A 144,179-nucleotide genomic window follows, 5' to 3' on the forward strand; every position below is an offset into this window, starting at 1 on the left:
TAAAGCAGGTGATGGAGCATCAACATGTCTTCTCTGTGTGACGGTCAGTTTAACTGAGGTAGCTCATTCATGTCTCTTCTTCTGATAGAAAGCAGACCCACCCCAGATGCATTTATGATTTGACGATGGTCATCTACGGGGTGAGATGCATTGTCCCTGTTCTAGTGGTACCAGGTCAGCGCGATGAGCTCATCATCGGCTCGAACGTTCTCAAGCACGTGATGCGTGTCATGAAAGGCAGTGACACCTACTGGAAACTCATATCGGCGGCGGGCAGGCACTCGCCTCCTGGTTATGAGCAGTTCTTGGATATGATGTCATGCACTGCCAGATGGAGGGGAGACGAGGTTCCCGACAAGATCGGCACAGTGAAGTTGCCCCATGCTGTTACACTGCTCCCTCAACGTGAATACTTGGTGTGGGGCCGGCTACCCAGCACTGTGCCAGTGTCTCCAGGCAGTACAGTCATCATAGAGCCTTGCACCTCTAAGGCCAGACCGAGAGACATACTCGTTGGACGGGTCATCACGCCAATGTGGGGGGATCGGTGGGTGCCTGTGAAGAGGACTAACCTCTCACCCAAGCCAGTCACCCTGAAGCGCAATTCTAGAGTCGCTGATGTCTCGCCCTGCCTTGCGGTGGAAGACCTAGACATCCAGCAGGGCTCCTGTGCGAGAGAGCCTAGGAAACCGGATCAGGATATCAGGCCAGCTGCCACAGATGCTGACCTCAGGGACAGGCTCTCCGCACTGGGTTTGAGTACCCTCGACATTGACTCATGTCATGCCAGCTTCTGTTCTAAGAAGGAGCTTGTTGAGCTTGTTGAAGAGTACCAAGACATTTTCTCCAGGCACTCACTCGACTGCGGCAAAGCAGAGGCGTTTGTCCACCGCATCCGCCTGACAGATGACCGCCCATTCCGCATGCCGTACAGGAGAGTGCCCCCTACCCACTACGAACGTCTCCGGCAAGTACTCACAGAGATGGAGGAGGTGGGGATCATCCGCAAATCCATCAGCGAGTATGCATCTCCCCTCGTCATGGTCTGGAAAAAGGATGGCGGGCTGAGGATTTGTACAGATTTCAGATGGCTGAATGCCCGGACTCTGAAGGATGCCCATCCGCTCCCTCACCAAGCGGACTGCCTTGCTGCTCTCGGAGGCAATGCCCTTTTCAGCACGATGGACCTAACCTCTGGGTTTTACAACATCCCCATGTGCGAAGAGGACAAAAAGTACACCGCCTTCACGACACCAGTTGGCCTGTACGAATACAACAGAATGCCTCAGGGGCTCTGCAACAGTCCAGCTTCCTTCATGCGGATGATGTTGAGCATCTTTGGCAGCCACAACTTCACCAGTCTGCTCTGCTACCTGGACGACCTCCTTGTCTTCGCCCCCACTGAAGAGGAAGCCCTTGGCAGGTTGCGAGTGGTCTTCCAGAAACTGAGGGGCAGTAATCTCAAGTTGAGCCCGAAGAAATGTCATCTTCTGCAAGAGTCAGTCAAGTTTCTTGGTCATATGATCGACCAGAGTGGTGCCGCTGTGGATCCGGCCAAGGTGGATGTGATCTCTAACATGCCAAGAGAAGCACTAATGGAGGAGGATGGTCGCACCCCATCTGTGAAGAGACTTAAGTCCTTCTTGGGCATGGTCTTTTTCTACCAGAGCTTCATCCCCGGATGCTCTGCCATTGCCAAGCCTCTGTTCGCCTTGACAGCAGGCCAGAAGAGGAAAGGGCGGGGTGGAAGGAGCGCTGGCATGTTCAGGAAGTTGACTACTGCGGATTGGAGTCCCGCCTGTGAAGAAGCCTTTCATAGGCTCAAGAAGGAGCTTCTCGGCTGTGCTGTGCTGGCTCACCCAGATTTTTCGAGACCCTTCATCTTGTCTGTGGATGCGTCTCTGGATGGACTAGGGGCGGTGTTGTCGCAGCTGCCTGCTGGGGAGGATAAGGCACGCCCCATCGCCTTTGCCAGTAAGTCCCTCAGCAAGTCGCAGCAAAGATATCCCGCCTATCGCCTCAAATTCATGGCCTTGAAGTGGAGCGTCTCAGAGAAGTTCAGTCACTGGCTGAAAGGGCACGACTTCACGGTGTGGACTGACAACAATCCACTCACCCACATACTGACCAAGCCCAAGCTTGACGCCTATGAACAGAGATGGGTGGAGAAGTTTGTCAGCCTACAACTTCGACTTGAAGTACATCCCAGGCCCGAGAAACATTGTTGCAGACGCACTCAGCCGTGATCCCTTCGCCTCTTCTATCAGCGAACGTCTCATCCGAGAGCCCTACAGCAGCTTGGTGCATGAGGCAGAGGGAGAAGAAAATGACAGAATACAAGATGCCTTCAAGCTTGGCATCCAGCACATCCAGGTGGCTCTGGAATCAGACGCTGCTCCAGAAAAGGCTGGCTCCTGCAGCTCATCTGAGGTCAAGGCTGCCTTACTACATCACAGCGACTGGCCGACTGCAGCAGAGAACAGGGCTACTTGCCTCGCCCAACATGTTCAGCAACTGCAACCTGCTGGTCAAGATACTCTACCTTCATTCACCTTGCGTGAGCTGGAGGATCACCAACTTCGAGACCCCGCCCTCGCCAGTGTCCTGCCGTACGTTGTACGCAGGCGACGTCCTTCCAGACGGGAGAGGAGTGGTCTGGATGCCAGGTCGCTGGCTATGCTGAAGCATTGGGAGAAGCTCAAGATCCAAGACAGCGTCTTGTACAGGGAGACGAGAGACCCAGTGAGCAAGAGGAGGAGGCTTCAGTTGGTGCTGCCGGCAAGTCTGATGGACAAAGCATTGGAAGGAGTCCATGACTTGGCAGGACACCAAGGCCAGGCCAGAACTCTCCACCTGGCGAAGCAGCGATTTTTCTGGCCTAACATGGAGAGAGATGTGAAGGAGTATGTACGGTGTTGCGAGAGGTGCGTCCTTGCCAAGACTCCAGAGCCTGCAGCACGAGCCCCGTTGGAGAGCATAAAGACCTCAGCCCCCATGGAGCTCGTCTGTATCGACTTCTGGTCAGCGGAGGACAAGAACAAGAGCTCTGTTGATGTGCTTGTGGTGACTGACCACTTCACGAAGATGGCACATGCCTTCCCGTGCAGGAACCAGACAGCCAAACAGATTGCCAGGAGACTCTGGGATTGTGTCTTCTGCATCTACGGCTTCCCTGAGCGTATTCACTCAGACCAGGGTGCCAACTTTGAGAGTGAACTGGTGTCCGAACTGCTGCGGCTGTCTGGTGTGGCCAAGTCTCATGCCACCGTTGCCCATGGGGTGATGGGGAGAAACTGAGGGATATGGTCCAGACCCCCACCCAATGTCTGCGAGATTTTGCATATGACTATCGTGCACTCTGCTTGAGGTGGAAGTCTGATATTTCAGAGAAGAAGAAGAAGAAGATATCCGGTAGTGTCATATCCGGTTCGGAGTTTGGTAGAGCAAACCGCGAAAAAGTCACTGGGTGCGAAACGAGAGGCAGGTTAGGGTTAGGTCGTAGCTGGGACGATGCAGCAGGACTGTCAGGACATCGTGATCATTTTAAGCAGTGACGACGAAGACGGTGTTATGTACGACAGTGTCATTGTTTGCAGCACTTTGTTGCCCTTTACGACGTCACGTTCTGTACGTCCGTTAGAGCTTTACGGCAGTATGTGTGTGTTGTCAGAATGCATGGCACATGGCAAGTAAACGGAGCTCAGTAATTATACCCGTGTGGATCTACGTTTCTTAGCACAACACAAACATAATATTGGCGACGAAGATGGCTGAATTTACTTTGCCACCACCGGCACCTTTCTTGTCTCTGCCCGGCGAGCCTCCGATTCCGTGGGTAGGATGGCTGGATGACTTTACTGTCTACCTAGACGCCATGGACTTCAGACATTTCCGACAAGCGGAAAATGTCGCTGCTCCGTCACTGTCTCGGTACGGAGGGTCAGAGGATATTCCGAGCCCTCGGCTGCGCTGAGACCTACGAGGAAGCTGTCGCTCTCCTCACTAATCACTTTGCCGGCAAACAACGGGTGCTTCTCCGGCGGTACAAGCTACGAAAACGGCTTCAATGCCCCGGTGAGTCTGTTCTGAGCTACGTGACCGATCTCAGGGATCTGGCACGACAATGCAACTACGGGGTGATTCACGATCAAATCGTACGGGATCAGCTTATTGAAGGGACATTGTGTGAGAAAATCAGGGAGAAATTACTTTTGGAGCCAGATGAGCTAACACTAGATGATGCTCTAGCTAAAGCCATGCAGGTAGAATCAGCGCTACAGTGTACTAGCATGCTGACTGCCAGCTCACGCTCCGACTCCGCCCCCACGACCTCACTCACGCAACAGCTTCAGCCCGCCTACCAGGACAGCCAAGAGGACACAGATGCGTGGTTCCCAGTGCAGCAAGCTCGCAGACAGGGGAACACACGTAGCTCTGATAGCTGTAATAACTGTGGGGCTAGCTCACACAATGCACGGGCTCCTAACTGCCCAGCTCGAGGGCAGACATGCAGGAACTGTTTGAAGCCCAACCATTTTGCTAAAGTGTGCAGGTCTGCTCCTGCGGCTCATCCCCCACAGTCCAGACCCCGCTCAACTCGCAGCGACCATACTGAAATTAGAACTGTGTCTACAAACCATGTGAGCTTTAAAACATGCACAGTGCAGCTGGGTGAGGTCAGCCTTCCCTTGTTACTGGATACAGGCGCGGCTGCGTCTCTTCTCAATCTCAGCACCTACAACAAATTCGGAGTTTGGTAGAGCAAACCGCGAAAAAGTCACTGGGTGCGAAACGAGAGGCAGGTTAGGGTTAGGTCGTAGCTGGGACGATGCAGCAGGACTGTCAGGACATCGTGATCATTTTAAGCAGTGACGACGAAGACGGTGTTATGTACGACAGTGTCATTGTTTGCAGCACTTTGTTGCCCTTTACGACGTCACGTTCTGTACGTCCGTTAGAGCTTTACGGCAGTATGTGTGTGTTGTCAGAATGCATGGCACATGGCAAGTAAACGGAGCTCAGTAATTATACCCGTGTGGATCTACGTTTCTTAGCACAACACAAACATAATATTGGCGACGAAGATGGCTGAATTTACTTTGCCACCACCGGCACCTTTCTTGTCTCTGCCCGGCGAGCCTCCGATTCCGTGGGTAGGATGGCTGGATGACTTTACTGTCTACCTAGACGCCATGGACTTCACAGACATTTCCGACAAGCGGAAAATGTCGCTGCTCCGTCACTGTCTCGGTACGGAGGGTCAGAGGATATTCCGAGCCCTCGGCTGCGCTGAGACCTACGAGGAAGCTGTCGCTCTCCTCACTAATCACTTTGCCGGCAAACAACGGGTGCTTCTCCGGCGGTACAAGCTACGAAAACGGCTTCAATGCCCCGGTGAGTCTGTTCTGAGCTACGTGACCGATCTCAGGGATCTGGCACGACAATGCAACTACGGGGTGATTCACGATCAAATCGTACGGGATCAGCTTATTGAAGGGACATTGTGTGAGAAAATCAGGGAGAAATTACTTTTGGAGCCAGATGAGCTAACACTAGATGATGCTCTAGCTAAAGCCATGCAGGTAGAATCAGCGCTACAGTGTACTAGCATGCTGACTGCCAGCTCACGCTCCGACTCCGCCCCCACGGCCTCACTCACGCAACAGCTTCAGCCCGCCTACCAGGACAGCCAAGAGGACACAGATGCGTGGTTCCCAGTGCAGCAAGCTCGCAGACAGGGGAACACACGTAGCTCTGATAGCTGTAATAACTGTGGGGCTAGCTCACACAATGCACGGGCTCCTAACTGCCCAGCTCGAGGGCAGACATGCAGGAACTGTTTGAAGCCCAACCATTTTGCTAAAGTGTGCAGGTCTGCTCCTGCGGCTCATCCCCCACAGTCCAGACCCCGCTCAACTCGCAGCGACCATACTGAAATTAGAACTGTGTCTACAAACCATGTGAGCTTTAAAACATGCACAGTGCAGCTGGGTGAGGTCAGCCTTCCCTTGTTACTGGATACAGGCGCGGCTGCGTCTCTTCTCAATCTCAGCACCTACAACAAATTCTTTGCCCACCTGCCATTGCAGCAGCCCTCCACTCCTCTGTGCGGATATGATAGCTCTAAGATAGAGATTGTGGGCATCCTTCAGGTACCAGTGCACTATGGATCTAAGCACATGTCTGCATTCCCATTCCACATCGCTAAGCGGGGTGCCAATCTGCTGGGCCTCGACCTGTTCACGGGCCTGGGATTCACACTGCATGACGACAGTGGGTCAGCCATTCAACATGTCACCTCCACCTGGGAGCAGAAATGGCCAGCGCTGTTCGATGGACTGGGTTGCCTCACAGCCTTCACACACAGACCCCTGGTGAACACAGAGGTGTCACCAGTCATGCAGCCCCTGCGCCGGATCCCTCTCGCTCTGAGGGATGATGTCACAAAGGAACTCAACATGCTGCTGCAGGCAGGCATCATCGAGCCGGTCAACGCCGCCCCCTGGATTTCAAACCTGGTCATCGCTAAGAAAAAGTCAGGGGGGTTGAGAGTCTGTGTGGACCTGCGGTCTGTCAACAAGGCGGTGATTCCAGATAAATATCCCTTGCCTACCTCAGAGGAGCTGACCACCCACTTCTACGGCTCCACGGTTTTCACAAAGCTCGACCTGCGCCAGGGCTATCTCCAGGTACCCCTCCACCCAGCCAGCAGAGATTTGACAACCTTTGTATCGCACGCTGGGGTCTTCCGGTACACCCGAATGCCTTTCGGGCTTAGCTCCGCCCCCAGCTGCTTCCAGAAGGTCATGACCACCATCCTTGCTGGTATCCCTGGGGTCGCGGTGTTCTTGGATGACATCGTGGTCCATGCCCCAGATGTGCCAACACACAACGAGCGGCTTCACAGGGTGTTTGCAGCCCTCCTGGACAATAATCTGACCCTGAACACAGAGAAATGCTCCTTCGCCGCTACCGCCATCGACTTTGTGGGGTTTCGCCTCACAGCAAAGGGCATCACACCTCTCCTATCCAATGTCGACGCCATACACCGGATTCCGGAGCCCACCTCTGCTTCCCAAGTAGCCTCATTCCTGGGCATGACAGCTTATTACCTACGGTTCCTGCCCCACTACTCTCAGACCACAGCTCCCCTTCGCCAACTGCTCAAGAAAGAGGAGCCATGGAAGTGGACTACAGCATGTTCAAGGGCGTTCCACTCGCTGAAGATCCAGCTCACCACAACCCCCATCCTGGCCCACTTTGACCCGTCCAGCCCTACCCTCGTCACCTGTGACGCCTCAGCCGGGGCGGTGGGTGCCGTGCTCTCACAGGTTCAGGACGGCGTCGAGCGGCCAGTTGCCTTTGCCTCCAGGGCTCTTAGCCCCACCGAACAGAGGTATTCAGTCGGTGAACGCGAAGCTCTAGCCTGTGTCTGGGCATGTGAGAGGTGGCACCTCTATCTATACGGCCGGCGGTTCACCCTCCGTACAGACCACCAGGCCCTGACCACACTGCTGTCAGCCTCAGGCAGTGGGCACAGGCCTCTCCGTTTGCACAGGTGGGGGGAGCGGCTCAGGCAGTATGACTACCAGCTCAGGTTCACCCCGGGGAGGGACAACGTAGTGGCCGACCTCCTCTCTCGGTCTATCGAGGCCCCCACCCCAACTGTCTCTCCGGATGACGACACAGAGCCAGAGCTCATCCAGATGTTGCATGGGCCCCTGCAGACAGCAGTGTCACTAGAGGAGCTGCAGCGGGAATCGGAACAGGACCCTTTGCTATCCACCCTGCGCACCTACATACGCACCGGATGGCCATCACGGGTGCCGGAGGATCTGGCCCCGTTCGCCAGAGTACGGCACGGACTCTCATGCTGGGGGGACGTCTGTGTCTCCAGGGGCCTCTGCACTGTGATCCCAAGTGGCCTGCGTGCGCGTGTCATGTCCATGGCGCACGAAGGTCATTTGGGCATAGTGAGGGTCAAGCAACGATGCCGTGACCTGGTGTGGTGGCCAGGCATCGACCGTGACATCGAAACAATGGTCAAGGACTGTGCACCATGTCTGCTCAGCGGGAAAAGTGGGTTGCCAGCCTCAACACCCCTGCAGCCTACCCCGTGGCCGCCCCGCCCATGGGAGCATCTCCAGCTTGATATCTGTGGAGAGATCCATGGCCGAGGGGTCCCGCACCACCAACGCTTTCTGGTGGTGACATACGACCTCCACTCCAAATGGCCTGAAGTGGTCCCAGCAGGAACGGTCACAACACGGACCATTATTGACATCCTGGATGGCCTGTTTGCTAGATGGGGTCTGCCACTCACCATCACCACAGATAATGGGCCCCAGTTCATCTCAGCAGAGTTCTCGGACTTCCTCCGCACCAAGGGGATCAAGCACATCCGCACAGCATACTTCCACCCTCAGGCCAACGGGGGGGTGGAACGTTTCAACCAAAGCCTTAAAAATGGGATCCGAGCACATCTGTTCCAGGGGTGCACATTCCAGGCCGCACTCAACCAAACACTGTTGCACTACAGAGCTAGTCAGCATGCAACAACGCAGACCTCTCCAGCATCCCTCATGCTTGGCCGTGAGATGGACTTGCCACTGAACAGACTCAGGTCCCGGGATGCAGTGACACCTGCAGCAGGCAGCACCCGAGATGCTGCTCAAGCAGCAGTGGCCACACATCAGGGGGAGATGAAGCGACGCTTCGACAAGAAACGTGGAGTAAAGACCACCACCATCAAGGTGTCCGACTGGGTTCGGGCCCGTAGGCCCCAGCGACATAACAAGATGGCATCTTTCTGGTCTCAGCCCCTTCAGGTGACACGTCAGCTGGGGCCAGCCACGTTCCTGCTGAGCGACGGATCCCGCTGGCACGCCAGCCGACTGCGGACGGTGCCTGGTCCTCCTGCCAGCAGCCGGCGCAGCAGAGACAGATAGAACTGTCTCAAAGGCCTCGAGTCCTGTACTGCTAAGGGCAGCTAGGCCGCCCCAGGCTCCGCCGCAGCCACTGCCTATGTGGCCTCCACCCGCTCAGCCTCTACCTGCTGTTCCTCTTCCTCACCCTCCTCCACCTAACCCTGGCTTCCTCGCAGGGTCACAGCCCAGGGGGGAGGTCGATAGGCCACAGCGGGAACGGGCTCGCCCTGCACACCTCCAGGACTATGTCACTAAATTTCACACATAGGCCTTCAGGCCCTACTCCTGTTTGACTGTTACTTTAGTTGTTTGAGTTTTGGAAAGGGGGGGGAAATGTTATGTACGACAGTGTCATTGTTTGCAGCACTTTGTTGCCCTTTACGACGTCACGTTCTGTACGTCCGTTAGAGCTTTACGGCAGTATGTGTGTGTTGTCAGAATGCATGGCACATGGCAAGTAAACGGAGCTCAGTAATTATACCCGTGTGGATCTACGTTTCTTAGCACAACACAAACATAATAGACGGCTCGGTTGACAACAACGACTCGCTCTTCATCGTGGAAGAACAAAATAACCAAGCTAACACAGCGGTGTCAGATCTGAGTCTGTCGGATGAAGATGACCTGGTGGTCATATACTGTCAGAAAGCCGAGGTGCTGCCCCACGCACGATATGACTGCTACACGGTTCAACCGCACCCTTGGCAATATGCTGCGAGCACTCCCTCTCAGAGCCAAACAGGAATGGCCGCAACAGATCCAGACGCTGACCTTTGCCTACAATGCGACTGTTCATGAGACCACTGGCTATGCGCCGTTCCACCTGATGTTTGGGCGTGTCCCGAGGCTTCCAGTGGATGTCGTGTTCAAGTCTGCTCTGCACGATCCCATAGTGGCAGATTTCAGCAGTTACTCAAAGACTCTCCAGACATACCTGTCTGAGGCTGCCCAAATTGCTCAGCAGCACATCAGGCTCATCAATACAATAAGAAAGTCAAGGGAGTCTCTCTGCATGTGGGGGACCGTGTGCTGCTAGCCAACAAGGGTGAAAGGGGCAAGAAGCAGCTGGCTGACAAGTGGGAACCGGTGGTGTATACTGTTGTCGAGAGAAACCCCAAGACTCATATCTACAAGGTCAGTGACGTCTCAGGCCGGCATAAGGTTGTGCACAGGAACCTGCTGTTGGATGTCAGTTTCCTCCCTGTTCAGGAACTGCTGGAGGATCAGAGTTTGGTTCCAGCTCCAGTTCCAAATGGGATGGTCACAAGGGCGGGGAGGGTAATCAGGCCAGCCAGACGGCTCATAGAAACTATGGTACAGAGGCCCGTTACATGGGGTCTGCTGCCTCTACGCAAGGCGTGGCGTGTATAAAGTATTGAGTCACTTCGTATTCTAGGCGTGTGTTGGGATAAGGCACTATCGCATATGGGTGCTGGGGGGCCAGGAGTAATGGGGTGTAGGCTGAACCTCTAAGTTCTTGAAGGGTTGGAGGCCTAATCAACCTGTAACGCCTTTTAATCTGTTTTTACAGATAGTTTCTTTCAACTGAACTCAAGGATTAGATCTTTGTGTTAACCTGGTCTAGATGGGCAAGATGGAGTAGTGCCTTCCACACGTCCTCAATATTGAAGTGGAGCTTTAGTGCCGGATGATTTTGGTGAAATTCAGGGGGGGTGAATGTAACAGGTTAATATGGTCTACATATGAATCTCACCAACACCCCTTGTTTCTTTGTTTTGTTTGAATCTCCATACCTGTGTGCTCTGTAGTTTGGTGTGTGTTGAACGCGCCTACTTTGGCTATGTCACGTCGTTAGGTGTGCACGCACAGATCTCTAGATCGTCTTAAGAGGTGAGCTGCGTCGTGATCATCTCCGCCTGATAAATGTCTATAAAAGTTGTATTTCATGTCTTGAACGTAATCCAGTTGTTGCTAGTCGTTGTTTAACGTACCCCACTCGTCTTGTGTAAATTCTGTTTGGATTTGAAATCGCTAACCCACGGTTTTGTATCAGTTGAAGAAAGTGGGCTAATTAGCTAACTGAAAGTTTAACGGTTGCTAGCAGCATGATTTTGTTAACCGTCCGTTAATCGTCCGCTTTTGGTTCTTCTATCAGGGGAGCGAGACAACTAACCAGACTGATGTTAGCCTACCTGATACATGTTGTGTATGTTCTGTATGTCACACAGGTACGGAGCATACCTGTCAACCCTCCCGTTTTTCCCGGGATTCTCCCGTATTTTACCTTTCTTTCCCGCTGGAAAATAGTAAATACGAAATATAAATAAGGAAATAAGAATATTAAATATTAAATATTAACAATGAAATAGGAACATTACATACACCTCGTTCCAAATGATTATGCCAATTATATTTTCCTCCGATTTTCCTAAATAGTCGATGCAAATGACAATCATTATAATTTTCAAGTCATCAACCGTTAGAGTATAATTCAAATTTTATTGAACAAACCTCCCAGTGATAACATTAATAAAAAACTCAAAATGCACTGTTCCAAATTATTATGCACAACAGAGTTTCAAAACATTTTATAGGTTGTAAAGAACTACAAATTGTAATTTGATGAATGTAGGGTTAGGAGGTCATTTACTGAAATCAAAAGCTATTTCAAACAAAAACATCTTAACAGGTCAAGTTACATGTTAACATAGGACCCCTTCTTTGATATCACCTTCACAATTCTTGCATCCATTGAACTTATGAGTTTTTGGACAGTTTCTGCTTGAATTTCTTTGCAGGATGCCAGAATAGCCTCCCAGAGCTGCTGTTTTGATGTGAACTGCCTCCCACCCTCATATATATTTTGCTTGAGGAAAAAAAAAAATACTGTTATCATTGGGAGGTTTGTTCAATAAAATTTGAATTATACTCTAACGGTTGATGACTTGAAAATTATACTGATTGTCATTTGCATCGACTATTTAGGAAAATCTGAGAAATATAATTTGCATAATAATTTGGAACGAGGTGTACAACATAGTTAGGGAGACAACATTTAGGTTGGGTTATTCTTTCTGTAGCCAGCACCGCCCGTTCTGCCTGGGGCCTGCTTCAGGTGATCTCCAATGCTCGCCCTTGCCTCCACCTCTGTGACCTTTTTTAGGTTCATGACAGCTTCTGTAATTAAATAAAGCAAAAGAAAAGTTATTTTCACAGAAGAATCCCATTTAAAACTTTAAAAAGCAAGAGTAAAGAGCCAGATAAATTGTGGATTGCCTACTATGTGCCAAAGAAAATGTAATATGCTTGAATGTCTGGTGCCCTGTAGCTCTTGTTCCTAAAGTGAGCAAATGTTTGACACTCGCCACAAAATAATCTGTAGTATGCTACCACCCACCCTAGACCCCCGTGTATGGATAGTAGAGTTGAAGCCGTTGCTATAGAAACAACAAACCTTTAGTGCACACCTTTTTGATCAAGTCAAGTTAGCTGATGACGGTGCAGGCCTGATCAACAACAACATGGCGGCCTACAGTACAGAGGATAAGTTAACCACCTAGTATAATGCTGCCTGGAAAATTACCTCAGCATCGACAAGACCAAGGAGCCGATTGTGGACTATAGAAAGGGTAGCAAGAGGAAGAGAAGCAAAAAGCCTCACCCCTTGCAGATACAATGCTTCTTGCCCAGTTATCGGTTCCAACCTACCCAATATGACACGGTACAGGGCAGTCTGCCCAAAGGCCCTCTTGTTCCGCAGCCCCCCACCACTGATGTTGAAAAGGGACATCAGTCTATTTGTCATGCATCTGTAAGAGAGAGGGGGAAAAGCCGTTACATGACTAATGTGCATTATGGGTGAAATTATGTTATACATGAAGTCAACCTGCGTCTTTGTTCATGCATTTAAATACCTGTCCATCATCTTGTTTGTGCAGTCCCTTGCACTTTTCCCTCCGATGCTCATCATCACGGAGGTCTGTGTGGATTTTTTTTACAAATCATGTACAATCATTTCAACCCTTTGAGGTTTAAATATTTTGCCATCTCCATTGAACTAATTTTCAGGTGTATTATACATTGAACTCATTTTCGTGTATATTACATTTTTGGGGGTTTAAATTTGTCTGTAAATTTTTTGCGTGGTAAATGCAGCCGTAAACTTTTATTTTAAATTCTCACCATGCTTTGTCGGAAATTTGCCTTCTTCAGCTCCTCCTCCTGCTCTGTGAATTCTGTTTCCGTCTCCAGCTGTCGCAGTGAAAATGTTTGCCCTGGCTCTCTCCTCACCTCGTCCAAAATTTCGAGGAGTAGGCCCACAACTGTCCTCTGGAATGCTGATGTAAATCACAATGTAATAAGTTAAATAAAGTGAAAACATTCCGTGCTTAAGCAAACCGCAAAGATCTCACAACTATAACCATTTCTGACTGAGGCAATGGAAGGAGCTTCTTCTTTTGTATTTTCACATACTTAACAGGACTGAAGTCAAATAACATGAAATGTTACTAGCTTCAATTGGAATTCTTACTTTTTTCTGAGAGTGGGTATTTGTCTTTTGAGATAGAGAGCATACGAACAAGTTTGCTAAATCAGTTTGGAGCAGAAGAAAAAAAATCACAAACATGCAGATAATCGTGAGATGCATTTGAATACATACGTTTAGGGGGAGTCAGGCTTTTCTGGGGTGTACCTGAAACAAGCAAGTATATTTTCTTAAAACTCTGAAGGGTCACTTTTGGCTTCAACTGGTGCAACTGTAACTCAAGACTGTACAGGGGGTCGCCCAATAATCGCAGGGTCCAATCCTGGTTCCTCCTCTCCTCATGTCGAAGTCTTCTTTGGCACGGCTCTCTAGTGAGCAGGCTAGCACCATGCATGGCAGCTACCGCCATTGTTGAGTGAATGTGAGTGAATGGGTGAATGGTAGGCCATTGTAAAGCACTCTAGATAAAAGTGTTAAATAGGTGCAGGTCATTTACCATTTGTCAGATCACAACCAAATGTATCTAGGACATGCTGACAACTGTTGACAATGTGATTTGAAAACAAACCTTTAGGAGTTCTGGTCTGTGCTGGTGGAGAGTCAGAGAGGGCCACTATTGAAATGAGAATGAAACATGTTAGTGATACAGGTCACTAATACAGACCTGTAAGCTTCTTACTATCAAAAGGAAGTACCATTGGAGCTCTGTGCCCTCTGTGGAGTCAGGCGTTTCTGGGACAAGCCTGAAACTAGAGATGCTCCGATCAGGGTTTTTGGTGCCGATCACCGATCACTGGAATCAGTGATCTGCCCATCCGATATCACCGATCACAGCGTCGAAAATGGCAATTGAAGCATTCTATTTATTGTGTAGCATTATTTATGTTTTTAATTATTCTTAACACCATTGACATTGTATATTAAGTATTCAAATGAAATTAGGAGATGAGAAAGTATCATGAATTGACAACCACCTGTAGCTTACTTCAGGAAAAACAAAATAAAAATCATAATAAATAAAATGTACACTGTCACATCAAATGTGCAACATTCCACTTGAATGAGAGGAACTAGGGGCTCTTAGAGAACTTGGAGCTTATACTGTAGCTTTCCTGAGGAACAATAAACATACCCAAACTAAACTGCAACATAAACAGGCTATAGCCAAATATAAAATACTGTTTCAAGTCAGTCAGTTTCAAGTCATATTTAGGAGGAGATAAGACAGCAAGTCAGCAATAATCAATAAAACAAAAAAACAAAACATTGCACCTAAGGAGATTTCAGACTCAAACCTTACTTCTAAAGCAGCATCACTGGCAGATTAGCCTTGAGAAATACAAGCATCTCAGGGTTTTTGGCACTCACCCTGTTCCTCTTATCATCTAAAATATGTCCTGCTATGCTGAAAAGTCGCTCGCTATCTACACTTGTGCAAGGTGCACAGAGGAAGACCTAAAACTCGCGTGCTAATAGTTGTTGTTGCTATGGGCCTTAGCCTAGCTTAGTGACTTCCTGCTCGCGGGGTCACATGACGTCGCTGAACACTACCTACACTACGCTCGTGAAGTCGCGCTGGAACTCTGACCAGCACTCGTGGAACGCCTCTCGTCCAATCAAAGCACTCGGTCCCTTTATGACATCGAGCCCAGTGTGCGCTTCGGCGCTCTCGGAGCGAATCGACGAACGCAGCAAATGCCGTATGATATTCGTGGTATTGAAAGACCTTGCGTGCGTTCCTCCGCGAGGAATTTCTTTTGAGCAGACATTACAAACTGCATATTTGTTGTCTCTTTCCGACACTGTGTAATATTGCCAGACTGGCGACGCCATTTCTCTATGTAAACTGATCGGCCGTGTTTGATCGGCCGTTTTGAGAACTCCGATCAAAACCGATCACGGGCATATCGGCCGATATCGATCGGCGCCGATCAGATCGGAGCATCTCTACCTGAAACATAGAATGATTTGTATTCAACTGTTAAGGGTCGCTCTAGACCTCATCTGTGTCAAAACATCAACAATAACTAAGACATGCTGTGACAACGTGATTTGAACACAAACCTCTAGGAGTCCTGGGCCCTATTCCACGAAGCTCGATAAAGTTCTAAGCCTCGATAAAGTTCTTAGCCTCGAAAATGTTAGCTTGCGTTCGGTGCCATCAAAGTGGCTCAAATAATTCGCTGCTTGGTTGAGCTCCTTCTGAGTCAGATATAATTAGCCTGGTCGCGAGCAGGCTAAAACACAGGCTATGGTAAGACGCGCGTCAAAAAAGCCTCACAGGCGGAAACTAAACCCAGAACGACAGTTCCTACCTAGGAAATAAGTGTGATCGATAACTTGATATTTTGATTGTGTGATAGATAACTTGATATTTTGAAAGTGTGATAGATAGATCGATGGATACATAAATTAAAAAGTGTAAAAAATAAAATAAAATGAATAGGTATGTCTATCAACTTGCATTGCTGTCATCACAGCGGTATGGCTGGCGTAGTGGTTAAGGCAGTCGGTTGGGGTTCCAAAGGTTGCGAGTTCGAGACTTGACTAAGTGTTTTTTTTGTTGTTTGTTTTTTACATTTAACCGAAGATTTCATGCAAAGGCTTCCAACACCATTGTAATCGTGTCAGTTCTTGTAAATTAGCCTGCACCATAATTTTATAGCCTACATACTTTTTTTTTTTTTTTTTTTTTTTTTTTTTGAACTTAGTTTTTATTTCAGTTTCAACAACTTGTACAATCATGTCATGTTTTGTCTACAATTCTTTCCATTCTTATAGCTGTACACATATGGTCCATGGATGTGGTTCAAAGCATGACACACAAAGCAAAAAAGAGCGATCAACAAAAACATTTAGATGTCAATGACGGAATAAAATTAAAGATTTTGAAAAGAAAGAAAGAAAAAGGGTAGGGTCGGGGGGGGTTGGGTCAGGTGGGGGTTGTGTATGTGTGTGTGTGTGTGTGTGTGTGTGTGTGTGTATGTGTGTGTGTGAATGCAATGCAGGCATATATCTATGTGTAGTGATATGAGGTGAGTCTAGAATACAGAAATATACGAGTCGAGATGTGTGGAGGGGTTCACTGTATTAATATGGACATAACCGGGCTCCATCTTTTAATAAATAGATGTTTCTGGAGTCTCAGAGTGTATGTTATTTGTTCCATCTGGTAGATTTCCCATACTTTCTCTGTCCACATATTGTATGTAGGGGGGTCTGGTTTTAACCACTTAATTGTAATGCATTTAATTGCTGCCGTTAGTAATATTTGTAAGAGATATATTCTTGCCCTTCCATCAATGCCTTCAGGTATAACTCCCAGTAGTGCCATCTTTGGATCTTTGGTAAATTTTTGGTGGAATACTGCTTCAAGGGCCTCAAACACCTCTTCCCAAAATGTTCTCAATTTGGGGCATGACCAGAATATGTGGGTGTGGTTGCCAATTTGCGTACTGCAATTTCTCCAACATTTATTTGAGTGTGTTGGGCCCATTTTAGCCATTATTTCTGGGGTTCTAAAGAATCTCATAACCACTTTCCATTTGAATTCCCTCCATGTATTTGAATTGGTCACTAAGTGTGCTTCAGTGCATATTTCCTCCCATATGTCCTGTGATATGTCAGTATTCATTTCAGTTTCCCATCTCTCTTTCCTCTGTAGTGTATTATTCAAATCCATGGATAGAAACCTTTGGTAAAGGTCACCTATAATTTTCTTATTCTCGTTTCCTTTTTGCAGCTTTATCAAGAACTCTTCGATTTCAGTGGGCTCCAAGACTTTATTCCATTCTCTATGTTTTGTTAGGAAGCTTCTTAATTGTAGATATCTGAAAAAGTCTGTGTTAGGGAGCCTAAATTCCTCTCTTAACTGTTCAAATGATTTAAGGCTACCGTCTTTATGGAGTTGGTGCAAGTTAGTAAGTCCATGATCCGACCAATTTCTAAACCCTATATCTGTATTGGAGGGTTCGAAATTTTTCATAAGACCAATATTGGATAATGCTGAGATTGCTTTAGGTAAGCCAAATGACAGTTTTATTTTCCTCCAAATCTTTAGTGTGACTCTGGTCCATTCACCTAGTTGAGTTTCCTTTAGAGGGACATCTATGAAAGGCAAGGTCTGTAAGGGCATCGAACATAAACTTTTTTCAATGTCGAGCCATCGTGTATATGAAGAGTCTTGGATCCATGCTGTTAGAGGCTTTAGCTGGGCCGCCCAGAAGTAGTATCTTAGGTTTGGGAGTTTCAGCCCACCATATGGTTTAGATAGTTGTAGTGTTTTAAGTCTGATTCTTGGGCGCCTTCCTTGCCATATGAATTTGGAGATGAGTCTATCCCACTTATCAAATGTGGATTTGGGGATATCGATGGGTAGCATCTGGAACAGGTATAGAAGCCTAGGCAGCACATTCATGCGTACACTCTCAATACGGCCCAATAGAGACAGGGGAAGTGTTGACCAGCGGTCTAGATCTTTACTGATATTTTGGATTATGCTTTTGTAATTTGCATCACTTAGGTTTTCTAACAATGAGGGGATTTGAATGCCAAGATATTTAATACCATCCTTGGGCCATTTAAACTCACTCTGGATTTTGATAGTTTGTGGAATTCTACCTCCTATGTCCATAGCCATTGTTTTATCAACATTCACTTTATAACCCGAGAAGTATCCATAGTTGGAAATAAGATCTTTTAGGCGTGGGATTGTTGTTGCAGGTTCAGTTAGATAAAGAAGCACGTCATCTGCATACAATGATAATTTATGTTGTTCCTCATTTATTGTCAGTCCCTTTATGTTGTCGTCGTCTCTAATGAGCTGTGCCAGTGGTTCAATACTGATATCAAACAGCAGGGGCGACAAAGAGCACCCCTGCCTGCAACCCCGTTCTAGAGTAAATCGGTCCGACAGAAATCCATTCACTTTTACAGCAGCTTGTGGATTTGAATATAGTGTTTGAATCCATTTTATAAAATTGGGGCCAAATTTGAGTCGTTTTAGAGTTTGAAATAGGTATTGCCAAGATACTCGATCGAATGCCTTCTGGGCATCGAGGGATAATATCATTGCTTCTTCCTCCTTAACTTTAGGGTGAGTCATAATATTTAGTAATCTTCTTATGTTGTCCCCGTAGTATCTTCCCTTTATAAACCCGGTCTGATCGGGGTGGATAACTTGTGTGATAATTTTATTGACGCGTCTTGCTAGGATGGCTGTTAATATACGTAGGTCGGTGCATAAAAGTGAGATGGGTCTGTATGATTGGCATTGGGTGGGGTCCTTGCCCTCTTTATGTATTACTACTATTGTTGCGTCCCTCCATGAGGGGGCCGTGGTTCCAGATTGCAATGTATGGTGGTATGCTTTTAGCAATAAGGGACATACTGTCTCTTTAAATGTTTTATAGAATTCATTACTAAACCCATCCGGTCCAGGACTTTTATTGTTTTTTAGTGTAGAGATCACTTCTTGTATTTCCCATTCTTCAATTGGTTCATCTAGTTCTTTTGCCATAGGTTCAGATAGCTCTTTTAGTTTGATGTCTTTCAGAAATGCTGTCAATTCATTATCATCTGTGCAGGTGTCCGTATTTTTGTAAAGAGATTTATAAAATTCTGCAAAAGACCTTGAGATTTCATCAGGTTTTGTGAGAGTCGAGTTATGAGTTTTTAATTTCTGTACTATATTCGATGATTGTTGTTTTTTTAGTCTTAGTGCTAATAATCTACTTGCTCTGTTTCCATTTTCATAATATTTTTGGTTGGTAAACCTTAAATTGCCCTCAATCTTTTCAGTGATTAGGCTATTTAGATCCCTGCGTGCTTGTTTGAGAGCATTAAGTAGATTGGAGGTTGGTGTTCTTTTATGCTGTTGTTCAAGCAGCCTTATTTTATCCTCTAATTCTCCTTGTTTTGCTTCTCTATTCTTTTTTTTCGCGCTCGCGTATGAGATAATGCGACCTCTAATGTATGCCTTAGCACAGTCCCATAGGATGAGAGGTGATATTTCAGGTGAGTCGTTAGTTTCTAGGTAATACTTTAGTTCAGTTGTTACAAATGTGATAAATTCCTCATCATTTAGAAGTGATGTATTTAATCTCCATTGTTTGGTTTTTGGCCTGTGACCTATGTTCCATGATAATGCAAGAGGTGCATGATCAGATAGAGTAATTGGTAAGATCTTTATGTCTTCTATCCTGTGTAGTTCTGCTTTGGGTGTAAAGAAATAATCAATTCTCGAATAAGATGAATGTCTGTGCGAGTAGAAAGTAAAATCTCTTCCTTTAGGGAATCTGCTTCTCCAGACGTCCACTAGGCCTGATTCTATCGACAAGTGTTTAAGCATTCTGCTCATTCTAGAAGTGGGAGTTTTGGAGGTAGGTTGTCTATCCATTAGCTGGGACATAACACAGTTGAAGTCTCCTCCCAACAGTAGGATACCGGAGCTGTGTTGTATTGCTGTGTTAATGACTGTGCTAATGAAGCCAGGCTCATCCTCATTTGGAGCATATATGTTCATGAGGGATACATGTATCCCATCTATAGATCCATTCACTAAAATGAATCTTCCCTCAATGTCCTTGTGGACCGTTGTTGGTGTAAAGTTAACCTGCCTATGTATCAATATAGCCACTCCTCTCTTTCTACCTGACTGATGTGATGAGTAGAACACGCTGTCTGCCCAGGATTTCTTTAGTTTCTCATGTTCCATATCCGACAGGTGGGTCTCCTGTAGGAATGCTATCTGACAGTTGGCTCTTTTTAGCTGATTAAGGATTTTCTTTCGTTTTATAGGATTGTGGAGGCCTTTAACGTTATAGCTTATAACCTTAAGTGATCCCATGGTTCAGAGTAAGAATTAGGGAGGATCTTAATTTTACCTGTAGGCATGGTGATGGCAAGGATAGGCACATGAATAGGAGAAGATTGTGAACTGCATGTAGTACAGTGTCTATGTGTGTGATTGTGTGAGTGTGGGTGTGTGGATATATGAGGGGTGGGTATGGGTAGGAGGTGTGGGGGAGTTGGGGAGTACATATAAGGGAAAAAACCAAAATAATGCAAGAGAAAACAAAATACATAAACATACACGTTGCTCTTATTCTTCCGGTATGATCCCTGTGGAACAGTGGGATCTGAACATAGAAATAAAAATGAAAAATCCGGACACTCAACCGACATGAGTGTCTGGACAGACTGTTGGGACATGGTCCCAGGCTGCGAGTCTGAACAGGCAGCTGTGCGAACAACCTTTAAGAGGGTTCGCCTTTGCTTGGTTATAGTACCAAACAGAATAGCTAGGAGTAGTTTGTTAACATTTCAGGCTCCCGTCGAACCTTGAGGTAAAACAAAAGGAGGGTGAAAACCCCCTAACCTTAATTTCGACATTGTCGAATATATTTTACATTGTATATGTGCATATAAAGAAATAAGAGTAATAATAATGATGTCTAGAGGCAGAAATAAATAAAAGGATCGGAGAGAAGCATTAACGCAGTGGAAATTAAGAAACAAATAAAAACAGTCTCCTGGTCAGGTAATTTTAACTTCCCTGCCCCTTATGAATAAACAGATAGATTATTTCCCCCTTGGGGTAAGTTTTAAATTGAACTAACATATGTCCAGTCTCCTTCAACACTTGCATATAAACTGCTGTGAAGAACTACAATAACAACAAAGGGGTGGCATTGACGATGGTAATATATTTAAGCAGATATCGTCCCGTCAAAGTTGGTCTTGTAATGCCACTGAGACCCACTGGTCTGTGGCTGGGGGAGACCTACCCTGGACCTGTTGCCGGCATGACGTTCTTCTTAACGTAGTCCATCGCTTTGTCTGCATCTGTGAATTCCTTTTCTTCTCCGTTGTGTGTGATGCGGAGTCGGGCTGGAAACAGTATACCATACCGAATGCCCTGACGGTTGCGCAGCAGCTTCCTGACCTCCGTGAACGCAGCCCTGGCCCTGGCGACGTTGGCAGCATAATCCGGAAAGATGGCGATGGTCTGCCCGTTGACCCGGAGAGGGGCTCGAGTGCGTGCACAGCTCAGCACCTCGACGCAGTCCTGGTAGTAATGGAGTTTAGCAATGATGGCGCGTGGTTTCCCATCCGGTCCCCTCGGAGCCAGGGTTCTGTGTGAACGATCCACAAGCACATCTCTATCCAATTGTAGTGCTTCCTTCAGTAGTTTCGAGACCGATGCAGTAGAGCATGATCCATTCGTCTCGGCCACCCCTAGTATTCTGATGTTGCATCTCCTCATTCTTCCCTCCATGTCGTCGCATCTCTCTCTGAGCCCGGTTACCTCTGCTTTCAAGCCCGTCACCGTAGTCCGCAGGTCCACCACCTCGTCCGACCACGTTGACAGGCCGCCCTCCACCTCCGTGATTGTAGCCTTTATTTGGTCAATCTCAGACTTAACCGCCGCCGTATTGTTAACGATTTCCGATCTTACTTTTTGAAGTTCACTTTTAATATAGTTGAAATCTTCGGCTAGTGCATTTTTAATCTCTGTCTTTATCACCTCGGCAATGTCGGATTTCAGCGAGAGAAGGATCTCTGTTTTCAGCGCTACAGCGTCCATCACTGGGCTGTCTGTCCGGGGCGGAACCGTCTGAGCCGGGGTAGCTGTGGGACTCGGCGTCGCGGTGGCTTTTGGCCTAGTAGTGGACGGAGTGTACTTATATTTGCGCAGATTTGCAGCCATTGACCCCTAAATACACAGACTTTTGATTTTAGGAATATGTTAGAGACAGGTTTCCCAGTATTTCGTAATGTAGAAAGCTTATTAAATTAAATAAAACAAAAGTCCGACGGGAGCTCAAGCGAAACACGTTCTACTCCATTGCCCGCCCCTACATACTTTTTTAGATGAGATTTTAGATTAGATTCAGACAACGAAATGCAGTAAAAAGTGTGTCTAAAGAGGGATTTGAACCACCGATATAAAATGACGAATAAATCCTGTGGCAGCGGTCGATACCACTAGGCCATTGTGGCGATATGACGGTTTGTAGCCTGCTGCGGATATCACCACAGTAGTAATATTCATTTATTAAAATATGAACATATAACAATAACTGGGGCTAGTATGACCTACGCATTTAATCGGTCAGCAATTTCTTGCCAAACCATTTCCCTCGCCTTGTTAATTGCGGCAGTATTGCACTATTTTACATCTTATTTTTCCGTCTTCATAAAAATCAATAATTCGGAATGCTGCGCAAATGTAGTACCCCTGCAGAGTGGAGTATCCTCATTTCGACAGATCGACACTTCAGGGCTTTTTATGTCTGCGTGCACGCGCCCATATCGAAGATTTGTAAGCCTGTCTTCTGTGAACACTGATGACACAAGGCTGATCCTCGTTCGAGGAATCACCTGAGGCTTGAATTCCAATCTCGAGTTGCCTGAGCGCCGCATTTATTTATATCGCCGCTATACTGATCCACCTTTAGTGGAATGGGGCCCTGGTCTGTGCTGGTGGAGAGTAAATGAGGGCCCTGGACCTTGATTTTTGACTCAGCCTTCTATGGGTCAAGCCTGAAACATAGAATCATTTGTATTCAACTTCAATGGGTTGCTTTTGACTTCATCTGTGTCAAAACAACAACAACAACAACAACAACAACAACAACATGTAGGACATGGTGTGACAACGTGATTTGAACACGAACCTCTAGGAGTCCTAGAGCTGTGTGACTTCTCTCCTGTGTGTTTCCTCTGATGTTTCTTTAGGGTGTTAGGTGAAGCTAAACTCTTCCCACACTGACGGTCAGGGTATGTATGTTCTCCTCTGTGAGCCTGTGGTTGTTTGTGGTTTCCTGACATGGTGGAGCTGGACTCACTGTCTGAGCCTGGGTTGGAACTCTCTCCTGTAAGAGTAGGAACATATACAGGATTAGAAACATTTCATTCAACCTTCATTCAAACAGGGGAAAACACACTGAGAACAAGGCCTCTTTTGCAGTTGCCCCCTGTCCACAGTATCTATACTATTACAAAACAACACATAATAAATACAGTTGAATACAGACATCAATACATCACTTAAAACCACAATATATGAAGAGAAACAATCACCAAAGATGTCCTCTATCAACACCATAAATTGCCTGAGCGACACTAGGATTAAATGTCAGAAATTGTCAGGAATTGTAAAAACTGTATTTGGTTAGGTATGTTAACCTCCAACTTCAACTGTAAACGCAGGATACCTCATAATTACTTAATTATTTATTTACAATATTCTTAATGTAAATAGTAAAAAAGACTTGACCAAGAATCGATCCTTGATCCATCCTTTGTTATGTCTAAAAAACCTGATTTAACCCCATCAGTTACACACTGCGTTCCGTCTGTTAAATAATATTCAATACAGCTAAATTAAGCCTGGTCCAGATAACCTCTGAATAAGTAGGTAATGGTAATAATGAATAATGACCCACCCCGAATACACAATTAACACCATAGAGCAATATACAATAAATACATTATAATAGTAGTCAAGTTCATGAACTTACTATCCAACTCACTGTCTGTCTCCGGTAAATTCTCTCCTCCCTCCTCTTCTTTCATCATCACATCTTTCTTCTCCACTTCCTCTTCTTCCATTTCTTCTTTCACCATCAGAGTGTTTTCCTCACCTTCTTTCACCATCATTTCTTCTTCTTCCTCTTTCACTACCACATTAAAATCCAGTGTTTGACTGCATTTCTCCAGCTTCACTGCCACCATGTCTGGACCCTGCTGTGAACCCAGGTACTCTGTGGACTTGGCTTCAGACATGGTAGCTGGGCTGTGAGATGGATCTGTGTAATGTAAACAAAGGAAGAGGCACACATAGTGGAGAGTTAATTTCACAAATATTCAGATTCCCAAACACCTAACAAAGAACATGCACTACTACGAATTGTTATTGTAAAACGTCTTTCATATTGTCTGGCCTGCGGCATGATTCTCTACCCCTCTGGTCTAAGAATGTTTTGCGCATTAAGGTTTCCAGATTAAGCGTGAGCGTTAGCGTGTTAACATTGACAGCCCTATACATAACACATCCTTGGTTTTTCCAGCATTAAGTACCAATTTTAAATGCTTTTTATAAGACAATGAATGCAGACTGTAGCTCAGAGAGCCTGGTCAATTGTGGGGGCAATAGCATTTGTGACACCAGCTGGTGTTCTGAATAACCAGTAGCCGAGGTCATTGTTCTCTTTTTTACATATTCTGAAAAGACAGATTGTAAGCATTCAAATGTCATACATTGAAATCGGAAAAAAGTCGATATGCGTATTTAAATGTTGGGTACAGGGTTAGTGCACTGCGTTAGATGCCTGATGATGCCACTTTCAAGCCCAAAATACATATATGTTCCCCCACACTTACATTGGCTCTCAATATAACGTGGAGTTGCAAGCAGTGTACGAGCATCTCTAGGCAGATTCAGGCCATGTATATTGAGGACGCGGAGCAGCTCATTCAAACTCCTCTGTGTTTGCTGTGTGCCGGTGGCCCAAGCTGCAAGGTCCCGTCTTAAATTGGACTCTTCAGCCTCTGGTGCAGCAGTCTCATCTTCCGGTGCAGCAACTTCATCCTCTGGTGCAGAGTCTAATTCTAAGAGCTCTCCATCTGAGCCACTGGAGTCTGGATTTCCCCCAAAGTCCTCATGCTCCTCTGTTTCGTCATTACTCTCATAGTTAGAGCTTTGCTGAGTCAAGTTAGACACGTCCTCTTGCATGTCCCCCTCCTCACGTGTGTGTGTCCCCTCCTCCTGCTGTGGCACATTCTCTTCAGATGGCTCTTCATCACTGCTTGATGGTACGGCAGCATCCAATCTAGCCCTTTTTTGTTTCCAGTGATTTGTGTAGTTGGAAGCCATGTTTATTTGTAGTGTGAAGTACTGGTCTCAGCCACCAGCTGAGAAACTGGAAAAGAAACCAGAAGTTCGTAAGTTCTCTAATTACACAATACACAGCACCATTAGAACTGCAAATGAGCAGTATTGCAGTTTGATGTTGATGATTAAAATGGAGACTATTTACAAAGGATGAGTCAGGTCATAAATTCATACAGAAAAATTCCAGTTAAATCAATAACTAGGGGTGTAACGGATCACCAAACTCACGGATCGGATCATTTTCGGATCAACACAAAACATTTTATCTTTTTATAAAAACTACTTTTTCCTTGAACATCACTGCTGCAATCTGGTTGCCAAGTGAAACCTAACTTTACCTAAATAATAAAGTGAAATCCTTTAAACATGGTATAAAAAATAAAAAAGTAAATAAAGCAAAGCAGCCTCAAGTTTATAACTTCATATTCATTTTCAAAAAGATGATGTCCACATTGTCTGGGGAGAGGGTAGATCTATTTGCAGTCACTATGTCTCCTACTGTGGAGAATAATCTCTCGCTAGGAACTGAAGTAGCAGGCACAGCCAGGCGTGGCTCAAGCACGTTGACCATATTTGAAACCCTCTGTTCTCCACAACGGAGTATGGCCTCATGTCTGTCGCGATAAACTTCCCAATGGAATTTGTAATGGCTTTAGCACGGTTTGAGTCTGCAGGAATGGGTTGTTTAATTAAATGACATTTGGAGAAGTTGTTGTTGAGCTACCTTTTTCTTGCTCCCCGGTTAACACACCAGGGTGATTTTTTTTTTTTTTCTCTCGCAGGGCTCAGGGTATCAGATTTCAGGGTATCAGGTTGCACAATGCACACAGCTTCATGGCAACTCTACAAGAGACATTAACTAATATTAAGTAATGTTATTACTTGATTACATTTTTGCTATTGTTCCGCAGGTACACATGCGTTCCGAACTGTGGAGGGTGGATTATCCGTGATCCGTTACACCCCTATCAATAACCCTTAAAATCAATAACTTAAAATCAATAAAAGAAACACTGAAATTAAATGCCCACAATGAATCTCACAACCACAAATGTTACACATACCATTGTCAAATATATATTTATTTATAAATAAATGAATAAATTCTCATATCAACACCCACTTTCATCAAATAAAAAGTTCGTTTGGGATGAGATCGCCTGTCTGATCTGCTCTCCTGTCACTCAATTTGCAAGTGCAACAGTGGCTCTCAGTCAGTAGAAAACAATGGTGCCATTTCACTGACAAGAGTAAAGAGAAGGAGAAATGGCTCAAGTTTACCTCAATGTTTAGGTACCTATTAGCATTGGGTTTAAATCCGAAATGTTAGGCTACCTAATAGGCGCACTTTCACTTGCGTTCATTGCAAATCGGCAGCAGCTAGCCAGCACTATTTGCCTGCAGTTTAGACAAAACCAAGGCCATGGCCAGTAACGATACATAGATAGATAGATAGATAGATAGATAGATAGATAGATAGATATGTAGATAGATAGATAGATACGTAGATATATATGTAGATAGGTTAGCTAGCTCCACGCGGTCAATGGCGAATGGCGATTCCTCGAGTAGCCCTAACTTAAGCGTCCAATTCACCCAAAGCTGGTTAAACTCATAGCAATGACATTACGTTCTTTTCTGCAGTGTTTAACAAACAATCAAGTAACGTTATCTAAAACTCTAAAAACGTATCTAAACATCTAGATAACGTTACTTAACGTAGCTTTGTGTCGTAGGTTAGCACTTGCTAACCGCTTAGCTAGTTTCATTTACGTTCTTCGACAGCATGGTTTGTTCACAACAACGTATTTTTGTACTCACCCGCAAATACCCCTTCAAATACCCAGTTAATGAACGTGTACAAACCTTCGTGGTGAAAGGACAGGGTTTTCGACTTGCTTCACTGAAAATGGGATGTTTTCGCTGGGAAACTCGACGTGCTGCTAGACTAAAACAGGTTTAGACACAGACCGCATTTATCTGGGTTAAAGGACAGCGACGTATAGACGCTTTATCATCTTCTTCTTCTTCTTCTTTTTATTTGATTGGCGGTTGGCAACCAGCTTAAGGTGCATTACCGCCACCTACTGGACTGTGTGGCGCATTACCACCCCCTACCGGACTGGCTCACTGGGGATGTTCAAAGTATTTTACTTTCAACCAGGTATCTGATTCTGATCACCTGTAGTCACTTACTTAATCATAGGAACTAGTTAACCCAATTCTTGTTGCACGCGCGGGGGCGTGCGGGGGATATCCTCTATTTTCGGGGAAATATCCCTTATTTTCAAATCCCAATGTTGACAGGTATGGTACGGAGATGCAAACAAAACAAAGAAACAAGGGGTGTTTTGGTGAGATTCATATGCAGACCATAATAACCTGTTACACTAACAGTTTATCATAATGACATTCCTGTCAGCTGCGCTGCACCTGGTTTTATGGCTCCCTCTGGGAAAAATATACAATGATGGAAACAATTATATTACATGATTATATTACATTAACATCTGTGTGGGTCGCTCCGGGTTGGAAACAATTAATGAAGCACAATAAAATGTATTTACTTTGGGTTGATAATGATATTCGAGAATGTTGGGTATGGCAAATAAAAACAAGAGAGCTGAGAAGAGAGAACGTTACGTTACTAACAAACTACACTACCCATCGTGCCGTGCGACAATCACGTCGACATGACGTCCTGTGTTGTTCTTCCGCCCCTCATGGACCGTGGTGGGATCCAGGGGAACGGAGATCGACTCAGGCAGAAGAGTCCGTGAAGATGGCAGACTCGGAGGACTCGGGGCCGGAGGCGGGTCCCCCCTCTCCCCCGGAGAGCCCTCAGGTCACCCGGCCTCACTACGTCTCCTTCTCCGAGAGTGTCCAGCCGGCGGTGGGCATGGTGAGCCAGCTCCTAACCCACCCTTCCTCGCTCAGATTTGACAAGAACATCAAACAGGCCTTCTACAACACGGGGGCGATGATCTTCGTGGCGATCTGTTGCGGAACTGCTGTGCTAGTTTACTTCATCCTGGAGGCCTTCCTCCGGCCGCTGCTGTGGGCGGTGCTGTGCGGGACCTTCCTGCACCCGTTTAAGCACTCCCTGGCCCGGCTGGGTCGCCGCTGGCTCAGCGGCCTCCAGGAGACCGGTACGCCGATAGTCCTGGGCACTCTGCTGATCCCCGTCTGGTGTGCCAACCACGGGCTGGAGGCTCTGGGGGGGCTGGTCCTGGAGAGGCTCAAGGTGCTGCTGGGGATCGTGGTCGGGGCGCCCCTGGTCTACTATCTCTACCTGTTCTGGACGGACATCGGCATGCAGGTGATATTGGGGCACGCCTGCGGGGTCATCGGGAGCGTGCTGGATTGCTTCCACGCCATTTGGGTGAGTGGCAGCAAATACTGTATATACTGTATGACTTATTATCAAACTGCGACACTTTAAATGAATGTGCAATAACACTATGTGCAATATGACAACCCTCGGGTACATAAAGTTCAGAGATAGAAAATGTTAGGATATTTATAGCATAGCATAGAGTACAGCACAGTGTTTTATTTGTATAGTATAGTATAGTGGATTCCCTTCTTGTTTTTGGTATTTTTTTCCTAGCACCAGGGGAGCCCCCCCTCCCAAATGTCGTTGTATGGTACCTGTACTATGTTAATGACAATAAAGACCATTCATTCATTCATTCATTCATTCATTATAACTCTCTCTGGTGGCCCCCCAGGAACACGCCCCCCGCCACAACAACACAGGCTTTTGTGTCATCAACATACAGTAGTACATGGTGTGGGAGTGTTTGTCTCGTTTACCACACACATTAAAAACTTCTGCACTTCTTACCCAGTCAGTGGTCATGTCTGATAGTCATTTGCAAAATATAGGCTACACATTTCCATAAACGTAGTTTGTCACTACATTGTATGTCAATGCAATGTCACTACACAGGGTTTGGGGTAACTTGTGTGTAACTCTATGTGTAAAGTGTTACCAAAGAATCTTGAGGTCATTCTGAAACTAACAGCTATTATAAAAGGATTGAAGAGAGCAGGCCTTCTTTCATAACCATGTGTCCACCTTCAGTGATGATCCCGATTTAAAAGTGAATAATCTGATCTTTATGCAACTGCTACTGAGTGGTTTCAGTATTAGCCTATCTATCAAATCTGCCATTATTCTCACCAGAAGGTGGGCTGTGTCACCACAGTGGCATGCTCTGAGTAGTAATCTGATCAGTTCTGTCACACTGAGTTCTCGACGTGTTTGACTAGATAGCACAGGGCTAAAAATAGCCATTACTGAAATGACATAGAAAGGAGTGTTTGTGTGAAGTGAACCAGACCAGTGTAGCCATGCCACTAAGTGTCTCTTGAGTTGATCTGTTTCTGCAAACTCTTTGCTGTTGCAGAAAGAGGCTGCTATCATGGCTGTATAAATAACATTTAGCAGGCTCATCATCAGCTACTTTGTATAGTGTGACTGTGCTCAGCCTTCTAACCCCCTCTTTCTCTCTTCCTCCTACATTGCCTTTTTCTTTCCCATTCACCACTTCTCTACCTCTCTCTCTCTACCTCTCTCTCTCTCTCTCTCTCTCTCTCTCTCTCTCTCTCTCTCTCTCTCTCTCTCTCTCTCTCTCTCTCTCTCTCTCTCTCTCTCTCTCTCTCTCTCTCTCTCCCGTACCACTGTAGGTGTGTACAGTAGTGGTGGGCTATATGGTGGCTGTAGCCTGTAAGTGGAGTCCTAGTACTGAGCGCTACCTGAGGGCTGTGTCTGTGCCTGTCTGGACCATCCTGTTGTTCTACCTGGGTGAGAGGGGGGAGTTTACGGTGGGGTTGGGGGGGTACAATCCTATGTGGGCCATACTGCCCTCCCACCTGGGGAACAGGAAATGGGTATTATTTCTACATCCTGGCTGTGTTATAAAAATTGCCTAGTACACTCCAAGTCCATTAACTAAAGACATTTATGTTAGCTAACACGGGCATGTGAACATGGTATACAAAAGGTTAAACTGTGAAGAAATACTAGTTTTCTGGATGATAAGGGCCTGTCTTTGGGTCCAGGGGCCACTCTCTGTATGTGGTCTTTGTAATACACACTCATTTACTCAAGGGAAATGTCCAAGGGAAATGTCCAAGGGGTATTTCATGATCAGGCAGTCTTCAGTATTTATAGCTGTGTCTGGTCTGCTGAGAGGAGGTGGTAACCTTCAGGCCTGATATGTTAAGTTACTGCTGCACTAGTAACACTGCTCCAAAGTAGTTGGCAGTTGTATTGTAGTTTCATTTAGTTTCAAAATGTTAAATAATAATAATTAAAAAAGGGCCAACAGTCTCCATTTTGTATAGGTCATAATTCCATGTGACTCGTTTTGTTTTAGAAAAAGCTACTTTTCACTTCACACTTAAACAGTGCTATAACCAACCATGTAGTGTGCTTTCTTACAGCTGTTAAGGAGCTGTTAGTCCTCCTTAAACCTTCCTTCTGTCATTGTAGTGTCTCTGTTGGGGTCGTGGAGAGTTCCCGTGTTTGTGCTTGTGGTCGCTCTCCTCATTGTGGGTTACCAAGAGAAACCACCTGACCCTGGCAAAGGTGAGATCACACAAACACAAAATGTACCCTGATATGCCTCAACATGCATAATATCTGTACAATATGTACATTCTCACCTACCCCATATTCTGTATCGTTTTCAAAGTGCAAATCAAACAATAGCGATCCTCTCTCTCTCTCTCTGTACCCACCCCTGCATCCTTTTTACCACCTCTCTCCCACCCCACCCTATCCTACCCCCTCCCCTCTCCCTCTCTCCCATCCCACCCTACCCTACCCCCTCCCCTTCTCTCTAGGTGAGTTGTCAGGTCAGGTGCTGTCGTTTGCTGCTAACACCATCTTCATGGCCATCTCCTGTAGCAACCTGAGGAGACTGGGCCCTGAGAAGGGCAACACTGCAACCCCTGCAAGTGAGACACCTGTTCCTCCATCTCTCTCTCTTTCTCTCCTTGTCATCTTCACAACTCAAATATACAGGTACAACTCAAAAAAGTAGAATATCGTGCAAAGGTTCATTTATTTCAGTAATTCAACTTAAAGGGTTAAACTTAGATATTATATAGACTCAGTACATGCAAAGCGAGATATTTAAAGCCTTTATTTGTTATAAATTTGATGATTATGGCTTACAGCTTATGAAAACCCCAAATTAAATATCTCAGAAATGTTTAATATTACATGAAATCAATAAGAAAAGGATTTTAAATACAGAAATGTCAGCCCTCTGAAAAGTATAATCATGCATATGTACAATGCAATGAGCCTATATAATATTTAACTTTAACCCTTTAAGTTGAATTACTGAAATGAATGGACTTTTGCACGATATTCTAAATGTTTTAGTTGCACCTGTACATGGTCTATGACAGACAGATATTATACATTATCTATGACAGAGAGAGGTACAACAATTTATTCCCCGCCCCCTCTCTCTCCCTCCCCTGTCCTGTAGAGAATGTGGACCCCGGCCCTCGCCCGTCCTCCCCTCCGTTTAGCCGTCGGTCTTGTCCTGAGCTGGGGGGTCTTTTCTCCAAACAGAAGAGCTCCCACAGAGCTAGTGATATCTACTTTGTCCTGCTGCTCTGGGCTATAGTACTGGTACAAGTGTGGCTCAACCTGTGGATCCTACAGCTCCTACCCATCCCTGTGGCCGGTAGTACACACACACACACACACATACACACACACACGCACACACACACAAAACTCCAACACATGCTTACAAATAGACACTCAAATGCACATAACATAACATTTAATTAACTTAAAAAGTAATGATGTCTGGTGTGTGTGTGGTTGTTGTAGTCTGGTTGCTGAAGAAGCTGGTGGTGCATTTCGGGGTGAAGGGATTCGCCGAACGGACGCTGATGTCTTGGTGGGCGGTACTAGAGGAGTTTGGTCGTGAGCGACAGGACGCTCTGCTGCCTGGACCAATCAAAGGACTCGTTCAGTTCCTGCTCCGTGTCGACACTAAGGTAACGCACCTGGCCTGACCCACACACACACACACACACATCCTTTCATCGTGCACACACCCTGCACTGTCTATGTACGAAGCTCTACCTCATCTATCTGCTCTCCATTGGAGGATGCTAATGTCTGCATTGTGCTTTAGCCTGGGCAGATAGCCAGGTTTTTACATGGGTTAGATAGGTAGAAGAAACTGCGCCGCTTGCAGCAAATAGTATGCTGGAGCTTAAGATGAGAAAAAGCTCTACTTCAAGGAGGCAGGAGTGAGAAATATGTCTCTTGATGTGAAGTGTTTAAGTATATGTTCAATAGTCTGACTTGGCTTTCGGTCTTTGTGTGTGTGTGTGTGTGTGTATGTGTGGGTGGGTGGATGGATGCGTGGGAGGGTGAATGCGTTGGTGTGTGAGACGTTGGACTCTCTAGATCTGTAGAACATGTCTGACTGGGCCTGTTCCTTGAGGACTACTTATGGTTCTGCTGACATAATTGTCCTTTGTCATGGTCATTGAGCTGACGTGCTCTCTGTGATGTGAATAATCTCTCTTACAGGTGTCTATTTTTGATGCTGATGTCACTTACGTTAAACCCACTCCTCTCACCCCCCGTCCTCTTCACACATCTGCCCCTGATGGAATGAGAGGAAATACAATGCATCCCTTTCTCTCTGCACTGTTTTTGTGTGTGTAACCTGGTACAAGCACATGTATGTTGACACGATGTATGTTATCCAATCACAAAGATTTGCATCCTTTTTTTTTATACCCATTCTGAACTCACTTCCTGCATCCTGTCAGAACCTGCCTGCCCTGTTTCACTTTGTGAGACCCCCGCCCCCCCTTCCTCTTACTGCCTGTACCCAATCAAAGACCGTGTTCTTGTTCATTGGGTACCATGTGATGATTGCTGCACAGATCTGTCCAATAATAATCCCCGATGTCTCTTTGTCTCCTCCCAAAGCTCTGGCATTGGCTTAACAAGCAGGTAATGATCTGGAGAAGTGGTTTGCTGAGAGAGAGTGAGCGACAGAGACCATGAAAGTGTATGTGTCTGGAGAGAGAGAGCGAGAGAGAGCGAGAGAGAGAGCGAGAGAGAGAGAGAGCGAGAGAGAGAGAGAGAGCGAGAGAGAGAGCGAGAGAGAGCGAGAGAGAGAGAGAGAGCGAGAGAGAGAGCGTGTGGATCTGAAGCAGTGTTGGCACCCAGTAGTAGCTTGGACTGACGCTGTACCCATCTACTGTCATCCTCCCATCCTGTCTCCTTCTGTCTCCGCCCCTCGCTGAACTCACTTCCTCCCTGCTTCCTGCTTCTGTAGTGCTGGAGATACTGTGGGATGAGCTCATTGGCTCCTCATCCTTCTGTAGCTTCCCATCTGTGATTTTGCTTGGGAGTGTGTGAGCTGCATGGAGAGATGGCTGATCTGGGCGGGTTGGGGGTGTCGGGGGGGGTGGGGGGGTGGTAAGGCCTTGTTTCCCCTACTATTATGCACTGTAGGAGGGCTGGTCCACTAGCCCCCGTGTCCTTTATGGTAATAACTGTCTCTATACAGCTGGATGCTGCTTGAAGGGCATATACATACAGACCCCCTGAATAAAAATGTAGGGGAAACACTGGCTGCTGTTCTCTCTGGGGGTGCCGGTCTGGACCTGGGATAGACCCCCGGGAATGGGCTGGATCCACATGGGTTTGGGAGCTGGGGAGGGACCGGACCGGACCGGAATGGGTTGGGTCCATATCGTTCTAGAAAAAGGGGATATCAATATTTGAGATTAGCCTATTTATGACAGCTGCAGTCGTTTACACAGCTTGGCTTTGCTCTACTTTTATAGAATCTAGCCTAGTAGAATTCTAGACCTCTCCCATTCTCTTTCTGTTTTTGCATAGTGTTCTGTAGGGCTGTGTCCCAATACCCATAGGTGCCCCACCTTATTACTGTCACCCATCGTGTGTTGTAAACAAGTGCTGCTGATCATTGGGACATAGCCTTACATGCTGGTGTGTTAGAGAGATAGAGGCGTCTACCGTCTACTAACACAGCCTCTTCATCGGCCCCAGTTACCCGATGGTAACACTCAGCCATGTGTACACACTCTCCCTATGTGACCTAACGACACAGACACACATACCTAATGTCACTGGAGAGTGTCATAAGATGACATAAGGCTGGGGACATAGAGAAACCTGGGTACTGGGAACTGAACATCTGGTGGTGAGAGGTAAATAGTGAGATGGAGATATCATGGAAGAATAGATAAGACAGATCACTGTCCTCTCTTAAGTCCTCTCTCAGACAGGTGTATTACAGAAACTTCGCTGCGAGTGACTTGCCATAGACAAATGTATGATCTGGAGCCCAAGATAACTGTTTGTTTTATACGTATACAGTATGATAAAACAGATTATACTATACTGTAGATATGTGATCAGATATCACTCGGAAAGTGACAAGAACTCACTGTAGACATCACTCACGTGACGTCTCACACACACACACAGCCCTGGGGTTTAACATGCATGCACTCACGCTTCGTCCGTGTGGAGTGTGTGCGGAGGCGGTGACTCCAGAAGGTGTGATACAGTAACCTCAATTGTTCTCAGGATCCAAGACAGTTGTAGTCTCTCGATCAGGCCACAAAATGGCTGCTCCGGCCTCCGGTTCTCCTCAGGAAGGAAGGACACAGGTTTCTCCATGTGTCCAGCCACAGGTCCATGTCCTTAGGCAATCAAGTGTTCTAACAATTACTGACTTGTCTTTCTCTCTGTCACCTCCCCCACCTGTGTTTTCTCTCTCTTTCTTTCTCTCTCTCTCTCTCTCTCTCTCTCTCTCTCTCTCTCTCTCTCTCTCTCTCTCTCTCTCTCTCTCTTTCTCCCCACCCCCTTCTCTCTCTCTCTCTCTCCCCTCTTTGTCTCTCCCTACCTACACTTTCTCTCTGTAGATGATCGTGTGGTTGGAGCGTTCTCTGGATAAACTCATCAGCATCTTTATCATCTTCCTCCTGGTCACCGGAACTCTGCTCATGGCTCTACTGCTCACCGCTATGGTACTGTGTCCATCTGTGCCCACTGTAGTGCCGTGGTACAATTCACTGTAGTTCTACGACACATTGCGAATCCATCCTTTGCTATTTTAAGCTTGTACATCGATATGACAGAAAGCCTGTAATTTTCTGTCTTCAGGTTCATCACGAGAGCGTCCACATCATTGAGGTCACCAGTAACCTCATCAACGACACTGTGTCCAACCACCCAGAGTGGGCCAAGTATGACGATACACACAAATCATACACAGGATACAGAGGGGTGTAAACCGTGCAATAAAATGCTCACACACAAAAAGAATGGTTTAGGTTTATCCGTTTCTAACCATCTATTTCTCACATCTTCTTCCCATGTTCTCTTCTCTTTCTCTCCCTCCCTCCAACCTCCAGTTGGCTTCCTGAGGCGCGTGTGGTCCAGAAAGCGATGAACTCAGCTGCCACTAACGTCTATCAATATGGTCGAGAATGGATAACACACAAGGTGAGAGAGACAGGGGGAGAAGGGCATGTTTTTGGTCCGACCATTGCCAACCATTAAGACAGTAATTTAAAGACAGACATTAAAGACAGACTTTACAGAACCTCTTTTTTTTCATTCATTTCAGCCTTTTCTGAGTGAACGTAGAAATTGTAATAAACCCAGCATTCTAAAAGAAAATAGATACAGAAAACAATAAGCAATAACAGTGTGTTAGTTCAAAGTCTGTGTCTGTGTGTCTGTGCGTGTGTGTCTGTATTCGTGTAGCTCCACAAGATGCTGGGGGATAAGGTGAACAACACAGCTGTCATTGAGAAGCAGGTTCTGGAACTCTGGGACAGAATGTACCACTCCTGGTTTGTCAAGGTAACACGGGGGAGTGGGCCTGGTCCATCAGACCACAGTGCCGGGGGTGGCGGGGATCCAATTATATTACAGACTAATACAATAAATACTCCCACCCTCTACACTCACCCTCTACACATTCTCACACATGTGCTGTACACAATTTCCTATTTGTTACACACCCGAAGGTAGTAACAAATAAGGGAGTCCACACATGTGTTGATACAATTAAAGTTTTATTTAAGTAAAGAAACCAAAATAAACTAAATAACATGTATATGATTATGGATAAGAATCAGTAGTGTAGGCAATGAGTGAATGGTTGTATATAGGGATGCTCCGATCTGGATTTTTGGGGCCGATACCGATCACCGATTTTTTTCCTCAAGATCAACCGATACCGATACCGATTTTTTTTTAAATACATAACTGTAGGCCTACTGACTGGATAGCCTACATATTTTTTGCTTTTTAGACAAAAGTTTTGATCCATTAGGCACCAAGCAAACGCAGACCCATTTTTATGGCATAGTAAAAGTCTGGCCTATCACCCAGTTAGGGCCTGAAGCCCAAGTCAGTCGATATGGCTGTATAAAAGACATCATAAACGTGGCCTTCATGGTTTACATACTGTTACGTCCTCCTATGTTTTCTGTTCAGTTATCTGTCTTCCCCGGGGGGGGGGGGGGGAATCGTTTTTTGCGATCGGCCATTTTTGCCGATCACCGATCGAGTCATTTGGAGTGAAATCGGCCGATTTAAATCGGTGGCCGATAAATCGGAGCATCCCTAGTTGTATAATGTTTGTTGTATGTGTAAGAGGTGTATGGATGTATGTAGTGTAAAACTGAAAGGCCCCAAAAACCAGGTACCCAGAGACCTTACCAACATAACCCAAATCATAAGGAAGGAAGAGAGAGAGAGAGCTGAGGACACCCCTCTCATATATATATCCCCAGCTCCCCAAACCCAGGGGACACCACTCAACCTAACGACCCACCCACTCTGCCCAGGCTCCAGCCACAGCCAATATGCAGGCAGAGTGGGAGGCGTGGCGTCACATATTTTATTTTTATTTAACCTTTATTTAACCAGGCAGGCCAATAATAACTCATTCCTATTTGCATTGGCAGCCTGGCAAAAGACAAAAGCCAGACAATTACTCTCATACAAACTAAGTCTCTCACACATTCCATGAAACTGAACTCTCAGAGACTGACGTGTTTTATATGTTTTTCAGAATGTGACCCAATCTGGGCGCCGTGGTCAAAAGGCCGTTCAGAGACAGACCAGCTGGATGGGGGAGATCCTTGACTGGCAGGACATTGCTTCCTTCGCACAGGAGAACATTGAGACCTTGCTCTCTGTGAGTGTGTGTGTCGGTGTGCGTGCGTGCGTGTGTACAGGAGAACATTGAGACCTTGCTCTCTGTGAGTGTGTGTGTGTCGGTGTGCGTGCGTGCGTGTGTGCGTGTATGTGTGTGTGCGTATATGCAATAATTTCTCTATGTTACAGATAGTGGAGTCTCTCTGGGTTGTGATGAGTCGTAATGTTGGGCTGCTCATCTCTACGACGACCACCCTCCTCACTGTCCTCTTCCACAGTGGCTCGGCCCTACTCAACTTCGCCCTCAGCCTGGTGAGAAAAATACACAGGCCTATACACACACACACACATACACACACACACACCTAAGAGACAATATTAACTTGCATCTAGCCTGCTACTATACTATTAACATCAACCCCGTCTCTGAGCAAGCATATGAGCAATTGTACTTCAAAATGAAGTCCGGTCATGATATGATCTTTCAATCCCATTGTGGATGTATGTTTATCTTGTAGATAGTACTAGTTATTTGTCTGTATTATCTTGTAGATAGTACTAGTTTTTTGTCTGTCTTACATGTAACGATGAATTGAGAATCAAGGACCCCAATTGAAATAAGCCAGTGGCTTTCTTGGGTTTTTATCCTGTTAGTTGACCTTGTATGTAATATGTACTTTCATGTACCTACTTCTGCAAATCTTCTAATAAAGTTTTCAATCAATCCCGTTGTTTTCTGGGTTCTGAATGTGTGTAGATGATATTCCTGACCTGCCTGTTCTATCTGCTGAGCTCCACTGGAGAGTACTACCAACCTGTCAAATGGGTCCTCAGCCTGACTCCTCTGTCCCAGCCTGGACCCTCCTCTAACATCATAGGCCAGTCAGTCGAGGAGGCCATCAGGTACACACACACACACACACACATTTCTAATATTGTATTGATATCATGTAATAGTGCTAATAGTGATATAGTACTCTGCGATGAGTTTATAGTAACCTGTGTGTTTCTGTCCTAGGGGAGTTTTCGATGCCTCTCTGAAGATGGCAGGTTTCTATGGTCTCTACACCTGGCTCACACACACCATCTTCGGCATCAACATCGTCTTCATCCCCTCTGGTTTGTGTGTGTGTGTGTGTGTGTGTGTGTGTGTGTGTGTGTGTGTGTGTGTGTGTGTGTGTGTGTGTGCGTGTGCGCGTGCGTGAGATTGTTATGTCTTAACACTATTTTCCAAGCTGTTACCTTGACTCTCAGTGCCAACACATTCTGCATCTCCCTCTGACTTCCCCTCTGTAGCGCTGGCTGCTATCCTGGGTGCCGTGCCATTCCTAGGCACCTACTGGGCAGTGGTGCCCGCAATGTGTGATCTGTGGTTGGCACAGGGAGAGGGAGTGAAAGCATTGCTGCTGCTGGTCTGCCATCTGCTACCAACCTACTTTGTAGACACAGCTATCTACTCAGACATATCAGGGTACGTGTGTGTGTGTGTGTGTGTGTGTGTGTGTGTGTGTGTGTGTGTGTGTGTCAGGGTATGTTGTATGAGCTGATGTGTTTATGTATTTATACACCCCTCTTCCAGTGGTGGGCACCCATATCTGACAGGTCTAGCGGTTGCTGGCGGAGCATACTATCTGGGTCTGGAGGGGGCAATCATCGGGCCTATCCTGCTTTGTATCCTGGTAGTAGCAGCAAATATCTACAGTGCTATGTTAATGAGTCCCAGCTCTGCCCTACCAACACCGGTACAGTCTACGTGGCCTCCCCAACCTGCCAGGTACTACTACTGTCTCTCTCCTCTCTTTCTCTCTCACTTTTCATTCTATTCTCATATCCTCATTCCTCACCTATCTCTCTTCCTCTCAGGTCTTTCGTGGACTCCACTCCCTCTATGCTGAAGAGGACGTGTGAGTGAGAGGGGGTGTGTCTCTGTGGCCAGTCTCCTGGCTTTCCATTGGCTGGTCCCCTGGGAGAAGTGCTCCCCTCCCCTGTGTTCCTCCCTGCGCTGCCCTACTGTATAGGGTCTCCCTTTCAGAGAGGCAGGGGCATAAGGGGAGGTTACCCATGATGCCTTCTGCCTGCCAGAGCTGCTTCTCAAACCAGCAAAGAGCGATCCGATCCCCCTCTTTGCCCCAATACGAGACCATAGAATTACAAATGATGGAGCGAACATTCAGATATAAGGCAATGTTTCATGATATGAGGATGGACAGTTGTATTGAGTGTACAATTTAGAGGGTTTGATGATTTGATGAGATCAAATCATCTCTCAGAATTCGGTGCCTCTCTCAACGCTTTTAAAGCAAAACAATGGCAATTTCGTACCACCATATCGCATGGTACAGTACTATCAGACTAACAGACTATATCTGTTTTATCCATGCTATTTATATGTGCAAGTTCCCTGAATACCTATCTGCAGATCCCATGTGTCCAAAGACTGAATGAGGTGTTTAAGCACCCCCCCACACCCCCTCTCTAGGAGGTTACAGGTCAAACTGGGCTGCACATTGCTAGGTTTTCAGATTCAGATTCAGATAACGTTTATTGCCATTATGCTTGACACATATAGGAATTTGTTTTGGCATTTACAGAAGGTGCATTTATGCTATAAGGTTGAATGTAGTAACACTTATTCAACACAATGGTGCTGGTGAGCTCTAGGGTGTGCAGGCTTTCTTTGTAGCACTGATATAGTTGATAATCATATTCTTACTCGCTAATGTCTTTTCGTAGTGGTGGAACCGGATTAGTTCATTCTATGCTATAATAAATGCCTGCACAGCCTATTGCTTTCCAGAACCAAGATGTCTTACAACCGTTAAACTGCATTGTTTTGTTTGTTTGTTCTTAGATTTTTATCCGATTTTTATGATTACTTTTGTTTATTATCTCTATGACTACATGTTGTGTAATACTTTGTGATGCTGTCGTGGTTTGGAGTTCTGTTTCCGTGTCTGCACATTTCCTGTGTTGGGAGTATAGACTTCCTGTTTTCAGGTGTTTGGGCTTTAGCGTCATACTATACTTGGATTGAATGTTATTTGGAGAGGGTTAGTTTTCAGCACATGTTTACATTTTCTCTGACTCACACACACACAATATATGAGCCCTATTGGGTTTATACATGCACTACAGAAACCTGATATCAGCAGGTTGAGTAGAGTCTCAGCAGGTTTTTTTCCTTTAATATCTGTAAATGTTTAAGAACCCCCGCACACACACACACACACACAACTGTCCACATGACGGTAGAAGCACTTTCATAGATGAGTCAGTTGTGTGTAATGTCTGTTAAAAGCACTTTCACTCTGTAAAGATAATATCTTTACAATATCTTAATACTATTAAGCTGTTTACACCAAATTAACAATTTGTACAGGTGACTGTTCTGTATGTGACGCACATCATCAGCATATGTGGCCTATTAGAGCTTGTAATTTATCCTGAGAACCGTTCATGTTGTTTGGCGACTGTTTCATCATATCACACTAATCTCACTCTGTAATGTGCTGTTGTTGTGTTTTCTACCGGAAATGCACTGGGCTAATAAACATGACTGTTTGAACTACAGTGGTCTCCTTCTGCATTCGCAAACCTTTTCATCCGTTTGAGAGAAAGGGTTTATTTGATCAAATGAAATTATATACAGTACATTAATTACATATTCTAATCTATAACATCATCATGCTTATTCTGTGATCCAATATATTCTATGGAAAACATTATTTTGGGGTTAACTACCGGTAATTGAAATTGAATCATGGTTATATGAAAGAAAAGAAAATACAAACAGACAATATGTCATTGAATATAACATGTTTCACTCAAGTTACAGAATTCAATACATAGAAAATATGTACCTCTTTCCACTACCCCCCAGTACAGTTTCTCTACTGTAAATAAATAGCTGACTAGTGAGGCTGCATCAACCTTAATACTATTCAAGTGCAAGAAGATTACTTGTCTTCTCTTCTGCCAATTTAAGATACACATTAATCTGTGGTAGTAAACACACAGCAGTAGAATGTCCGGCGTAGGCGCGACTCAGCACAGCAAGAGCGTTCGAACACGGACAGTATTTGGACTGACTGGCCTTCCCTGGTCCGTCAGATACTTAATTAATCAACTTTATACAAGTCATTTTACATCAATATTCTATTAATCAATTAATCACCAAAAATGTACACACAAACATGACATTTGAAATCGGATGTCATTACAGAATTTCCTACTGCTAGACTATACCATTACGTGCAGAGCGAACTTTCTATAGTTTATAGAAATAAAGTGAGTAATCCACAGAATTTTCGATTAGGTCTGTTCCACACAACGTTGTTGTAGGCCTGCTGTCATCTAATTTCCCCTAAAGATTTAGTTCCCATACCGGGAGTCGAACCCGGGCCGCCTGGGTGAAAACCAGGAATCCTAACCGCTAGACCATATGGGAAGCTGCTGCGTAACACCGAGTCGTATTACACCCATTCTATGTCTTTATGTCCGTCTCTTAAAAAATAGTTGAAATTAAATGTAGGCAGCACATAATCTTCTTGATTGGCACATTGGAGATGCAGGGGATTGAACCCTGAACCTACTGAGCTACATCCCCAACCTAGAGCTGCAGGCATTTCCCCGTTCATTCTCTGGATAATGCTAACTTTCCCCATGTATTCTCTATGGGTATGTGTAATATATTTTGTTTTTGTTGCGACGTTCAATGCTTCAGCCAGCGGAGAGCTACAGATCAAATGTTAATGGTGATTTACACAATATACAGGAGGATACCATGTAATTATTAAAAGCATTAGGTGTACCGATTGTAGCCTGCAGGGAGCGCTGTTAGCCCACCATCCCAGATATTGGATGTGACGTGTAATAAAGCTCCAGTTGCATATCAATATCTATCTAAAGAGTAATCTCCAAGGAACCGAGTCTGACAATATTCTTGCATTCAGACAGTTTTTTCTTCAAACTGATCACTAATATCATTCTCGAATTTACTACTATCACAGTAGGCCTATACTGAAACACTTTATTAGGAACACCTATACACCTTCTCATTCATGCAATTATCTAATCAGCGAAACGTGTAGCATCAGTGCAATGCCAGTGCAATGCCAGCAGCTTCAGGTAATGTTCACATCAACAATCAAAATGGGCAACAAATGTGATCTCAGTGATTTTGACCGTGGCATGATTGTTGGTGCCAGTCAGACAGGCTGGTTTGAGTATGTCTAAAACTGCTGATCTCCTGGGAATTTCGCGCCCAACTGGCTCAAGAGTCCACTGCACTGACAATGGTACAATAAACAAAAAACATCCAGTGAGCTATGGAGGGCGGACGGAAACACCTTGTTGATGAGAGAGGTCAATGGAGAATGGCCAGACTGGTTCGAGCTGACAGAAAGGCTACATACTGGTCACTCAGCTAACCACTCTGTACAATTGTGGTGAGCAGAAAAGCATCTCAGAAGCACAATGCATTGAACCTTGAGGCAGATGGGCTCCAACAGCAGAAGGTCACATCGTGTTCTACTTCTGTCAGCCAAGTACAGAAAGCCAAGGCTGCAGTGGGCACATCAGTCTTACAAACAAACGGATAGTTGAAGACTGGAAAAAACGTAGCCTGGTCTGATGAATCTTGATTTCTGCTGAGGCACACAGAAGGTAGGGTCAGAATTTGGCGCCAACAGCATGAATCCATGGACCCAACCTGCCTTGTGTCAACAGTCCAAGCTGGTGGAGGTGGTGTAAGGAATGTTTTCTTGGCACACTTTGGGCCCATTAATACCAATCAATCATCGCTTGAATGCCACAGCCTATTTGAGTATTGTTGCTGACCAATATTTAAAGATTCACCAAAACTTTAAAGATTCACAGCTTGAAAGTGCACCTGAAAAATCTTGCATGATGCAATCATGTCATCATGGACCAGAAGGAATGTTTCCAACATCTTGTGGAATCAATGCCACAAATAATTGAGGCTGTTTTGAGAGCAAAGAGAAGCCCTACCCAGCAGTATAGTGTTCCTAATAACGTGTTTGGTGAGTATACTTTTACCAGACTCGGCCTACTTCCAATTCACCCGCAGCGCCAATAAAGGTAAATCATTTTCACTTTTACAAATATGTAATGCTGTATGTGTGATCATCTATCTAGAGTAGGTATTACATTAACAGGGTAATACAGTGTGTAGTGAAAAACAAAACAAAACAAATATATATTTTTGTTGTATAACAAAAGGACATTAAAACTGGTGTCATGACAACACTTGGTTCAAATATGACAATGACTCAATCCAAAAACTGATGCGCATTGTTGCATTTGCTGTGATCCCCACAGTAATGAGGATCCAGAACAACCTGTATAGTTGAGCAGGAGATGATTGCTCACACATGTTAGAGTCGAGGAAGTGGAACCCCAAAAACCTCAAGCTCATATTGTTAGCAAACATGCATGCACATTGCAAATAGTACAGTATATGCCAAGAATAATACAATACAAATGCATGAGAGATAATAAAGAAAACTGCACATTTATTCAAGTAGAATAATCATGAGAATAATAATCATAAGATGACACACAGTGCTAGTCCATTTGAGTCCTTACTATATTGTTACTATAATGTGACAAGAAACAATGAACACACAAAATGTGATGCTATTAGAGGTTGGGTGCCTGATTTACTGAATTAAACAAATAAGTATTTAAGACTGATTTACTTTCTGATTATATTTGGGGACAGAACTAGGAGACTCTGGTGGGGGGCATCCGGAGGCCTCAGGGGACGGGTGATGATGTTAGTGTACCGGGTGTAGTGGTTGGTGGCAAACATTTAACTGGGATTTGGGTGGAACCTCTTCTCTAAAGTTGCATGGTTGGTTGTCAATGTTAATGTGTCAGGCGGTTCCTCACTGCAGAACGCAGCTACACTTGGTGCTCTTCTCTTGGCTCTTTAAGCCAAACTGGATGGTGGCCAGCATTTGGACCAAGTTCCAGAAGTTCTCAAATGAAACCCCTTGACCGTCCTCCACACCTATCTGCTGCAGTAGCTGCCTGACACCTTGCTCATCCCCTGCTTTCTGTTAGAGAGAGAAGAGAAGTTGGGTTATGCAGTTCCTTTTACAATGTTTTCCACCATGTCATAACCAGGCGAATTATCACGTGACTAGCATTTCATTACAAGTTCTTGATAGTAACTGTCGGTGCCACATCTTTGGATCTATTTCCAATAAGAGTTACCGATGTGATGGTTGACACTGCCAAGTTTAAGGGTAGTAATTCCTCTTCAGAATTGTAGGGCCCGGATTGCCTTAGTTTTAGCTGACATAGTTGCTAAATTGGTCATTTTGACCTCCCTGATACCATGTGTTGGGAGTGGTGGAGGCGTTACCTTGGTGACGGCAGGCAGCTGTGTGGACAGCAGGGTCTGGAACTCCTCTGTGGTCAGTGTGGGAGCGTTGTGAACTGTGGCATTGTGGAACCCAGTGACAAGGGTGTTTAACGCCAGCTCCAGGGCTGAGTACTGTCAGTGTGTGAGAGTGCAAAGAAAGAGGGATTAAGAATAAGATCATATACTTGTTATGCAATCAATACATTCAGGTTTTTGTCTTCTTTAGTTAATTAATACAATTCTGATGATTTGTTTCCCAACTTTGACTGTTGGAGCAGGTAGATCATAAACAAATCCTAACAAATGTAGATCATAAACAAATCCTAACAAATGTAGATCATAAACAAATCCTAACAAATGTTTTGAAATTGCAGGCTTAATGTGCAGCAAGGCACTACTGTATAGTGTGCGATTCCTGGGTTGTACTGTGAAGCATAGTCATTTGTGTGACCTCGTATGACCACAGATACTGTATCTTGGACCTGGTAGTAAAATATGTGTTATCACACAACGGTCGAACTAATGTTTACCAGAGAACAATACACCTTTGTGATAAGCTTTTAGGGCGGGTCATATTGTTTCTGGTCTGCCACACCCTTCTAACGAATTGCTATTTCTGGTATTTTCAAATGTTTGAATCCCCTATCTCAGAGTCAGATAGGCAAGTACTATGAATGATCGATGAATATATGAATGATTCCCTAAGAGAAGGATTACATAGCCTAATACTCAGTGGCGGGCGGTGCATTTCACACCTAGGCCTTCAGTGATGTCCGACACATTCCTACCTGAATTATTCTACCTCTTAATACCATCGTTATGACGCCATGGCTCTAGAAACTAGACAGAAACACAGTATAACCGGGCGTTGCATCACCTTAACATAGTCAGACAAGTACAACAGAGTTATATTAATATTTCCGAAGCATTTTTAATCAATAAATCCGCATTTACAATGAAGAGTGTTAAACTAACATCTTTAAGATCGCTACATTACCCACGTCTGTCGTCTCGTCCACCATAATAGCGACAAAGGGTGCCTTTTTAATCTCCATTTTGATCTCTTCTTCCATCACTTCAGCAATAGCAAAAATCAGGTCGTTTTGTATTTTGCCTGACGTCCCAGTAAACACTTTGTTTGTGGACAGGTGGTAATGTAAATCTGGGTTGTTTTCAGCCAGAAAAGAAAGAAGCTCAACGTAGTTTCCTCTGTTTGTGGACTTGGCGCTTTCATTGTGTCCCCTAAATGAAAGTTATTGTTTACCCAAAAACAGGACACAATCGATCAGTATTATCGATCAGTCAACGAAAGCTTTCGTTGTGAGGCTCCGTTTCCCTGCGCCCTTTCAACAGTTTCACATCTACCGGCATAGTTCCGCATCTCAATAGTGAATATCAATAGTGCGTAGCAATAGTGCGTAGCAATAGTGCGTATCCAATCAAAAGACGTGCTGGGTGCTGACATCAGATTGAGCCTTCCAGCAGGCGCCGTTGTTGATTTTGCTCGCATCTACGTAGGTTTACTAGGAACGCCACAGGTTTTCTCGTTCCAACGTAAAGTTACAGGTCGAATTCGCGGCACCGTCTGTTGTGAAGGCGGGCAGATTTGGGAGCCCCCTAGCAACACATTTTGATTGGATAAAAGCTCTAACATAAAGGCCAGCCCTCCAAATCTCAATTGGAGACTGGAAGCAGCGCAACCAAGAGGAAAGCTATGAAATGAAGAGAATAGACTATGGGGAATCATTAATACATATTTGTGGGAAAAATATATTAAATAAAATGTATATTCTGATGATGTTTAGGCCAGCAGAGAAGGCCTTGCTGGCCCTGACGGCACACCACTGCTAATACTGTACCTAAATATAATATTCAGCACAGGAAAGAACATAAGCTAGGTATTCCCAGTAGAATAGTTGAAGTAAAGCCCATAGCAGTAGCACTCCTTCCTGCAGGTTACTCAGATACTGACACCTCTCCTAGATGTTTACACAACGACACCTCTACATGTTTACCCTCTGGGTGTAGACCTCGGACACCGCAAAAGAGAAATTAATGTCTGCCTTTCTCAGGCTTTTCATACTTTTGGAATCTTCAGACCCCTGCAAAATTATGAATTTCTCTGGTTTTACTATTTATAGGTATGTGTTTGAGTAAAATTAACATTTGTTTCATTCTATGAACTACTGACATTTCTCCCAAATTACAAGTAAAAATAATGTGAAGAAATCAAGTTCATATTCATTTTTAAACAACACAATACTATTACTATTACAATACTATGTTTTAACGGAGGAATAGTTCAGAAATCAATATTTGGTGGAATAACCCTGATTTTCAATCATAGCTTTCATGCGTCTTGGCACGCTCTCCAAGTCTTTCACAATGCTGTTGGATGACTTCATGCCACTCCTGGTGTAACAATTCAAGCAGCTCGGCTTAGTTTGATGGCTTGTGACCATCCATCTTCCTCTTGATCACATTCCAGAGGTTTTCAATGAGGTTAAGGTTTGGAGAGGGCTGGCTGTTTTCGCTGGATGTTTTTGTGGTTATAAATGCAACCACTATTTAGTTTGGAAACATGAACACAGAAATGACCCAGCCAGCGGAGACAGTCACTATACCCTTCATTCCCTAAACAAAACAAAAATAATGATTTACTAGGAAAATCATCAGAATAAATGTTACAAACTTATTTGCACACAAAGGCTTCCGTTACTTAGGTCGGCTTCCAGCTCTGAGAAATGCCTGCGGCTCCCATGCAGTCCAGTAGGTAACAGGCTGCTAATGCATCATAAGTAATGATTCAGCATGGTTTATTTAGTGTTATTTTCAAGGGGGAAAAGTTACATATTGCACCTTTTGAAGTAAGAGAAAAATGGGTTGGTCATAGAAAATGGTCTTAGTTTGTGGCCTGATCAATAATGAATAATATCATAATCCATTGTAATTGATTATTGTAATCGTAATTATTACACTCAGATGGACAAGTTCAACATTAAAATATGTTTGCATTTGAGAACTAACTATAGGAATACCATTGCAAAGTGGCTTATGGTACATAAGATCTTCATAGTTGTGTTTATCTTCAAACAAAAACGTTTAGAAAACGTTTTTTCCCAGTTTCTTTCACCTTGAAAGCGTCCAGTAAGCTGTGTAGATCAGTGGGAGAAAACCCAATTAAATGGATTCTATACTTTTTAAAGGACTGTATACATCACTGCAATGACACTTTTTGATGATTATTATTCTTATCATCATCCTGATCTTTTTCTTTTTACTTTTGCATAACCTGCTGGGCCTTTCTCTCTCTTTGATTAGAAGCAAAATGCGCTATCTTGATTGATTCCCCGTTCCTTCCATTAGATAGATAGATAGACTTTATTTGACATTACAGCCGACTGTGCAGACAAACGCGTTGTCACCAAAATCACCAATACTGAGAAACATTATAGAATATTAAACATGCAGTATTTTTGGGAGGTTGTTGCTGTAATTTTCTCGCTTGCTCAGATACGGAAATTGATCACGTTTGCGTAAATGGCACCATTGGCATCCCAGGTGCAATACGACCGCGTAAAATACCGCATGATACATTTGGACAGAGTCCAACAATGTTATTCCTAACGAGTTACTCACACAAGCAAGACACGCAACCTTATTCTCTGCTTATAAATATGTCAAACATACAAGTAAAACATCATGCGCTTTCTCTCTCATATGGATTGATGCTGATGCCAACAAATCGGCCCAAATACCGAAGAGTAAGACATTTGATAACATTTAATTCACTTCATACGTGGAGAGAATTTCATACAGAATTGACCTTACCTTCGTTGCCATTTGAGTCCGTTTAGGTCTGCAATCACTCAGTCTCCGAAGCGAAACGGGCGAGAAAATGTGGATACAAACTTTTTTCTCAGCGTTCCATTGCCGTCCTGGCTAAAAGCATATCCTCCTGGGAAAAAAACTACAACTGTATTCCATCTTCCGTGTTAGAAAAGGAATGGGGAGGTGACTAAATACAATAAAATGCACTGTACTTCAATGAAGCAGGTCTGACATGAGATGTATTTGTGTGTGTGTGCTGCCTATTTCACTTTTTTAGAAAGATGGTGATGGATGGCATGGACCATATTAGGTGTTAAGACTGTCTAATAGCCCTATTGTACCTTGTAAACTCTTCCACAACATAGAGATTTCCATTTACATCCCTTTTAGACTTTCTACTTAACGTATTAACTGTACAGTTTCTAACTGTGCCTTTCTTGGACCATTTTGTCAGTCCTATTTACACTGATGTTGAAATGGTATCATTCATCGTCTCCTCAACAATTCCTTCAAAAGCTTATTGGAATGCATTTAGTTGACCTACACAAAACGCTCAATCTATTTGTGACATCAGCCTGCTTGCTCTACCAGAACAACAGTGAGGTCACACACCCCTGAAGGGTCATCAGCTTGAGAAATTAGGAGCTTGCAGGTGGTTCATACCAGGCATTCCAAACGACACAAACATCATTGAGTGTGGGATTGAGTGCACTCTAAAAACATTAGAAAATTACAGTGATTTTGGAAAGGACTGTCATTTCCACTAACCACTATCGATGAAACAGTGAACAACATGGACAACATGGTGTTTCGCTTTAGTAAAAGTAATAAAGAGACATTTTAGAAATGCAACTGCCCTACAAACTTTGTTTTATTTAAGTAATGATAGGGAAATAACAGCATAAAGTTACCTGTGCAGTACATCTTTCTGCTCAGATAAGTCAAGAGGATGTTGATAGAAACAGCGTTCAGACAGGGCAGTGTGCCACTGAAACCACAAACCTCACTGCAACTTTGCTGTAAAACTAAACTTCTGAGGGCAGTCACACAGACAGTCAGCTAAACTAGCTCTACGGTTACTGTTACTAAAGCATAAGACTGTGATTTTACATTTATAATGAAATTGCTTTATTAGGAATACATTATTTCTTTTACATTTTTGGCATTTAGCATTTATCTTAAGTGACTTACAACAAATATATTTGTCTAAGTAAGTGAATCATCTATCTATCAGAAAAATAATCTATGCTCGGGCCAGGGGCCATTGGCAATCATAATGCTACTTATTTATAGTAGAGAAGCTGTACAGTAGGGTAGAGGGGATGAAGAGGTCTCAGGAGGGACAGTTAAGGTGTAGCCTGGAGAGATGGGTTTTCAGTCGACGGCGATAGGTAGCGACTCTGCAGTCCTGACAGCAATAGGAAGCTCATTCCACCAGCGGGGTGCCGGACAGTGAAAATCTGTGACTGGGTAGTGCGACCGCTGCATCCATGTAGAGGTGGCAGTGCCAGTCGTCCAGTAGAGGACTGAAGCGAGGTGGAAGTAGAACGAATGGGCAGGTGTTTCGGGGCTGACCATTGCTTGCAGGTAGGGCCTGTTCCCTTTGCCGTCCGGTAGGCGAACACCAGAGTCTTGAATCTCATGCGAGCTGCTACCAGGAACCAGTGAAGGGTGCGAAGGAGAGGGGTGACATGGGACAATTTGGGGAGGTTGAACATCAGATGGGCGACAACATTCTGAATGAGCTGCAGAGGTCTGATGTGGCTGTGTTGAGAGGCTGTGTTGGAGTAGTCAAGGTGGGAGATGACAAGTGTCTGGACCAAGAGTTCTGCTGCTTCTCTAGTGAGGAATGGACGTATCCTTTTGATGTTGTAGAGGAAGAATCTGCAGGAGCGTGCTGTCGCTGTAATGCTCGCCGCACAGGATAAGTGGCTATCAAGGATCACCCCAAGGTTCTTGGCTGTCTGGGAGAAGGTCATCGTAGAGTTCTCTACTGTGATGGAGAGGTCTTGGAGAGGGCAGCCTTTCCCAGGGAGGAAGAGCAGCTCAGTCTTATTAAGGTTGATCTTGAGGTGGTGGGCTGACCTCCAAAATGTCTGCAAGACACGCAGAGACACGTGTTGCCACCTGTGAGTCAGAGGGGAGGAAAGAGAGGAGCAGCGGTAGGAGAAACCATGTGAGGAAATTACAGAGGCAAGAGATTTGGTACAGAGGGAGAACGGTAAGGCCCTAGGACGGAGCCCTGGCTGGCAGACCCCAGTGGTGAAGGCTTGTGGACAGGACAGCGATCCTCTCCTTGTCACCTGGTAAGAGCGATCAACCAGGTAGCATGCAAACCAGCATGGTGCAGAGTGCAGAGCCAGAGATGCCCAATTCTGAGAGGGTGGAGTGAAGGATCGGGTTGGTTTACTGTGTCGAATGCAGCAGATGGGTCCAGGAGAATGAGAACAGAGGAGAGGGAGGAAGCTTGAGCAGAGTGGAGGGCCTCCGTGACAGCAAGGAGAGTACTCTCAGTAGAGTGCCCAGCCTTAAAACCGGATTGGTGAGGGTCAAGTGGGTTAGAGACAGTGTTCAGGGTTTTAGATAAGAACGATAGAAGGGATACCGGTCTGTAGTTGTGGACAGAAGACGGGTCAAGAGTTGGTTTCTTGAAAAGAGGCTTGACTCTAGCTGCCTTAAAGACAGCTGGGACAGATCCTGTATATGTTGTTTACCCTGAGTGGTGGGTCAACCAGGCTTTAAAGCGCAGTACTGCTCAACAGTACTGTCATTCAACTAAATAGTTTTTTAGTTCTGCTGGGTATCTGCATACTCTGCTTTAGTGCATGCACATCAGAACTACTTCTATTTATTTCTACTTATTTATTTCTACTTCATTATTCTCAACTGAAATAACATGAATAGGCCAATGCTTTTCATCAAATGAAAATCCATGTTTTTAATGAAGGTAAGGTTTGTGACCCGCACACCAACACACACACACACACACACACACACACACACACACACACACACACACACACACACACACACACACAAAACTATTCATGGTGGTGTCCCTGAGGCTGAGCTGGTGTGGAGTGGTCCAGCATGTGGACGATGACTGTTTGTAGAGGTGTGTCCAGGGAGGTTGGGTGGTGGTTCTGGTCATGGTCGCTGATTTTGTCTGAGTCCTGGTAGGTCATATCTGGCTCACTAGAGGAGGACAGGCACAAACCGCCATGCTCAAATTCATTTCAAATACCACAATGCTTGATTTGAACCTAATTGGCTGCCAATAGACCACATGCCTGGATAAAGACCAATGGTTTGACGATCTTTGTACTTTGCACAAAAACCTTGTATCCAATCTGAATCGCAACATTCAGCTGTAAAGGAACAATTGTTTTATCTGATGATCATGATGATGATCATGATGATAATGATGATTGTGACAATAACGATTATGATCATAATGAAGATGTTCTATTCCTCTTACCTGTGATCTGAGTCACTGGGAGGACTGATGTGCCCACTGCTGTCACTGTCCCCTCTCTCTCCCTCCACCAGCTCCACATCGTTGCTGACCCTGCCACACTGGACCCTGCTCCCCGAGAGCCCTGAGGGGCCTAAGTGCCTGTGGGTTGCCATGGAGATCCTCCTCTTCATCAGCTTCCTGCTACGTCGGTGGGTGATGTGGGGGGAGGTCAGGGCAGCGGTCCACAAGTTCACCTGCTCACCATCGCTGGAGTCTCTGTGAGTACCACTGTTACTATTACTCTGCTGCTGGTATTACACATTGTTACAAAATAAGTGGACAGTAAACATGTTGTCCCCCACAAATTATGTACAGTCCCTCCTTGTGCGAATTGGCGACAAGTAACAAACGACTGAAAAGTTACCGGAACGTATCATTATTATCAGTCTTGCATCCTACTTAGCTTTGTGTTTATTTGAACGCAGTCCACGGATTTAATGTAGGCTGTATGACATTTTTAATGATAATAACCTATTACTTTAGCAGCACCATCATGAGATTAATTGCATCACCTCAAAACAATCTATGGTATTAGACCCATTTACCCCAGTTTCATCAAAATTGTCCCAGTGGTGTCGGAGATACAGTAAAGGCCAATGCACACGGCGTGCGATTTTGTCGCACGACAACATTCGATTCTCAATTCTTTTAATTATTTCAATTGGTGTGAATGGAGAATCGAATGTTGTTGTGTGATAATATCGCATCGCACGCCGTGTGCATTGTCTCATTCAAAACAATGGAATCGAATTCGGCGGTGCGACAAAATCGGGGCTGTGTGCATTGGCCTTAAGTGTATGACATACAAAGGGACAGAAGCGTGTGACATACGAACAGACATAGACGGATCCATAGTCCCCTCCCCAATTTCATCGTGGGGGACAAAAGAAAAGTGAAATTGTAAATGGCAAAAGGCTCAAGCCCTTCAATGGTAACTTGAAACTAGTGTGCTACTTGAATTCAGTCATATTTCCCATTGCTAATAATGTATGATTTGACTCATATGATACAGTATATGAGATACTGTACTTTGCTTTTGTATTTCTCAAGTGAGAGCTTATCTCAGTTTTGGCAGCTAAGAGGAAAGAGTTGGATATTCAAAGCTACACCTTGCATAAGGGTAAATAAAGACACATGAATTGTTTTGACATTGTTACAAATTGTTGTACACAAATACTGTATGTCCTTCATAAAGACTTACAGCTCCTCTTCACAATCCTCTTGAAAGGTCAACGGTCCCATACACACAGCACAGATGTTGCCCATGCTCTGAAAGCATTGCTTGCAGTATAGCCCTGTAGAGTAGGATACAACCAGAACTGTGAAATATGGGCAGTTTTTTGTTCACCATATCATGAAGATCTATCAACCTTCTCCAGGTCGTTCACTAAAGGTGTTTGCTGCCTGAAATCTTATCGTCCTAATAGTGAGTCAATATTAGAGGGAACTCCCTAACTGTACACACTGAGCTCAAGTTGCTCCAATTTTATCCTCAAGGAAATAAATATTGTTTTATGACCGATAGAAAATTGGTTCAACAGCAATCAACATTACTAAACAGTAATCAGCAATGGTTCAAAAAGGCTAAATGTAAATGTACTATGTAACTACTGTTACTACAGTTTACTGTTAACTGAAGGGATTCGTCTGAACATCTTGAGTGACTTGGCTATAAGGGTTATGGTTTGGTTAACATTTTTCAGTTAGTCATTGCAGCTGTGGTTAGAAAGCATTTAGGACATCTGTTGATTCTAGCATGGCCACATAGTGACAACCATATCAGATATGGCCAGCTTACCTTTGCATTGAGCAGTGACACACACGACCATGTATGGGTCGTCCTTTCCCTCTCCTCCCTTGCCACAGGCCATGCACGTGACAGGACACACCCCCAGGAAGTCAGCCAGGTAGGCACCACCAGGGAGGCTACAATAGAGAACACCACATAAGCTATGTCAAAACTAGAGGTGTTGTGTCATAAGGCATATGTAACACACTTTGTCCACCATTAATGTTTACCAGTCCAGCAATCATAGTACATAGTGCAACAGTACATACATAGTACATACTGAACTATAATGACAGCAGCTTTGCCTTAATGACAATATGCCATGAGCATTATAGGGTTAGACAAATGAAAAAGGCCAGTGTAAGGGTCTTCCAACTCCAGCCCTGGAAAGTGACTAGGTGTGTAGGCATTTATTCCAGCGCAGCACAAATGATGGCCAAGACCTGAAGGCCTTGGTTGATGCCTTCACTCACGGACCAACAATCCTAAACTGGGTTGATTTTTGAACTGGAACAAATGTACAGTATGCTCCTCAGTAGCTCCAGTGTTGGTGAAGGAGTTCCTCTTTACCGGAGAGTGAGCGTCTGGAGAATGCTGGTCCCATCTGTTGGCGCGTCTGCCCTGCTCCTGGCTACAGACCTCAGCAGGGCTTTGCCCAGTGACGTGCGCTGGGTGAGGATACGTCGGTGGAGTAGCTGCACCCGCTCCTGCACCACAGAGAGGAGAAACACCTGATCTACACTGTCTGAAGCCAAGAGGCCATTCCACCCACTACACTGGAAAAGGGTTCTGTGAAACATCCCCAAAAGATTTGATAGTGACAGCTTGTCACCACAATGCATTTTCTCACAAAGAATGCTTCATATTCTGTGTGTATTCCGAATTCCATCGGTACCAAACCGACAGAGAGGTTTGTTTTTTTGTAAAAACGTGGACCAGGAAGTTACTTCACCTTCAAAGTCAGATAACTGAACAGAAGAACAAATCCCAGGTTTTTGCGTTTAAAAACAGTGTCATGTTTCAATTCTATGCATGGTTAAAAATTCCATCAGCTTTAACCACACAGACAGCTCTTTCACCTAGGCAGTTAATGACTGTAGAATGTGTTCACTTGTGCCTTTCTGAAACCACTGTCTGAAGTTGGTAGTGAGAAAATATACCTGTGGGTGAATTGTTTTTATTTCAGGAAGAGCTTTGACTCATTTATAATGTGGCCTGAAAAAAACCCTGGACCCTACCCCTGGCCGTGGCCCTTTACTGTTTTCAGATTCAGATAGAAAACATCTGGGATGCTGTATGGTGTAGGGTGTAGGGCAGGGGGCAATGTGTTGATTTTGGACCAGACTGGGTACTACAGTATCTCACCTGTTCTCGTTTGGGGTGGTAACTGGCACACATGAGCCTCCTTAAGCGCATGACATAGCTGCCAGTCAATGCAATAAACAGGGAGAGACCATACAGGATTCCTAGGAGAGAGACAAAGAAAAACACATCATCTCCCTGTGTCATCTCACATATAGTAAAGTTAGGGAGTTGCGTGTAAAAGGAACAAAATGTGAAATTCATCAGAGAATATAAAATTGGGTGTCAAATGAAAGCGTTTCATTTGTTTATAAAAAAAATTGTTTGATCCGGAAATATTTGGCACAATTGACAAATGACACAAAATATAAAAAATATAAAAATGTATCATCAAATCACTTTTAGAGGAGGTACATTTAAGCTTGTTGCATTTACTTGGATTAATGCACAAAATAAAGAAAATGTTTGTCTACAAAAATGTACAATAAACATTCCAGTTTCATTTGCCCACTAGATGTCAGTGTTTCATAGCTAGGAGACAATACACTGTTTCTTCTTCTCATCGCTGTCATTCTCACAAACACAGAATTAGAGAGCACTAAATGGCCATTTGTGAATTCAATTCACTAGTCTCAGTGGTGTATCTTCTGTGCTGATGAGGGGAAGGAGACGAGGAGAGTGTGGTATTTTTTTACACACACACAGACCTGTGTATAGAACCTGTAGATATCTGTCTTATTGCACACACATTCATAGACCTGTTCTGCCTTTGTCATTGTCTCCAAGATTCCTAACAAGTTTATTTTTTATTTTCATGAATTAGCATTCCTTTGGCCTAGAGAGCACATGGTCAAAGATGGCCCACTCCATTGTCCTAGAACACATGGTCAATGATGGACTCCCTTCCTGTGACCTGCCCCCTGCCCTTTGACCTGAGTAACACTGTCCCTCTTCACACCCTAACCTGTCCCGAGTAAGGTGATAGAACTACATATGTGTTTTGTCATAGCCTTGTATTACCATATCATTGGAGGTATAACATGTGTGAGCTTAAAAAAGACAGCTCTTTCTCTTGTTCCCCCTGCTGACACACAGACCTCTCTATGACATCACAGACCTCTCTATAACATCACAGACCTCTCTATGACATCACAGACCTCTCTATAACATCACAGACCTCTCTATGACATCACAGACCTCTCTATAACATCACAGACCTCTCTATAACATCACAGACCTCTCTATGACATCACAGACCTCTCTATGACATCACAGACCTCTCTATAACATCACAGAGAAGAAATGCTGTAAGTATGTAACTTTGCTTGAATAAATAGTGTGCTAGCTCATAAGCTTTACTCGTAATCTATTTCAACCAAGTGCTAACGTAAATATCGTACAAGAGTAAGCCACTTCAAACTGAGAGGCAGCCCAGGTTAGGGCTAGGTACCTATGAGCATGTATCCAGTGGGGTCAGATTAAGGTTAGGTACCTATGAGCATGTATCCTGTGTAGTCTGGCTCTGAGGGCTCCATCAGACACTTCTTGCTGAGCACGGTAATGTTGCCCTTCTGCAGGATGCCAAAAGAGGCCACAATGTCCTTGAAGATGTCGGAGGCATAACCTGTTCCATCCACGTCCACTGTGACATGAGTGGGTGCTAGAAGAGAGAGAGAAAGAGAGAAAGAGAGAGAGAGAGAGAGAGAGAGAGAGAGAGAGAGAGAGAGAGAGAGAGAGAGAGAGAGAGAGAGAGCGAGGGAGAGAGATAGAGGGGGAGGTGCAAAATCACTTGGATGGCAGCAGAGACACATATAAAGGATGGTTAAATATATAACATTCAAATTAGAAACTGCGTTTGATATGCACATTTGTTTGAAATAAATAAATATTGTTGACAACACTTGATAGGCCTTCAGCCACTGCAACACCAAAAACAATGGAATGGGAGTAAATGGGGGCAAGTACAATACACTTTTTTACATTGCCAAATCAAATCAAATGTCCATGCAATTTTTATTTACTGTAGGCCTTCTTGCCCCATGACTTGATCTGAAGTTACATAATGGTGATTTGGCCACAGATTTGGAAGTTAGTCTACTTGCCCCATTCATTTACATTCACTCATTAATAATAATAAAAAAGAAATGTCATTAGCAGTGGCTATTCAAACAAAATCAGAACTGTGGGTTGCAGTCACTCCTGGCTACTTTCAAGGTAGGGAGCCAACTATCCCTTTGAAGCCACAATCCGTAATTTGTGACGTTGTTTTTGGATATTTACGCTAAATGTATGATTATGAGCTGAATACAACGGTTTTTACCAAATATCTGCCTCTGACTCTGGTTTATCTCGAGTTTTGTTCCTACAGTACAATATTTATATATTTTCTCACCACTGTACCTCTGCTTGCTCTTTAGGGGTTTATGCTGTTTATGCTGGGTTTAAGTTGTAGCCTATCTGTGGAGTCTCCTGCCCACTGAATTAAAGCCTGGACATTCACTAGGGGACCTAACACAAGTCTTCATGTCTCAGACAAAGTTCTCTGACTCTCTCTCTCACCTCTGGCGACAATGTCCCCCTGGGCATGGTGGTGCACCAGGTCAAACATCCAGAAGACCACTAGGTCCAGCATCACCACGAGGCCGCCCATGGCCATGTGTCTGAGGATGGAGAGGGTGCTGAGGGCCGCTGCTTGCCTTTCCCTGGCTGTCAGGTACACTGACACTATAGCAACATGGACAGAGGTGAGGGACTAGTTATTGGGGAGCCACCTTCAATGTCCCAGTCGTGACGTTAGAATTATAAGGTTCTATCTCAATTTGTCAAAATTTAGTTTTTTTACATAATCTGATCCATTAGGTGTTTATTAATGCCTGTGTGGTGTTATTTTTAAAATGTTGACATTTTTGAGTTAGTAATTAATAAAATACAAAGGTTCCATCTCACAAAACATAATGGAATGTAAAAACTTTGACGCTCAATATCTCTGAACTACCCTAAACGGAGATAGAACCTTATAATTCTAAGCTCACGCGGTGCCTCAGACATTCTCCAACTTGAACTCTGATCTCTAGTCACCCTTCTTTGAGTTTAAACATGACCTGAGATGTTTTGAGATCTGATGAAAGTCACAAACAAATATGCAACAACATTCTCTACTATCAACCGTGGCCATTTATTTTTGTAATTGTTTGGAGTTAAAGTTAAATACAGAACCGACCAACAACATGACATCAGAGATGTGCCCTCCCTCCCTCCCTCCCTCCATGCCCCACTCACATGGTTTGAAGTAGGTGGAGGTTTCTCTCTGGTTGAGGGGGAGGACGGTGGGCTTGCCCTCTCTGACCATACGCAGGTCCAGCTCCACAAACTGCTCAGTGATGTAGATGTTGTCAAAGTCATCTTGGTGCAGGTACTTGTGTTTGTATAAGGCAGCCCTACAAATACAGTACATTATATACACACACGCACATGCACACACACACACACACACACACACACACACACACACACACACACACACACACACACACACACACACACACACACACACACACACTCTTGACACCTTTGTGTCACAAAACAATGATATTTGACCAATGCATGTGAATAGTTTCAGACTCACTGGAGGTACATGAGCAGTAGTAGGAAGGGGCCTACGTAAGCTAGTAGGCCCATCACTTCCTGGAACTGCCTCAGCTCCACCGAGACTTCCTCCATGATTTCCTGGGACACCTGCTGCACCGACTGACTGCTGCTGACGTTCACGTCAAAGTGTATTGACGACGAGATGTTAAAGTCAAACTCCTGCCTCATCCTCTCAAAGGCAGTGATGGTTGCTGGAGGAGTGCAAATGAACATGAGAGATTTGGACAAATAAATGTTTTCCCAAATCCCAAATCAAGCCACACCCACATCTGGAGTTTCTGAGAGGATCAGATGTCAGATGACACATGTCACCTAGCGTATCAGAGTTCAAGGTGGAGATATTACCATATCGCTTTTACTTATCAAATCCTCTTAGACCTTCACAATTGCATGTCTTAATCTTTGAGTGTTCGAGAATATTCAGAGCATTCAGAGCATATAAATTCAAAATAACATGCTAGAGAAAAAGGCAGACGGATACTGTCTAGACAAAGACAAATAGACAGACAGACAGACAGACATAGAAAAGTAGTGGTAATGATATAAGGGCATTGTTCCAGTCAGCATATAACTTACGGCCAGCAAGTCTTGTCTTCATGTGGCTTACGATGTAAGAAGGGATGATGCAGAACAGCTGGCCAACTAAAGCGAGAGAAATCAATTCAACAACATCATTCTCATGCTACTCAGAGGTCACAGGCAAGCTGAAGGTTGACTCTAGAGAGGCTCATTTACTTCAGTAAAAGTATCATTACAATACATCGTCCCTTAAAAACCAGTGTTGGCTGTCATTAAAGGTAGCACTAAGTGTCCTACCGGCTTCAGAAAGGATTATGGAATGGAATGGAATGGAATGGAATGGAATGGACTTTATTTGTCATTGCTACAGTACAGGTACCAAACAACGAAATTTAGGAGGGGTGGCTCCCCTGGTGTTAGGAAAGGGGGGGAAAAAAACACATTTTAGAAAAAGCATAAAATCACAAGAAGGTAAGGAGCTGGTTTACATAAATAAAGGTTATGTACACAATCCACTGTACTATACTGCACAGATAGTCAACTAGGGTTGTCATATTGCACAAAAGTATTTTTTCACGTTATTTTAAAGTGTCACAGTTTGCAGGCTTGAAATGTACATGTTTGTGCCTCAGCACTAGCTGCCATACAATCCGTCCGGACTATCCTGGGCCCAGAACTTAGGCCTTTGCTGTGTTCAGGGCCTTGACGGCCCTGTGGTAGTCTTAGCGGCCGGGGTCCTGTACCTCTCCTATTCGAGGGCTGATTATGTCTGATTTACGACCCATAATTCAGTTAAGTGAAGTTTCGTGATTCACTTTATGCTGAGAGCAGCATTCTGCCTCTCCCCCTCAGGGTCAAGGGAGTCTTTCCTTTCTCTTCCTTCCTTTCTCTCCTGTCTCTAGCCCTGGGGTCATGTTTGGATTAAAAAGTCAGCAGTACCCGGCTGGCTGGCTGGCTGGCTCCAGATACCATGCGGCGGATATGAAACAATAATTCATTTGAAAAGAAAACAAGGGATAGGGGGATGATGAGTGGAGGGGAGGGGTGGGGGCAGAGGGGAGGGGTAGTAGAGAGACGGACGGTGACTCATGGCTGCAGCCATCCTGGGGAATGCGGGAGGAAATCTAAGAGCACTGGGCTGCAGGTTTTTACCAGCCCCATGGCCCCATGGCCCCTAGCCTGTATCCTGCTCCTCAGCTTAAAAAATTAAATCAAACCTGCCCTGGCAGACTGATATAAAAGCACCAGTGGTAGGGAGTGCTGTGTTAGCTCCGACCCTCAAACTGATGTCAAGCTCCAGGGTGACAAGAAGTGCATTGTTAGAAAAAAGGGTTCTTCATTTGTCCCTGTTGCTAAAAAATGTAATGTAATTGTAAATGCAATTGTAATAATGTGTCTCACACCTTCTCCTTTGTTGGAAATGTATGGAGCCCCCCTGGGGTCACATGGTAGAAAAAAAATATTTGATGTGTGAATCCTAACCCTAACCATAACCATAACCATAACCCTAACCCTAACGAATTACTAAACCGAGGGAACGAATTACAAAACCGAGGGAACGGATTCACACATCAAATATTTTTTTTCTACCATGTGACCCCAGGGGGGCCCCGTAGAAATGATATTTAAGGAGGAGGACAGGAAAATGTTCTCTGAGTACCTGGGTTAGGCCCATGACCACTGGTCTCTCATGTTGCCCTTGACATACGTTAATATATGGTTACAACTTCCATTCACATTCTATTCTCATTCTACCTGTGTGCATTAGTGTGATGTTGTGTGCCAGATAAAGGTTGCTGTTGAAACAGCACAACATAATCGTGACCAGGTTATCACAGAGTTGAATCTAGAATCCGATGGGATCGAGTGTCTTGTCACACAGGGATGTGCAAAACCATTATCAGTCATTATGAACCGTGAACTATCTTTTGGAGTTATGCATGCCAACCAACCATGAGCAAGACCACACAGGGGGCGGAACCCGTCCACGATGTGACACAGGAAGTTGAAAACGGACAGGAGCTCCATGCAGTCATCCCGTGCGTCGTCAAACACCTTGTTGCACTTCCTGTACGGGGTGCCTAGCTTGGCGTTGCACACCTCATCAATGCCGACCAGGAAGTGTAGCACGTTCCTCAGAGTCCGAGCTACAGTAGGGTCAGGGGACACAAAATGAAAGTGTTAAAAGGATAGTGCACTTAAGTTTACACCTTATAGTCAGATGGTTCCTTACTCTTAAAGTGGCCCATGGGTCAGGAGAAACTGTAATCCATGGTTCAGAGTTGTTTAAATAGCCACTACTAACTCCAACTAACATTAGCCACCGCTAACAAAAAAAATCAATGGGTGTGAATGGGATCAAAGTTCCACCTTGCATGGCCAAATCAACTCAGATGAACCATTTGACATGCTTGAGGTGATTTGGCCACAAAGTTGTCTGAAGTTAGTAGTGGCAATTTAAACAACCCTTAGCCATGGATTACCGTTTCTTTTTAAACATTTGTTTTTCAGATTTTATCCCTTTTTCACCCAATTTGGTAGCCAATTGAACCCAACCTAGCATCCAATTATCCCCTGCCTATTGCGAAGGATCCGCCGCACGACCCCGTGGCCGGCAGTCCCAGAAGAGGCCGCCAGGCAGACTAGCTGACTGGCTCCTCGAGCCCAGCACCTGTTATTCCGGCACCCCGGGGGCGCTGTTGCGCGACGGATCCTTGTCCGGAAATACTCCTATACCGCCCTCGGGAGCGGCCGCCCAATATGCCGCTCCCCGTGTGTGCCCCAGCCATATCCGGATCTGGCGAGCTGGGATACGATCCCAGTCCCCGGTGGGCAGCTTGCACTAGTGGCCAGTGCTTAGACCGCTACACCACCGTGGGGCTTGGATTACCGTTTCTCATGGCCCATGGACTACTACTACAGTACTACTCCCATTATTTTGTTTAGCTGTTTATTGATCTTTTCGTTTGCGCCACCAGGTCTGTGGTCAGAAATTGCCTTTATAACCATTGACTAAGATAATCAGTTAATCTACATTCAACCCCCCCACCCTTATTTATATAATAATAATAACTTTTATTTGTATAGCACTTTTCCTTGCAGCTCAAACTGCTCCGTGAAATATAATGTCTTCATACTAGAAGTAAAAATAAATGTTTTGCTGAGGATAATGTTAGCTGTAAACCAAATCAGGACTTAATTGTAACGTTACCTCAAGTTGTAGGAATGTTCACTCTTTGGGTCTACAGCACCAATACCACTGTCCTGAAACTTCACTGTGCTATGCTTACTTAGCAGCAATGACAGTGCTAGAATAGTAAACTCAGTCCATTATGGTCCACAAACTCACCAATGTGGCGGACAGACTCAGTCAGGGCCTTGATGAAGTTCTGTACCCTACTGGCCACAGAGTGGGCATTTCTGGTGATCTCTTTAATCTTGTCCAGCACAGCTGCAAGGTAGACAACAACAATTTAGTCAAGAACACTGGATCATTACAGGAACATTCAGAATGAAAAGAAAGACATGTGTTGTGTCTCTATTGATATGAAACGTAGCATGTCAGCTCTACGTAACTGCAGATTTCTACCTGAAGGAATCACCCTGGATGTTACGTTCACTCTGTTTGATGTCACGTCAGGCTGACCTTTCTTGTTTTTAAACCATTTGAGTGTATGGGGTGTGGTGGTGCAAAACGAATTAATAGCAATTGGATCAACCTTCAAACAATCAGAAAGCCAAATCACTGAACTCTACTGTTAGAACTGTCCCATGATTTCTGTATTCTATTTTCAAGTATTCTATGTGCCCCTCACTTCAGGCCTAGTAGCAACCTATCACATACACAATGAGACAACAGATTCTAGGAAAAGGGGGCCTAGAACCTGTAGTCTCCAAGACCAAATTCCATGGCTAGTTTATGTACATAGTTTCTCTGGGAGATGAGTCCCAGAAAGAGAGAGACATAACCTGCTAGCCTGAAACATTATTTATTTGTAACATCGAATAAAATACCCTCTCCAAAAGACATCAACCTTCAGATCTCTTTAGGGTTATCTCGCTGATGGGGGTGCCTGTATTTTATGTTTTCCAAGGGCCTGTTTGTTTGTTGGTTCTAACAGGCTAGCAGATTTCTATCAGCAATGTTCAAAACATCCCAAATACATTCCATGTTACCATGGGAAGGGGACAAGGAAAGGAAACATAGTTTAAACAATTGAGACATACTGTAGCAAATGAATATGTTTGGAGGGAGCCGTACTGTAAGACTAGAGGGAACAGCTGGACTCACGGTAGAGGGGTGAAGCTGCACGCTCCATCAGCTCCTGAGTCTGGTTCATGGCCAGTTCTGCCCCACACACTACGCTCTCTGCTGCGCGGTCAAAGTTCTCCAGCGTGTTGGTCACAGGGCCCTGGACCACCATGGAGAAGACGAGGAAGAGGAGGAGGTTCTTACCCTTCACTGTGGAGGCAATGAGAAATCACTAAGAAGTCAGCTATCCTCAGGCCCTGCTTCAATGTACTGATGTAGCTAACTCTGAATTTGAATGTGCAATGTGCAATGTGCAATAATACTATGAATGAATGAATGAATGAATGAATGAATGGACTTTATTGTCATTGCTACAGTACAGGTACCAAACAACGAAATTTAGGAGGGCTGCACAACAGCGGAGAGAAATGCGCTACAGAGAGTCGTGAGAACAGCACAGAAGATCACCGGCGCCCCCCTCCCCTCTCTGGAAGAGCTGTACAACACACGCTGTCTCAGGAAGGCCTCCAAGATCTCCAGGGACCCGACCCACCCTGGGTACGAACACTTTACCAGGCTGCCCTCGAAAAGGCGGTTCAGGACCCTGGCCGCAAGGACAAACAGACTGAAGAACAGCTTCTACCACAGGGCCGTCCAGGCCCTGAACACAGCAAAGACCTAGGTTCTGGGCCCTGGACAGTCTGGACGGATTGATGGCAGCTGCTGGACTGAAAAAATCAGGTGTAGTGCTGAGGCACAAACATGTACATTTCAAGCCTGCAAACTGTGACACTTTAAATAAATGTGAAATAATACTATTGTGCAATATGACAACCCTAGTCGTCTATCTGTACAGTATAGTACAGTGGATAGTGTACATAGCCTTTATTTATGTAAACCAGCTCCTTCCCTTCTTGTGATTTTTTTTTTAAAGTTTTTTTTTTTTTTTCTTTCCTAACACCAGGGGAGCCACCCCTCCTAAATTTCGTTGTTTGGTACCTGTACTGTAGCAATGACAATAAAGTCCATTCATTCATTCTATGTGCAATATGTGCAATATGACAACCCTCGGGTACATAAGGTTCAGAGATAGGAAATGTTAGGATATTTATAGCATAGCATAGAGTACAGCACAGTGTTTTATTTGTATAGTATAGTATAGTATAGTGGATAGTGTATATAGCCTTTATTTATGTAAACCAGCTCTTTTCCCTTCTTGTTTTTAGTATTTTTTTTCCTAGCACCAGGGGAGCCCCCCCCTCCCAAATTTCGTTGTATGGTACCTGTACTATATCAATGACAATAAAGACCATTAATTAATTAATTAATTAATTAATTCATTCATTCAATTTACTCAGACTTATTTCCTTATAGACTTATTTCCTCCAGTTAATTGAATCAGTTAACCAGACCACAGCCCTATGTTCCCACATTTCTAAGTAATCATACGGGTAAAGTAAGTATTATAACAACAAGTAAGAAAATTCGGACAATTTGACTCACTTGAACACAGCATCGGCAACATGAGCATGGCGTTGGCACGGACTCGGATGGAGAGACCCATGCCGAATGCTGCGAGGAAGGCGATGGCGACGGTGGTGTAGACGCAGAACCACAGGCCCTGGTTCTGGATGAACAGCGCGAACAGGCCGTACAGAGAGGCCAGGACCAGACCCAACACGAACCCGCTCAAACTCTTCACAACCTGTTGACATCGTCGAGCCTTGATTCGTCGGCGACGCCTCGGGAGATTCCGAAGCCTGTTGAAGATAAAGAACAATTTAACACGGTTAAGGACGAGGTTTAACTGAAGGGCTGAGGTTCTGAAAATAATATGTTGATATAGTAAAGTAGAATAGAATAGAATATACTTTATTGTCCTTGTACAGTTGCCTATACAATGAAATTGTAGTGGTTCTTCTGAAGGTGCAAAAACAGAAAACATATTCACATAAAATAAAATAAAAATCACAAACATATACACATATAACATATCACAAATATTACACACTAGACAAATTAAAAAGCGAAAATGCTATAAAACAAGCTAAGAGACAATGAGGTCCGTGGTGTCAAGTGCAAATAAAGACAACAATCTAAGTAGCTTGTTAAAGTAGCTTACCTCGTCAGGAAGGCTCTCAAAGGCTCCATGACTAGTTGCCTAGCTACCACCCCACAAAAAACCTGTCTTCTATTTTGTCATGTTATTATTATTTTCTTAATTTGGCAATTGTGGCTTTCAAATTGATTGCACAGTAATAAAACAGCACTGGGACTTTTAACTATGTGTATCACTCCGCACAGATGTTCTACTAAATGACCGTTAATTAGACTACATGTTTGTATTCAGGTTACTAGGCAACAGTCCATTTGAAGTTCAGTTGCGGAACTATTTTTTGTTTATTTTTATGATAGTATAGTAAATAGTGTAGCCTAAATGGCAACGGCGGCGACAATGGTTCCTCGTGGACGCCTCAAAAGACCCAAAGCATCGCATTCCAGTGTGTAGATTCCAATGAATGATCTATCTATCTCAATGGCTTGACATCTGTTGCTGTGTATAGACATGATATGACATATGTTGAGTTTTATTTCCACACAGCTTTAGGACGCATCAGTGAGAGGATCCTGCCTGATGTTGCTCACAGGTTCCTGTTCAATCAGCGACAGGACAGCCCTGTCACTAGGTTGTTCCTGGGGGCCGTGTTTGGTGCACTGGCTGGTGCAGGTGAGGTTGGGCAAGTTGTTGTTGAGCAATGTTCAGTTATTGACCTGAGATTTCTTTGTTGGCCCTTTGACAAGCTACATCTACTGTCCCGCTTTGGGCATACATTTCTTAGGGTTATTCCAAGGTCTCCTTCACAACATCCCAATGACTGTTGAACATAGGCTGGTTGCAGGATATGCTTTTGTTGGTGAGTTAAAAATGATATTGCAATTGACCATCGTTTGAAACTGATTAGCCTAATCATTCAGCTTCAGAGTGCAAGAAAACATACAGCATGGAAATGTAGTAGTGGAGTGTTGAAAGCTCCATGTGTGTATGTTGCAGCTGATGATGTGTTGAAAGCTCCATGTGTGTATGTTGCAGCTGATGATGTGTTGAAAGCTCCATGTGTGTATGTTGCAGCTGTATGTACCCTGGGTGGGGCGTGGTCCTCCTACTTCCGCTGTTCCATCCTCCTGATGTTTCCCAGCATGCTCGGTTCCCGCGGCAGGGCATACATCATGCTTTATGTCCTCTACGGCCTGTACAGGGGTAAGGTGGAAAAACCCTCTCCTCGTATGGTAGACTGATTCTGAAGTGAAACTGACCTAATCTGGATCAAATACGTAATATGAATACTTTCAAATACTAATGTAATGTTTTTTTTTATTTGCCATCCAATCAGTTTGTCAATCAATTGTTGGAATGTGGTATTTTTTGCTCTAGGCACAGGGTCAGCCATAGTCAGCGCCCCTGGAGCAATTAGGGGTTAAGTGCCTTGCTCAAGGGCACATGCAGGGATCGAACCAGATTGCTAGCTAGTGTCTCTAACTACCACCGCCCATACTTGTACTGTGCTTGATTTAATTTGCCTGCTACAATGTCACCTATAGATTCATCCCCAAAAATCGAATACACTTCAAATACAAGTTTTAGACCCATGTGTGATGTCTAAAATGTGTACCTATTTTTCCACTCAATTATGATATTTACAGTTGGTAATGAGTGCCACCAGTTGAGATTCATGCCAACAGTATGGCTTTGCTATGGTCCGAACCAGAAACCCTCTATGATCATCACTGCTTCACATACTGTACCGCTTTAAACAGCTGCACTTGTTTTGTGTGTGTGTGTGTGTGTGTGTGTGTGTGTGTTCTCAACATGTTAGGCCCGATCTCCAACATCCATGGTAACGTTCAGGATGTGGCCTTGTCTATGGGCTGTAACATTGAGCTGCAGATCAATCACAGCAAGGTGATGTGGAGTGTGCTGATCGACCCCTTCATGCAGGTGGTGCAGGACGTTGTGGTAGGTGGGCAGTGTGACATCAGAAATGGACAAGATTTTATTTCTTTCATATCAAACTGCATGACTCATGTGAACCCAAACACACTTTGAACAAACATAGTGAAACAGACGTCAAGTTGTTGAAAACAGTAGCCCCGCAATTCGACTTGCCACGGCCGAGTCTCGAGTTTGCGACCACCTGACTGGTAAACCAGCTATGCTATCGAAAAGCTTGCAATTCGACAGCGTGGTTGGGGGTATTTGAACTTGAGGAGTGAGCTTTACCATCTCACTTAGGTTCCAATAGCAGCTTTGTATCAGATCTAGATTTCATATTGGTGTGTCAAATACTAACTCGATTTAGTTTGCCTGGTACAATGGAATCAATAGAATAGACCCGAAAAGTGTGAAACCAAGCACTCCTCAAGAACTGGTCAGTACGTGTACCGTATCTGAGTCGGTCTGATAGGTATCACATGCAGTTAGAGCACTAACTAACTTGAGTACTGAAAGGGATTGATTTTGCTATCAAGATAGCCACTTCTGTTTCACATTATGAAACACATAACACATTATGTACCTTCCCATTTGGTGCCTCAGCTATTCCTTTATGTCGCTTTGTTAGGATGCCAATGGGGAGATCCAGGAGGAGGCGAAGGATGTGAGCCGTAGGTTTCAGAGCATCAGGGATGAAGTCTTGGGGCAGTATGGGTATGATGCTTTAGGACAGCAACAGGTGGCCACGAACAACAACAGCACCCAGGAAGTGTTTGCGGCGAAGACGATGATGCGTTGTGACTGTGAGTATCATTTAGTGTGTTCAGTCAGACATATTCAGCAGTTGATCGGGGTAGGGGTTAGTGTTAGGGGTTAGTGTTCTTAGGCTGTGTTCTCCTGCAGACGTGGTGGAGCAGGGGGTAGAGCGCTGTCGCCAGTGGTTCCAGGTCAAGTGGCAGGAGTGCATGGACACAGTGAAGGCCCCAGTCATCAACCACATCCTGTGTGTGTCCATGCGCTTCCACTTTCTCTGTGATATCTTGAGAGGTAGGGGAGGTCATGCAAAGTACTTTACCTGAAAGGTTAAATGACCACTATGCGTTACCATTTTCTTTTAAATGTGGTTAGTTTAAGGCTAATTACTTACATGATGTATTAAATGTGATGCTGATATTGCTGAATTGACTGTCTTGTAGTATTGATGTGTCTGATTTTCTGCAATGTAAAATGTTCATGCTCTATCTGGGTTGCTAGTCAATTCACAAGGGACTTATCTGATGACTTTCGGAAATGATCAATGCAAATGACTGCAATGAGATTTTGAAAGACTGTAAATAATAAGCATGGAGTATGAAAGGCTGGTCTGTGAGAGACTGCTTCTCCTGTCAGTCATGACCCCCTGGTGTAGAGAGGAGATCCCAGTGGAGGGCAACTTTGGCCAAACCTTTGACAAGCTCAGCTCCTCCATCGACACATTGGCTAGAGAGTTCAGCGTTCACGTGGTCCTGCAGGTACTTTACTATGCAAATAACTTAAATGTCCTTTTACTATTCACAAAGTTGTTTATATAAGGGCTCATTAATATTTAGGTCTTTAGGGTTAGGGTTAGGCCTCTTGTAATATGATGTACTTGTATTTTGTCGCATACAATCATGTGGGTATTTAGATTAGTGGATACAATACAATGTTTGTGTGGTGTGTTATTTTCATATGTTCTACTACATCCTGTGCCTCTCCCCTGTCCTCTTTTTTGTTTGTGTCAAAGTCAGAGCAGCAGTCTGTGTTTGGCATGACAGTCTTACAGGAGGAATTCACAGAGGGTCTGAGGGAAGCTTTTGAAGACACCCAGCTGTTCCTGGAACAGCTGCTGGAGCTCCTCCAGCTCCTCCTCTCCTGCACTTTCATCACCATCTTCATCTCGTGAGCCTCAAATCAGTCAATCAGATGTCAAATATACTGTAGGTAGACTCAGCAATATGATGATCATTTACAATATGCTCTCCTCTCCTCTCCTCCTTCCCTCCCTCCCTGTGAAGGGCATTTGGATATGCGAGACAGTACACCAAAGACATTTGCTTTGACAACATTTACATCACCACCTACTTCAGGCAGATTGACGCGCGGAGAAAGAGAGCAGTAAGCATTGCACAATTGGTAACAAAACAAACAAAAGGCCAGACAAACCCCGATCTGATAACAACTCCACTATGCAAGACCAGTCAAACCCAACAGTGAGTCGGACTGGTGGGTAATTAACGGTAAATGTGGACTGTTTTACCCCAAGGTTAACTACGTTTGCTAGATAGTTAACTAGTCTTTAACCCTTTTTTAAAAAACTGCCCCTGTTGTTTTACATTCGGCGGTTTGTGACTTTCAAAGCATTGAATGCTAACGTGTAGTTATAAAATGTACGTTCGAAATGTATTCAATTTCAGGGCAAACGTTACCTCTTACCTTTGAAGAAAGCTGAGCGGGCCCTTTTCATTAACCCCTGGAGCCCCTTCATACATCCCAGTGAGCTCAAACTAGTGGTGAGTTCCTCTCTTCTCTGGGTCCAACCCAATAACTCTTTGTTAGTGGTTTGTAGATCAGCTGCAGTGATAATTATGAGATCATCTAATGGGCCATCCTTTTTGATCCACAGACATTGGGTCTGCTACAGGTTCTCTCTCTGGCCGTGTTTGTGAGTGTGCTCCTGGCCGTAGACACGGTCCTTTACCACATCTTTGACATCATCCGCAGGCACACCTACACAGAGTTCTCCCACACCAGTGAGTCCACACACACACACACGCGCACACACACACACACACACACACACAGACACACACACACACACACACACACACACACACACACATATATACACACATACACACAAACACACTGCATTGCTGTGAATTATAATATGATGTATGTGTTACGGTACATGTGGGAATACGGTACATGTGGGAAAACTAGGGTTAGGGTTAGGTGCTACGTCGACTTGGTACATGCTGGCATGTCTAACCCTAACCGTAATCCTAACCCTAACCCTAACCCTAACCCTACCCCTACCCCTAACCCTAGCACCGTAGCACCTAACCCTAACCCTAGTTTTCCCACATGTACCGCATTCCCACATGTACCGTAACATATGCATTGCAGCGGTGTATTCATTTCTGCTACCTATGCACTGAAACACCATGGTATTACTGTAATGATGTTACTGTGTACTTCAGGCAGTCACCACATAGATATCAACGTTGGTGGAGAGTCCATGATGGCCAGGCTCTTACGGAAGACCATTGGTGCCTTCAACACCTCATCTAATGTGGACATGCAGTCTAGTAACAAGCGTAGGTGGCTTCTCTCCTGTACCATGTCAGGGGTCCCCCCTGTCTGAGGCTGATGTCTCTCAATATTAGAGATTTTTTCCATGGCATGATTGATTGATTGTAATTGATTGATTGATTACTACCCCCTAACTCAGACCACAGTCATAGATTTTCGCATTTTATTTCGCGCTGCGTTTAGAGATTGTCTGTGCAATTTATGTGCTAGTACTTTTCTGCCTGTTTGGCTATCATGTGTTCGTCAACAGGGAAGAGATATACTGTATACTGACAAATATTTATCTATCAATCAAGGTTCAGCAAACATTGTATCGCTAGTAGCCCCCTGTCCACGGATGGGTAAAGATCATAGACCATATCTGCCATATCATACCTCCGTTTTATATTGAAAAATATGATGGTAAATAGCATGGAATTAATTCCATGGAATTATATATGGTCTCGACTAGCGTAATTGCCCGAGCGGAACCCTGGAAATTGCATGGAATCTACTGGGAAGGCTTGTATGTGTGAAAGGGGCTATATTTACAATAACACAAATTGGGAAAGCAGACAGGACGACCCTTCAAAGATGTCATGTCATTCTAAGAATACAGAAAAGGTTTGTTTCCAACATGGTCCTATATTTTGTGCTGTCATGTGTACAAATCTTCTGGGGTTTTTTCTCTTAAAGCTAGACTCAGCAATATTACATTACCACTGAAAGTTGAACGATGTGTTTCAGCTTCACCCAAAAGCAGGACATTTCACTGTATGTTCACACGTGAGGTAATATAACGTGAGAGCTGTTTGACATGACTGGCAAGTGAATTGTCTTCAATTCGGCTGGTTTTCTCTGTGGGTAGTCGACCGGTTATCTCAGGTCGAGAGTCTACCTTAAAATATCTGCCTTTTATTCAACTGCTGGTGTTCTCTCTCTCTCTCTCTCTCTCTCTCTCCCCCCCCCTCCCCCCCTCAGATTGTTTGCCTCAGCCAAGGGCCCTCACCACAGAGGACTACCTGTGGAGTACCGTGCCCCTCCTGATGATGGCGCTCATGTGCTGCCTGCAGGTGTACAGCAACCGCCTGCGCCGGGTCATCACAGCCTTTTACTTCCCCCAGGTGAGACTAGCCACCCTCAGTCCCACAAATGATGTGCTTGATGTTAAGATGGTAAGGCAGATCTATTAGTCACACTAAATCACATAATGTGACAGCAGCTGGTGAAACCGGGAACACTCGGCGCAGCCGATCAAATGTTCAGACTTCCACGTTGTTGAAAACAGCTTGTTTTGTGAACCTTCTAACAATGTAAAGTAGTGTTATAGTTAACTAGGTAGTAGTGGGGATTACTCACCGAATCCATTGCATTGCAATATTTTGGCTTGACTAGCGAGTGGGTCATTGATTTTCAACAACATTGAAATGTATTGTGTGAGGCGACTTGTCGACTGCCGTCACTAATCAACAAATTCATATGAACGTGTTACATGTTAGCATGATGTTAGCTTTCAAGAGTGTGAGGATATGAAGATATCCTATGTGAATATTTGTTATTTGAAATGTGAAGGTGTAACGGATTTGGGATGTGATGCCATGGCACTCAAAAACAACAGGAGCTGGCATATGTTTGTCAAGCTATCTCTGATGGTTGGCAAAGGAGTGGCTGGAGACAGTTTCAAGACACACTTTTCCTGATGTAATACCGACGGAGGCCCTCTGAGAAAAAGATACCCAAGCTACATCTATGTGTTACGGTACATGTGGGAAAACTAGGGTTAGGGTTAGGTGCTACGTCGATTTGGTACATGCTGGCATGTCTAACCCTAACCCTAATCCTATCCCTAACCCTACCCCTAACCCCAACCCTAACACTAACCTTAACCCTAGCACCCTAGCACCTAACCCTAACCCTAGTTTTCCCACATGTACCGTGTTCCCACATGTACCGTAACATATGCATCAACAATATCTCATAGTTTAGATATAATTACAAGATCACGCCAAATCCATGTGTAGTTGTGTACTGCCTGCAACAAGGTGTGCCTAAGCATGTTGCATGTTAGTAAACAGAAACACAAGTTATAAATGTATGCACTTGCACTGTGCTTACTTCAAATGATAAACTCGTACCCTCAAATATGTCACTCAGTGTAAAATCCTCAAACTAGCGATACCTAGCTTTTGATTTACCCAATGCATTTGAAAGCTGTTTTCACATGCCCACTGTGATCTGGACAACAATGTTGAGGTAAAACATCAGTGAAGTGTCCTTTTTTAACTGTGCAGCATCTAAACAATGTGCAGATGGATATGTCGGAAGTGCTCCCAGCCAATGTAACTTTTATAATAGCCAGCCTCTTCCGGCGGCAATATTTTTTATTTGTCTGCCTTTTTATCCTCTGTGGAATTGGCACAGGAAAGTTGAGCAAACAGCCGGGCTCCTGTCTGTTGACCCTAATCAAAACAAAGACAGTGCTCCTTATACTGTTATTTACTGTAGATATGGAAATCACAAAGGCTGGATTTCCCTGTCGCTCTCACAGATGGTTTACTGATATCCCGGTGGAAATTAGAGCAGCTACTGGGTTAACCACAGAGCATAGATAGGAATAAAACAAAGCATTGTTGAAAATAATGCCTTGGCCTCTGTTTGTGTGTAATTCAACAGTTAAGCTGCCTTATTGGGCCAGTTGTGCACATTCTTGTTTGGGTCAGATTTCTACAAATCGTAATTAAATCCCATGTTGCCTAATTGGGAGCAATTAACACCTAAATCACTTTCTTGGAATTTCTTGTCTTCTAAAATGCAGTTTGTTCTTAAACATACTGTATATAGGAACATAAGAATGTCTGACGCAGCACTGTAAACTAACAGAATTGTACATGCACATCAGGCTTAGCAGTGTGTACACACAAAGTTGAGTCGTCCCGCAATCCCATAAGAAATGTGCTGGCTCTCATGTGTTGAGTAACGCAGCACTGAGCTGAGAGGAGCTTACTCTAATAGCATTACACACTGTACTCTGAGTGTTTTTTTTTTGTTGGGGGGGGGGCGGGGGGGTACAGTAAACAGTAAGAAATAGGAAGGGGAGAAAGTAAGACAGTATGAGAGAGACTGCATTTTAAGTGTCCATGCATTTTAAGTGTCCATGCATTTTAAGTGGCCATGCATTTTAAGTGTCCATGATGTCAATGCTGTCCATTTTAAGTTTTTCCTAATTCTGTAGACACCTGTGGGACAATACATTGTTTCAAGCTCTGAGAGTGTGTCTGAGTGGTTGCATTTAATTTACGATTGTTCAAGGACAAACCAACATTATTTGTGTAAATGGTAAAAAAAAAAAAAAAAACAGTGGACCTAGAATGAAACCATCCGGAAGTGAACCCTTTGAGAAACCTTTAACATTGAGAAAACTAGACTGAACTCCATCAGTCCTATCCTGCCTGATCCAAACAAATGGCAGATAACCTCATGTCATGATCAACCGTACCAAAAGCCTTAGAGAGGTCAATATAAAGGGATGCACAATAGTGTTTCTTATCCAGAGAGATCACAATGTAATTTATAACGAGGGAAGCAGCAGAGATATTGTTATATATTAGAACCCAAAGTTATTTAATAAATAGCCTTTTTTGGCTAGATGAAATACAACGTTTGATGGGGGAATATGCTTTTTGGCATACACCTTAAACTGCAGTACCATGGTTTTGCCACCATCTTTCAAGGTTTAAACTCTCCCCCAAACTATACAAACTATATAAGAAATACGTCAAACTTAGATTTAGAGAAAGGGGGGAAAAGGTTAGGGGGACAGAGACAAAGAAGTAAGAAAAACAAAATAGAGGGGAGGAATGTATAGAAAGAGAGACTGTCACAGAGGAGAAAGAGAGGGGGAAAAGAGGGAGAGGGATTACGCTTTCAGTTAGTACTAAATCAGCTGAAGTGTCATTACTGTTTAGACTGATTAGGCTCATTCCTTATGCTTTCTAATTAGTTTTGCAGATCAAGCAACATTAAGCTCCTGCAAATTCAGCATGGACAGAGCTCTGCTACTCAGTAAAAAATATGCAGAGCACAGGTTCCAGCTGTTGTTGTACAGGACATACAAGGGTTCGCATAGTCAGGAATATTAAAACAGCTCATTCAGAATCGTGAAGGGGAAAAAGTGGGACATCTCTTTGTCTGTATCTCGGTCTGCCTGTAACTCTCTCTCCCTCTCTGTGGCTTCACCTATTTGACTGTCATTCAGTCAGTTTTTAAAATGTAAAAATAAATATATAAATATAAATCTGTAAATCTAAATTCCTCTACTCCCCCTCTTCACTCTCACTCTGTGTGTGTCACTCTGACACAAACACACACACACACACACACACACACACACACACACACACACACATCACGTGTGCTTTTGTCATCCCTCCGGTATGGCGGTGTCAGCGTGAGAAGAGGCGTGCTCTGTTCCTCTACAACCTGCAGATCCAGAGACGCATATTGTATGCCAACAGACAGCGGAATCGACTCAGGCAGCAAGGAAAAGCTCCCAAAACGGTGTGTACCTTGTGCAATGGCATTACCGATTAGAATTTAGCTGGAGTTCATATCCATCTCCAACTCCGAACAATGCCAATCATGATTGCTAGAGATTTCCCCCACAGACTGCAAAATCATACACTTCTATTTTGTATTACAAAAGGTTGTCCATGCACTTCTGCCCTCGTTTACTCCTCTCCATAGGGACCATTCTCATTTCCAATACATCTTTTACACATTTCTGGCTGCACACGTATTTGTGCATCTTTTGCTCTTATTATATATATTTTTTATTTTCATATATTGAAATTGCATGTTTTGCTATCAGTATTAGGGTTGGCAATTGATTTTAGAAATACATTTATATGTACAGTGACCTCCATAAATATTGGAAAGAGGAAGAATGTTGTCTTCTTTTAGCTCTCTCTGATCAAATCATATAATGTCTAAATAAAGTACTCATGTTTATTTTGTCAATAATCCTTGCATGTAATAACTGCCTGAAGTCTGCAACCCATTGACCCCACCCACCAAACACTGGGTGTCTTCTCTGATGATCCACTGCCAGGCCTATACTGTAATCCTATCATCAGGAAATTAAATGCATTTTCAATTTAAAGAAAGTTGACTTGGCCAGTCAAGAACATTCCGCTTTTTGTCCCTAAAAAACTCCCTAGTTGCTAGCTCTGGCAGTATGTTTGGGATCATTGTTACATTGGCTCGGTTGGTAGGGGAGTGTCAGGACATGAGCATGGACCCCTGTGGTTCCAACTGGACTAGATAGTTGAAGGCGATTATGGTCTAAATAAGGTGGAACTATTGCTAACACCCACGCAATGGTCTCAGATTTGCCATGGGAAGTGAGCAAGTGTAGATGGAAGAGATGAGCTGCAGCCTTGAATCTTGAACGACCCCCTTCCCCTCACATCCCTTCCTGCCAGTGACTTAGTACCCCTGGGGAAAACAATCAAAAAGAACAATATTTTATGGTGATGAATGAATGAATGGTCTTTATTGTCATTGCTATAGTACTGTGATGCCAGTGCTCAAGCCTCAGAGGACACTGACGTTGTTGTTCGCAATTACTGAAGCTTGGGTCAAATCTCTTCTCTCCTTCGACAGAAAATGTTATCTTCAACAGTTTGTATTTTCATGTCATTTTAACCCTTGCATGAACTCTTAATAGAATGACTCTCGCAGGAACGGTCATTAAGACAAACCAAAACAAACAAACCGTGTTGTGGCCCTCCCTCTCTCACCTGTCATGGAGCCCTTCCATGTCTTTACAAACTGTTTAATTTATTCTTTCCTGACATCATGAATGCTTATCTCGTTTCATTCCCCCTAACCCAAATTGGGGTTAGTATTGTTCTTTTACATAAGTTCTAGATGTCTCTTATCCCTCTATCTCTCACCTTATTTAATCTTGATCCTCTATTTTCCTCCTCTCTCCTTCATTCAATGTCTATCTAATATTGCATGTTCTTTCTCCCTTTTTGTCTCTTGTCTCTCTCTCTCTCTCTCTCTCTCTCTCTCTCAGGTGTTTTCTGATTTCTTGTTGCGGCTGCAGAGACTGGGCCTCAGCCTCCGGTGGTGCTGTGTGTGCGGGGAGAGGCTGAGAGGCGACAGGGGGGTGGAGTGTACTGCTCCAGGGTGCAGGGCTCCCTACTGCCTCCAGTGTTGGCGGGACCAGGGCAAACTCTGTTATGTATGTGCCCTGGACAACAACTGTGACCCAGAGGAGAGCTATTCTGACACAGAAGTTTACTATGTCAGCTAGATCACCCTAATCAACACACACACACACACACACACACACACACACACACACACACACACACACACACACACACACACCCATTAAATACACTAAAATGTGCATTAATACTGTTTTTTTGTTTATATTTCTTCAATCAATCTGCTGCTGATACTATACATACACATACTATTTACAGTGCCCTATGTGTAAGTCATGGGACAGTGAAGTAGCTTTTATTTGATGACATTTGTGTACATATTAGTTTCACCATTTAGAAATAACAACACTATTTGTAGATAGTCCACTAAAAGTAATGGGAGAATTGGCTTGACAGAGAATTCTGGTTAGTCAGACGTGTTGTCACATCATGCAGTCATACATAGAGAGCTGTCAATAACCAGCATTGATTCTAGGCTTTGCATTTGCTCCTGAAGTCTGCTATTGATGTCTGTTAACATGGGGATTAAAGAGTTGTCAATGAACGTTAAGGAAGCCTTCATAAAGATGATATAACATAATTAATTAAAAACCCCAAACCAACTGTCCCACATATCAGAAACAGAAACACTCTCCAGAAGGTAGGCTTCACTGCAAGGTGCAAACAACTTGTTTGGTCAGGATGGTCAGGTCAGTTAGTCAGCAAAAAAATTATCTTACTACATGATGAAGCGCCGTCCTATGAATTTGGAGGCATTTGAGTACACAAGCAGACATGTTTCTGTACACTTCAGACTACATTCAGTTACATCATCAATTAAGACAAGTTAGCCAGTTCTTGTGGCAGCTATACATGCCCAAACCTAGCACCCCCCCCCCCCTTATGTAGACCTGACATTAGTATTAACTTAATAAAACTACACAGCTAATGAGCTAAATAAAAAGACAGTCTTAAAAATCGTCCATTGGAAGATTCTTCTATTGGATTTAAGTCTGGCGTTTGACTAGGCCAGTCCAACACCTTTATTTTCTTCCTCTTGAACCAATCGAGTCTCCTTTATAGAATGTTTTGGATCGTTGTCCTGATTGTTCATTTTTTTACCATTGAGATGAATTGTCAAAACTCACCTGCAGACTCACTGACGACTAAAACCAATATGTAGGTAGGCCTACACAAGCACCCTCAAATAAAAGCTGAGGATCTCTCCTTTAACTTCATAGTAATCGTTTGATTTCAAATCCAACCTTTTGGAGTGTACAGTAGAGTCAAAGGAAGAAAAAGGCTTCACTGTCCCATTAGTTAAGCAGGACATACATGATGTGCCTGTTCAGTTTTAATTCCTGTGGTTAAATCATTCATGAATCAAAACAGATACAATATCTGGTGCTCCGGGTGTTCAGGACCCGTCGCAAGCAGCTTATCTTTAGTTGACACAATGACACAAATAAGGTCCAGACAGTTGACAATCCGATTAGTGGAATGAGCTCCCCACGGCTGTCAGAACGGCAGAGTCACTACCCATCTCCCGTCGTAGACTGAAGACCCATCTCTTCAGGTTACACCTTAACTGCTCCTCCTGAGACATCTTCTGCCCCTCAGCACTACGTCTCCTAAAGACACCCGCTTTCCCCTCTACTGTGTCCCTAAGAACTTATACTGCCCGCCTTGTACTGTTTCTCTGTTTCTCCAGTGTAATAATAATTTTTAAAAAAAGGTTTTAGAAGAAGGTGATAGCCAGGAGAAGGTGATAGGAGAAGGTTTTTCCTTCTATCAGTGGCCCCGGGCCTGAGCTGGATTACTCTTCCTGCTACGACTGGTGGACTGATTATTCACATGCTTGGTATTCAAATGTATTGATTGTAAGTCGCTTTGGAATAAGGCGTCTGCTAAATGCCCAAAAATTGAAAATGGAAAAAATGCTTAAACTGAACCCACATGGCAGCTTCAATTAGTGTTGTTCCAAATTGATGTTTCTGACTGTGGGAATCCGTGAGTGTCAGGGCTTTACAGTAGGCCTAGTCTAAATTGTGTCAGGGTTGGTGGTTTTTTAGTAAGACTAAAAAAGTGAGAACAGAAAGCGTCGGACAGTAAAGAGTTAAAGCCCAAGAGGAAATCCCGCCTGGTGTGTGAGGCTGAGACGCGATGACATCATCGCTGTAAACACACTCACGGGCTGTGTTCGAAATGGCATACTAGCATACTACTCATACTAGATATGACGTAGATTTTGAGTATGCGAGTGCGTTCACACTGTAGTGTAGAGTATGTGAAATTTGAGTATGCGAGAAATGTATACTAGATTTTCGATCGGCTGGTATTGGCATACTTATTATGAATTTAGTAAGCAGTATGCAGTATATACTAATTGAGTATGCTAGTATGCAGTATGCTAGTATGCCATTTCGAACATAGCCTCATACTCAGTCACCGATGCTGGTTCTCTCCAGGCGACTTTGGAGGAGCGACGTATCCGTATCCACTCTTCACAGATAGAGGACATTATTCCGGAGGACTCGTAACGAACGACAACATTACGGAATACATAGCGAACACAGACACAGAACATGAGTAGGCCTACAGAAGCTAAGGGAAGTTAACGGTACGGGAATGAAACTGGGACAGTGTGAGAACAGGCTACGCACATCATAGGAGCTGAGCTGAGTGCGGTTAACCGTTAACGGGATCTGGCGTTTGGGGGCAGGTGAATGCTGAAGTTATAGTTTTTGGTCCATGATGCCCTTGTATGGCTGTTTGGATATCGACTTGTTTCGACTCTCGTTCATGTATTAGACATTGTGAGGTTTTATACAACATTTATTGTTGCCTTTCTGTCCACCGGCACCGGTTGTCCTCTTGTGTTCTGACTGAGTTCTGCATTTATGGACTGAAAAGAGTTCCGGCGAGTTGCTGTCGCCGGTCAAAAGCACCATAATGTTTCTATGTCGAGGTGTTGTCACATTGTTGCTCTTACAAACTTTGACATTTCGTGACACCCTCTCGAAAACATTGACGTTACCCACTGGTGGTTTTGGATTACTGGACGATGGGGACAAACTGGAATATCTCCCGGAGGAAATTCATCCGAACTCTAATGAGACCGAGATGGAGGAGAGCCATCAAAAAGAGATAGCACCTTTGAAGGAATATTCAGACTCATCTCCATCATCCTCACATTCGAGTAAGTGTCCTCCAGTAGCTTTCTGTGGGCTGTTCGTGACGTTAGAATTATAAGGTTCTATCTCCATTTTTGTCAAAATTGAGTTTTTTTTACATAATCTGATCCATTAGGTGTTTATTAATGCCTGTGTGGTGTTTTTAAAATGTTGACATTTTTGAGTTAGTAATTCATAAAATACAAAGGTTCCATCTCACAGAACATAATGGAATGTAAAAACTTTGACGCTCAATATCTCTGAACTACCCTAAACGGAGATAGAACCTTCTCATTCTAAACGGAGATAGAACCTTATCATTCTAAACTCACGTGTTGTTGTACTACTACAACTTTTCATTCAAGTTTTTATAAACATCTGCAGACACACATGACCTGTTTAGGCCCATTTGTAATGTGACAATTACATCATAATTAGGCTAAAGGTTTACATCAACGCCTAAAGACCAATTCTTAACTTGAGCCTTTATGTGTTAACGAGAGCTGTCGCATTACATCAAACTTTCTTACTAGTCAAACATTTCTCATATAAACCCTAAGTACTGAACGAACTTAACACGTACAACACACACACACACACACACACACACACACACACACACACACACACACGCACGCACGCGCACACACACACACACACACACACACACACACACACACACACACACACACACACACACACACACACACACACACACACACACACACTACTAATCTGAGATATGAGTTATATTAGTGGATTGGAATTGTAGAAGACAGATGTTTTGATGTTCATATAGTTCATATGGCCCAATGAAGTGGATTAGATTAGATGTGTGCTTGGGTTCTTGGAAAGGACAGGGATTATCCACTCAATCGTGAAGCCTGTGCCAGATGTCTGTCTCAACGACATTGACAATGACAATGGCTAAAAAGGCAAAACTCACTACATGAGCCAATTTTTGGTTCCTAAATCAACCCCTAGCTACTACACACTTAGTAAATCTGAGAGGAACGGCTGGTTAACATATCGTATAATATAAGCTTATACAATTTAATTTAATTCAAGTAATTTAGCAGATGCTTTTTTCCAAAGCGACTTACAATAACTACATTTGTAAATAAGTGAATCAACTATACAACAAGTAAAACCTTTGATAAGAACAAACTACCATCGGCAGTCACAGTGTTAGAGAAAGAAAGAAAGAAACCTATATATATATATATATATAATGTAGGATGCTAGGGTACAGAGAGGTCTGAGGGGTACCCTAAAGAGGCAGGTCTTTAGTCTACAGTGGAAGATATATTGAAATCATTTAATGACAATTTGAGGCTTCCTCTGTTTTCTATCCTAATCCTACTATGTTAGATGATGTGGTGCCATTAAGTTGAGCACTTTGTGTGAGCCTTGCTAGTACTTCAACAAAAGAGCACGTGTTTCGCCTTCTCTCTGATGTCATAACACTGAACACTGAATTGCAATCTTTGCAATTCAACACATGGCACCTCATATGAGTAGAGAAAGTGTAGAATATCACAAGACAACATCCTGTCATCACTGGGGTTGGGCCATATCAAAATGTTCTCTTTCACAATTTTACTCGTAATAATGTAAATAGTCTGGTGAAACAAAGAGACATGTTTTCACTGCTATATTGACTTCCAAAAAGTGAGGTACTGGATATGGAGCTGAAGAACTATTACAGACTAAGTCGACAACCAATCAAAATGTTCTGACTTTTAATTTGAAACACAGAAATACATTTCAACATTGTTGAAAATCACAACACACACTTGCTAGTCAAGCCAAAATATGCTATGGATTTGGTGAGTAATCCCCACTGCTACCTAGTTAACTATAACACTACTTTACATTGTTAGCAGGCTCACAAAACAAGCTGTGTTAGTTGACTAGCGAAATTGAAAATAAAAGTCTGAACATGAAATCGGCTGCCGACTTATTACCCCTTTCACCAGACCGTCTCACATTATGCTCCAAATATATCACCATATTTATCAGATATAGGCCAAACCCTAATCATCACATCATACACATAAACAGTGACACAACATACTGTATGGCTTCACATTCAGGGAAGTTGACTGCTTTATTTGCTGTCATTTTGTTATTGTGCTCCAGACAACATTGCTTGCCTAGCCAGTGTCACCTCAGTCAACATCCACCATATAAGCAGCCTCTTACGACACGTGTCATCATTCTAGCATGACCCGCATCACCTCATCTACTGGACGTGCTTTACTGATGCTGTCATCTTCAGCAGCATGCTTTACAGGAACACCTACGTTATGGCATTGTGATATCACAGATATCTTGCGACTTCATCCTCACTGATTTGTTTGGTTGTTGTTGCTGTAGCTGGTGTTTTGTTTTTCTCTAGCCTGTTGTCTTGTCATGAAAGAACAGTGTATAATTGGCAGGAATGTCCACCAGAGCTTTTGCCCATGAATTGAATGTTCATTTCTCTACTATAAGTCGTCTATCATTATCATCAGTCTACCATAAGGCTTTTCCGAGAATTGGAATTGGAATTGGAAACGACTTTGGAGACGGCTTATGGTAGCGAAATGAACATTCAATTCACAGGCAACAGCTCTGGTAGACATTCCTGGAGTCAGCATGCCAATTGCACGCTCCCTCAAAACTTGACAGACATCTGTGGCATTGTGCTGTGTGATAAAACTGCACATTTTAGAGTGGCCTTTTATTGTGACCAGCCTATGGCACATCTGTGCAATAATCATGCTGTATAATCAGCATCTGGATATGCCACACCTGTCAGGTGGATGGATTATCTCGGCAAAGGAGAAGTGCTCACTAACACAGATTGAAACAAATTTGTGGACATAATTTGAGAGAAATAGGCCTTTGATTTCTTAGGCCTTTGATTTCAACTCGTGAAAAAACGGAGCAAGTGTTGCGTTTATATATTTGTTCATATAGGTTTGTTTTGAACTCTTGTCTTGTTATCTTTGTATCCTCTTTTCTTAGTATTGTTTAGTTTTGTATGTATCCCAGAGGGAGAGACATAGTAACAGCAAATGAGGATCCAAATAAGCCAATCAAATGATCTTTTTCTATTCTGAATCCCAAATGTTAGGTCCAGAACAGCACCGCGGCAGGCACAGCATACCGCTGGAGAGGACCAGGCCCTTTGTGGTCATAGACGGTCACCAGAGGAGTCTGAGTGAAGCCTTGCAGGTAAGAGACACTGTCAGAGACTCTCTCCGAAGCTGTGGGAAATGGAATTGTGCAATGTATGAATTCACTTATAGATGCACACAGGGTACCTCTTTGTAAATCCCTGATAAAGGTCTGTTGACGTAGAGGTTTTTTGTGGTCTAGGATTTAATTAATATTTTTTTGCCAGTGTGCTGGAGTTTCTTTTTCTTGGAAAGGAGAGACAATGGGCATCAAGTGAATGGTCTTGTCTAGGTCTATAATAGTAGAACCCTTCATTTGAATGATCTTAGTCAGGGAGCCCAACACAAGGTTATGATGCTGCAAAAAACCCTAGATCTCTCCATCCCCCTCCCTCACAATGGAAAGTTATACAACGAAGAGCTTTTAATACGTGGCCTATTATATTTGGATAGAGAGTCAAGAGGTTAATTTTCATTCTATTTTGATAGCTGCCACATAAATTAAACTAACGGAGCCACAGCTAGGTGTGTTTATTAAGATCACACCTATTCCCTCATCCCATTGTTGGCCCACGCCTTTTCCATTCGTAGGTGCCGATGTGACGATATAGGGTGGAGTGGGGGAATTCTTTGGGATATGATCGCAGACCTTCTGTCAGCTGCACAGGAAGTGTCCGTCCCCTTAAAGTAGCCTCACCCCCTCCCACCTCCCCAGATCATAGTTTTTCATACAGGAAGCCCCCTGTAAAATATGCCAGTGCGCCTTCTTCCTTCCTCTGTTATATTAGCGCAAAAAAGGAAGGGAGACAGCAGATTTCCTTTCACACACACACACACACACACACACACACACGCGCGCACACACACACACACACACACACACGCACACACGCACACACACACACACACACACACACATGCGCACACACACAGTGCATGACTGGGCTAAATCTTTGCACTTAATTGTAGAAACCATCTTTACAATAGCTTATTAAAGGTTACATTTTAAATGCCATGTTCTACCAATTAAGCCACATAGGATCATACATAAATTGAGTACTTACCCAACTCAACTGATGACATACTCATGTCAAGTATAGAGTATTTATTTTTGTAGAAGAATGTAGCCTAGAGCATGATAGATGTGTGTGTGTGTGTGTGTGTGTGTGTGTGTGTGCGTTGTGTAAGTACAATAAGATTGAGGTTAAATTAAGTCCCTTGTTATATCTATTACTATGGTGTATAGGGAACGTGTCTCCTAAGCTGCGAGTGGTCTCTAGCTAATTAACACCATTTTACCCAGATGGCGTCACTCTAAAACATTGTTTAACCTCTTTTGACCTTGAATTTTCGGCCGAATAATTCCGGTGGCCGAACTTTCGGTGCATCCCTAGTTGTTATACTTTGACATGGAGTCTCCCTGCCTTGTCTAATGTAGACCAACATCAACCATCCGTTGTGAGATTAGTATTTGGGTCAGTGACCTTCCCTTTAAATGTGTACAGCAGCTGAGTATCTGCATTGCAGTACTTTTTTTGCACTCTCATCCAGACTAATATCTCTTTGACATCACTGTCAGAGTTTGGGCACATTCATTGTCTTGAGGTAGAACCTACAGGGCATGAGTCACCATGTCCAACAGCAGTGCAATAGGGCAGTCTCTGGGTTTCATGCTCACAGTACCAGCTTCTACACCTCTGAAGGTCTCTCAGGTCAGTCGATACTAATCAATCAAAGAGCAAGGCGGAGGAGGACAGCCAGAAGACACCACCACTGCATTTTAGAAATCTAGTTGAGGGGCGCTTAGGTGGCGTAGCGGGTTAAGCGCTGACCATGTAACCGCAGGGTCCCCGGTTCGATTGCATCTGGGGACATATCCTGCATGTCATCCCTCCTCTCTCTCTCACCCATCCTTCCTGTCTGAATCTTCACTGTAACTGTCAAGAAAAATGAAAAATATGAGTGGGACTGCCCCACTCAGAAAAAATAACTTTAAAAAAAAGAAATCTACGGTAGTTGAATTCCCCCATAGTTATACCTGGCTATGTGTTCTTAAATCCATCTTCATCCATTCACTTAGCTATCACTTTCATCCAGAGTGACCCCTAAGTCAGGAGTTCACTCAGAGCTTTCCCTTCACATGATGAAGTTGCACTGACATGTCTCAGTAGAAGTCCACTGACATCGATAGAGCTAACAGGGCCCAGGGGGGGTGTGGTTATGAAATGTTTATGCTGGACTTGGACTGTATCCAGTATTTCTCTGCTCAAGTCTAATCGATGGAAATGTTTCAGTAGTGTTACTGACATGTTTCAGTAGTGTTACGGACATGTTTCAGTAGTGTACTGACATGTTTCAGTAGTGTTACAGACATGTCTCAGTAGTGTTACTGACATGTCTCAGTAGTGTACGGACATGTCTCAGTAGTGTACGGACATGTTTCAGTAGTGTACTGACATGTCTCAGTAGTGTTACTGACATGTCTCAGTAGTGTACTGACATGTTTCAGTAGTGTTACGGACATGTTTCAGTAGTGTTACTGACATGTTTCAGTAGTGTACTGACATGTCTCAGTAGTGTTACTGACATGTCTCAGTAGTGTACGGACATGTTTCAGTAGTGTACGGACATGTCACAGTAGTGTACGGACATGTTTCAGTAGTGTACTGACATGTTTCAGTAGTGTACTGACATGTTTCAGTAGTGTACGGACATGTTTCAGTAGTGTTACTGACATGTCTCAGTAGTGTACTGACATGTCTCAGTAGTGTTACTGACATGTTTCAGTAGTGTACGGACATGTTTCAGTAGTGTACTGACATGTTTCAGTAGTGTTACTGACATGTCTCAGTAGTGTACGGACATGTCTCAGTAGTGTTACTGACATGTTTCAGTAGTGTACTGACATGTCTCAGTAGTGTACTGACATGTTTCAGTAGTGTACGGACATGTTTCAGTAGTGTTAGTGACATGTCTCAGTAGTGTACTGACATGTTTCAGTAGTGTTAGTGACATGTCTCAGTAGTGTTACTGACATGTTTCAGTAGTGTTACTGACATGTCTCAGTAGTGTACGGACATGTCTCAGTAGTGTACGGACATGTTTCAGTAGTGTACTGACATGTTTCAGTAGTGTACGGACATGTTTCAGTAGTGTTACTGACATGTCTCAGTAGTGTACGGACATGTTTCAGTAGTGTTACTGACATGTTTCAGTAGTGTACGGACATGTTTCAGTAGTGTACGGACATGTTTCAGTAGTGTTACTGACATGTTTCAGTAGTGTACGGACATGTCTCAGACAGTAGTGTACGGACATGTCTCAGTAGTGTACGGACATGTCTCAGTAGTGTACGGACATGTTTCAGTAGTGTACTGACATGTTTCAGTAGTGTACGGACATGTTTCAGTAGTGTACTGACATGTTTCAGTAGTGTTAGTGACATGTCTCAGTAGTGTACGGACATGTTTCAGTAGTGTACAGACATGTCTCAGTAGTGTTACTGACATGTTTCAGTAGTGTACGGACATGTTTCAGTAGTGTACTGACATGTTTCAGTAGTGTACTGACATGTTTCAGTAGTGTTACGGACATGTTTCAGTAGTGTTACGGACATGTCTCAGTAGTGTTACTGACATGTTTCAGTAGTGTACGGACATGTTTCAGTAGTGTACGGACATGTTTCAGTAGTGTACGGACATGTCTCAGTAGTGTACGGACATGTTTCAGTAGTGTACGGACATGTCTCAGTAGTGTACTGACATGTCTTAAGTAGTGCACCTGGGTCCACAAACCTGCTTCCTGCTTGTTCTGATAGACCAAATAAGAGAGATAAACAGTGAAGGCACTAATATAGACGGATATCCCAGGAGGTCTGATTTGTCTTTCCATCCCCTTGTGGTCTTCCGCTGAGCTGAAAGAGCTGGAATGGAATCATGATTCGCCCTGTTCCCTCCCTGTTTTCACTTCCTCTGTTAAACACGGCTGCACCCCCCCTCCTCCCTTATTTCTTTCTTCTCCAGTCACAGGCGGCGCCCCCTGAATGGACCCCACCCAGCATTCATGGGCCGGTGAGCTCATCTTGTGACTGGCAGGGGAGCACGGCCTAGAACATTACATCATTAAGATGAGGGAGTGGGGGCCTTTAGAGTCGCAGGTTACTCTGTATATCGGAGTGGAGGCTCAAGCATTCCCTCATCCTAGATTGATCATCTTGCAGTCTTTGGGAAGTGAGAGTGAAATGAGAGACCAGGAGAATATGAGGGCAGAATGGGTCAGAGGAAGGGAGGGCAAGCTTAGAATAATATTAGGGAGAGAGAGTAAGAGAGAGAGAGAGAGAGAGAGAGAGAGAGAGAGAGAGAGAGAGAGAGAGAGAGAGAGAGAGAGAGAGAGAGAGAGAGAGAGAGAGAGAGAGAGAGAGAGAGAGAGAGAGAGAGAGAGAGAGAGAGAGAGAGAGAGAGAGAGAGAGAGAGAGAGAGAGAGAGAGAGAGAGAGAGAGAGAGAGAGAGAGAGAGAGAGAGAGAGAGTGGGAATGAACAAGGGAAGATCATTTCTGAAGAAGAGAATTAAAGAGAAGGGAAGGGTGTGACGAAGAGAAGGGCGAGTCATTAGTAAACAAGGGTAGAGAGGGTGGGTGTGTCTTGGTCAAACTTGGTGTTTGAGCGTATGGTAAATGCTAAGTGGGAAGCTTGGGATGAGTCTGACATCACAACATGGAGTTGAGATTTAAAACAGTTAAGATTTGGGTTAGGTAAAAGTAAGGGTTACAGATAGGGTTAGGATTTCGGGTGCTCCGCCTTCTCTACCATAACCAGATGTGGCACTATGAGTTTCTTCTGTAACTTTTGGCCTATTTACCACAATCTAGAATAGCTGTCCTCCAAATATTTGTTCTGACTGCCCCATCCCCCCCCCCCCACCCCCCTTACACAGATATTCACACTCTCTTCCTCTTTCTACCCTATTTTTTTCTGTTATTGCTTCTTCTTGGTTTTCTACCAAGCGTGCAGCAAGAACTCCACCCAATGTGCCTCAAATATTTGTCATCCATTGGACTCCTGCCCTGGTAATACAAAAACACAAACCCACCCAACATAGCTCAGCACACACACGCCTTCAACATGTTGAATCCAAAGCCTTTTGATTATGATAAGTCTATAGAGACTAGAAATAGACATCTATGCCTATGTTTTCATTGAATCATATGAGGAATCCCACTAAATGAACAGCTTCTACTTGGATCTCTCTGATATTCATGGCTTTTTTTGCACATCCAATTCATGATTAATGTTAGCCTACAGTGTGAGTAGTTGAGTCATTGATAATACGTTGTCTATGTGGAGTCCAGTGCCCCTGTGTGTAGGGGTGCAATGGCTCAGTTGGCCCACGGTTCAGTTTGAACCTCGAAAGATAAAATAAAAATGCTACTGTTTATTTACAAACTGTTACTTGCTTATATTTTAACATGAAGAAATGTAAATATATATAAACAAAAAACATGCATTTCACGAGCATGCATTTCACTTGCTGAAGACAAAGCTAAAGGCAGAAAGACCCACAAACAAACAACAACTGAAGACAGCTGCAGTAAATCCCTGGCAAAGCATCACAAAGGAGGAAACCCAGCATCTGGTGATGTCCATGTGTTCCAGACATCAGGCAGTCATTGCCTGCAAAGGATTCTCGACAAAGTATTAAAAATGAACATTTTATTTATTATTATGTTAATTTGTCCAATTACTTTTGAGCACCAGAAAATAGGGGACTGTCAAATGGTTGCAATTCCTAAACATTTTATACAATATTTTTGTTCAACCCCTTGAATTAAAGCTGAAAGTCTTCAATTACATCTCGATTGTTTAATTTCAAATCCATTGTGGTGGCATACAGAGCCAAAATTATGGAAATGGTGTCATTGTCCAAATATTTCTGGACCTAACTGTAGATAGATAGATAATATAATATAGACATTTAGTGCAATAAAATGTAGACAGTCACAGACTTCTTCTTAGTTACAGACATATCTGCCATTCCCTATTCTTTCTCCTCTCCTGGACCCATTCCTTAACCAATTTCAACCCCTGTTCCCATCGGCCACCCGGAAAGGAGAAAGCGAGGAAGCAGCCGCAGTACAGCACTGACAGGAAAGGGAAAGCACTTTTCTTGCTACCGACTTCAAAGGTGGAGCCACTAAAACCAGCCAAAAAAGCAACAGAATGTCAGGAAAAGCTGTTGAGATGAGGAGCCAGTTTAGCTCCTGCTGCGTAGTATAATGATGGAAGTGGATGTGGAAAGGGAGGAGAGGGAGGATGCTTTTGCTGAGAGAGTAAAGGAAATGTAAAGTCAAGTATGGGAAGTCTGTTAATAGCCTTTTCCTCAGTGCCTATCCTGACAGTCAGCAAACTGATTCAGCTTGTTTGCCTTCTCCATCCACCGGCAATAAGGTGCTCACAGGCACCAATTGTGGACCTGGTGTTCAGAAGCTGTGGATTTTTAAGTGCAGATGTAAGGGTTGACAGCTTCAACATATGAAGGGAAGGTTGCAGGTTGCAGCTCTAAAGGCATTTGAAAAGCTCTGTACCATTCTGTCATTCTGCATCAGTTTGCAGTCTTTGAAGAGTTTGCAGCAATAAGCAATAGAAGAGCCACACTTGATCTTGATACAGGCATACATCTTGAACATGAGCTTAAAAACTCAGGCAGATCCAGAAATGATGAGCCTCTATCCTAAATCAGTTTGGACCATTATAAGAGCTTTTGGATTCTAAACAGCTAAAGAAACAGAACTGTACAGTACTATGTGTACAAGATAAGGACAGAGTAAAGAAAGTCACACCATCTCAAATTCAGTTCATGTCAGCTGAATGTTGAGTCGTTTGATGGGATACGGATTGATCAGCTGAAGGGATTCATAGTGTATCCATTTGAGTGTTTATGTAACAATGGAGCTTGAAACGCATTGCTGAAACGTTGTCTGTCAACTACTAGGACATCTGTCATTCCGCTATTGCTTACAGTACAATCTGATACTAAAAATGCTGTAATTGAGGTACACAAGAAATCCTGATCCTCATTCTTTTACTTTCATCAGGTTATTCAAAGTCCACTTTGTGTGGTACTTGCTGTTTCAGTAAGAAGATTGTCTTGTTGCCATCGCAATCTGCTCTTGGCTGCTTTGATTAAGCCACTCATCACATGCTAACCATAAATAACACTTGTTATAAAACTGGGGCAGTTGGCATCGACGACAACAACGACAACAAAGAGCATTTTGTCAAGAAGAGGCTTTAAAGTAGCTAATGGAAACAGAATATTAGTTTATTGTCCATTTGAGGATGGTAATCTGCCTTTGGCATCACCATGCAAAATAAAAACATGCACATGAATACACATTATCATCACATCAAAACACCATACTATACACACACGGAACACACACCCTCTGAAACATACTGTATGCACACACACCCTCTGAAACATACTGTATGCACACACACCCTCTGAAACATACTGTATGCACACACCCTCTGAAACATACTGTACAGTGCACACACATGTACATATCGTTGCATAATAATGTGTTGCACAACCAAATAAAACAGAGACTTCTGAGGATAAACATGTGCTGTTGTTTTTTTTATTAACAGAACGGTCACCCAGACAAACTACAGTGTGGTCTCAAAGTCGGAGGCAGCATCTACTTTTTGGACCTGGAGAAAAACCAGTAAGCTCCTTTTTAAGAAATAATTTACTTAGAAATATTTGAGTAAACACTGAATATGTATCTTTACCCTTGGCCTCGTCTTTTCTGAATGGAGGATTGTTTGTCAAGCACAATGTCCCTGACACAGAAATATGTGATCATCAACCAACCAACCAACTCATTATGTTGAGTATGGGCAATGTAACAATGTAACATTCAGCTTAAGGAAGTGGCCTGACTGAACATAACTGAACTGAACTCTCTGCTTCTCTTGCAGTGATCTCCTGCCCAAGCCCCCTAATGTGTTCTACTACCTTCCTAATGGCACCGGGGTCTCTGTGGAGGAGAGCCCAGTGGTGAGTGTTGGAACTGCATATACATGTTACGGTACATGTGGGAATACGGTACATGTGGGAAAACTAGGGTTAGGGTTAGGTGCTACGTCGACTTGGTACATGCTGGCATGTCTAACCCTAACCCTAATCCTATCCCTAACCCTAACCTTAACCGTAGCACCCTAGGACCTAACCCTAACCCTAGTTTTCCCACATGTACCGTCTTCCCACATGTACCGTAACATACATATCTTCATGTAGTACTCTCATTTTCATCACTACTGTTTTGTCACTTTCACTGTTAACATACGGTAAGATTAATCTAAATCTATATCTGTGGATATGTTCCAATAGCCAGCACTTCATTCATGGAATTGACATTTTATTCCATAAATTCAGGTGATTTTGGCATGCAATTCAGATGAGGCTAATCTAGGATCTATTGGAATACAGTGCTGCTAACTATGTGCTGCTGGTTGCTAACCAACTGCTGCTGGTTGCTAACTATGTGCTGCTGGATGCATTGTTTCTATTATAAAGTGCTTTGAATTGCATTCATGTACGAAAGGCGCTATATAAATAAAGTTTCACTTCACTTCACTTCACAAAGTAGAAAAGGGATTTAACAGATGCATTCACTACTGGCCTGTAACAACTGAGGGTGAGATGCACATTCACCTCATCATGAAAAAGGCTAATCCATCCATTTAAAAGGAGCCTGACTCTTCTCTTTCAGACTCACTGCTACTACCATGGTTCAGTGAGAGGATTCCCACAGTCTAGGGTGGCTCTCAGTACCTGCTCTGGACTCAGGTAAGACATGGTATTTGTCTCTCACTCAGAACCACAGTCCGGTCTGCTCTACATGTGTTTCTGAGCGTGTGACAGTTAAAGTGGTTACAGTGAGGTTAATGGGTTCAGCTAAAGGATAACCTTCGGATACGTATTTATTTATCTTTTGTAACACTTGCATAAGGGTTAAAAGCTTAAGGTTCACCAGATGATCTTTTTATCCATCCTTAATCCAATCTGGATTAATCAGCAAGAACGCTGACCTCGCAGGCCCTGTTAAACTCACTGTTTTTAATCTGGGGATCTTTGCCTCGACGGATACCTCAACGGATATCCAAAGAAACTTGTAGGAAATCCCTGGAAAGACCTCTGGAACTTCTTGTTCGTATGTGTGTACAGGATTATGTTTTCGTACATGGGAGGACCTTGTGGACCATGAGGCCCCCAGCATTGGGTTCAGGGGGGGGTTGGGGGGTTTATAGGTCAAACTGAACCATTTCCATTTTGAAGCCATTTTGTGTTCCATGCTGTACTTGTTTTCCACTCCCAGGGGTGTGGTGGCCATCAACTCCACCCTGAGCTTCGAGCTTCAGCCCGAGGAAGACCACGGGGGTGAGGAAGGTGCGGAGGAGAGTGGAGGGGCCGAAGAGGAGGGGATGCACCTACTCTACCCGCTGGAGGGATCCAGTTCGGGTGGCTGTGGGGTATCCCACATGCCTGTACCCCCCATCCATGTCCTGCCACGAGTGCACAGAGTGAGAAACTCCAAAACGTTTAGCTGAAATTGGTAACGTGTTGAGAATTTGACGACATGACATTTCTTTTGTTTTTCACTTTGCTCTTTGCAGAGTAAGAGGGACATCCTCTCTGAGATCAAGTACATTGAGCTGGTGCTTGTTGCTGATCATAAAGAGGTAATTCAAGGTTCCTTTTGAGGGCAATGCATAATATGACATTATGTAGATTTACTTGTTTAGACTTCACCTTTAGCATGACTTGTTTTGGGGGGGTTATGCATTTGGGGGATTGTACTTAGTGAAATTGTTTAATTTAGGTAAACATAGTTCAGTAGGGACCTCCTCACTTGCATTTAGGTGTATCTATATATTGAAGTGTAATGTCCCATAGTGTCATTAGCATTATGAAGAAACCTCAGAACATTGAGACTAATCCTGTGTCATCTTCTCCGTCACTATCCTTCTTGCAGTACCTCAACTATCAGAAGAACAACAAGACCATCCTCTATCGAATGTTGGATGTGGCCAACCAAGTAGACTGGGTAAACCTATGTACATTGTGTTTAATTGTGTACATTTCAATTTATTTCAGCTAGATGTATTTCATATATGGAACTAGATATGTAAAAGTTAAAGAAGGTAATCCATCACACTGCATTTTTAGGGTTGTCACTGTTTAAAAATGATGATGATAAGTGGGATCCTTGGGACGGCCCTATCCTGAACTCTCTAACCCTAACCTTAACCCATACCCTGCAGAAGAACATTTAGCAAAGCACCCAGAAAAAAAAACGTCAGTTGTGCGTACAATGTTTGTTGCCTCTTGCCCCATTTTTTAGCCTATCAAATACATTTGAAAGAGGCACAAATATGAGAATGAATCTATTTCATCTCGTAACATCCCGCTTATTTGCACTGTTGTGTGTTGCTGCGCATATGAGGGAATGTGTGATGAAAAAAAAGAGCAGAAAAAAATTAAATAAACAAGTTAGCCTACAGAGCACCGCTATTCTGTCACGAACTGGCCTGATAATAATGAATTTAATTTTTTTATTTGATGACTTGTTTGATTGTTTGATAACGTGAAACTTAAGTTGTGAACGAATCGCGAGTGTCAATGCTTTTCTATGATACTACTGATGACGTATCAGGGTCTTGAAGGGTTATCCCATTTCATAGGGGAAGATTTTCAACCACACCACCCCTTGTGACTCTGTTCTGATGGGCAAGACAAAAAGCGAGTGGCACTCCAAAATGAGGGGTAGGGGTAGAAAAGGGAAATGGAATTGGGCCTTTCTGTAATTCATGAGCTGATCTGCTATCCAATCAACTCTGTTTTGCCAAATATAGGATATATTCTGTACGTAGAAGGAGATAATCTATCTAGCAAGATTAAGCAAAACTCTGCAATCACAAACGAAGAAGGGAACACAAATGTCAGTACCGTTAGTCATTTCTACCACAAAAGGATGGATCAACAGCTCTTTTGGCAGCACTTCACAACTACTATCTGCCGCAGCACGCAGCATTGAGATAGCTCATTGTTACCATGACAACATGTATATTTTAAACAGTGACCCTATGTATATGTCTTACTGCTCTGTCATCTGTTTTGTTGTATGTATGTGTTATATATGTTACGGTACATGTGGGAATACGGTACATGTGGGAAAACTAGAGTTAGGGTTAGGTGCTACGTCGACTTGGTACATGCTGGCATGTCTAACCCTAACCCTAATCCTAACCCTAACCGTAGCACTCTAGCACCTAACCCTAACCCTAGTTTTCCCACATGTACCGTGTTCCCACATGTACCGTAACATATGTACTGATATAAAAATATATCTATTCTTCAACTAGTTCTACCGGCCTCTGAACGTGCGTGTGGCCCTGACCGGTCTGGAGATCTGGAGCGACCAGGACAAGATCCAGGTGGACAAGAGCCCCACTGAGACCCTCAACCGCTTCCTGGAGTGGCGCACCAGAGAGCTGCTGCCCCGCCTGCGACACGACAATGCCCAACTTGTCATGTGAGTCAAGTGATTAGATTAACTGAACAACACGTTAGTTATGAGGGTGTAATTTGAAATCTTCACTGACCTGTTCATAAGAGGAGAGCTCTTCTTATGAAGCTCGCAATCTCTATGGCAAGACGCATCATAGTCGAAAGAAAAAAGTCTGACATCCGAAAGCTAAACACTAGGGGCCGGTTTCACAGACAAGGCTTAAGCCTAGTCCTGGACTAAATCACACTTTCAATGTAAAATCTCCATTGAAGATGCTTTTTAGTCCAGGATTAGGCTTAAGCCTAGTCTGTGAAACTGGCCCTAGAACTATTTTTGGTTTCTCTAGTGTTAAAGTAATAATTATAATGTTTTGACCACACACATATCATTGTTTTCCCCATCATCCCAGAAATGGAGACAATGTCAAAAACTATGCAGATTAGAATATATATTTTAAAAAAGTTTTTAAACTACATCATGTTTATTTTTATTATTTTCGTTAGCCACGTTACAAATGTTTATGGTTATAGTGATTGTTTATCATGACCCTAAGTACATGTGCCCACAATGCAGTGGGTAAAATCAACTGTATGTGTTTTCGATCCAGGGGCGACGCGTTTCATGGAACCACGGTCGGAATGGCGTCCCAATCATCCATGTGCTCCAAAGACCGATCTGGAGGTGTCAACGTGGTGAGTTAGCACAGTGGTAACAGCACCTTCAGGTCAATGTGAACATGACTTTTGATGCTTTGTGAATATACAGTAAGTAGAAGATGATGTCCTACCACATTAGCTTTGTCTGTAGTGGGTGGTGGATGCCCTCTTGTGGCAATTTTAGTTTTGTGATATTTGCAGGCTGTGTTAGTTTGGTCTGCACTGCAGTATGGTGGAAGTGGAAGACTTCTCTCTATCACTTTCCCACTGTCTCTCTCTCTCTTTCTCTGCAGGATCATCTGGTCAGTGTGCTGGGGGTGGCATCAACCATTGCCCACGAGCTAGGCCACAACCTGGGAATGAGCCACGACACAGCGGAGCGGCGCTGCCTGTGCCAGAATGAACCACGCCTGGGAGGCTGCATCATGGAGCCCTCTACTGGGTGAGTAGGGGGGGTTGATATTTTTTATTTTTTTTTTAAACAAAGTTTTTATTCAAAGAGTACATATACACGAAGGATACACAAATATCACAGATGACTCTTTCTTTCGTGTTTTTCTTTTCTAAACATGAAAATCAAATAACCCCCCCCCCCTCCCTCCCTCTCTTAATTACATACATTTAAATGTTTTCTTTTTTTTCTAAACAAACATTTTCAACATAGACAAGAATTAGGCTAGACATTTTCGGGGGGTTGATATGTTAACACAGTACTAACTAATCAACTAATCAACAACAACATTGGCACTCATACAGAGAAAGTTAGATAACGTCAGCTGGAAGCAAGTTCGTTACCTTTAGACAAGCAGGACTTCGTTACAGTAATGATGTTATCCAACAACATGTGTGACGGCAGCTGGTGAAAGGGGGAACAAGTCGGCAAACAACCAAATGTTCGGACTTTTATTCTGAAAGATGTACATACATTTCAATGTTGTTAAAGATGAACTAACACAGCTTGTTTTGTGAGCCTGCTAACAATGTAAAGTAGTGTTATAGTTAACTAGGTAGTAGTGGGGATTACTCACCCACGAATCCATTACATTGCAATATTTTGGCTTGACTAGCGAGTGTGTCATTGATATTCAACAGCGTTGAAATGTATTACCAATTTTTCAGAATAAAAATCTGAACATTTGGATTGGTTTCACATGCTTATTCACATGCTTATTTCAAATGCTTATGTGCTTATTTCACATGCTTATTTCAAATCCCATAGTCACTGAAAGTTTGCAATTTTTCACGTCTTCTTTTTTTTTTCTCCCCTTACTCTCCAGTCCTTCTCAAAGGCAGAAATCAAAGCACCAGTCTGAAATTAAACATGACTAAAATAAAAGGGTTTGATTAGTAAAAAATAACCCCCTACCCCTAATTATTAATCTACTGTAGCTGCTGTTGGCACTTTTTAACGTATTTCCATCAGGGAATTTAGAGAGACTGTGGTCAAAGGCAAGAAGGTATAGGGAATCAGTGGAGATTATGTTTTGTGTAAAGAGGCCCTTTGATTGGATAAGGAGTTCTGTGCTTCTATGCTCTCCTCCACTGTCTCTCCTTGTGCACTCTGACCCCTGCCTCAGGTCCATGCCTGGCCAGCTATTCAGCAGCTGCAGTGCCCAGGACCTGTCCCTCAGCCTGCTCCATGGCGTAGGGATGTGCCTCTTCAACGTGCCTCAGCCTGAAAAGCTCCTGGGGGGGCCTCGCTGCGGGAACCTCTACGTAGAGAAGGGGGAGGAGTGTGACTGCGGCCTGCTTGACGTATGTATCAGGATAAACTGCATCGGAATATTATGTCTTGGTATCCTGACGTCTGAAGTTTCTTTCTATATGGTTTGAGTGCGAGTACCCTGTTGAATGTTTCAGGACAATGAAACAGCAACATACTCATTGATACTAGTGGATTCAAATGAGATCTGTCGGTCGAAATGGCTGTCGGTGTCATATCTTAGCGATACTATGCTGCTACTGTATGTCCACTGTAGTCTTTCTGTTTATTCATGATTATCAATCACCATGCCCTCTGTTTTAATATGGCAGGAGTGTAAGGATCCGTGCTGCAACGCCACCACCTGTAAACTGGTTCCTGGTGCACAGTGTTCCTCCGATGGCATCTGTTGTGAGAACTGCAAGGTGGGCAAAACCCTCTCCGAATGCTGACTGACACTCATGCAAATTCATTACTTATGATATGCTTTCTTGAATAAATCTGAATAAACTATTCTCATTGGGGTACAAGTGTAAATGTTTCAGAACATTTTCAGAACATTTTCTAAAGCATATGCATAAGCGTATTAATTCTATTCATGACTGTCATTACAAATTAATTAAGTAAAATATCGAAGTCTGAGCATGAATTTCTGACCCCGCTCCCCCCTCCTCCTCTCCTTTGTTATCCTCCAGCTCCGTACAGCTGGGGGTGTGTGTCGTGAGCCCCTGGGGGAGTGTGACCTGTCAGAGCACTGCACCGGCACCTCCCCCTACTGCCCCCCCAACGTCTTCCTGAAGAACGGCGAGCTCTGCGAGGGAGGAACCTCCTACTGCTACAGCGGGGTCTGCATCAGCCTCAACTCCCAGTGCCAGATGTTGTGGGGACCAAGTGAGTTAGACTGGTGCAATGTCAGGCTCTAAAATTGGATTTTATATCAATGTGGGGACCTAGTGAGTTAGACTGGTGCTATGACAGGCTCTAATATTGGAATTCATCAATATGAGGACGTAGTTACATTTATATTGTCAGTGCACATGACTGGGATTGACACTAGTTAGATTCTTAGTCAGATGTTATATACAGTTCCCTGCATAAGTAATGGAAGCATTTTTTCTTCTTTTGGTTTTATACTCCAAAGATTTTTCGATTTTAACTCTTCTTAATTACTATGAGGTTAAAGTGGAGCCTTTATTTGATGGTATTTGTGTAAGTATAGGTTTCACCATTCAGAAATGACAACTCTTTTTGGCCCAGGGCGCCAAAAGTAATGGAACAATTGGCGTCACATGTGTTTCTTGTTAGTCAGGTGTGTTCACATACTTTATGCAGGCATAAGAGAGCTGTCAATGTCTAGTATTGATTCAAGGCTTTGCATTTGCCCATTTTATTGCCGTTTATTGCTCTCTTGTACCTTCCAGATTCCACACATGCACCGGCAGTTTGCTTTTCTTCAGTCAACAAGCAGGGCAACAAATATGGCAACTGTGGTCAGCTGACCAATGGAACCTACATCCCCTGCTCTAGCCCGTAAGTACCACAAGATTAAAGAACTGGAATATCATGTTGTTAGTTAGTTAGTTAGTTAGTTAGTTAGTGTAGCAGATTACGTTGCCGACTTGAAATCTTGCATTTGTGTCACCCTCGCCCAACCAAACCTAGGTTTTGTTAAGGTAATGGTTCATAAATACACTGATGTGTTCAGCCTGGGGCAGACGGATCGTACATTACCGGTACATTAAATGTATCTTCTTCTTTTTTTCGACTGGGCAGTTCCACTTATTTCACTATTTTTTTTTTACTCCTTTACTCCTAACCCTAACCCTTTTGGATAGAGATAGTGGAGAAAGATGGGAAGTCAGGTGGAGAGGGTTTCTCAGCAGGGCCGGATTGAAACTAATGCTGACATTGGAATATGTGTGCACTGAAGGCTATGATACTAGACCACTGGACCACCTCATGCAATTCTTATTTATTTAACTTTTCCGAGAATTGGTCTTGTTGGAGATTTATTTTAAGCATAATAGTTAAAACATCCACAACACAGTATACAGTATATATCGTTTTTGTGATCATTGCTCTTTTCTGCAGAGACGTGCATTGTGGGAGGATCCAGTGCCAGGGTGGGAACGACCGTCCATTGCTTGGCACCAATGCAGAAATTCTGACCACCAAAGTCCGACTCAATTACACCGACTTTGTCTGCAGGGGGACCTACTTCCACCTGGGCGAAGATGTCTCAGACCCTGCCATGGTGGCAGAGGGCACTGCCTGTGGGCCTGGCAAGGTTGGCATCTCCAGAGACATAGATTAGGCCTCAGCTTATTGGTTGATTGTATTTGAAGTACAAATGTGTATAATATGTCACTGATGTGTACATTGATACAGTTGTGCATAAAAAACCAAATGCATAAAAAATATCAGGAATTATGAAATGCACTGAACAATGCACTGTTTTTGATGTGGTGACTGATTCAGGCGTGCTGGAACCAGCGGTGTCAGGATGTGTCTGTGTTTGGCGTTGAGGAGTGCCACAGCAAGTGCAATGGCCATGGGGTGAGCAAGCCAGCATCAACCGTCCCTTATGAGGTTCATAGGTCAAGAGAGAGAAATGAATGATTGTTGTCCTCAATGCTTGAGGTAGAATGCTTGAGGTAGAAGCTGCCCTTAGCCATCCTTAACCATACCCCAAACCTTACCTTAAAAAAGCTAAAAAGCCATGATAAGCCATCAGTATCGATCAAGGAATCAGATCACGTATGATAAAGAACATTCAGTGAAGAGTGCTGTTTTGGTGTTGTGGTCGAGCACTGGTCTTCACGTACATTTTGTACAAAAATAAATATCTCCTTTGTTCTCAACACTTGTCCACACTTCATTCCCAGGTGTGCAACAGCAATAAGAACTGCCACTGTGAGGTAGGCTGGGCCCCCCCAGACTGTCGCTACGCCGGCCACGGAGGCAGTGTGGACAGTGGTCCCGCCAGGGCACCCAGAGGTACCTGTCCTCATCCTCGCTACCGTCACTCTACCACTCATGCACTACATCATGCTTCTCACATGCTCCCTTCTGGATTCGGATGGCATTTGTCGAGTTATGACACAGTAGATTACACTGTAACAATTCAATACCCGTAGCTTCTGCCGTAACAATTCTTCTTCTTCTGCTGTAACAATTCAATACCCGTAGCTTATGTTGTTCTGCTGTAACAATTCAATACCCGTAGCTTCTGTTGTTCTGCTGTAACAATTCAATACCTGTAGCTTCTGTTGTTCTGCTGTAACAATTCAATACCCGTAGCTTCTATTGTTCTGCTGTAACAATTCAATACCCGTAGCTTCTGTTGTATCATAGAATGCAGTTGTTTTATTTACTTGCATTACGAAGACGAAACGAAAGACAGTAGTTGGATAAATAAATCAGAGAAAAGTCATGGCGTGCTCTAAAAAAAAGAAAGGTAGACAGCGAAAACAGAGCTTTTAATCAAGAATGAACAGACGTGTTTTGAACAGAATGTTCATTCTCCCCACTGGCAGTTCAAAACCTGTATGTCTCATATGTTCCGAGGCAATGGCAATTATTAACAGCAGCCATGTGAAGCGCCGCTACGAGGCAAAACACAAATCTTTTGAGCAAATATATCCACTCAAATCTGAGGGCACAGAAAATTCACTATCAAAGAGCCCAATATGATCGATCCACCAGAATACTAACGCACTAATGAATGCTAATGAATGTGCTAATGAATGTTCCCTTAAAGTTGCTTGTATTTTGGGTCAACATAAAAAACATATACTGATGGAGGGGTTGTCAAGGAGTGCACGAGTGCAGTAGCTGAAATCTTACTTGAGGGAAAACAAAAAGAAGAGTTTTGTGAAAAAATCAACCAGATACCTATGTCAGCATCATCACTTTATTTTTCAAAAGCTCTCTTTACATTCTCTCTCTTTATGCTTTACATTTAAATGCAGCCCTTATTTTACTTGAAATGAGAAAAGAACATTTCATTATTATTAGAGTACTTATTATTTATAATGAAATATAAATAAATGAACATTTCCAATAAATATTGTTGAAATATTATTGAATTGTACTTTATTTATTTGATTTGACAGTCAGTTGTTGACTACCGGTACATGCAGACGTTGATACAATTACTAGGCTACTTCAATATATATGACATACAGTATGTGTATATATGGCACTGAATCATAAAGCAAGCTAGACATTATGATGTTCCGGACCTTTGCTTGAGGAAGATCTTTCATGATCTTTTTTCATGATCTTTCATGACTTTGACCAAAGGCTTCTCTAAATGAACATTCTCTGTATCCCTAGACTCGGACCCAGCACACGTGGCCCTGCTGGTCATCTTCCTCTTCGTCCTACCGATAGTGCTCCTCTTCCTCGCCCTGCGTTACCCTAGCTGTCGACGCAGCCTATTCTGCCTGGGGACTGGCAGCCCCTTCCATAAGGCCGGCGGCCGCCAACAGAGCCGGTAAGAGCCCTGAGACAGGGGTACAAGCTATGTGTCCATATGGTGAAAGATGTTGTTTCAAAGTTGAGATGTCAAAAAGTATATGTGGGTGGGTTTCTTTTACAGGAATAGATCTCGCCTTTCCCTGAAGAGCAAAACGCAGATTGTACAGTCAACCTTCATGCCAGGGCTAGATTATGGTGATATCATCTACCAAAATGCTGCAGTCACCACTCTTAAACCCCTGGATGCCATTTATCATAGCGCCCTTCGCTTTATCACAGGTGATAGTTGTAATACCAGTGATTGCATCCTTTACCAAAAGGTCAGCTGCACCTCATAAATATTGTGTAGAACAGACCATTACTCCTGTTTTGTGTATAAAGCCCTACTGTATAAGCTCCTGGTTTACCTAATTAATTAATTTATAATAATTTTGCCATTTAGCAGACGCTTTTATCCAAAGCGACTTACAATTACGAATTACAGGGACATTCCCCCTGGAGTAACTGAGGGCTAAGTGCCTTACCCAAGGGCACACTAGTAGTGGTGTGGCTTCAGGCGGGATTTTGAACTCACAACCTGAGTCCAACTCACTATCCACTAGACCACCACTACCCTACCCTACACTACTACTTTACCTCATCTTGTTATTGTAAGTATAAGAACATAAGTTACCAAACCACGTTACCTCACTGCTGAAACAACCGACAGTACATCACAGTTGGTTGTTCTGGTACCACTCAGGCAATTTAACATTTTGATCGAGGACCTCTTTGTTGAAAAATCTGATTGTTTTTCCTGATTGTGTTTTATAATGTTGTAATTTTGTATGATGTGTATTTTTTAAATTATGTGTAAAAGAGACCTTGGTCTCAATGGAACTCCCAGTCAAAATAAAGAGAGAATAAGAGAAGGTAAGAGGATGATTACGGTACATTAGAGAGATAGAGCGAGAGTGTAAGGTGGTTTCATTGGGTTATAACTTGTTGCCAAGAGAGTGCATTGTTGTGAGTTCTGCAGGTCTCAAGGCCTGCAGAACACACGGCACACGGCCCTGATTTTGTCGCACCCGCCGAATTCGATTCCATTGTTTTGAATGAGACAATGCACATGGCGTGCGATGCGATATTATCGCACGACAACATGTCGCACGACAACAAAAAGGGGTAGTGGTGGTTAGGGATGGGACGATTATCGTGTTTATCGTTAATCGCGATAAAAACACCCGCGATAACTTTATCGTGGAGAATTTTAATTAGTTGAATAATCGTCATAACCGTTTTTTTTTTTTTTTCTTTTTTTTTTTTAAATGACTGAACTTTTTAAATAGGCACTACATTTTATAAACACTGCTTTGTCTGTCTGTTTTTATTGTATGTATTAATGTATGTGACCTATGTGTGTTTTTTTGGGGGGGGGTTAATATTTCACAGTGTTTCACAGAGACATGTACACAACAGGACATAACAACAACAACTAGTATCCGTGGGGGAGGTTATTGTCCCATTAATAGTAGAAAACTAGTTTTGCACTTTGTTATGCAGTACATTGTCCATAAACAATAACAGAAAATTTTCTTTCTCTTTTTTTTACAAACAAAAAACAAAGACAAACAAAACAAAACAAAAACAAAAAAACAGGGGGGGGGAGGAGGCCATGTCACATATCAGAAATAAACAGAAAAGAAAATGACACAACACATGCCATAATATATGGGGGGATCACCCCCATCGGAGACAGCATCCATGTCTTACAGTCCTAAACACAGCGGCAGCACAACACCAGCACAGTAAATAATATTGTGACCCATACATTGTAGATCTGTTACACATTCGTCTTGTGTACTTTCTTGAGTGTAATCCACCAAACCTTTCATTACAATGGCAGCCAGGCTGGTACCAATATAATCTAAGAACGGAGACCAAATCTTATAGAATGTCTTTATCTTACACTTAGACCTATATGTCAGATATTCCATAGGAATCATATCAAAAATTACCTTGTGCCATCCAGCTATTGTAGGCGGTTTGCAGTCTATCCATTTCAGCAATATATTTTTCCTTGCACAAAAAGTGAGGATACACAGAAGTCTTTTGGAATGCATACTTTTAAGTTGTTTGTCTGGGAACCCAAACAATAGACACATGGGGTCCTTATCCAATGTAACATCTAGAATTAGATGAATTTTATCCACTATACCTTTCCAGTAATCATCTATATATCTACAAGTCCAAACACAATGAACAAAGCTCCCAACCTCGGTAATACACTTTGTACACATTTCCGATTTGTTATGATCCATTTTATGTCTAAGTTGGGGAGTAATCTGCAAACGTTGTAGTAGTCTAAATTGCGTTTCCTTCGTCCTATTACAGATTGAGATGTCGTTTGCCGATTGCCATATTAGTGACCAAGTTGCTTCATCAGTATTAATGTTCAGGTCATTATTCCAGTCTTTGGGCGTAAATGCAGGTTTGCCTTTATCATATTTCGAAAGTGCTCTATACCCAAGCCCCAGAATGCCTCTCGTCTTTCCAGCAGAGACTATCTCCTCCAGCGGAGAGGGTTGGTGACAGAGGCCAGTGTCTTTTTGGCTATTTAAAAAACTTCGTATCTGAAGGTATCTGAAAAACTCATTTCGTGGTAGGTCATATTTCTTACATAATTGGTCAAATGAAAGTAGTATTTCCGTATCATATAAATGTCCGATAGTAACCATCCCTTTGCTGTCCCACCGCTTGAAACCCCTATCCGTGGCACCAGGGGAGAAGTCTATGTTGCCCCAAACTGGCGAGAGGGAGGATGTCATAATCGTATGTTATAAATAAATAGTAATATAATTGAGATTTCTCACATTTGCACTTTAACCTATCTTGAAGCTTTCAAGTCTCTAAGCCACAAGGCTAGCACTCAGTTTGATGACAGAAAAGTGTCAGTGTTCAAGTTTTGTTTGACAGTATTTTTTTCTTTTATTTATGCAGTGATACCTTATAATTTATCATTACCTTATTTAAGATTTTATTAAAGATTTTTATTTTTGTCAAGATGTTTTTAAAATGATGTTAATGTTATTAACATGATTCAATAAAAATACAACAAAATCTAAGTTAAAGTGATTACAGTGTGTTTTATTGGCATTCTAAAAAAAAAGTAAATTTTTTTTTTTTTTTTTTAAATTCTCGCGATAATATCGTGGATCGCGATTATTTTGCCCACGATAATCGTGACATTACATTTTCTAATCGTCCCACCCCTAGTGGTGGTCTAGTGGATAGTGAGTTGGACTTGTGATCGGAAGGTTGTGAGTTCAAATCCCGCCTGAAGCCACACCACTACTAGTGTGCCCTTGGGTAAGGCACTTAGCCCTCAGTTACTCCAGGGGGAATGTCCCTGTAATTCGTAATTGTAAGTCGCTTTGGATAAAAGCGTCTGCTAAATGGCAAAATTATTATTAAATTACAACATTCGATTCTCCATTCACACCAATTGAAATAATTCAAAGAATTGAGAATCGAATGTTGTCGTGCGACAAAATCGCACTTCAGGCCTTCATGCTGTTTTTATTTAAGAGTTCTGAACGTTCCATGATGGTTGCAGTAACAAAGGAGCTCACAGAATGTTGGCCTAAATCAACATTCCACCATGTTAACCGAATTAAAGTTTTGATGAAAATGAAAATGTAGCATGCATTCCATCATAATACCTTAGAACCATAAATTATCAAGTGTGTGTGTGTGTGTGTGTGTGTGTGTGTGTGTGTGTGTGTGGTTTCCTAGGACCCCAGCGACAGAGCGTGTGGATATTCGGAACGGGGACCAGGTCCAGCCACTACGTTACCACTGGAACCGCCAGAGTGACATCCCACTGACCTCGCCTTCTGAAAAGGTACAGTCCTGGGGCTCTGCACCTACCCTGTCATTCAAACGCTTTGGGATCCATTTGGCATACAGTATACACACATGGCCAATCTCATCAATCAATACAATTTGAAGGTCTCCAAGCTATTACAATTACAGTGGCATTGTGCACCAGAGAATGAAAAATTATGCTTTTATATAGTGTTGTTCCGATACCATTTTTTGATCCCGATACCGATACCGATACCTGACCGTGCAGTACTTGCCGATACCGAGTACCGATCCGATACCACGGCGTTTGAAAAAACAAAACAAAAAAACATGTTTTTTGAGCCGCATACTCACCTCGATGTAAAATTATTGCTAACACTTAAGGGCTCTGCACACAGCGTGCGATTTCTGTTGCGCATCAACGTTCCATTTTGAAGTTTGAATGGAAGTCTATGAGAACATCGCATTTACCCACACACGGCCCCGATTTTAATCGCACGGCGAACATTCGATTCCATTCATTTTGAATGGGACAAAGCACACGGCGTGCGAGTTTTGTCGCACTGCTTTGTCCCATTCAAAATGAATGGAATCGAATGTTCGCCGTGCGATTAAAATCGGGGCCGTGTGTGGGTAAATGCGATGTTCTCATAGACTTCCATTCAAACTTCAAAATGGAACGTTGATGCGCAACAGAAATCGCACGCTGTGTGCAGAGCCCTTTAGTCTGGCACTGCTCAAAACCTTTGTAAAACAGGAAAAAATACCAACAGAGAGTGAATACTATAGAACTTTTTTTTATTGTCTACCTGGTATGGTGACAAGAAAATCAACCCCTTATAAAACCTGAAATGTGGCTCTCACAGATGCCAATCAGTGCAATATCCATTTAAGATATAAAACAGTCGTAGTAGTAGTGCAACAGCAAGTGAACATTTACAAACAAAATAACTTTAGTACTTAAAAAAAAAAAAAAAAAGAAAAAAACGGATTTTTTTTTTGTTAGTACTCGCCGATACCGATACCAGCATTTTTGTGCGTATCGGTGGCCATGCCGATACTAGTATCGGTATCGGAACAACACTACTTTTATATCACCTCCTCCCACTATCTCTTAGCTGTCCCGTGAGGCAGCTGTAGTGTTAATACTTCTCAAGGGATTTTTTAATTTATTTTTTGCTTATTGTTGTCAAGACTTGTATTATATTCAGTGTTTCCCACAGGATTTTGGTGGGTGGACCTCAGGGGAGAGGGGGGGGGGGGGGGGGGGGTGGATTATCAATACCTCTAAATCACATGACGATTGTCAATACCGCTAAATCCTATGGACCTATAGTAGATGCAGTGCGAATCGCAAAGATTGCGTCGCTCGCGTGTCAAAATATTGCTGCCACAGTCTAGGTAATTAATGGGAAACACTGATATTGTTTTTTTTTAAGCTTTTGCATTTATTATTTTGTGATTGAATCCATTATTGCTGTTACCCAGTAGTGGAAATGGGGGAACCCATAAAATACATTTAATTTCAACATTACATTTTGTCCCTGGGCCCGAAATCCTAACATTCACCACTGGTGTTACCTTGTACCATTCAAGACCTGAAGAGTCAGACCAATAAACAATATACAGTGAGCTAATACTGGCTGTGTGGTAGCAATTTACAGCTATTACAAGTGGGTAATAAAGTGGTAATAACCATGGTCATTCCTTTTTAATTTCAAGGTAAGTTGTACTGTAATTTATGTAATTATTTTAGCATGAAAGATGCTTGAACAAAGAGTAGTTATGATGAAATAAAGTGGGATCAGAGCTGAAAAATTCTGTTACCGTTTGTAATTTGTTCCTGCCTTGCACCCTGTCATAACCTCGCAGTATAAGACCAAGGTTGGTTACTCAGTGGTAATACGTAGGCTACCTACAGTACTATCGATATGCATGAATCCACTGACTGTAACACAGTAATAAGATACCGAATGGGTCTGATACCTTACCTTTATGGATGATTTCCATGCAGTTAATGTAAAGGTACTCTGCCCTTCACTACGAGGGCGCTTCCTGTCAGGGGCTCCAGTGAAATAGTTTATTTCAATAGAAGAAGAGCCAACTCACTGAAAAACTGTGACACAAAACACCTAATTAAAGTACTGTTTAACGTTTTGTTTGTTTGTCAGCAAAGGACTATTTTCAAAGTTAAAAGTGACTATATTACTAGTATTAGTGCTAGTATTGCTATGTTAATTACAAATACTGTGGTTATGTAGCGTTTTTATTATGGAAATATTTTAGAAGTATGTTAGCAATAAACATTAGCCTCGAGTGAAAGTAGCTAGCTCTAACATTAGGTGTGAAACTCAAGTCATAGGACTAGCTTTGGATTGTAAGGTCACAAACCTGTATTGAATATTATGTTATGTTAGTTAATTAAGATTTGTAGCTAACGCCTTGTTATTGTGTGAATATCACTGGAGATATTTTTCAGTCCAGTAGAAGAGACAACTCCCAACAACCAGTGTGATATGAAGGTTTAGAAGGTGTCCTCCATTCATTCGCCTCCATTAATTCTCCACCCACATCGATTACCTTACAGCAACATTACCTACTGGACACTTTTATTATTTGAATTATTACTAATGTCAACATCTCACTGTGTTAATATAGGAAAATGTACATTTACATTAACTGTATAGAATCATCCATGTGGGCCTATATCAGACCCATTGGGTAGCTTATGCTGTTAATGATGCAGTAGATGCATGAATATGAATAGGTATGACTGTATTATCCCTGACTGATGGTCTAACCATGGTAAAAAAAAAATAGTCTCACTTGTCAGGTTAAGATGGGTACAAGAGTCAGGTTAAGATGGGTACAAGAGTAGAACAAATCTATAAGAAATAGAGCAACTGAAAAATGTATGAGACTGTTTTCAGGCTAGTTGTCTTTTGTTGCTGTCCAATTCCCTGGGATATAATTGGTCTGTGGTGAAATAAGCTGTGCCATCTACGTGAAATAGATTTAGTGCAATTTTATTTTTTAGGGAAAACGTGTAAACAAAATGTCTGCGGCCTGTACTGTAAATAATTGCAATTCCATATTCCTGATGATAATTGACATAATGGATTACAAAATTAGATACATATGTGCAATTCAGATGCATTGCCTCTTGCAATCTAAAAGCACTTACTTTTGGTTTTTGATTTGATTTACTGTGACTGTATTCTCAAGTGACCTATTCCTTTTTTACACAATCTTTACAACATTTTGCATATTTTCTGCTTATTTCTAACAACAACATCGCTGTCCCTTGGAACTAAAACCTACCATTCTGTGCATGTTTTTCATTGGCTGTCAATCTCCCTGCTGTTCTGTTTCCTCCTATCAGGTTCATGACAGGCCTGACCCACCTACTAAGCCACTCCCTCCTGACCCTGTCTTAAAAAACACCCAGGTAACCAGGTTGCCTGACCATGAGGCAATGGGGAGTTTGAGGTGTGCGTGTGCATGTGTGTATGTGTGCGCGCACATCTATAGATGTGTCAGTATGTGAAGGAATGAGAAGACTCGCTAAATGTTATTCATCTAAATGTTATAGTGGAGCAGATACGGTAAAAATCGTTCACTTGTGGATAAAAGCACCAACATTTTACTGTGTGTACCTCTTGGGTCATTCTTTGGAAAAAAACCTGTTAGCCACACACATTTCAAAATGGCTGCCATTTTTAAAGATGGCTGCCATTTTGGCCATTTTTAACCATAGAATCTCGTTGTCAAAGCCGATTTTGATGATTCGAATTACAGGTTTTTAACTATGGAAAACACAAATTCATTCATCAGAAATCCCTTTTAGGTCTCCCTCTGCCAATCATTCAGATTTGATTCAGAAGTAATGTGAAAAATATGCCTAAACACAACATTATTTCAGCAAAACACCTTGAGATGGTGGTCTGACATCCATGTTGAAATGTCAGCGAGACATGCAGAGACACGGGTTGCCACGTGTAGATCAGAGGGGGGGAAGGACAGGAAGAGTTAAGTGTCATCTGCGTAGCTGTGGTAGGAGAACCCATGTGAGGAGATTACCGAGCCAAGAGACTTGGTGTAGAGGGAGAACAGTAGGGGCCCTAGGACAGAGCCCTGGGGTACCCCAGTGGTGAGGGTTCGTGGAGAAGACAGCGAGGTAGTCTCTCTCTCCGCCAGTTTTTTTTTTATGCTTTTCGTTCCACTTGTGAACGATTTTCCTATAAAAATGCATTTAGCCGCCCCACTATTAATATTCTTTAGAACTAACATTCTGTCTGCATGTATTTAGTTTGCATGTATTTAGTTTGCATTGTGATTGCTTATTTGTTTTTTTAATTGTCTGTCATTTGTGATTAATTTGGCTTTAATGACAAATCAATGAAAGGATGCTTTTTGGCAAACAGCACATTTGTAGCTTGCGTTTCATAATGGGTGATTCCTGCCAAATGATTGAACTTTGGATATTGTTATTGAGCATATTGGGGAAAATGCTCCTGAACTTACAAAATGTTCCTTTCTCAATTCTGTCGTTTCTGCTGCCTCAGTTGGCCAAGCAACGGCCAGCAGCCCCTGACAAGCCTCTGCCCCCTGACCCAAAGCCCCCTAAAAAACAGGTACAGTCAGTTGTCACCATTGGACATAGAGGCTTGGTCATTCATAGTGCCATTTTAGATCAGTGGTTCTGACACCTCTATGTATGCAAGTCTGTCCTCTTCTCCTCTACCCTAGTCATAAGCTCCTCACAAAACTTTCTAAATGCATCCTTCACTTAACGTAATTACTCATCTGATATTACTCGATTGGGGGACGCATGTACTGTAGAGGAAACCTTGCTTTTGTAGCAGAGCTTATTTGCAATGAGACAATTATGACGAGATAGCCCTGCCTGTGATTTCTACCGCCAGATGTAGCCCTCATACCACAAGGATGTCCTCTTGGTATAGCGGTTTACACCTCTGACATCCACGTCAGAGGCCCCCAGTTCAGCAGTAATGCTAGATGGGGTATGTCCTTGACTAAGTCATGATTGAAGGGTGCATTTGATAAGTATCGGATCAGGGCCCTATGCTCGATCAGTCAGTCCCTTTGAGGATGAGGTATGAGGATGTATGACTATGAGAATGTGGCATCATGTCACTGTGACTGGCAACCTGCATACCCAGAGTCACTTCAGAACCCATGTTGGATTCTGGAGTCCTTGTACAGCAAGCTTGTGAGTGGAGCCCATAGTCCTCCTGTGACAGCAGTAACTGTCTGATTCACTATGAAGGCAATTATATGCTTGTAATATGTGAGGCAGCTAGTAGGCCTTGAGCTGTTATGCATGCTTAAAGCATGTCTTATAATGCACTCTACTACCCATATTAAATGTATTATATCTGTGTTATGATACTCTAATACTCATATAAAAACATTTGAATGTGTATATCCAGAAAGGCTCTTAAGATTCAACTTTATTGTCATTGTAGAGTAGTACCAGACAAAAACCGAAACGAAATGCAGTTTGGCATCGAACCAGAAGTGCAAATAGTGCTATAAAACATGATAGTGCAAATAGTGGTATAAAACGTGATGGTGATAGGTACAGTATAGCATGCATGGTAGTTGTGCGTTATATACAGGAGAGGATAGAGTTAAGCTATGTACAGTATGGTGTATACTGCTCCATTGTCCTGACTGCCCTGAAAAGGCTCCATCATGTTAGCGTAGCAACGCGATCCAGAACACTGGTATTAAGCCATGTTTCAGAAACAATCATAATGTTGCAATCCATAATCCATAGTCTGTCAGGTAATCCAGAGTTTGAGCTCATCCATTTTGTTCGCTAATGAGAGGACATTGGCAAGAAATAACCTGGGCAAGGATAATCCGTTCGGCTCGCGTTGTTGTTTAGCCCACAGGCCTCCGCGACGGCTCCGACGTGGCCCGTGGTCACGTCTCCAACGAGAGGCATTCCTCCTCAGGGCACCAGGTCCACTTACTCCCACAGACCTAGCAAGCTCGGGTGGAATGCGAAAGTGAACAGTTTGTGCATCTCCTCTATATGTTACGGTACATGTGGGAATACGGTACATGTGGGAAAACTAGGGTTAGGGTTAGGTGCTACGTCGACTTGGTACATGCTGGCATGTCTAACCCTAACCCTACCCCTAACCCCAAACCTAACCCTAACCCTAGCACCCTAGCACCTAACCCTAACCCTAGTTTTCCCACATGTACCGTATTCCCACATGTACCGTAACATATACACTGACACACACTATACCCAGTTAAGTCGTTTTAATTTGATGAGTGTGCTGAGGTACAACTAGTTGACTGCGAGGTCCATGTGGACCAAGGCTCCCCACACCAGAATAAGAATATGGTGAAAGAATAAAAGATATCTCTTGTGTGCTGTGTTGCTGAGAGGGGTGAGGTCATTACTGAAGAATGTGTAAATCCAGGCTGTAGGTCTTTATTATGTTGTATACATACAGTATGTATGTTTTAATATGTTATTTCAAATTCAACCTGAGGTTTTATATTTTAACCAAAAACAAGTTAACCTTAATTCAAGGCACAAGTTGGGATTGTTCCTGTTGTTTCATTTCAACTCATGATATACCATTGATTATTATTATTATGAATAATATGGCTTATGCCTTACCTAATCATAACCCAAAACACATACATACATTTCTCATACATACAGTGGCTTACAAAAGTATTCGGAAACTTTTCCATTGTGTTATAGACTCATTTTAAAATGATTATTTATTATTTATACCCCATAAGGACAAAGACATTTCTACACATTTATTAAAATGTAGGCTCACAAACTTGTCGTTATTAAGTCACTCAATAAGTTGAATTAAGTCCAACTTAATGCAAGGATAATAGTTCGAAATTAATATATTTGTTTTTATAGGGTCTCTGATTTGCATAGGAATCAATTAAACACTGTGAATCAGGTTGTAATTTGTATGGGTTCAGGTAATCTTTCCAGTCTAATATCTTCTTTTTGACAATCGGCTCTTCTGGGCTGCTTCTAACTCCGGGCGCACGCCCAAAGCGAGACTTTCCAAACCGAGACTTTCCAAACCGCACTTGCTTGAACATTGATGACACAAGGCTGATTCTAATTCGAGGAATCACTTGAGGCTTGAATCCCAATCGAGAGTTGCTTGAACGAGGCTTTCCTTTCCTTTTAATCGTGAATATACTAATCAATGTACGTGGAATACCCCCCTGGGCAGTTCACAACAGCAGACAGGCAGCAACAGGATACTCTCACACCAAGATAACACAGTGACCAACCGACAGGGAGTGCAGGGAAGTGGGGCACATAACTACCAGAAGCCTAATTCAACACAGGTGCATAACATCAAACACTACTGAGCCAATAACAGGTGCAGAGTCCCAAGCTGCCAGATGCAGAGTCCCAGGCACCAGAGAGTCGCCAAGGCGACTCGACCCATAACAGTCATTAGAAACTGAACAAATGGAGAGGAACAAAACTGCTCAGGAATGCCAACCTGAGGCCTGGGGAGACTTGCAACAAGGTTTGAATGCACAGGCAATGAGACAACATTGTCTCAGTCACTCTTACAAAATTGGCCTATAACCAATGGCCAAAAACCAATCCCTTAATGGAAATCTCACATCCATATTTGTGTTTGCAGCAATTAATTCAAGTGTGATATGTGGAGATCTTTCTTAGTCAGGTGGCCGGAAATGATATATTGATGACTCAATAGAGAGAGAAGGTTGAATCGTAATCATTGTATTAGGCAGATCTGGGTTGCATTCTCTTGTACAGATGTTTCCAAGGCAGCATGCTCTGCTAAGTCCAAGCTTCAAGCATGGCTACGACATGGGAGATGCAGAGCATGGCTGCGACATAGGGAATGCCGAGCATGGTACTGATGTTTGTTACAGCTTATATACTTGTTCTCAGAGAGGGAATAGCTTTACCTCGTAACTTACAATACTGACATTGGTTCCCATACATGGCTCTATCCTGTGTCCATGCTGTTCTACCCTGCTGACCCCTGGGCAAGGCTCCTATGTCCTTAGAGTTAAACTGGTCTCACTGTTACTTGATATGGTATGTGCCTGCTCCTAAGGACGTTGTTTACTAGTCTGAGAGTGGTCAGTTTATGTCCTGAGGGTGGGCACACTTAACGTATGTTTAAGGTTAAACTATGAGTATTACAATATTTGATAGGCACACAAAATGGCATCATATCAAAGTGATACAGCAAAGAAAGTGGTTGTAAATGTGTTTATTTGTTTTACTACAAAGCATTAAGTTTAGTGCAAATCCAGTACATGCAATGCAGTTTCCGCACCAGCTCTCATGTGAAGGATAGTGGCAGCTGCATCATGCTATGGATATGCTTGTCACCGGCAGGGACTGGGGAGTTTGTCAGGATCAAGAGAAAATTATGAAATCTGCTGAGTTGGTAGTGACATCCTAATCCACACAGTGTGTAATTGGTTCCTATGCAAACCAGAGACAAAAGATATTCATTCTGAAATCACATTAACTATTATCCTTGCATTCAAATGGACTCAATTCAACTTGTTGAGTGATTAGTTGAATTTGCATTTTTGCATTTGAGCACATTTTAAGAGTGTGATAGCAAAGGGCCTGAATACTTATGTAAATGAGCTATTTTTGTATTTGAATTTGAATACATTGAGTGCAGTGTATTTGGAACTGTTGTAAAAACGTCAGTGCCACTTCCCCTTTGTTGGTTTCTTTCTCCCCTCACTCTCATTCTGTCTACTTCCCATGTTCCCTTTTTCTGCCATTCACTGTTCCAGCAGTCAGCAAGTCGGCCAGTCCCCCCGACCAAGCCTCTGCCCCCTGACCCTATGCTAACAGGCCGCCAGGTACCAGTAGATGTAGTGAGGGCTGCATGGACACCTGCGTGATTGGGTGGTAGGTAGATCGGTGGGACGAGTTGTTGATTGATAGAATGGAATTGAGTGGTTAATTGGTGGGGCTGAATGCTTGATTGTAGATAGAATAGAATGCTTGAGTGTGGTGTGGATTGTGTGGTTGGTGGTGACTCCCTTGATTTTTTAATTGGTGGAACTAAATGATTTGATGACTGGTAGAATAGAGTGATGGAGTTGTGTGTGTTGGTATAGTTTTGTTGATTGTGTTTGGATTATTAAATACCCTAACCTAATCAGATTAAACACATTTTAGTTCACATACATTTTGATGTAAGATGTTTTGGCACAATTTACAATCTTAGGCAAATAACGAATTGTGAGCTATAGATAAAGCTCATCAATGCATTCCATGAAAAAAACTGGAAGAATCTCTGAAAGAGTTTGTGCACATTTTTCAAAACATGCAGGTTGAAATGGTTCTGTGCTGTCTATTGTGTTCCCACATTAGAATCTGTCCTCCTTTCTTTCTTTCGTTTTCAGGGCTGGCCCTGAACATTTCAAGTCGTCAATAGACAATTCATAAAAAATATATTTTACTGAGAAAAACTAAGTTGCGTCATCCTAGGGACTACTTCACTAATGGTTATCTTGCTGAACAGGATGCCTTAGAACATTACATATAGTCCAATCGTGGGGTGACGCAACTTGCATTTTTCTCAGTATAATTTGTTGTTGTTAATGAATCAACAACGATTTGATATAGATGAGTCGGCTCCTGTCAGCCAGTCATGACTATTCAACAAAACAATAAAATCATAACTGATATTGTTGATTATATTGTTTATTTCCAACACATTTCTAAATTACATGCATGTACCTAGCAAAGGAGTTTTAAAGTTTAAACGGTGAAGAACTCATTAAGTGTGACAAGAAGGACAGCAAAGATAGGACGGCATAGAGATTGGATAATCAATGAACAGATATGTGCCATCATTAAATCTCTCAAATGCCATAATGATTTATATTCTACCACACATTGCGTCATGTAGGGCTTTTCCTTATTCAGGTACAAATGTTAAGAAAACATTCATGACTATTCATGAAGTGCCTCCCACAATGAAAGCGGTTTCTGCTCCCTGCAGCCTGTTAGAGGTAACTGTAGGGCTGTATAGCGCTTCGCTCTAAAATCTGCCTAGATATCGTAAATCTCAAGCAGCCAAATTATTTGAATTATTTCCCCTTGTGCAACAGTATTGAATGGTGTGATCAGGGCTGTTCGTTAACTTCAGGTCGCAGTGGGTATCCCAGTATGGAAGGGCTGATAGTGGGCTGACAGCATAGTCTTTGTTCATTGACATTGTGCATCAATATGTCAGTTTGGCAAAATATACCTGTGACTAGGATAATTGGTTCCATCAAATGTGGCCCAATTGGGTCATCGACATCCTTGCAAACAACAATGTCAAATTAATTGTGATATGCTGTAGCAAACTTTTTTGTTGTGACCATGTTGAGAGCTGTTTGTGCCTAACAATCAAAATGCATTTCAAATTGAATGCAACTGAGAAAAGGTGTAACACTTCACTAAAAGAAAGGCTTTAAGTGACCGTTTGTGGTCACACAGGTCTGAGGATGGATGCATGCAGGTGGTTCTGAGGCAAACACACTTTCCTTACCCCTGGTTCACATGGAACAAACAGTCTACTAAATCATATCGGATAAGATCAAAAGAACGGAATTCTGGTTTTTTTAGGCATGCTGCGTGAACGTCCGGATTTGTCTCAGATGCTGTAAACACAGCTGTAAAGGTTTGGTCTGTCTCAGATGCTGTAAACGCAGCTGTAAAGGTTTGGTCTGTCTCAGATGCTGTGCAACCTTGTTTTAGGATGGACTCCTTAAGGAGGAACCACATTCACAACATAGGATCACTTTGATCTGGGTTAAATGTTCAGAAAATCTGGCCTCAAATTGTGCAAATCAAATCCATGACTGTCGTATTATCGGCCATCTGTCTGAAAATGAACGGCTATTTCCTGTAAAAAAGAAAATAAAAAGGTAATTGTTTGTAGTGGGAAAATACATAGGTAAGATACTGTATTTGCATATCAAAGATGCATAATGTATGGGTGCAGACACAGCCTCAGTACTGAATAAGTCATACTAATGGTTATGGGTAAATTCATCAGCTACAGTTGATCAACTAACTCAAAAGTGTATCATTGTTCATCTATAACCCTCAAGCTTTGAGTGTCCTGTCTTGTCTACCGGTGTTGTGTGTGTGTGTGTGTGTGTGTGTGTGTGTATATATATATAGCTTTTGTATAAATGAGACAATCACAATCATAGCTTTCTTCTTTTCTGTCTAACTTACATTGTTATATTTTTCCTTTGCACTCTGTACAGCCCCCTGCACCACCACCGAAACCTCCAGCCCCAAAGAAACCTCTGCCTTTGGACCCTCCCTCACATCTTGCCCACCCTGGATATGCCGCATCTAGTGCCCCCCTGCAACATGGAGAGAGTATAACCTCAGCTCCGCCCAACCGCCCGACAGTTGCAGTCATCCCATCTAGGTGCCACAGCTATGTGCAACGGTTAGATGTTTAGACACACAGATAAATGAGTAGGCAGATATGACCACAGTACTACTAAACTAAAGATGAAGCCAATACCCTGATATCACAAAAAGGGAATAGTGTAAAATAGTGTAATCACTCATGCAGTCTGTCACAATACAAATGTAAATGCAGAGCATGATTTGGAATGGGCAAGTTTGTACTGTCATCTCACAATCTAATGCTGTCTCTCTTTCTTTTTCTCTTTCCCTTTTCACACACAGACGTGCCCCTCTTCCTCCAGTACGGACGTCACAGCCCAGAAAACCCTATTCAACACCTCCAGTTTAACCGCCAAAGATCCTCAAACCCACTAGGGTTTGGGATTCTCTTAAACCGGATGTAAACAGCACAAATTGCACTGAATCAGCTCAGAGGAAAAAGAAATGCCTTGCAGTGCGGCTCGGAGTCCTAAACTCTCCCATAAAAAGCTGCGTTACGTTTTTATTTTATTTTGTAGGTGCGTGTGAAAGGAAGACGACTGACACTGGAACTCATCCTCCTGTGCATGATTTTGCTACATTTTGCAGTATGTTTTCCGTTATTCTATGCCCTCCCACACTCTGCTGAAGTGGCCTTGCCATTGCGAACCTCAGGAAATGAGTCCTGTCCTCTTTGTTCACTCACTGCGAAACACACCTTACCTGAAACAGGTGACAGATCGGTCCTTTGGTTCACCGCAGTGATTACTTTTGTCAGAAGGGTCATAGTGGATTGGACGACCTTGTTTGCAGTTAGTTTTCTGACTGATCCCTGAGTTGAAAGAGAAGAAGCGTATCACATGCAGTTGGTTCTGTGCTTTTCAACTGTAAAGACTCTTAAATGCCAAAGAAGGTGACCTCAGAAGTGGCACGGAGTGGTGAATAGTTCTGAATGGTGAGACATTGTGACTTATGTTATGCCAAAAATGTGGAGGTCGCTTTTTGAAGACAGACTTGACTGACAGTGGATTAATTGCCTTTTTTGTACCTTTGGTGTATTGTGTGTCGCACTGTAGGAATGAGGACATCTTTTTTTAAGCCTTCAAGAGCATGGTTTATACACCAAAGAACATCACCCAGATTGGACTATTAAGACTTTTATCTATGAAAAGCTCAATTGCTTCAGCCCCCATACTATGACTGGGAAAACACCGACTGAATGTATGGAAATGGTGAGGTTGCACTTTGTCTATACTGAAATCTTGTTGAAAATACACCTGGTTGAAATGTCTTTATGTAATTACATTAACTTACTACATTAAGTAGCTAACTATTTGAAACAGAATCTGCTCACCTCGGTTCAATCATTGTTTGTATACTCTGTCTGCAGTAACAGTATACAGCTGTGTTATTACATTCTTGTTTTAAAGGTAGTGAGAATAACTGCAATACACTGTTCTATTGAAGATTGTTGTGTGTGTTGGGATTTTAAGCCTTTATGATTTTAAATTAGATACCATACCCGGCTTTCCCCATTCCCTGTTAAGACTGAGCGATTGAAATGAAACAATCCACTGCAACTTCAAGGTTGTGTTTATGCAGTACATTTAGACTGTTTATCTAAATTGTGATGGATGCAATTCAATTTCACTGAAGGCTACATAATGCTCCGAATGTGATAGTCAAATGTGATTCAGAAATAACCAATAATACGTAGTCATTTTGATAAAGATGAGCCATCTGTATGCAGTAGTTAACTTAGGCCTATACTTGGGTTGGTTAAAGTATACTTGGCAGTAGCTACAGTATATAGGCTTGTACATCTGCTGGAAAAGCATTTCAGATCATTTGATTATTTGTATTCATTACTGAAGTTATATTAACTTTGGTTATGATGAATTCCTCTAAACTCATGAACATTTAATGTTTCCTGAATCAGCATTGTCTTACTATTTGACCTTCCCATTGATATTTAGTAATGATATCTAATGTTCCAGACACACTAGTTCTCAGTGCACACTGCGTCTTTGGTTCTATGAGTAAAAACAACTTTCAAATTATTATTCTTTTGTGTGGTCAATGTTCATTACCTCTTATATGCCTGATAATTACACTCTCTCCGTGTAAATGCAATGATGCTGATAAGGTATTTTAAAAATGCAAAAATACATTTTACTTTGAGACATAAGATATAAATAACTGTGTTTACAACTGTTTCTCCGTGCAGTATTTCAGGTCAAAATAAGCATGTGAGTTTTGGATGGTTTTGACACTGACAAGGCATAGTACTCAGGGACGGCTGATATCAATGGGTTAGCAGGGCTAAGCCCCCCCTATCTTTTACAATACAGATGAGAAAGTTAAGTTAAAGAAATATTAAAATATAATAATTGTTAAACCTTAGAAATGATTGATTTTGGTGGAACCTAGGGCAGCAACAGTACCGAATAGTCACAAAAAATGCAGGATATACACTGTATCTAAATGGGCAGATTTATTACAGCCCAAACTCCTAGCATCAGCTTCCAATCATTGTTGTCACATCGTGATTGACAGGTGTCTTGGTGCCGCCTTGATTTCCCGACCATTTGGGCTAAATTAATTCAGCCCAGGCCACTGACTTTTGGCCAATGACAGGGCGTAGCAGTACAGTACAGTACAGTGAGGGCAGGCCGACTGTAGGGGGGAGAAAAGTAGTGAAGAGAAGCGAGCGGCAGCGGCGGGTATTAGCATGCTAAACTAGGTGGATTATTTACTTTCTCATCCATTTTCGTTAATATCTTCGGAGGAAAAATTGGAAGTGAAGAGACAGGGGACACATCGTCCACACGGTGTTCAAATAACACAAACGACAAACCCGTACATTTTGTGTTTCTTGGTTTCAACGAAAGGACTGGCTAACGGCAAGTGTAGCTAAGAATTCACTTTTTTGTTTCCCGTGCTTGCTTTTTAGGGGTGACACGGCTTGGACACAGCAAGGTATTGTGGATTTAAAACAAACATTTATCTGACACAATCAAGAAACATGAATGCAGCACAGGTCACATTGGAAACAGTGTAAAGCTGTCAATGTTGGGGAAAGTTAACATGCCTGTCAACTAGATGAATCCCACAGTCCCGCGTGAAAAGAATGACCACGTTTTAGACTATGACGACATTCAGTCACACTTTCCTTAAAGCTGCTAGGTGTAAAGCCTATACCTCAGTATAGGCCTGATAATGTAACGGTACTACTTACTTACTTACTTACTTACTTACTTACTTACTTCTCTTAATCCCTAATGCAACATTATATATCATTCTAACATGTCTTAAGTTATATGTTATGGGGGGAAAAAATACTCAACTAATGGAAAATTGCTAATGATAGCTCAGAACACCAAATATATATGTTTTACTTAATTATTATTACTCAACTTGGAGATGAAACGGGAGTAAACGGGGCAAGTACAACAATCATAGCAACGCGACTGAGGCTGTGTTCGGAATAGCGTACTTAGTACTAGCATACTACTCATACTAGATATGACGTAGATTTTGAGTATGTAGTACGTTCCGAACGTACAGTATGCGAGATTTGAGTATGCGAGAAATTTAGTAGGTGAGCAGTTATTTCCGGGGAAATTTGAAGTCGGTTTTGATGGACACTAGCTCGTCTCCTATTTCCCTAAATGCATTTCGCGTCCAGAGTTGCAGAGTTGCGTCCAGGGTTGCCAGATGGGGCGGGTTACCGCTAGTGATGGGGTGAATTTAGTAGGTAGTATGCAGTATATACTCATTGAGTATGCTAGTATGCAGTATGCTAGTACGCTATTCCGAACACAGCCTGAGACCCTTCCCTTTTTCCAGATAACAGGGGGGAGGAGGAAGTAGGAGAGTTGTTCCCGTAATGCGACCGGACTGTTATTTATGACTTATGACAGCGCAATGTAGGAGGGCGTAACAACATTGTGTAAACATTCACCCGAACATCCTGCTTTAGTTGCGTCTATCTATCTGGAAAAAGGGGAATTTGGTGGTAAGATATCCGATTTACGGTGCGCTATTGCAAACTCTGGATACATGGAATTATTCTCACCATAGGACACACGTTATTGGGTTGACTCGTCATTATGTTTTATTGTGTTAGTTATATGGGGAGTAGTCGATGTTTTTGTTTAAGTGATACACTTAAAATAACAGACATATACCTTACAATAACAGACAAAACGTGATCAAATCAAAATGTCACATGAAAAGTTTCTGAATCTGAACATGATATGCTAAAGTGCGTCATGCGTTTTGTTTCCAAGTAGATCTCCATTAATCTCGTCAACCGTCGGAAGATCGATGATGCCCACTTCTATCACCACTGCGAATGGACTCGTGGTTGTGACTCAGGTGTTCCCTCGGGAGGGTAACGACCACGGGTCCCAGCCGAATGTTCCTCCCCAGATCCAGATCCAGAGTCCAAAGCCTCCTGCCATGACGATCACGAATGTGTCCAAGATGACGACCACCTTCCTGCGGGGAGAGCCCCAATCTCTTGGGGTGAGCGGAGCCAGGGGGAATTTCAGTAGTCGGATATATATATAATATGATTATAATAATGTAAACTCTTTAAGCAGTGTTAATGTTGGTCAATTAACCTCGTAGTTATAACAGTGGCCTGTTAGGCCTACATCACTCAAGAAGATGTGACTCTGGGTCACTTTTTCATAACTTTTTGGAAGTGCAGATTAGAAAAATAAAATAAAATAGTTGGTCAGTGACTTCTAATGACAGTTGATATGTCGTGCTGTGCACAGCAGCCTGGCCTTGAGGTGGTTTTGCCATGCAGGAGACACATGTTAGAACATGAGTGAGTTATTCAGAAGAATGCCAACTTTGATTAGCTGAGTAGGTGACCCTGTGACCCACTTGTGACCTATGACCCACTTTCAAAACAAACCTTCAATCTCCTTCTATCTGAAGTGAAAGGACTTGCGAGTAAACATCTGAACATCTTGCCATCTCTCTCTCCTAATGTTACTCATGTTGCATTGTACGTTCTTGTGTCTCTCAGATTGTGCAGATGTTCATCGGGTTGATCTTCGTGGTGGTGAACCTGTCTGCTCTTTTCTCCTCTACCTCGATGGTCCAAATGCCTCTTTTAATGGGAATTGCAGTAAGTTCTGGGCAGAGGTGGAATAGTATTCTACAAACTGAACGATTGAGGTGTCAGAAGATCTGGCCTATTCATTTGAGTAATCATAACAAAAAACATTGTATAAACATGAAAGAGCTGAACAGACTTCAAACTAGATTAAAGTTGAACTAGTAGCTATTCTGGACGAGATAGGCTACATCCCACACCCACAGGAAACAGCAGACAATGGTATTTTAACTAACATTTGAGTCCCTCTTGGGACCAAGTGGTGTCTTTCCTTTATTCATTTTGTCTCTAATTCTCTAGTTTGTCCTCTCTGGATCTCTGACTGTGGCTTCCCGGAAAGGAACAATAAGTTGTCTGGTAAGTTGTCCATCATGTTATAATGCTTCGTACGTATTGTTGGCCCTAGTATGCACTGACAAGTTGCACTTAATTTAGGCCCAGATTCTGATTGTGCTCAATGTCTTAAATGCACTTCTTCCCAAGATTAGATTTTCCCATTTTGAAAAAGTGCACTCGTATTTCACCAGATCTTCCAGACTTTAAGCACTTGGAAAATTACATATTATGCCTCAACCTCACACCCCTCTGTTGGTAAACAGAAGAAAAGAGTTCAAATCTAGATAGATTATTTCTATGCAATAGGACAACTAACTAAGTAGCAGATAATGGACCTTATCAAATAGCTATGTAGTTGGTGCTGTATGTAAAGTAGTATACCTGGTTTCCAACTTTTGGGTTAGTTTGCAATTGTACAATTAATGCTCCCTGCCTATAAATACCACAAAAACTGCTGGAAATGCCGAACACAAGATCAGGAAAAAATATTGCCTAATGTATTCATTGTACATGGTAAGCTGGTGGCACTTCACTTTTTTAGTATGAAAAACAGCTGTGTCAACATTGATCCCAAGACCTAAATCTGATGAAATTAATTAAGAAATAAGGAGTGCAATTTGCTGAAATGATTGTGATTGTGCTTTTAATATAACCATCAATACAGGTAGGCTAATGTAAGCTATGTTATAGCAATCCTGATTGCTCATGCAAGCAAACAAAATAGAAACAGACACTCACACTTACAGTGGGGTGCAAAAATGTGGGCACCCCTAGATATTAAGTGATTTCTTGCCGATGATTCATGGCTGCCTTTGTGAATGTCAGCACACATAGAAAAATCGATTATTAGTTCATAAATGCACTGCACTTATATAGCGCCTTTATCCAAAGCGCTTTACAACGGCCTCTCATTCACCCATTCACACACCAATGCGGCAGGCTACCATGCAAGGCTCATTGGGAGCAATTTAGGGTTCAGTGTCTTGCCCAAGGACACTTTGACATGTGGCCAGCCGGGGCTCGAACCACCGATCTGCCAACCTTGTGACCATTAGACGGCAGCTCTACCTCCTGCGCTAACACCCACTGATTATTTGAATATGAAAAAATGTAGTTGTGAACATTGGGAAATGTAGTTGTATACTCATTCATGAAAGTGATAATACAATTTAGAGTTTAGAATTAAAATGTCCCTTGGCTTGTGCTTGTTTTTTTTTGTTTTTTTAAAGATGTTATTATGGCAGGTATATGCTTCAACAGGGGGCAGTCCTACCCTGTAGCCTAATGTTATTATACATCCCACCCTTACAGATCAGAGGGACTTTGGCTGTGAATGTCATCAGTGTCCTTGTAGCTCTTTATGCGATTGCATATCTCTGCATGCTGTTCATTGTGAAAGAGAACGGCACATTCTGCAGAAGAGAGGACGACCGCTACAATAGCGACAGAGGATGCGAGGCGATGTACAGGCAATTGTTGGTGAGTATTAATCTGCTAACAAAACGGGAACAACAGGGGCGCTTAGGTGGCGTAGTGGATTAAGCGCTGACCAGCCGCGGACATATCCTGCATGTCATCCCTTCTCTCTCTCTCACCCATCTTTCCTGTCATAATCTATATACTGTATCTGTCATTAAAAAGAAAAATATGAGTGGGACTGCCCCACTCAGAAAAAAAACTAAAACAGGAACAACAAAGTCACATTGGAATAAAGGGGATGTACAGGTGGTGTACCTGGTGTGAGCTAAAACAAATACAGTATCTTGTTTTTTACTTGCAAGGTACTTAGAGCCAGTTAGTAGTTCCACTTTAAAGGAGCAGGGTGTAAGTGCGTTGGAAATCTGCCACTGCGGCGACATTCAGTTCTCAAGAACAACATCCATTATATTAATAATAATACAACCTCACCGGAATGGACTTGCAATGTTGGGCATGAGCTGTTGTGTTTCTGTATGCATACACGATTCCAAGAGACAGCCACCTAGAGTCCACTCCTCTATAACACTCCTGGCAGTAACAACATGTTTATACGCTATATGGTTAGGACACTCTTCTATCGAGAGTATTTCGCAAGAGTGAATTCATAAGGCTCATGAACTTTTCATTTGCCGATGAATTTAAACATCGCTTTTTGACAATGCGGTCCACATTCTTCTGTTTCATATTTAGCGTTACCTTAAAGAAAATACAGTAATGATCTGATACAGCAATGTCTAGAACAGAGGACACAGAAATATTCAATCCTTTTGAAATAACTAGATCTAGTGTGTGGCCTTCGTTATGAGTATAGGCTCTGTAATATGCTGAGTAAAATCTAGGGAAGATAATAGATTAATAAAATCTCTAGATTTGGATTCATTATCTATATGAAAATTAAAATCACCAACCAATAGAGACCTATCATAGTCAGTTGATATGATAGACAAAAGATCAGAAAAATATTGTAGAAATACTGGGGATGGTTTTGGTGGCCGATATATCACTACAATGAGAATAATTTAATTTAATTTAATTTAATTTTGCCATTTAGCAGACGCCTTTATCCAAAGCGACTTACAATTACGAATTACAGGGACATTCCCCCTGGAGTAACTGAGGGCTAAGTGCCTTACTCAAGGAATACTCAAGAATAGGAGTATCATTTTTAAGTAATAAAGCTAGATGTTCAAAAGTGGAGAAAACACCAAGAGTAATTTGTTTGCAATTAAAACTGTCACTATATACGCTTGCTAAACATCCTTTCTTGTTTTTTCTAGTAACTTGGGAAAATAAATATTTTTGCTTCTATAAGAGAGACAACTCCATCAGAACCAAGCCATGTTTCTGTTAGACACATAAAATCAAGCATATTATCGACAATCAGATCATTAATTATAAATGTTTTTGATGATAGTGATCTAATCTTACAAAGTGCAAAGTTGAGTTGTCCAGAGTCACATGTTGGTTCTGAGGGAGACAAGCCTAGTCATAGAGCCATACCATTTTCTATGTTTCCTGATAATAATCTAACACCTTTGTAATAGGGATGTAAGCCATCACGCTTGAAAAATCCTGGTCTCTCCCAGAATAAATCTTAATTATTAATGAAGAGGATCTCTTCTAATAATAATAATAATAATAATTTATTAAATTTATATAGCGCTTTTCCGAGGCTCAAAGACGCTGACAATATAGGGGATATGGGAAACACAAAAACAACAAGTAACATGGAACACAGAGTCAGAGTGGCAGTATAGGTGAGACGAGAGAAGGGCAGGGGGAGGTGGGGGGCAGGTGAGATGGCCGGGAGTCCAGGGCAAAACGACAGGAGCAGCAGGAGGGCGAAACCAAGCTGAAGATGAAACCAGAGTACAGGTGGGAGCAGGTCAGTGGATAGGCTGGGAGCGAGCAGCAGTTGGTGGGCAGCGAGCCGTGTAAGCATGGCTGTGAACCAGAGCGACAGCGCGGTGCCGCCGTGGCCGTTGTCATCTGTATTGCCAGCCTGGGACTGAACCCGCGCGGCCGGCCAGCCTAGCCGTGCCATGCCAGCGACCAAATCCCGCAGTAGTGAGTGAAGGTGGGGAAGGACTGACACTCACCTGCGGAGATGGCAACCCCCAAGCCGGGGAGGGAGTGGTGGCTACCTCCCGGGACGAGGGTAGTAGCACAGCACGGCCAGGCTAGCAATGTCTGAGAGCGGCGCGCAGCGGGTCGGTCAGCAACACAGAGCCGGGGGACAGGAACGATGGTGTCAAGAGGTGTGAATCCAGTGGGAGTTAGGGGTCCAGTGATGGGTTAGTGGTGGCGGTGAATACTGTAGTCCTGTAGTGGAGGCGGTGAATACTGTAGTCCGGTAGTGGAGGCGGTGAGTACTGTACTTCTGACATACATATCTCTCTCAGCCATTTGTTGAGAGAGCAAAGACGACTCCACTTACCATCACCTCTCCCATAACATGGAAGAGGGCCGGTAAAGTAACAGTTTGTAAAGTAAAGTGACATAAGTTACCAAACTCATCTCAGGGATGGTTAATTCTTGAGGTTCCTAGGGTCTCACTGAATGATGTAAATCCGGCTTAATTTTAGTGCTGGAACAATCTACATAGCACATTACAGCTTGTTGTTCTGGTGTCGCTTGGGCAATTTAACATTTTGATTGAGGAACTCTTTGTTAAAAATGTTTTTGTTTTTCCTGATTGACAAGGAGATAAAGTTTGTCAGCTCAGATAGGAGGGGTGACACATCAGGCATTACACCATTAACATTTACATTTACATTTTTGGAATTTATCTGACGTTTTTCCCAAAGCCACTTACAACAAATCCATTTGACTAAGTGAACAGGCTTGATTTTACAGTTTTTGCACAATTGTACAAGATTGTACTGATTGCGTTTTATAATGTAATCTTTATTTTAATTTTATTTTTTTAAAGGAGACCATGATCTCAATGGGACTCCCTGCCCAAATAAAGGTTAAATAAAATAACAAATACTTTAGAAGCCCTTATAATGACTCTCTAAGCCAGTCCCTCCAGGATTTTGCAATGTTTATTTGTGATATCTGAACTTTTGCAATATTTTGATAATGATAATTTCACTTAAAGCTCTAGAATTGTGATATGTGCTCAGTTCACATGTTGCCACATTTGACTCTTCTTTTTCCTCTGTGTGCACCAGGAAACGACGAATGTGATCAGGGGTCTAATGCTGGTCCTGGCCGTGCTGGAAGTCTGTTTAGCCATCACTGTCTGCGTCTTCTCTGGAAAAGCCTTAAGTCGTCATGAGAGCACTATGATAGCAGTAAGGTGTTGGGCATTCTGTTGTTTAGTCTTACATTTAAAAATAGCACAGGTTCAAGATTTAACAAAGAGTGGCCAAGAACCATTTTGCCGCTGTGACTCAACATTTGTCCAATTGTCCCATCTACCCCATCCCTGTTGATCTGAAAGATCTGAAAGGATTGGTCAAGGAAATAGCTCCACCTAGTCATCTAGTAAGCTAGGTTTAGTTTCATATTGCATACACACTGCTTTGAAATCTTGGGGCCAGTTCTTTACCTGATCCTGCATCCTCTCATTTGACCTATAGGTAGTGGTGGAGAGCGGAGGTGCCCCCACAACCAGCGCTGCATCCATGAACATCAGTGGCGAGCCCCTACTTGGCTGTGAGAAAGTGGTTGCCATCCCGCCTCCATACTCCCCCTGAGGCGAAACCATTACTACGTCATCCTTTAGCTCATTTCTAACCTGAACTGTATGAAACTAACAAATGACATGATTGTTTGTATCAGAGATTTATTCTAATATCTTCAAATGTCAATGTAGGGGTTTACCCAAATTTTTGCTGGACCTTCAGTGTTGTGAGAAAATGTCTGGTATAAGACTGTAAGTCTACAGTGTAAGACAACTGTCATGATGATTGTTTGTTGTATCTTAATCATATCTCAACGATTATTCAAATGAGTCTGTAATTACATGGAGGCACCACTAAGGACATTTGGATTGGATGACTTGTGATATGTGCTCAGTTCTAAAAAGATGGAGACCATTCCCTTGTGTTCCAGCACCATGTTGCACTGAAAACAACTTGCCCCACTGTGGTGTGAAACATTGGGAAATAGCTGATATTTCTTTAGGCAAAATGATGTGGATTTGTGACCATTGCTCTGCCTGTCAGTGTTTCCCCATCAGCTTCAGACATGAACACGCTGACAAAAAAAGAAGTGTGTTGTGATGTGAGGTTTGATTGGACTAAATATAGTATATTGTTGAATCATCATTTCACCAGTCAATGCTACTGCTTCACTCATTATAACCCATGCGGATTAACCTGTTAATTGTTTTGATCATCCTGTGCCAAAAACGTATTATTAAATGTAAGCTATAGATAAAATTGTCTGTGCTTTGATTACACCTTTAAAACTATTAAGCTTTTTGTAACTCCAAAACCCAAATCTCCGGTTAACATTTTGAAATGTTGATTTAGTTTTAGGCCAACATTCTGTGCGAATGCACCAAAAGGGCGGTGCTCCGTTATGGAACCACATGAGAGATTTGATCCAATGACTGTTCAGACGCACAGACACACCCTCCGACACAGCCTGTCACTTCACTGGGGACACTGCACTGCTAAGCTGTCATTTGTTTTCTTTGCATTTGAATATTGTCCAGATTTTAGGAGGACTGCGCCTGGAATATACAGCTCGAGATAATTAAGGAGGTGGAACTGGAATGATCATGCCATGGTGCTTGCTTGTCCAGCTAGCTGACGGCTAATCTTGCCATTCTGTTCTTGGGACATTGTTAGCTTGCTTAGTGACAACTTGGCCGTGATGAGATGTCAATTTGCTCAAGTCAGAAATGTTCTCAAAGTGTCCTAATGTCAGCTGACGTTCACGCAGAGCTATTTTCTTGTTCCTGGGATTCGCTGTGAACTAAAGGTCGCCGGATGGCTGGAGTAGTCTACGTGACGTTAGAATTATAAGGTTCTATCTCCATTTTTGTCAAAATTGAGTTTTTTTTACATAATCTGATCCATTAGGTGTTTATTAATGCCTGTGTGGTGTTATTTTTAAAATGTTGACATTTTTTAGTTAGTAATTCATAAAATACAAAGGTTCCGTCTCACAAAACATAATGGAATGTAAAAACCTTGACGCTCAATATCTCTGAACTGCCCTAAACGGAGATAGAACCTTATCATTCTAAACGGAGATAGAACCTTATCATTCTAAACGGAGATAGAACCTTATCATTCTGAGCTCATGAATTCTCAGTGTATCCAGTTGCATGTCCGTCAGTGAGAGTGATTGACTGTCATGGAAAAGGTCAGGAAAATACTGGTTCATCTGTCGAAGGATAATGCCCCCCCACAATGTGCCCGTTTCGTACAGGTCAGTGTTGTGCATTGTGTTGTTACTCTGTTAAGTGTCTAACATTGAGGTTTGGACAGCTAGTAGTAGTAGTAGGCGTAGTAGCCTATTACATCATTACATTTCCTTTCTTTGAAATAATGGGTCCAGTAGCCCCATCTACATCTTCCAACAGACACTAAGTACCTAGTGACCAGAAATAACTTGAAATTAAGTCATTGAACACCAGTATGTATGTGCACGTGTGTTCTCCGAACTCTTAATAAATTCCATCTATCTCCATTACAACTTCCGGTTTCGCTTTTCGCCGAATTCGCGGCTTCAAAATAAAAGCGTTAAAAGAGTTGAAGGGAAAGTGGTGGGACCTCATCACTCCATGAGAGCAAGCATGGAGAATGCAGCCCTGTCATCAGAACGACCACGCCCCCTTTGAGTGAAACGACCGCGTAAATGCTATCTAAATAGTATTTGTACTTGAGTTGCAGTTGGTTGAAATTAAGTGCACAATACTAATGAATGAATGTGCAATAATACTATGTGCAATATGACAACCCTCGTGTACAGAAGGTTCAGAGATAGGAAATGTTAGGATATTTAGATAGATAGATAGACTTTATTTGTCATTGCTACAGTACAGGTACCAAACAACGAAATTTAGGAGGGGAGGCTCCCCTGGTGTTTAGGAAAGGAAAAAGAAACACATTTTGGAAAAAGCATAGATGCATAAAATCACAAGAAGGTACGGAGCTGGTTTACATCAATAGAGGCTATGTACACAATCCACTGTACTATACTGCACAGATAGTCAACTAGGGTTGTCATATTTCACAAGAAAGTATTTTTTCACATTATTTTAAAGTGTCACAGTTTGCAGGCTTGAAAATGTACATGTTTGTGCCTCAGCACTAGCTGCCATACAATCCGTCCGGACTGTCCTGGGCCCAGAACTTAGGCCTTTTCTGTGTTCAGGGCCTTGACGGCCCTGTGGTAGAAGCTGTCCTTCAGTCTGTTTGTCTTAGCGGCCGGGGTCCTGTACCTCCTGTTCGAGGGCAGCTTGACAAAGTGTTCGTGCCCAGGGTGGGTCGGGTCCTTGGAGATCTTGGAGGCCCTCCTGAGACAGCGTGTTTTGTACAGCTCCTCCAGAGAGGGGAGGGGGGCGCCGGTGATCCTCTGTGCTGTTCTCACGACTCTCTGTAGATCGCTTCTCTCCGCTGCCGTGCAGCTGTGGTACCAGTTGGAGATGCCGAAGGTGAGGATACTCTCCACTGCGCCGTGGTAGAAGGCCACCAGCATCTCCTGCTTGCTGTGTTGTTTCTTGAGGCATCTCAGGGTGTATAGCCGCTGTTGTGCCCTCTTGATGGGCACAAAAAAAGTCAGTATGTGAGACTGCAGGGCTGTCAGTCTGAGGTGGTGGTGTGCAACACCGGTGCCCCCCAGGGAACTGTTCTGTCACCCTTTCTCTTCACCCTCTATACCTCTGACTTCCAGTTTAGCTCCGACCAGTGCCACCTGCAGAAGTTTTCGGATGACTCCTCTATCGTCGGTTACATCACAGACGACAGGGATGAGGAGTACAGGGCCCTGGTGGAGAGCTTCGTGCAGTGGTGCGACACCAACTACCTTTTGCTTAACACCAGCAAAACAAAGGAGTTGGTGGTGGATTTTAGGAGGAAGAGAAGGACCCCAGCCCCCATCACCATCAAGGGGGTGGAAGTCGAGAGGGTGGACTCCTACAGGTACCTGGGAGTACAAATTAATAACAAACTGGACTGGACTGACAACACCGAGGCTCTTCTCAGGAAAGGGCAGAGCAGACTGTTTTTCCTGAGAAGGCTGAGGTCTTTCGGTGTCTGCAACAAGCTGCTGCAAATGTTTTACCAGTCGGTGGTTGCCAGCGTTCTGTTCTTCGCCGTGGCCTGCTGGGGTGGAAACATCTGTGCCAGGGATGCTGCGAAGCTAAACAAACTGGTGAAGAAGGCCAGCTCTGTGGTGGGGACCGGGCTGGACAGCCTAGAGGTGGTGGCAGAACAGAGGATGGGGAAAAAACTGGCGGCCATGCTGGCCAATCCCTCCCACCCGATGTACTGCGAGCTGGCAGGGATGAGGAGCAAGTTCAGCCACAGATTTGTTCTCCCCCGTCAAAGTACAAAAAGATTTGGACAGTCCTTTATTCCAGCTGCACTCCGACTCTACAACCAGGCCCTGCAGGGTGGGGGAGACCTGGAGATGGAACTTTTGGAACTTTTTACTTATTGAGCCTGCACTGTTTTATGTTTTTTATTGAATGTTTTTCTGTTTTCTGTACTGAATGTTTTCTGCCCTAACTGAGCTGTTTGACAACAAAATTTCCCCATTGGGGACAATAAAGGTTTTCAATCAATCAATCAATCAATGGTGCCTTTAGTGTTGTCCTTCCAGGCCAGGTCATCCCGCATGTTGTGTCCCAGGAATCGGAGGTTTGAGACTATCTCCACGCTCTCTCCGTCGATGAGCAGGGGCAGGATCTCGGACTTTTTCCTCCTGAAGTCTACGATGAATTCCTGGGTCTTTGACTTGTTTAGCAGCAGGTTGTTAACCTTGCACAGCTTGCTCAATTGCTCTACCTCATCCCTGTACGCCGCCTCGTCCCCCCCCGAGATACATCCCACCACGGTGGTGTCGTCTGCAAACTTTACGATGTAGTTGCTGGGGTGGATGGGGGTGAAGTCGTGGGTGTAGAGGTTGTAGAGGATGGGGCTTAGCACGCAGCCCTGGGGTGACCCAGTGCTGAGGCTGAGGGCTGTGGAGGTGTGGGGGCCCACCCGCACCCTCTGGGGGCGGTCGGTCAGGAAGTCCTTGATCCACGCACATATAGAGTGTGATAGACCCAGGTCTAGTAGTTTGGTCACTAGCCTGTCTGGAAGGATGGTGTTAAAGGCGGAGCTGAAGTCCACGAAGAGCAGTCTCGCGTAGCTGTTTCCCCTCTCCAGGTGGGATAGAGTGGCGTGGAGAGTCGTCGCTATGGCGTCCTCTGTGGACCTGTGGGATCTGTAGGCGAACTGGTATGGATCCAGGTTGGGCGGGAGGCGTGTGAGTATGTGGGCCCGGACTAGTTTCTCGAAGCACTTCATGATGATTGGTGTGAGTGCCACCGGGCGGTAGTCGTTTAGGCAGCTCACCGTGCTTTTCTTCGGGACTGGAATGATAGTTGAGGTTTTCAGGCAGGGTGGGACGGTGGCCTGGGACAGGGACTGGTTAAAGATGTTGGTGAAAACCCCGGCCAGCTGGTCGGCGCAGTCTCTCAGCACCCGTCCCAGGACGCCATCCGGCCCCGAGGCTTTCCTGGGGTCCACCGCCTTCAGTACGCGTCTCACCTCGTGCTCTGTGAGGGTGAGGCTGCTGAGAGCTGGAGAGAGTGGTGTCTGTGTTGTGGTTACCTCCGTTCGCCCCTCGTCGAACCGGGCGTAGAAGGTGTTCAGCTTTCCCGCCAGCAGGGGGTCGTCCTCTGCGGCTGTGAGCCTGTTGGCTCTGAAGTTTGTCATCTGCTGAACCCCCTGCCACATCCGCCTGGAGTCGTTGCTCAGGAGGCATTCCTCAATCTTCTCTCTGTGCTCTGCCTTGGCCGCTTTGATGCCGCGCTTTAGGTTGGCCCTGGTGGAGCTGTACAGCGGTGTGCGCTTCCCTGCGATGAAGGCGTTGTCCCTCTCATTTAACAGTTTTTGGACCTTCCCAGTCATCCATGGCTTCGTGTTGGGGTAGACCCGGACCCGTTTGTCCACGGTGACTGAGTTGGTGCAGTTCACTATGTGGTTCAGAACCGACGACGTGTACTGTTCCAGGTCCTCATGCTCATATTCCTGCCATAGGGTGTCATTTAGGCAGATCTGCAGTGGAGCGGACCCTTCTGGCCAGGTTCTGACAGTCTTAGTGGTGGTGGGAGCACTTTTCCCCATTGTGGTGTATGCAGGAATCAGGAGGATTGACACATGGTCAGACATGCCTAGATGAGCTAGCGGACTAGCCTTGTAAGCACGTTTGATATTGGTGTATACCTTATCCAGTGTTTATAGCATAGCATAGAGTACAGCACAGTGTTTTATTTGTATAGTAGTATAGTATAGTGGATAGTGTATATATAGTCTTTATTTATGTAAACCAGCTCTTTTCCCTTCTTGTTTTTAGTATTTCTTTCCTAGCACCAGGGGAGCCCCCCCTCCTAAATTTCGTTGTATGGTACCTGTACTATATTAATGACAATAAAGACCATTCATTCATTCATTCATTCATAATCTGTCTGCTGATGATGTCATTCTAACTATTCATCTTCTAACAGAGCATAACAGGGCACTTTACTGGTAGCCTTGAGGATGAGGTGGAAGTCAGCTGTTCCTTGGAGAGCAATCGCTTTATCCTGTGTACCCCTGAGAAGGGGAAAGGAATACCCCTCAAGGTAACATCCCAAATGAAACACGTTAAATTGTATTGTGTGGAATAAATTCATTGCAAACAAGTTTTTGTAGCCAATCAAAATATTGTTACTAGGTAAATTCCACATAAAACACTTGGCAATCTACTGTAGGTGATGAGTGTTAGAATTATTTTCCAGTATGAACTTTGCCGTGGGCAAAGAGAGGTTCACACTCATGAGTTAGAACATGTTTTCTTCATTTGTATCTATCATTTTCTATTTTTCTCAGAGGGCATCCTTCTGCTCCTTCAAGCACCTATCAATCACAGAGGCAGCTGCAATCCCATCGGACGTCCAGAGCCGTGGGGTAGATGTGGGTGTTGCCATTCTTCTGCAGTCAGCCAGTCAGAGGATATTGTTGACTCGACGGGCATCCAGTCTCCGGATTTTCCCCAATGTGTGGGTCCCACCAGGTATGTTTACCCATCTACTGCCAGCCCAGCACCTTAATCTAGACTGCATTTAAAATCACAATGTTTCAAAATGTGTATTCAGTTGGAGGCTTGTCTTGCGTAGCCATACCTCAAAATCTTGCGGTTCTCCCCCCTCTTTTGGAGGTCTGGGGAATTTTAGATTAGCCGATCTGGTTTGGATTGAACTGGATGGAGCGATAGGAGAATATGCTCGCAATTTCATTGGATGTTCAAATCCAAGAACCATCCCCCACATTCCTGTCAAATGGTTGCTTTTCATGCGTCGTCTTTTCAAATGGGTAGGACTATTGCAGAGAGATGTTAGTTTGCAACATTGAAGAAAGTGGAAGATAACCTGAAGGAAAAAAAAATGTTTGGGACCAGCACAAGCAAGTTATTTGATTTTTAACATGTCACAAGGCGTTTCCACCCCTTTGTAGATACCTCCTGCAAAGGCTTGTCCCAGACTTTCCAAACTAGGAACATTTTACATTCACATTGATCATTTCACTTTCCCCATCATCCCTGAAAGGGAGACACTGGGAAAACAGGGCAGGTTAGAAGATTTATTTCCGGAAATATTTTTCTTTAGGCTATATTAGCGACTGGTCACATTAGCAATGTAATTGTACCAATACACATGTCTTTAAATATCGAATTAAAATCTTATCATTCTAAAACAACTAGACAACTAGACAAGATTGCTTTATTTCTAGATTTTCTCGAAATTCCAATGCAAGTTGTTTTTGTTTGCCTCCAGAATGCTCACTGTTATGGTTATCACTTATTAAGCAGCGTATTGGACCTTTAGAACTAATGTTGGATGGTGTTATTGGTTTTACAGGTGGCCACGTGGAACTGGATGAGAGGGTAGGTCAACTGGATGAGAGGGTACAGTAGGTCAACTGGATGAGAGGGTACAGTAGGTCTACTGGATGAGAGGGTAGGTCTACTGGATGAGAGGGTACAGTAGGTCAACTGGATGAGAGGGTACAGTAGGTCAACTGGATGAGAGGGTAGGTCTACTGGATGAGAGCGTACAGTAGGTCAACTGGATGGGAGGGTAGGTCAACTGGATGAGAGCGTACAGTAGGTCAACTGGATGGGAGGGTAGGTCAACTGGATGAGAGCGTACAGTAGGTCAACTGGATGGGAGGGTAGGTCAACTGGATGAGAGGGTAGGTCAACTGGATGGGAGGGTAGGTCAACTGGATGAGAGGGTAGGTCAACTGGATGAGAGGGTAGGTTATGTATGTATGTATGTTAAGACCTTCACATGTCCCACGTATGGTCTCCTTCGACCCGGTGCGCCTCAGCAACAGTATGGTCTCTGATTTGTGTGAGGGAAGGGTGTCTCTCCTAACATAAGTGTATGGTCAGTTTCGATGTACTATTATGAGGGTAAATCTAGGGTGTAATGCAAATGGATGGACCAATTGCAGGTGACTTGGAGGTGTTAGCTATCAATAAAAGGTATGGTAGTCATGCGAATTCTTCCAGATGTGTGATTATGAAATGATAACATTTAATTTATTTTGTCACACAATCTAGTGTTACATTGTTATGGAATTGGCCAATGCCAGCAACCTCATTATTTGAATGTGTGTTCTGTTCTGTTTGGCAGCTGTTGGAAGCTGGCCTGAGGGAGCTAAGGGAGGAGACAGGACTGAATCTGGACCCAGGAGACATAACGCCTCAGCTGCTTGGGCTTTGGGAGGTGGGGGAAGATTATGCATCGTCATCATCACATACTGTATACCAGAGTACATTAATACATTACTATTCCCTTCCCTAAGACGTTTATGGCACAGTGTGTTTGTTCAAGAATTGTTGAAAGGCATTGGTCATCCCAAAATGGAGGGTACTGGTTCAAATCCCTGTCAGACTAGAAAGTATGGTGAGATATGAGCCAGCAGGTACTTGACCCTAAAATTGCTCTTGGGGTGCTGCACTGGTTCGGGGACACATCTATTTTTCACTGGACAGTATAGAACCTGCCCGGGGTATTAGGACAATTCTGCAGGTCTTAAGTCCATATGAATTTGATAGATTGGCTCCATCTAATTTGTCTTAGAGGGATAGTCAAAAGAGAGTAACTCTGTTTAATTTTTTTTTTTAACAAAGATCCTATACAACAAAACCATTGCATAGCTTACAGTGCCCTGCTTAAGTGAAGGGACGTTGAAACCTTTTTTCTTCTTTTGGCTCTATACTCCAAAACTGTGTGTAGTTGTAGTTTGGATTTTATATCAAACAATTACAATTACTAAACATGAGAGCTCATTACTATTGGTGCCCTGAAATAGGTGGACTATGAATAAAAAGTGGAGTGTAGAGCCAAAAGAAAGAAACTTAATTCACTATCCCATTACTTACACAGGGCAGTGTATATGACAGCTCTTGTGCGATGTTGACTTGTAGTTGCTTACATGTCTATTGAACTCCTACAGTCGGTTTATCCTCCCATGCTGAGCAGGGGGGCACCGCAGAGGCACCATGTTGTCCTGTACATGCTCCTGCATACCTCCCTCACACACCAGCAGCTTCAGGTGTGTATGCTGTGTATGGTGTGTGTACGTGCGTGTGCGTGCGTGTGTGTGTGTGCGTGCGTGCGTGCGTGCGTGCATGCATGCATCACACTCACTCTGTTAATGGTCTGTGTGTGCTTTGAATAGTCAGTCTTTTTCCGTCACTAGTAATAATAATGATAATAATACAATGAAGAAAGAAAGGATAGCACTGGCTGTGTGGGTCTATGTGGTGTCAGCTGCTATTCGGAGAGGCTATAGGATTGCACAAAACCAACTTAAAAATGTTGTCAGAGTGTTCTAATTCTAACAAGTTTAAAAGCCTTTATTTTTGTAATGGCAACATTTAAAAAAGAAAAGAAAAGAAAATGGCTGCATGCCTGAAGCCTTCTCGTAAGGAGCACTATCAATGTGGCATCAGCGCTTACACAAACACACAAAAATAACAAATAGCAAAAGAGAAGCTATTTTTCTAAATATATAAATGTATGTGTGTGTGTGTGTGTGTGTGTGTGTGTCACTCACTCTGCTCACTGTCTGTGTGTGTTTTGAATATGCAATTTAGTCAAGGACTACATTTAATCTATCTTACTCTGTGTCCGGGAAACCACCTCTAAAATCCTCTGTTTCCTAGGCCTCTCTACATCCTGAGCCAGCAGAGGTCAGCGGTTGTCTGTGGGTGGATGCCCCACTGGTTAAGGCCATTGTATCCGCTGTGGACGGTGAAGAAGATTTTGGGATAACCCTGGGGGATCTGCCTTCAACTATAAGGTACATCATCTTTGAAGTCTTCGTTTTACCCAAACTCCAAAACAAAAGTAGCATAAAAATCACTTTTATCCAAGTTGTTGTACCTTTTCTATAATGTTGCTGGGTTGATTTACTCCAACATTAATTATTGCATCTATTTCCTTGAATCATTTGGGATTTTACACCGTTGCCCTTTCATCTCCAGTGTATCGGAGGTCTCTCCAGAAGGCAGTCTCACAGAATCGGTTCTGCCTGTGTCTGTCCTCTGTAACCGGGCACCAGCTAGTGGGCAGGACGTGGAGCGGGTCAGCACCGGGACCAAATACGCCCTGGAGCTGTGGCTCAAGTCCCTGGCACCCTCTGGGAATACAAGTTAACAACAACAAAAGCCTGCTAGGGTACAGACCTGGACATCGAGACCCCTGTGATTGACACTTCCTGGAGGAGGATGACATCGCTACCTCGGGTTTACCAACTGCAGGTGCGCACTTGAAACATAAGATCCACTGTTCTCTCAGCTGTGAGAACAGACGTGTTTTTTTTTCTATCTTAAAGATGTTGTTCCATGATGTATTATGAACAAAAAGGATTTGTACTGCAGAGCCTTCCTTACCGCTTTTCTACATTTGCATTTTAAAGCCACAAGGTGGCAATGCATACACAATGATTCTCCATTTGGAAACAACCTTGATCAGAAATAAATATTAAAATGCTGATTTAAAATGACATGATTGTTATTTGTTGTATTCAAGTCCTTCATTTGTCCTCAGAATCCAAAGTGGACATTTCTAAAAATGATTAATATTGTTTCCTGCCATTGGCAGACGTAGTTAACGATTGTGTTTGTAGGGTTACAGGTTGTAGGTTAGTAATGTATCACAGGGTAAAGCTATGTATGTATAGTATGTAGTAGTAGTAGTAGTAGAGTTTATTTCAGTCCTAGAAAAAGACATATCGGTAAGGCATTAAGGCATTAAATGAAATAGAAAACAATGTTGTTTGGTACTCTCAATTGAAGATATCAGTAATGTATTGTTCCCATTAATTTAGGAGTCTTTGGGCTATTTTCAGCCAGCGCAGAATGGACGCACGCATTCCAAACGCAGGGGTGTCTGCAATTTGTGTCAAAGGTAACAGATGAAATTACCACATTGCTTGAGCGCTGTCTCGTCTGCACTCAGGTTGGCAGAGTAGTGTTAAAAGAGGCATGTTCATGACAATGAGCAGGTCAAGTTCTAGCTTTCACTGAACAATTCTGGCCTTGAAAATAGTCATGTTTCAGACACCCCCTAGCGCAATAGCCAGCGCCACCACTGCATTTCTGCTAAGATAGTTTTTTACGCTGTTAAAATAATATACGCTGTTAAAATAATTATAAATATTTAGATTAGCAGCAATTTACTACGCTCAATTTAAAGACTGAGCTTAATTTAGATTCATCATACTTGTAAACCAATCACGGAAGGTGTGAGTGTGTGTTTGGGTTTCATATCCTGAAGGGAAATGTTTCCTGGTACACCCAAAATGACTAATATATGGGCACCTCACCCACGGATAAGAAATAATCATTAGCTCACACCGGAAAAATGCTTATTGATCATGGATACACACCCTTATTGAGGTGACCTGCCTTGGCATTATTGGCTACTTAAAGAAAACTTTAATGTGAAATATTCACTGTTTGCATAATTAGTCACCCCCTTTGCTACAGCACTAGAATTAATCAAATGCAAAAACGATATAAACTTTAAACCCTTTTTTTCTGTACAATTTGTAAAGCGTCCTTGGAAAGTTCTTTGAAAGGTGCTATATAAAACCAAGATATTATTATTATTATTATTATTATTACTATTATTATTATTACGGTATTATTATTACTACTACTATATAAATCCTTAAGACATAAGCACAACCTAGATTAAAAAAGCAATGTGGATAGAAATAGACAAAACCAGTAGAATCACACAACAAAGGACCCACTAAAGCAATGAATAAATCTGCTAACAAACTCTTAAAATACTGATCAATGACTCTAGCATCAGTTCCTCCTGAAGTTCATTCCAAGAGGATAAACACTAAAAGTTGCTTTCCCAGAACCTCCAAAACGGGAGCCTGCTGTGATATATCATCCAATGTGCTATTGGGAGCATGCTTGTATAAAGTATGTCCATAGACAATTATAGGAAAAATTGGTGGTTGGACTATCCTTTTCTACTTTCAAAAGCTACTGCAAAATAATAATAATAATGTTTGGCCCTTCACCTACATCTGTACATACTCTGACCCCATGTATTCACATTTGAGTGTGTGTGTATGTGGGTAAAAGCATATGTTGAGTGTGTATTGTGTGTGTGAATGTGTGTATTGTTGTTATTATCACTTTTAATTTGTCCTTCTACTTTGTTATCTGTTTGTTCGTTTATATTTTGTCATGGTGGCTGGCCTATTCGCCCCTTCCTCCTTTGTTTTTCAAGTAACTTTGTTTATTTGTATTATCATTTTTCTTTTCTTTCATTTCTTTCCAAATGAATAATCAAAAAAAAGAAAGTAAAGAAGAAGTAAAGAAGTAATATTAGTCCCCCAAAGAAGTGGGGTTGGTGGCGGGCCCAAAATACCAAAAGACAAAATCGTTGTCAAAATCAACAATGGTAGAAGAGCTCAGGCAACTAATAGTAATAGATTTGTTAATAATGTGTACTAATAATAATAGATTTTAAATACTTGTCAAACTATCTACATATAGCCTAGTCGAGACCTATTTCAGATAACCTCTGGATAAGTAGGCAATGATCGACCTTATCAAAAGCCTTGGAAAGATCACTAAATGGTACATACCTGTACATAATATTTTGGTGTAGGCAATTGGCAAATACATAATCTAAAGCAAGTAGATCAGCTGATATTGTCCTATGTCCAGGTCTAAAGCCAGATTGGTGCACATTTAAATAAGAATGGGAAGTTGAAAATGTTCTTGACTGCGAGTTGGCCAGTTGACTTAGGTCAGAGGGGTCACCACCCTTATGGAGAAGGGTCACATGGACTGTCTTCCAGCCTTTGGGATGACACTCAGACTTGAACTTACATTGCAGGGCTGCATGGGATGTCATGACGGGATGTCATCACGGGATGACCTGGCCTGGAAGGACAACACTAAAGGCACCATCAAGAGGGCACAACAGCGGCTATACACCCTGAGATGCCTCAAGAAACAACACAGCAAGCAGGAGATGCTGGTGGCCTTCTACCACGGCGCAGTGGAGAGCATCCTCACCTTCGGCATCTCCAACTGGTACCACAGCTGCACGGCAGCGGAGAGAAACGATCTACAGAGAGTCGTGAGAACAGCACAGGGGATCACCGGCGCCACCCTCCCCTCTCTGAAGGAGCTGTACGAAACACGCTGTCTCAGGAGGGCCTCCAAGATCTCCAAGGACCCGACCCACCCTGGGCACGAACACTTTGTCAAGCTGCCCTCGAACAGGAGGTACAGGACCCCGGCCGCTAGGACAAACAGACTGAAGGACAGCTTCTACCACAGGGCCGTCAAGGCCCTGAACACAGAAAAAGCCTAAGTTCTGGGCCCAGGACAAGTCCGGACGGATTGTAATGGCAGCTAGTGCTGAGGCACAAACATGTACATTTTCAAGCCTGCAAACTGTGACACTTTAAAAAAATGTGAAAAAATACTTTCTTGTGCAATATGACAACCCTAGTTGACTATCTGTGCAGTATAGTACAGTGGATTGTGTACATAGCCTCTATTGATGTAAACCAGCTCCTTATCTTCTTGTGATTTTATGCATCTATGCTTTTTCCAAAATGTGTTTCTTTTTCCTTTCTTAAACACCAGGGGAGCCTCCCCTCCTAAATTTCGTTGTTTGGTACCTGTACTGTAACAATGACAAATAAAGTCTATCTATCTATCATGGGCGTCTTTGTACGTGAAGCACAACACTATTCCCAGCTGTCCTGCCATATTGTTCTATCAGCAAGCACAGCCACATGCCTGAATATTGTTTGGTTGCATTGTTAGAGAAGGATTTAGGGTGAACCCTTTTGGTCTTTGTTGAATAGCTTTTTAAGCCAAACCGATCAATCATGTTGTCAAAAGGCATAATCAAACAATAAGAGTAACCAGACGTGACATAGTGTTGTCAAAAGGCATAATCAAACAATAAGAGTAACCACTATGTCATAATTTACCGTATTTGTTTTAGCTGAAAGCGTTTCTCTCTTTTGTGTGTGTGTGTGTGTGTGTGTGCGTGTGTGTGCGTGTGTGTGTGTGTGTGTGTGTGTGTGTGTGTGTGTGTCTGTGTGTGTCTGTGTCTGTGTGTGCACTAGGCTTGTCGAGCACACGGATAGAGACAAAGTTGGTGTCAGAGGCCAGTAGTAGGTCATTAAATACTTTGATAATGCAGTCTCTGTGTTTCTCTCTTATGTTTTGGCCTAAAACACGATTGAAGGCTCTTGTGGATATTATTGGTTAAGGAAATAATTGAGCAACTGCTTTCTCCAATATTTTCGATATTTCCGAAAAATTGCCAAATTTTCACTTTTATACAGATGCATGAACATTGGCATATCATTCCTATGATTGATATAATAAAAATAACAAAACTTGATATAGTGCCGTTTCAGCTGGGTAATCTTTACCACCACCTAGAGGTCAATGACAAACTTAAAGGGACAATCTTGGATTCAAACAACCACAAAGCGGTCTCCCTGTCACTTCATTAATTTAAAAGTAATTGGTTCACAGTTGGTTCACTGTGCCAGAATGCAGTGAATATACATCTGCTGTTATAAGTCAACCCTTTAAAAGTCTATGGGGTTTCAGCGTTGGAGCTTCACTCTGACAAGGCCCGGCTAAAACTGCACAAAGAAAAAATTATGTATTAAATATTCAAATGTTCATGCTTTTATTAAAATGTTTTTTGTTTTTTTAATCTTAACTACTGAACTAGAAGTTAGGATTGCTTCTTTGGGTCTGATGTGTAATAGTGGGAAGGGATGGTGAAGCTAAAGGCACATCACACATTTTTGATGACAAGAGCTTATTTCCCAGACAACATTGATAAAAGTGGCTCCCCCCTCTTTGTGCATCCAAAACATTTATCTTAATTGTGAAATATGCTTTTTGCTTTTGTAGTGGTTTTATATCATGTTATACTGAGAAATGTAAGTCTCTACAGTAGTGGCGAAGCTAGCACTCAAGGAAGGCCCATTTCCTTCCTGTAAGGTATGGGCCAAGATCTGTGGCGCAGTGAATAATTCTGACTATGGACAGGGCCCATAACTTGTGTAATCACAGATTTGTATAATATGATTGGTTCCCAAGAATAGTGACCTCATGACCAAGGACAGTTCTATAAATATGAGTTGCACCCATTGTTGGCGACTGCTTCTTGCTTTGGGCTATTGCTTCTTGCTTATTGGTCTGCTCATTTCTCTCTGCGCTCATGTAACTTGGCTTAATAAAAGGCCTCTTTGGAGACAATTGATCTAAGCTCTTTGTGCTTTGTAAGTTCTACTAAATCTATTAAGAATCAATTATATCCACGACACTTTCCTGTTTTCTATTATTCTGTAAGTACTCTTTCTACACTGTAGTGCTGTACTATTGGCAAAGTAGTGTTAGAAAAGATATGAGCGATGACACTGTGGGTATGTCATTTGAAATGACTTCCTCAGAATGTCCCCAATGTTAATGTTGTGTTGAAATTAACTACATTTAAGATAGTCAAGTTAGGTGTTGCCTTTTTACATATGAAATATATTTTAATATAAAAACATTTTATTTGATCAGAATATCTCCAATGTAGCCCAACCAATGTAAAAATACACTACAAATAAAAAAAACATGACCTGCTTAAAATATGCTTAGACGCATTTTAACATTTTCTGGTATTTTTGCAGCACCGTACCACCTGCAAACATGTTATAAATATGCCCCTTTGGGCTATATTAACAGCATAAAACAATCTTAGCGCAAATGCAGGCACTGGCGTGGGGTGCTGGCGTCTAGGGGGCGTCTGAAATATGAATGCTATTGTCAAGGCCACATGTTGCAGTGCACATGACAGCACTTGACCTGTAATGAACATGACTTATTTACCACTACTCTGGCACAGGTGACAGCACTACAGCATAGTAGTATCTTCACCAGTTCCCGCCAACAACATTACCATTATGCCTGCGTTTGGACTGAACCCTTAATGTTCCACCATGTGTACTGTCTCTATATCAATGTCATTTATATTAGCTTTCTTTTCTTTCTTTTCTTTCTTTTTTTTTCTCCCATCACTTTACTTTCTTTAATGAAGCAGGAAATAAGACACAGTTGTGGTAAACTCTTAGTTCTTCTGAGATAATACAATTCTCTATCATTCTCTCTCCATCTCTCCCTCCTTCTGATCCCAACTCTATTCTGTGTACCT

The 144,179-nt window shown here is 43.2% G+C and overlaps 7 protein-coding genes across 9 annotated transcripts; 5 read left to right on the plus strand and 2 right to left on the minus strand.

Annotated features, from left to right (window-relative positions):
* Window positions 1-28,055: 28,055 nt before the first annotated feature.
* On the plus strand, window positions 28,056-40,989 carry tmem245 (transmembrane protein 245; the record flags this gene model as incomplete). Of its 2 annotated transcripts, XR_013937686.1 has the most annotated exons (18): window positions 28,056-28,655; window positions 29,966-30,083; window positions 30,774-30,869; window positions 31,127-31,240; window positions 31,783-31,983; window positions 32,136-32,305; window positions 35,231-35,335; window positions 35,472-35,554; window positions 35,723-35,813; window positions 36,078-36,176; window positions 37,396-37,521; window positions 37,671-37,793; window positions 38,239-38,384; window positions 38,500-38,600; window positions 38,778-38,952; window positions 39,061-39,255; window positions 39,345-39,995; window positions 40,094-40,989. XR_013937686.1 is itself a non-coding variant. In XM_080540154.1 (17 exons), the coding sequence occupies 17 exons, from the start codon at window positions 28,056-28,058 to the stop codon at window positions 39,391-39,393; spliced, it is 2,592 nt and encodes an 863-aa protein (XP_080396280.1). In that variant the 3' UTR covers window positions 39,394-40,989. The 2 variants fall into 2 exon arrangements, 1 of the variants encoding a protein (XP_080396280.1); XM_080540154.1 differs by having other exon boundaries at window positions 39,345-40,989.
* Window positions 40,990-44,389: 3,400 nt separating this feature from the next.
* Window positions 44,390-48,797, minus strand: s100v1 (S100 calcium binding protein V1; the record flags this gene model as incomplete). Its single annotated transcript, XM_080540934.1, has 3 exons — window positions 48,703-48,797; window positions 44,872-45,003; window positions 44,390-44,560 (listed from the first exon to the last, which is right to left on the minus strand). The coding sequence occupies exons 1-3, from the start codon at window positions 48,712-48,714 to the stop codon at window positions 44,390-44,392; spliced, it is 315 nt and encodes a 104-aa protein (XP_080397060.1). The 5' UTR covers window positions 48,715-48,797.
* Window positions 48,798-51,743: 2,946 nt separating this feature from the next.
* Window positions 51,744-65,880, minus strand: dcst2 (DC-STAMP domain containing 2; the record flags this gene model as incomplete). Its single annotated transcript, XM_080540935.1, has 15 exons — window positions 51,744-51,897; window positions 52,181-52,435; window positions 53,421-53,514; window positions 54,018-54,145; window positions 54,579-54,715; window positions 55,374-55,474; window positions 56,803-56,970; window positions 57,870-58,034; window positions 58,590-58,747; window positions 58,936-59,149; window positions 61,430-61,624; window positions 62,827-62,928; window positions 63,769-63,939; window positions 65,233-65,489; window positions 65,852-65,880. The coding sequence occupies 15 exons, from the start codon at window positions 65,878-65,880 to the stop codon at window positions 51,744-51,746; spliced, it is 2,328 nt and encodes a 775-aa protein (XP_080397061.1).
* Window positions 65,881-66,184: 304 nt separating this feature from the next.
* Window positions 66,185-77,351, plus strand: dcst1 (DC-STAMP domain containing 1; the record flags this gene model as incomplete). The annotated part of the gene is made up of 15 exons (XM_080540936.1): window positions 66,185-66,230; window positions 66,332-66,457; window positions 66,860-66,988; window positions 67,605-67,744; window positions 68,349-68,523; window positions 68,624-68,767; window positions 69,110-69,231; window positions 69,486-69,640; window positions 69,757-69,856; window positions 70,156-70,251; window positions 70,365-70,491; window positions 70,942-71,058; window positions 72,014-72,156; window positions 75,479-75,589; window positions 77,142-77,351. The coding sequence occupies 15 exons, from the start codon at window positions 66,185-66,187 to the stop codon at window positions 77,349-77,351; spliced, it is 1,941 nt and encodes a 646-aa protein (XP_080397062.1).
* A 6,183-nt stretch (window positions 77,352-83,534) lies between these two features.
* Window positions 83,535-117,655, plus strand: adam15 (ADAM metallopeptidase domain 15; the record flags this gene model as incomplete). The annotated part of the gene is made up of 23 exons (XM_080540938.1): window positions 83,535-83,642; window positions 91,231-91,307; window positions 91,564-91,642; window positions 92,358-92,434; window positions 92,964-93,168; window positions 93,262-93,327; window positions 93,621-93,692; window positions 95,011-95,180; window positions 95,764-95,848; window positions 96,106-96,254; window positions 97,390-97,567; window positions 97,847-97,939; window positions 98,210-98,405; window positions 98,936-99,044; window positions 99,606-99,801; window positions 99,993-100,070; window positions 100,400-100,511; window positions 101,853-102,012; window positions 105,771-105,879; window positions 109,225-109,290; window positions 114,672-114,740; window positions 117,153-117,322; window positions 117,589-117,655. 23 exons carry the CDS (start codon window positions 83,535-83,537, stop codon window positions 117,653-117,655), a joined length of 2,691 nt encoding a protein of 896 aa, XP_080397064.1.
* Window positions 117,656-121,182: 3,527 nt separating this feature from the next.
* LOC308165970 (membrane-spanning 4-domains subfamily A member 4A) lies at window positions 121,183-128,618 on the plus strand. 2 transcript variants are annotated; one of them, XM_080540182.1, is made up of 7 exons: window positions 121,183-121,303; window positions 121,581-121,815; window positions 122,330-122,431; window positions 122,720-122,776; window positions 124,067-124,234; window positions 127,411-127,533; window positions 127,822-128,618. In XM_080540182.1, the coding sequence occupies exons 2-7, from the start codon at window positions 121,615-121,617 to the stop codon at window positions 127,936-127,938; spliced, it is 768 nt and encodes a 255-aa protein (XP_080396308.1). In that variant the 5' UTR covers window positions 121,183-121,303; window positions 121,581-121,614; the 3' UTR covers window positions 127,939-128,618. The 2 variants fall into 2 exon arrangements, with proteins under 2 accessions (XP_080396308.1, XP_080396309.1); XM_080540183.1 differs by having other exon boundaries at window positions 121,202-121,303; window positions 121,578-121,815.
* A 287-nt stretch (window positions 128,619-128,905) lies between these two features.
* Window positions 128,906-138,462, plus strand: nudt17 (nudix (nucleoside diphosphate linked moiety X)-type motif 17). The gene is made up of 8 exons (XM_080540807.1): window positions 128,906-129,625; window positions 133,917-134,033; window positions 134,281-134,464; window positions 135,309-135,334; window positions 136,089-136,181; window positions 136,915-137,013; window positions 137,627-137,763; window positions 137,948-138,462. The coding sequence occupies exons 1-8, from the start codon at window positions 129,551-129,553 to the stop codon at window positions 138,117-138,119; spliced, it is 903 nt and encodes a 300-aa protein (XP_080396933.1). The 5' UTR covers window positions 128,906-129,550; the 3' UTR covers window positions 138,120-138,462.
* Window positions 138,463-144,179: the final 5,717 nt, after the last annotated feature.

Source organism: Nansenia antarctica, assembly GCF_963989245.1.
Source record: "Nansenia antarctica genome assembly, chromosome: 10".
Lineage (NCBI taxonomy): Eukaryota > Metazoa > Chordata > Actinopteri > Argentiniformes > Microstomatidae > Nansenia > Nansenia antarctica.

Excerpts from the sequence above, each read along its gene's own strand:
- LOC308165970 (XM_080540182.1), top strand. The coding sequence starts at position 121,615 with ATGATGCCCACTTCTATCACCACTGCGAATGGACTCGTGGTTGTGACT. Across the intron at positions 122,777-124,066 it reads AAGGAACAATAAGTTGTCTG|ATCAGAGGGACTTTGGCTGT; the intron begins GTAAGTTGTCCA and ends CCACCCTTACAG. Across the intron at positions 124,235-127,410 it reads CGATGTACAGGCAATTGTTG|GAAACGACGAATGTGATCAG; the intron begins GTGAGTATTAAT and ends TGTGTGCACCAG.
- nudt17 (XM_080540807.1), top strand. The coding sequence starts at position 129,551 with ATGGAAAAGGTCAGGAAAATACTGGTTCATCTGTCGAAGGATAATGCC. Across the intron at positions 134,034-134,280 it reads GGAAAGGAATACCCCTCAAG|AGGGCATCCTTCTGCTCCTT; the intron begins GTAACATCCCAA and ends TATTTTTCTCAG. Across the intron at positions 134,465-135,308 it reads CAATGTGTGGGTCCCACCAG|GTGGCCACGTGGAACTGGAT; the intron begins GTATGTTTACCC and ends TTGGTTTTACAG.